General features: G+C 49.5%; 3 protein-coding genes, 1 long non-coding RNA gene and 6 other non-coding genes across 10 annotated transcripts; 3 read left to right on the top strand and 7 right to left on the bottom strand.

Moving 5' to 3' along the window:
* Positions 1 to 36,036: 36,036 nt before the first annotated feature.
* Positions 36,037 to 39,435, bottom strand: LOC122365419. The gene is made up of 4 exons (XM_043336634.1): positions 39,379 to 39,435; positions 38,983 to 39,186; positions 37,686 to 38,529; positions 36,037 to 36,188 (listed from the first exon to the last, which is right to left on the bottom strand). Exons 1-4 carry the CDS (start codon positions 39,433 to 39,435, stop codon positions 36,037 to 36,039), a joined length of 1,257 nt encoding a protein of 418 aa, XP_043192569.1.
* A 5,144-nt stretch (positions 39,436 to 44,579) lies between these two features.
* On the top strand, positions 44,580 to 44,792 carry LOC122365431. Its single transcript, XR_006253741.1, has one exon. It is a non-coding gene; the product is annotated as a small nucleolar RNA U3 (small nucleolar RNA).
* A 1,945-nt stretch (positions 44,793 to 46,737) lies between these two features.
* Positions 46,738 to 46,950, bottom strand: LOC122365428. Its single transcript, XR_006253738.1, has one exon. It is a non-coding gene; the product is annotated as a small nucleolar RNA U3 (small nucleolar RNA).
* Positions 46,951 to 48,595: 1,645 nt separating this feature from the next.
* On the bottom strand, positions 48,596 to 49,260 carry LOC122365418 (ubiquitin carboxyl-terminal hydrolase 8-like). Its single transcript, XM_043336633.1, has 2 exons — positions 49,053 to 49,260; positions 48,596 to 48,924 (listed from the first exon to the last, which is right to left on the bottom strand). Exons 1-2 carry the CDS (start codon positions 49,258 to 49,260, stop codon positions 48,596 to 48,598), a joined length of 537 nt encoding a protein of 178 aa, XP_043192568.1.
* Positions 49,261 to 51,252: 1,992 nt separating this feature from the next.
* On the bottom strand, positions 51,253 to 55,313 carry LOC122365421. Its single transcript, XR_006253732.1, has 4 exons — positions 55,233 to 55,313; positions 53,638 to 53,924; positions 53,204 to 53,346; positions 51,253 to 51,756 (listed from the first exon to the last, which is right to left on the bottom strand). It is a non-coding gene; the product is annotated as an uncharacterized LOC122365421 (long non-coding RNA).
* Positions 55,314 to 60,739: 5,426 nt separating this feature from the next.
* On the top strand, positions 60,740 to 60,857 carry LOC122365434. The gene has a single exon (XR_006253744.1). It is a non-coding gene; the product is annotated as a U5 spliceosomal RNA (small nuclear RNA).
* Positions 60,858 to 67,472: 6,615 nt separating this feature from the next.
* On the bottom strand, positions 67,473 to 67,639 carry LOC122365435. The gene has a single exon (XR_006253745.1). It is a non-coding gene; the product is annotated as a U1 spliceosomal RNA (small nuclear RNA).
* A 5,317-nt stretch (positions 67,640 to 72,956) lies between these two features.
* Positions 72,957 to 73,074, top strand: LOC122365439. Its single transcript, XR_006253749.1, has one exon. It is a non-coding gene; the product is annotated as a U5 spliceosomal RNA (small nuclear RNA).
* A 1,075-nt stretch (positions 73,075 to 74,149) lies between these two features.
* On the bottom strand, positions 74,150 to 74,316 carry LOC122365424. The gene has a single exon (XR_006253734.1). It is a non-coding gene; the product is annotated as a U1 spliceosomal RNA (small nuclear RNA).
* Positions 74,317 to 89,737: 15,421 nt separating this feature from the next.
* Positions 89,738 to 131,986, bottom strand: LOC122365416 (protein tramtrack, beta isoform-like; the record flags this gene model as incomplete). Its single annotated transcript, XM_043336628.1, has 10 exons — positions 89,738 to 90,649; positions 91,228 to 91,327; positions 91,644 to 91,778; positions 92,158 to 92,211; positions 92,599 to 92,666; positions 94,437 to 94,507; positions 128,256 to 128,303; positions 128,596 to 128,713; positions 129,941 to 130,177; positions 131,801 to 131,986. Coding segments are annotated over 10 exons (1,116 nt in total), but the record flags the coding sequence as incomplete, so codon positions are not given.
* Between the last annotated feature and the right edge of the window lie 1,632 nt (positions 131,987 to 133,618).

Raw genomic sequence — 133,618 nt, 5'->3', positions numbered from 1 at the left:
CGGTAATTTTTGTAGGGTAGCTTCATTCCTTCTACCAAGTATTGGACTATTCCCGATGCATGTGGGTGACCCCTTATGCACGTGCCACGTGCAAAACGAAGAGGTGTCAGTTTTGTAATTGTTGCAATATCTCGGTAACTACTTGGCCGATTGCGCTGAAAGTTGGCATGTAGGTAGGCACCCACTAGGCACTGCATATACATGTGCCAGAGTTGGGGTGCTGCTGCACGTGCGCACGTGCAGGGGTCGTTTCCAGATCTCGGGAACGGCTGGACCGATTGCGCTCAAATTTGGTACACGGTTAGGGACCGGTTAGTGGGGTGCTGTGCACAAGTCAGTTGGGACCCATTTTGCACGTGCGCACGTGCAGGGTGCCGCTTCCAGATCTCGAGAACGGCTGGGCCGATTGTGCCCAAATTTGGCACATCGCTAGAGACCAGTTAGTAGGGTGCCGTGCAAAAGTCAGTTGGAGGTACCCCCTCGCAATTTCGCACGTGCAAGGCCCACCCTCTCGCTCGCTCCGTTAGTCGCCCCATAAGGCGCTATACTGGTTATAATTCGGAAAATTAATTGCATTTAATTTCGTTGTGTTTTGTTATGAAATTGAAAGCTGCCTTCTCGTCAAAGAATTTTTTTTTTTGTCCTCCCGGCAAGCCAAGTGGCTATAGCCGGGGGAGGGGGAAAGTTACTAGCTGGCAATTGGCCAGGTCTTCCGTTTACGTTACGTTAATGCCGGCTATTTAATTCCGGCCCAAGAACTAAGACAAAGGCAAAAGACTACGTTAAAACCGGCTCATGTGGCGTCCGGTGGGTTGCAAAGCAAAGGGAAGGCCGAAAGGTGCCTGATGTCAAAGAATTGAACTAATTGTTGGTAGGGAAGGTGACACGGGACGCTTCAGTGGTCGCTAACTGCTTCTTTCGTATCGCGTTCATATTTCTTCATTCGGTGAGACCAACCAGTCGGCTGATCCATGGGTGGAGCTTTTCCAGGAAAGTTGGTGGGGCAAAAAAAGTCGTCAAAGCCACAATGTCCGATTATGAAGTTGAATAAAATGCCACACTGAATCAAGTCCTATCATTACAGATATAATATTTTGCATTGTACAGACATTCCAAAGCTCTTCAATGGGAAAAAGATTAATTTGCAAAGCAACAAAGTCTTAGAAATCTGCTTAAGTTGGTTGGGCGAAACGCTTAGTAGTGGGGAAAATACCAAGTTGATGGCGCAGCCGCCCCACCAACTGTATAGGAAGCTCCGCCCCTGGGCTGATCACGTGATCTGGACGCCGCGGGCGCGGCCCAGCCGAGAACACGAGAGGTGGGGAGGGGGCGGGGGTGATGTGGAACGGTCGGTCGGCGGGGGGGGGGGAGGAGGAGGGCGGACAGGAGCTCGGAGTGGAAGCAGTTGACAGTGACAATGGGCAGTGACGGCAACTGACAGCCGGACGGCGACAGCCCGTACAGGAACTGGACTTGCACTCATTAACCCTAGATATGACTGTTGAACAGGGATCTCGTCAGACTTCAGCCGGACTCCGAAACCATTTCAAGAACACTTTTCAATCACCTGCTTTCAAAACTGTATTGATCTTTGCAGATTAAGCTTGCAAGTCCGAATCTTAACATCCGTAAATATGTATTAAAACATGCTCGGAACTCGGATGATTGTTAATCCCTGTTACTTCAAAATTTTACGTAAATCCTTCCTCTGATAAAGTTAGCATCCTCATAGGAAACACATCATCCAGACCACCACCTAGCACGTTTTCATCAGCCGTGGAAATCTCGGGAGCTTCCCAGCCCGGGGACATTCCCTTGGCAGCCGTGAGAAGCTCGTAGGCTTCCCAGCCCGGGGGCACCCCCGCGCTCTGCCCGCCGGCGACGCCTCTCGTTCCTGCGTGCTGATTGGTCGGGCGGCCGGCCGTCTCCGAGGGAGGGGGAGGGAAGGGGGGAGGCCGGCGGCCGTCTCATGTGAACGTAGCGGCTCCGGTGGCTCGGTAGTCGGTGCGTCTGCGTTCTCGGTCAGTTGTGTGCTGTGTGTGCGGGGCGAGGGACGTGATCTAGCGGTGGTGTGCTTATTGCGTACTTATCAGCGCAATGATTGTGGCAGCGCTAGTGTTACAATTAATAACGGGTGCTAAAACATGGGAGGCAGTTCAGGTCAAAGCACGATCGAATTGAGAGGGGTGGCGCCGTTTTCTTCTTTGGTGAGTACAGCCACCCACTTTTATACATTTGTTTTTCTGTACGCTTGTCATAAAGCACAACACAGCTTTATACCTTGTCCTTATCAATGCAGCGAGTTGCCGTAGGGTTTTGGTAGGATTACCGCGGAATGCACCCATGCTGGAAATTAAAAATAATTATCGTTACTTTACATTAAATATTTTGGTTGATTGCCAAAACTTAACATGTTTTTGGTTATGGACGGCCACGGCGCCAATGCGGTGGACGCGGTAGGTGGGGGATGGGCAGGCGCGCACACAGGATTTTTGAATGGGGGGGGCACGACCTTCGAACTGGGCCCCCCCCATGCCGAAGGGCCCCCCCCCCCAAAAAAAATACGGCCCACGGGGCTATATTTCGGTTGGTTTGAAGCTTGAGCAATGTTTGTCAATGCATGGTAAAACAATTATTTCGGTACCAGCTTAATTTTCAAAACATATATATTTTTACGCTAGGCTGTTTTTTCTCAAATGCGACTCAGAGCCGGTACATATACCTAATCATCTAATTTATTGCGTAAAACATTTCATTAATAAACATTTTTGCAGGTCCCTCAGAAATCAGCCCCGGGCAGCGACTGACTGCCGGCCGGCCGACCGGCCCCGGGTGGCTAGAAGTAGGGGCCGGTCACTGTTTGGCCCAGATGTGTAGGAGCGGGAGCAGCACTCCTTTTTCACGTATATTCGCATATTTTTTTGGCACATCGACATGAAATGTCATTATATCTGATACGATGCGGGATCACAGACTAGAGATCCAGCTTATAACTTATATTTAATGCTTAACCAATGAATCAAATCAACAGGACTATTGCTATGTACGATGCATGTCGGACACGTACCCAGAATTTCGCCCAAGAGGGGGTCACCTGCTGGTCACCTGACCCCGGGCCCGCGAGTCACCCGGGCGCCCGGGGTCAGCTCAGGCAAGGATGTACCCAGGACCTTTCGATGGGAGGAGGGAGGCACGGTGGGTCCAGTCTCACTGGCAGACGGGTCTCTTTAAAACGGTCTTTGCATGAGAAAATGTGGAAAATTGGCAAGCAAAAGTATCATTTATGCCCGAGGAGTGTGCCTAATGTACACTAATGCCTAATTTAAATGGTATTTTACGAGCGAGCGAAGCGAGCGAGCTCCTCAGAGCCACCGGTGTGTGGCGTGTTCAGAGGTGCCAGTGAAAGGCCGTCAGATGCGCTGATGTTGGGTCCTCACAGGCGCCGTTGCGGGGTCTTAGGGCTTAGAGACACTGGTGGGGCCATCATTGGCATGTGTGTGGCCCTGCAAAATGGCCTGCAAGTGGAAAGTGGCCCGTCATAGGCTGGCAAGGACACTCGGAGGCTGGTAAGAGGCCCTCAGAGTCACTGGTACAGCCCACCGCTAAAGTAATGTAGGGTTTTGCCAATCTCAACGGTTGGCTTTGACTGACGATTGTTTAATGCGGAGTGATTGAAAAGAAGATGTCAATAGCTAAAGTTGCTGAGCAGCAACTTTATCGTCACCCTTTTTATGTATCGTCACCCTTGCAGCACTGCAAGGGTGACGATACCGGATACATATTAGCTACATTCAAAGTTTCATTATAGTCTGGCAAATCGTTCCTAAGCTTCAGAAGCAGAACATACCCATAACTGAAACCCCACATTACTTCTGCTGTGGACTGTACATGGCCCTCAGAGGCGTCGGTGTGGGGACTTTCAGAGCCGCCGATGTAGGCCCTTAACCCGCGCACCGACGGGGGTCTGCGCCAACTTAGTACCGACGGGGGGGGGGGCGGATGACCGCCCCCCCCCCCCTGAGATCTCGAGAACGAAGCAAGATAGCGACAAGCGGTAAACGGCATCGGATACGCACGGACAAGATCTACAATTTTTACTAAGGTCATTTTCAGGTCAGGTCAAAGATGACGTCACAGGGGTCGAAAAAGTCAAAATGGCGGCGCTAGATATGGAGAGGGTTTTTCTCGAATAACTTTCGAAGTAGTCAAGATAGGAACAAACTAAGGGCATCATCGTGATCCTCTCGTCAATCCGAATGATATATATGTTGACCTCGAAAGGTCAAGGTCAAAGGTTGACCTCAGGTCACGTGACCTCGAGGTCATCATGTATATCATTCGATGCGTCTTGACGAGCTGAACACAATGAGACCATCCGCGCGGCTGTATCTTGTTCCTGTAAGGAGTTATTGGCAAAAAACCTTTGGTGACCTTTGATGACGTCACATGACCTTACAGCTGCCCAACAGCAAAACAGACCTCAAGGTAGTGAAGGTTGATCGTATGTGAAGTCATGTATGGTATATGGGGCCATTCCGACCCGTTTTAGTGGTAAAAACAGGGAGTTGATTTTTCCCCCATTGACTTATAATGGGGAGGTCGCGAAATTGACCTGACCTTAGGTCACCGACATCAAAATTCCGAGATATACAAATTGTAGCTACTAATGACCTTATAACATCCTGCGACTTTCAAAGGCCTCCGACATCTACTGTAGCTCTGGCACGGTGACAAAGTTGCAAAAAAGTGACTTGAGGTTGGGTCATTCAAAGTGACCTGGTGACCTGACCTTAAAAGTTAGGAGGTTCAAACTTGCACACCATGTGTAAAATTGATGAGGGAATAGTCATACGAAATTTCGCGGCGCTACGCGCCGCGGTTTTCCCGCTATCCGCGAAAAACCTCAGGGGGGGGGGGGGGGCGGATATCCGCCCCCCCCCGTCGGTGCGCGGGTTAAGATGCGCTGGTGGGGGTCCCTTGGAGGTGGGGCGAGGGGCCTCGCAGTTGCCGTTGTGGGTGCCTTTAGAAACACTGGTGTGGACCGTGTGTCTATCACAGACGGATGTGGAGCCATAGCAGCCAATCCCTCGTTGGCCGTTACTACTTAGGGCCCTGAGCGGCCGGCGAGGTCTCTCAGAAACCGGCATTGGGCCTTTATGAAGAAAATTGTGGCTACATAGGAGCCAATAACGCCCCCCCCCCCACAAGCCCTGTGGTGTCCTTCCGAGTTGAAGTGCGGCCAGCGCGAACCCTCTGCTACCAACTGGCGCCGCAGGGCCCCTCGGTTTCGAAGGAACCCTAAACCCGAGAACGGGCACGTACCCCCTCGCTCCCTTGCTATGTCACTGAATCCAAGTGATGGGACCCTTTAGGTAATCAGGGGCGTTTCAGATGACCAGGGGTTTTCAATTGATCAGGGACCCACCAGGTAACCATGGGCCCCTCTGGTAACCAGGCGCCCCTTAAGTTGCATATGGCACGTTGGGCGGACCCCTTCGATTTCGCTCAAAATCACAGGAATGATGCTCCTTGACCTCCTGAACACGAAAACAGTGCTACTTTTGACCGACATCAAAGACTTTTCCAGATATACGCATGCGTGCACATTCAAATTGCATATGTTGCATATGGCACGTTGGGCGGACCCCTTCGATTTCGTTCAAAATCACAGGAATGATGCTCCTTGACCTCCTGAACACGAAAATAGTGCTCCTTTTGACCGACATCAAAGACTTTTCCAGATATACGCATGCGTGCACATTCAAATTGCATATGTTGCATATGGCACGTTGGGCGGACCCCTTCGATTTCGTTCAAAATCACAGGAATGATGCTCCTTGACCTCCTGAACACGAAAATAGTGCTCCTTTTGACCGACATCAAAGACTTTTCCAGATATACGCATGCGTGCACATTCAAATTGCATATGTTGCATATGGCACGTTGGGCGGACCCCTTCGATTTCGCTCAAAATCACAGGAATGATGCTCCTTGACCTCCTGAACACGAAAACAGTGCTACTTTTGACCGACATCAAAGACTTTTCCAGATATACGCATGCGTGCACATTCAAATTGCATATGTTGCATATGGCACGTTGGGCGGACCCCTTCGATTTCGCTCAAAATCACAGGAATGATGCTCCTTGACCTCCTGAACACGAAAACAGTGCTACTTTTGACCGACATCAAAGACTTTTCCAGATATACGCATCCGTGCACATTCAAATTGCATATGTTGCATATGGCACGTTGGGCGGACCCCTTCGATTTCGTTCAAAATCACAGGAATGATGCTCCTTGACCTCCTGAACACGAAAATAGTGCTCCTTTTGACCGACATCAAAGACTTTTCCAGATATACACATGCGTGCACATTCAAATTGCATATGTTGCATATGGCACGTTGGGCGGACCCCTTCGATTTCGCTCAAAATCACAGGAATGATGCTCCTTGACCTCCTGAACACGAAAATAGTGCTCCTTTTGACCGACATCAAAGACTTTTCCAGATATACGCATCCGTGCACATTCAAATTGCATATGTTGCATATGGCACGTTGGGCGGACCCCTTCGATTTCGTTCAAAATCACAGGAATGATGCTCCTTAACCTCCTGAACACGAAAACAGTGCTACTTTTGACCGACATCAAAGACTTTTCCAGATATACGCATGCGTGCACATTCAAATTGCATATGTTCTCCTTGACCTCCTGAACACGAAAACAGTGCTACTTTTGACCGACATCAAAGACTTTTCCAGATATACGCATGCGTGCACATTCAAATTGCATATGTTGCATATGGCACGTTGGGCGGACCCCTTCGATTTCGTTCAAAATCACAGGAATGATGCTCCTTGACCTCCTGAACACGAAAACAGTGCTACTTTTGACCGACATCAAAGACTTTTCCAGATATACGCATGCGTGCTCATTCAAATTGCATATGTTGCATATGGCACGTTGGGCGGACCCCTTCGATTTCGTTCAAAATCACAGAAATGATACTCCTTGACCTCCTGAACACGAAAATAGTGCTCCTTTTGACCGACATCAAAGACTTTTCCAGATATACGCATGCGTGCACATTCAAATTGCATATGTTGCATATGGCACGTTGGGCGGACCCCTTCGATTTCGCTCAAAATCACAGGAATGATGCTCCTTGACCTCTTGAACACGAAAATAGTGCTCCTTTTGACCGACATCAAAGACTTTTCCAGATATACGCATCCGTGCACATTCAAATTGCATATGTTGCATATGGCACATTGGGCGGACCCCTTCGATTTCGTTCAAAATCACAGGAATGATGCTCCTTGACCTCCTGAACACGAAAGTAGTGCTCCTTTTGACCGACATCAAAGACTTTTCCAGATATACGCATGCGTGCACATTCAAATTGCATATGTTGCATATGGCACGTTGGGCGGACCCCTTCGATTTCGCTCAAAATCACAGGAATGATGCTCCTTGACCTCCTGAACACGAAAACAGTGCTTTTTTTGACCGACATCAAAGATTTTTCCAGATATACGCATCCGTGCACATTCAAATTGCATATGTTGCATATGGCACGTTAGGCGGACCCCTTCGATTTCGTTCAAAATCACAGGAATGATGCTCCTTGACCTCCTGAACACGAAAATAGTGCTCCTTTTGACCGACATCAAAGACTTTTCCAGATATACGCATGCATGCACATTCAAATTGCATATGTTGCATATGGCACGTTGGGCTGACCCCTTCGATTTCGCTCAAAATCACAGGAATGATGCTCCTTGACCTCCTGAACACGACAATAGTGCTCCTTTTGACCGACATCAAAGACTTTTCCAGATATACGCATGCGTGCACATAGTCGTTTTGAGTCTAGAAGCTTCTGGTGGGCAGTTCTAGAAGCTCGACGAAAATGCGGTTCTAACATGTTGTAGCCACATTAATTTTGCATCGACTGACACTAGAAACTTGAAGATCAATTCAGTCGTTTTGAGTCTAGAAGCTTCTAAAGAGGGCAATGTTTGGCTATGCACCCCGTAAGTGGTCTTTAGGCATACGAGTCAATGCAGAGGTCAACTTAACGGTCTCTCCTGCCTAAACTAAGAAAGATACAGAAAATCCGGTTACCACCATTCGATAGTCCTTGAATGTATCTATAACACATAGGAAATTCAAGGTCTTGACGTTTTTGGTCTGGCCGCCAGATGACACCAAAATTGACATATATTTGCGCCACCTGGTGGGCAGTTGTAGAAGCTCGACGAAAATGCAGTTCTAGTATGTTGTAGCCACATCCATTCTGCATCGACTGACACTAGAAACTTGAAGATCGGTGTAGTCGTATTGAATGTAGAAGCTTCTAAAGAGACCTATGTTTGTCTATGCACCCCTTAAGTGGTCTTTAGGCATGCGAGTCAAGTCAGAGGTCAACTTACCGGTCTCTCCTGCCTAAACTAAGAAAGATACAGAAATCCGATTACCGCCATTCGATAGTCCTTGAATGTATCTATAACATATAGGAAATTCAAGGTCTTGACGTTTTTGGTCTGGCCGCCAGATTGCGCCAAATTTGACATATATTTGCGCCACCTGATGGGCAGTTGTAGAAATTCGACGAAAATGCGGTTCTAACATGCTGTAGCCACATCAATTCTGCATCGAATGACACTAGAAACTTGAAGATCAATTCAGTCGTTTTGAGTCTAGAAGCTTCTAAAGAGGCCAATGTTTGGCTATACACCCCGTAAGTGGTCTTTAGGCATACGAGTCAATGCAGAGGTCAACTTAACGGTCTCTCCTGCCTAAATTAAGAAAGATACAGAAACCCGGTTACCACCATTCGATAGTCCTTGAATGTATCTACAACACATAGGAAATTCAAGGTCTTGACGTTTTTGGTCTGGCCGCCGGATGACACCAAAATTGACATATATTTGCGCCACCTGGTGGGCAGTTGTAGAAGCTCGACGAAAATGCGGTTCTAACATGTTGTAGCCACGTCAATTCTGCATCGACTGACACTAGAAACTTGAAGATCGGTGTAGTCGTATTGAATGTAGAAGCTTCTAAAGAGACCTATGTTTGTCTTTGCACCCCTTAAAGGAAATAGTTCACTTTCCTGAAATTAGTATTTTGCTATGGATTTATGTTTTTTTATGCTCAAAATGATCAGAAAATAAAACAAAACGTTTTTGTAAAAAGGATTATTTTCTATATTTTAGTTTAAGAAGAACTATATTCTATATAAAATAATGTTTGACGCGGAAGCTTATTACGCGTTGACCAATCATATTGCGTAGGACAAACCCATCGGCTGTAAGCAGCATTCTGATTGGCTGACGATGACGTGACTGCATTCCTCAGCAAGGCACGCATTCCTCTGCAAGGCACTCTTTTCGGAACGAAAAATGGAATATCTTCGTCTAGGGTGATCGTTGGGCCGTAAAAGCTTCTGATTTGTGCTAGTCTCAGCGCAAGCAACAAAACTGCTATTCCAGTTCCAAACCCCATGTTAAAAGTGAACTATTTCCTTTAAGTGGTTTTAGGCATGCGAGTCAATTCAGAGGTCAACTTAACGGTCTCTGCTGCCTAAACTAAGAAAGATACAGAAATGCGGTTACCACCATTCGATAGTCCTTGAATGTATCTATAACATATAGGAAATTCAAGGTCTTGACGTTTTTGGTCTGGCCGCCGGATGACACCAAAATTGACATATATTTGCGCCACCTGGTGGGCAGTTGTAGAAGCTCGACGAAAATGCGGTTCTAACATGTTGTAGCCACGTCAATTCTGCATCGACTGACACTAGAAACTTGAAGATCGGTGTAGTCGTATTGAATGTAGAATCTTCTAAAAAGACCTATGTTTGTCTATGCACCCCTTAAGTGGTCTTTAGGCATGCGAGTCAATTCAGAGGTCAACTTAACGGTCTCTGCTGCCTAAACTAAGAAAGATACAGAAATCCGGTTACCACCATTCGATAGTCCTTGAATGTATCTATAACATATAGGAAATTCAAGGTCTTGACGTTTTTGGTCTGGCCGCAAGATGGCGCCAAATTTGACATATATTTGCGCCACCTGGTGGGCAGTTGTAGAAGTTCGACGAAAATGCGGTTCTAACATGTTGTAGCCAGGTCCATTCTGCATCGACTGACACTAGAAACTTGAAGATCAATTCAGTTGTTTTGAGTCTTGAAGCTTCTAAAGAGACCAATGTTTGGCTATACACCCCGTAAGTGGTCTTTAGGCATACGAGTCAATGCAGAGGTCAACTTAACGGTATCTCCTGCCTAAACTAAGAAAGATACAGAAACCCGGTTACCAGCAGTCGATAGTCCTTGAATGTATCTACAACACATAGGAAATTCAAGGTCTTCACGTTTTTGGTCTGGCCGCCAGATGGCGCCAAATTTGACATATATTTGCGCCACCTGCTGGGCAGTTTTAGAAGGTCAACGATAATGCGGTTCTTACATGTTGTAGCCACATCAATTCTGCATCGACTGACACTAGAAACTTGAAGATCGGTTCAGTCGTTTTGAGTCTAAAAGCTTCTTAAGAGACCAATGTTTGTCTATACACCCCTTTAGTGGTCTTTAGGCATACGAGTCAATACAGAGGTCAACTTAACGGTCTCTCCTGCCTAAACTAAGAAAGATACAGAAACCCTGTTACCGCCATTCGATAGTCCTTGAATGTATCTACAACTTAGAGGAAATTCAAGGTCTTGACGTTTTTAGTCTGGCCGCCAGATGGCACCAAGCTTGACATATATTTGCGCCACCTGGTGGGCAGTTCTAGAAGCTTGACGAAAATGAGGTTCTAACATGTTGTAGCCACGTCAATTCTGCATCGACTGACACAAGAAACTTGAAGATCAATTCAGTCGTTTTGAGTCTAGAAGCTTCTAAAGAAGCCCATGTTTGGCTATACACCCCGTAAGTGGTCTTAAGGCATACGAGTCAATGCAGAGGTCAACTTAACGGTCTCTCCTGCCTAAACTAAGAAAGATACAGAAGTCTGGTTACCACCATTCGATAGTCCTTGAATGTATCTACAACACATAGGAAATTCAAGGTCTTGACCTTTTTGGTCTGGCCGCCAGATGACGCCAAATTTGACTTATATTTGCGCCACCTGCTGGGCAGTTTTAGAAGGTCAACGAAAATGCGGTTCTAATATGTTGTAGCCACTTCCATTTTGCATCGACTGACACTAGAAACTTGAAGATCGGTTCAGTCGTTTTGAGTCTAGAAGCTTCTTAAGAGACCAATGTTTGTCTATACACCCCTTTAGTGGTCTTTAGGCATACGAGTCAATACAGAGGTCAACTTAACGGTCTCTCCTGCCTAAACTAAGAAAGATACAGAAACCCTGTTACTGCCATTCGATAGTCCTTGAATGTATCTACAACTTAGAGGAAATTCAAGGTCTTGACGTTTTTGGTCTGGCCGCCAGATGGCACCAAGCTTGACATATATTTGCGCCACCTGGTGGGCAGTTCTAGAAGCTTGACGAAAATGCGGTTCTAACATGTTGTAGCCACGTCAATTCTGCATCGACTGACACTAGAAACTTGAAGATCAGTTCAGTCGTTTTGAGTCTAAAAGCTTCTAAAGAGGCCAATGTTTGGCTATACACCCCGTAAGTGGTCTTTAGGCATACGAGTCAATGCAGAGGTCAACTTAACGGTCTCTCCTGCCTAAACTAAGAAAGATACAGAAACTCGGTTACCACCATTCGATAGTCCTTGAATGTATCTACAACACATAGGAAATTCAAGGTCTTGACGTTTTTGGTCTGCCCGCCAGATGACGCCAAAGTTGACATATATTTGCGCCACCTGGTGGGCAGTTGTAGAAGTTCGACGAAAATGCGGTTCTAACATGTTGTAGCCACATCAATTCTGCATCGACTGACACTAGAAACTTGAAGATCAGTTCAGTTGTTTTGAGTCTAGAAGCTTCTTAAGAGACCAATGTTTGTCTATACACCCCTTTAGTGGTCTTTAGGCATACGAGTCAATACAGAGGTCAACTTAACGGTCTCTCCTGCCTAAACTAAGAAAGATACAGAAACCCTGTTACCGCCATTCGATAGTCCTTGAATGTATCTACAACTTAGAGGAAATTCAAGGTCTTGACGTTTTTGGTCTGGCCGCCAGATGGCACCAAGCTTGACATATATTTGCGCCACCTGGTGGGCAGTTCTAGAAGCTCGACGAAAATGCAGTTCTAACATGTTGTAGCCACGTCAATTCTGCATCGACTGACACTAGAAACTTGAAGATCGGTGTAGTCGTATTGAATGTAGAAGCTTCTAAAGAGACCTATGTTTGTCTATGCACCCCTTAACCCGCGAGTTGCTGGGGGGGGGCGTTAAACGCCCCCACTTTTTTCGCCGGGGCATAGCATAAAAACGGCGCGCCGCAGGCGCGCCAAATTTTGGGTACCTGTAGGGAATTGATTGAAGTTTATTGTGACAAAGTTTCAAAAAAATCGGTCGGAAAATTTTTGAGATATCGAGGTTTTAGTGACGTCATGATTTCTGAGTTTTCGACCAAAAAGGGCATATGTTAAAAAAATCATATAAAATCACAGAATAGACATACAGACATGCCGTAAACGCCATTAGACTGCCAATACCATGATTAATCAAATGGCTATCTTCGATTATTGATTATCGTTCCGCATTTTCCAAAATCTTGAACTGAATCTTGGCAATTTTTCGTGACTTCTTCACGACCATGATACATGAATTTCTTAAATTGAACTTTTTGAGTCAAACACGTACACATATGATAAAATGAATGTCACCATCGTATTCTACGCCTCAAATTACCTATAAAACATGTGTCACAGGCTGCGAATATCAGTTTTGATTTTCGGGGATATGTGCCTACCCGGTTGACCTGACCTTGACCCTGACCTTTGCTTGACTGACCCCTATATGGAGCTGACACTCTTGTAGGCCTTATAAGATGGATTTTGCACCGTTTTGACAGAGTTTATGGCGAGAGGCGCCCATCGCGAAGTCCTGAAGTTCATGCTACTGAAAGCCCGATTTCAGGTGTTTGACCTGACCTCGACCCGACCTGTGACCTCAAAATTCAACTTTAAAGTATTCATCTGAAGCGTCTCGTCGCGCTCTTTCGTTTGCCGCCTCGTGCGTTTCGCTGCGCCTATTGGTTCTCGAGTTATCGGCTGGGGGCGTTTAACGCCCCCCCCCCCCCAGCAAACGGTGGGTGGCGAAATACCCCAGCAACTGCCGGGTTAAGTGGTCTTTAGGCATGCGAGTCAATTCAGAGGTCAACTTAACGGTCTCTCCTGCCTAAACTAAGAAAGATACAGAAATCCGGTTACCACCATTCGATAGTCCTTGAATGTATCTATAACATATAGGAAATTCAAGGTCTTGACGTTTTTGACGTTACCAAGCGAATAACAAAGCTAAGGTCTCCAACGATTCCCCGATTCACGGACTACATTCGCCAAGGTTCGTGACCTACAAGGTCATGACCTTCCAGGTCAATATCAAGGTCAAACGACGGGAACCGCTCTGCACGCCGAAGTTAGCGACCGATTTCCAAAGTTAAGGTGTCAAACGATTCCCCGATTCACGGACTACATTCACCGAGGTTTATGACCCTCAAAGTCATGACTTTCCAGGTCAGCACCAAGGTCAAATCACAGAAAGCGCCCTACACGCCAAACTTAACGACCGATTACCAAAGTTAAGGTCTCAAACGGTCTCAAACGATTCCCCGATTCACGGACTACCTCCACCGAGGTTCATGACCTCCAAGGTCATGACCTTCCAGGTCAACATCAAGGTCAAACGACGGAAACCGCTCTGCACGACAAAATTAGCGACCGATTACTAAAGTTAAGGTCTCAAACGATTCCACAGTTCACGAACTACCTTCTCCAACGTTCATGACCTCAAAGGTCATGACCTTCCAGGTCAACACCAAGGTAAAATGACAAAAAGCGCCCTACACGCCAAAGTTACCGGCCGATTACCAAAGTTAAGGTCTCAAACGAATCCCCGATTCACAGAATACCTTCACCAAGATTCGTGACCTCCAGAGTCATGACCTTCCAGGTCAACATCAGGCCAAACGACGGAAAACGCTCTGCAAGCCAAAGGTAGCGAACGATTCCCAAAGGTAAGGTCTCCTGACTAGTCTCGTATGCCTAAAGACCACTTAAGGGGTGCATAGCCAAACATTGGTCTCTTTAGAAGCTTCTAGACTCAAAACGACTGAACCGATCTTCAAGTTTCTAGTGTCAGTCGATGCAGAATTGATGTGGCTACAAACATGTTAGATCCGCATTTTCGTCGAGCTTCTACAACTGCCCCCCAGTAGGCGCAAATATATGTCATTTTTGGCGCCATCTGGTGGCCAGACCAAAAACGTCAAGACCTTGAATTTCCTATGTATTGTAAATACGTTCAAGGACTATCGAATGGTGGTAACCGAGTTTCTGTATCTTTCTTAGTTTAAGCAGGAGAGACCGTTAAGTTGACCTCTGCATTAACTCGTATGCCTAAAGACCACTTACGGGGTGTATAGCCAAACATTGGTCTCTTTAGAAGCTTCTAGACTCAAAACGACTGAATTGATCTTCAAGTTTCTAGTGTCAGTCGATGCAGAATTGACGTGGCTACAACATGTTAGAACTGCATTTTCGTCGAACTTCTACAACTGCCCACCAGGTGGCGCAAATATATGTCAAATTTAGCGCCATCTGGCGGCCAGACCAATAACGTCAAGACCTTGAATTTCATATATGTTATAGATACATTCAAGGAATATCGAATGGTAGTAACCGGATTTCTGTATCTTTCTTCGTTTAGGCAGGAAAGACCGTTAAGTTGACCTCTGAATTGACTCGCATGCCTAAAGACCACTTAAGGGGTGCATAGACAAACATAGGTCTCTTTAGAAGTTTCTACATTCATTACGACTACACCGAGCTTCAAGTTTCTAGTGTCAGTCGACGCAGAATGGATGTGGCTACAAAATATTAGAACCGCATTTTCGTCAAACTTCTACAACTGCCCACCAGGTGGCGCAAATATCTGTCAATTTTGGCGTTATCTGGCGGCCAGACCAAAAACGTCAAGACCTTGAATTTCCTATGTGTTGTAGATACATTCAAGGACTATCGAATGGTGGTAACCGGGTTTCTGTATCTTTCTTAGTTTAGGCAGGAGAGACCGTTAAGTTGACCTCTGCATTGACTCGTATGCCTAATGACCACTTACGGGGTGTATAGCCAAACATTGGCCTCTTTAGAAGCTTCTAGACTGAAAACGACTGAATTGATCTTCAAGTTTCTAGTGTCAGTCGATGCAGAATTGACGTGGCTACAACATGTTAGAACAGCATTTTCGTCAAGCTTCTAGAACTGCCCACCAGGTGGCGCAAATATATGTCAAGCTTGGTGCCATCTGGCGGCCAGACCAAAAACGTCAAGACCTTGAATTTCCTCTAACTTGTAGATACATTCAAGGACTATCGAATGGCGGTAACAGGATTTCTGTATCTTTCTTAGTTTAGGCAGGAGAGACCGTTAAGTTGACCTCTGTATTAACTCGTATGCCTAAAGACCACTAAAGGGGTGTATAGACAAACATTGGTCTCTTAAGAAGCTTCTAGACTCAAAACGACTGAACCGATCTTCAAGTTTCTAGTGTCAGTCGATGCAGAATTGATGTGGCTACAACATGTTAGAACCGCATTTTCGTCGAACTTCTACAACTGCCCACCAGATGGCGCAAAACTATGTCAACTTTGGCTGAACAAACATAGGCCTCTTTAGAAGCTTCTACATTCAATACTACACCGATCTTCAAGTTTCTAGTGTCAGTCGATGCAGAATGGACGTGGCTACAACATAGAACCGCATTTTCGTCGAGCTTCTACAACTGCCCACCAGGTGGCGCAAATATATCACAACTTTGGCGTCATCTGGCGGCCAGACCAAAAAGGTCAAGACCTTGAATTTCTTATGTGTTGTAGATACATTCAAGGACTATCGAATGGTGGTAACCAGGTTTCTGTATCTTTCTTAGTTTAGGCAGGAGAGACCGTTAAGTTGACCTCTGCATTGACTCGTATGCCTAAAGACCACTTACGGGGTGTATAGCCAAACATTGGCCTCTTTAGAAGCTCCTAGACTCAAAACGACTGAATTGATCTTCAAGTTTCTAGTGTCAGTCGATGCAGAATTGACGTGGCTACAACATGTTAGAACCGCATTTTCGTCGAGCTTCTAGAACTGCCCACCAGGTGACGCAAATATATGTCAAGCTTGGTGCCATCTGGCGGCCAGACTAAAAACGTCAAGACCTTGAATTTCCTCTAAGTTGTAGATACATTCAAGGACTATCGAATGGCGGTAACAGGGTTTCTGTATCTTTCTTAGTTTAGGCAGGTGAGACCGTTAAGTTGACCTCTGTATTGACTCGTATGCCTAAAGACCACTAAAGGGGTGTATAGACAAACATTGGTCTCTTAAGAAGCTTCTAGACTCAAAACGACTGAACCGATCTTCAAGTTTCTAGTGTCAGTCGATGCAGAATTGATGTGGCTACAACATGTAAGAACTGCATTATCGTCGACCTACAACTGCCCAGCAGGTGGCGCAAATATATGTCAAATTTGGCGCCACCTGGCGGCCAGACCAAAAACGTCAAGACCTTGAATTTCCTATGTGTTGTAGATACATTCAAGGACTATCGAATGCTGGTAACCGGGTTTCTGTATCTTTCTTAGTTTAGGCAGGAGAGACCGTTAAGTTGACCTCTGCATTGACTCGTATGCCTAAAGACCACTTACGGGGTGTATAGCCAAACATTGGCCTCTTTAGAAGCTTCTAGACTCAAAACGACTGAAATGATCTTCAACTTTCTAGTGTCATTCGATGCAGAATTGATGTGGCTACAACATGTTAGAACCGCATTTTCGTCGAACTTCTACAACTGCCCACCAGGTGGCGCAAATATATGTCAAATTTGGCGCCATCTGGCGGCCAGACCAAAAACGTCAAGACTTTGAATTTCCTATGTGTTGTAGATACATTCAAGGACTATCGAATGGTGGTAACCGGATTTTCTGTATCTTTCTTAGTTTAGGCAGGAGAGACCGTTAAGTTGACCTCTGCATTGACTCGTATGCCTAAAGACCACTTACGGGGTGTATAGCCAAACATTGCCCTCTTTAGAAGCTTCTAGACTCAAAACGACTGAATTGATCTTCAAGTTTCTAGTGTCAGTCGATGCAAAATTGACGTGGCTACAACATGTCAGAACCGCATTTTCGTCGAGCTTCTAGAACTGCCCACCAGAAGCTTCTAGACTCAAAACGACTATGTGCACGCATGCGTATATCTGGAAAAGTCTTTGATGTCGGTCAAAAGTAGCACTGTTTTCGTGTTCAGGAGGTCAAGGAGCATCATTCCTGTGATTTTGAACGAAATCGAAGGGGTCCGCCCAACGTGCCATATGCAACATATGCAATTTGAATGTGCACGCATGCGTATATCTGGAAAAGTCTTTGATGTCGGTCAAAAGGAGCACTACTTTCGTGTTCAGGAGGTCAAGGAGCATCATTCCTGTGATTTTGAACGAAATCGAAGGGGTCCGCCCAACGTGCCATATGCAACATATGCAATTTGAATGTGCACGCATGCGTATATCTGGAAAATTCTTTGATGTCGGTCAAAAGTAGCACTGTTTTCGTGTTCAGGAGGTTAAGGAGCATCATTCCTGTGATTTTGAACGAAATCGAAGGGGTCCGCCCAACGTGCCATATGCAACATATGCAATTTGAATGTGCACGGATGCGTATATCTGGAAAAGTCTTTGATGTCGGTCAAAAGGAGCACTATTTTCGTGTTCAGGAGGTCAAGGAGCATCATTCCTGTGATTTTGAACGAAATCGAAGGGGTCCGCCCAACGTGCCATATGCAACATATGCAATTTGAATGTGCACGCATGCGTATATCTGGAAAAGTCTTTGATGTCGGTCAAAAGTAGCACTGTTTTCGTGTTCAGGAGGTCAAGGAGCATCATTCCTGTGATTTTGAGCGAAATCGAAGGGGTCCGCCCAACGTGCCATATGCAACATATGCAATTTGAATGTGCACGGATGCGTATATCTGGAAAAGTCTTTGATGTCGGTCAAAAGTAGCACTGTTTTCGTGTTCAGGAGGTCAAGGAGCATCATTCCTGTGATTTTAAACGAAATCGAAGGGGTCCGCCCAACGTGCCATATGCAACATATGCAATTTGAATGTGCACGCATGCGTATATCTGGAAAAGTCTTTGATGTCGGTCAAAAGTAGCACTGTTTTCGTGTTCAGGAGGTTAAGGAGCATCATTCCTGTGATTTTGAACGAAATCGAAGGGGTCCGCCCAACGTGCCATATGCAACATATGCAATTTGAATGTGCACGCATGCGTATATCTGGAAAAGTCTTTGATGTCGGTTAAAAGTAGCACTGTTTTCGTGTTCAGGAGGTTAAGGAGCATCATTCCTGTGATTTTGAACGAAATCGAAGGGGTCCGCCCAACGTGCCATATGCAACATATGCAATTTGAATGTGCACGCATGCGTATATCTGGAAAAGTCTTTGATGTCGGTCAAAAGTAGCACTGTTTTCGTGTTCAGGAGGTCAAGGAGCATCATTCCTGTGATTTTGAACGAAATCGAAGGGGTCCGCCCAACGTGCCATTTGCAACATATGCAATTTGAATGTGCACGGATGCGTATATCTGGAAAAGTCTTTGATGTCGGTCAAAAGGAGCACTATTTTCGTGTTCAGGAGGTCAAGGAGCATCATTCCTGTGATTTTGAACGAAATCGAAGGGGTCCGCCCAACGTGCCATATGCAACATATGCAATTTGAATGTGCACGCATGCGTATATCTGGAAAAGTCTTTGATGTCGGTCAAAAGTAGCACTATTTTCGTGTTCAGGAGGTCAAGGAGCATCATTCCTGTGATTTTGAACGAAATCGAAGGGGTCCGCCCAACGTGCCATATGCAACATATGCAATTTGAATGTGCACGCATGCGTATATCTGGAAAAGTCTTTGATGTCGGTCAAAAGGAGCACTATTTTCGTGTTCAGGAGGTCAAGGAGCATCATTCCTGTGATTTTAAACGAAATCGAAGGGGTCCGCCCAACGTGCCATATGCAACATATGCAATTTGAATGTGCACGGATGCGTATATCTGGAAAAGTCTTTGATGTCGGTCAAAAGTAGCACTGTTTTCGTGTTCAGGAGGTTAAGGAGCATCATTCCTGTGATTTTGAACGAAATCGAAGGGGTCCGCCCAACGTGCCATTTGTAACATATGCAATTTGAATGTGCACGGATGCGTATATCTGGAAAAGTCTTTGATGTCGGTCAAAAGGAGCGCTATTTTCGTGTTCAGGAGGTCAAGGAGCATCATTCCTGTGATTTTGAACGAAATCGAAGGGGTCCGCCCAACGTGCCATATGCAACATATGCAATTTGAATGTGCACGCATGCGTATATCTGGAAAAGTCTTTGATGACGGTCAAAAGTAGCACTGTTTTCGTGTTCAGGAGGTCAAGGAGCATCATTCCTGTGATTTTGAACGAAATCGAAGGGGTCCGCCCAACGTGCCATATGCAACATATGCAATTTGAATGTGCACGCATGCGTATATCTGGAAAAGTCTTTGATGTCGGTCAAAAGGAGCACTATTTTCGTGTTCAGGAGGTCAAGGAGCATCATTCCTGTGATTTTAAACGAAATCGAAGGGGTCCACCCAACGTGCCATATGCAACATATGCAATTTGAATGTGCACGGATGCGTATATCTGGAAAAGTCTTTGATGTCGGTCAAAAGTAGCACTGTTTTCGTGTTCAGGAGGTCAAGGAGCATCATTCCTGTGATTTTGAACGAAATCGAAGGGGTCCGCCCAACGTGCCATTTGCAACATATGCAATTTGAATGTGCACGGATGCGTATATCTGGAAAAGTCTTTGATGTCGGTCAAAAGGAGCACTATTTTCGTGTTCAGGAGGTCAAGGAGCATCATTCCTGTGATTTTGAACGAAATCGAAGGGGTCCGCCCAACGTGCCATATGCAACATATGCAATTTGAATGTGCACGCATGCGTATATCTGGAAAAGTCTTTGATGTCGGTCAAAAGTAGCACTATTTTCGTGTTCAGGAGGTCAAGGAGCATCATTCCTGTGATTTTGAACGAAATCGAAGGGGTCCGCCCAACGTGCCATATGCAACATATGCAATTTGAATGTGCACGCATGCGTATATCTGGAAAAGTCTTTGATGTCGGTCAAAAGGAGCACTATTTTCGTGTTCAGGAGGTCAAGGAGCATCATTCCTGTGATTTTAAACGAAATCGAAGGGGTCCGCCCAACGTGCCATATGCAACATATGCAATTTGAATGTGCACGGATGCGTATATCTGGAAAAGTCTTTGATGTCGGTCAAAAGTAGCACTGTTTTCGTGTTCAGGAGGTTAAGGAGCATCATTCCTGTGATTTTGAACGAAATCGAAGGGGTCCGCCCAACGTGCCATTTGTAACATATGCAATTTGAATGTGCACGGATGCGTATATCTGGAAAAGTCTTTGATGTCGGTCAAAAGGAGCGCTATTTTCGTGTTCAGGAGGTCAAGAAGCATCATTCCTGTGATTTTGAACGAAATCGAAGGGGTCCGCCCAACGTGCCATATGCAACATATGCAATTTGAATGTGCACGCATGCGTATATCTGGAAAAGTCTTTGATGACGGTCAAAAGTAGCACTGTTTTCGTGTTCAGGAGGTCAAGGAGCATCATTCCTGTGATTTTGAACGAAATCGAAGGGGTCCGCCCAACGTGCCATATGCAACATATGCAATTTGAATGTGCACGCATGCGTATATCTGGAAAAGTCTTTGATGTCGGTCAAAAGGAGCACTATTTTCGTGTTCAGGAGGTCAAGGAGCATCATTCCTGTGATTTTAAACGAAATCGAAGGGGTCCACCCAACGTGCCATATGCAACATATGCAATTTGAATGTGCACGGATGCGTATATCTGGAAAAGTCTTTGATGTCGGTCAAAAGTAGCACTGTTTTCGTGTTCAGGAGGTCAAGGAGAATCATTCCTGTGATTTTGAACGAAATCGAAGGGGTCCGCCCAACGTGCCATATGCAACATATGCAATTTGAATGTGCACGCATGCGTATATCTGGAAAAGTCTTTGATGTCGGTCAAAAGGAGCACTACTTTCGTGTTCAGGAGGTCAAGGAGCATCATTTCTGTGATTTTGAACGAAATCGAAGGGGTCCGCCCAACGTGCCATATGCAACATATGCAATTTGAATGTGCACGCATGCGTATATCTGGAAAAGTCTTTGATGTCGGTCAAAAGTAGCACTGTTTTCGTGTTCAGGAGGTTAAGGAGCATCATTCCTGTGATTTTGAACGAAATCGAAGGGGTCCGCCCAACGTGCCATATGCAACATATGCAATTTGAATGTGCACGGATGCGTATATCTGGAAAAGTCTTTGATGTCGGTCAAAAGGAGCACTATTTTCGTGTTCAGGAGGTCAAGGAGCATCATTCCTGTGATTTTGAGCGAAATCGAAGGGGTCCGCCCAACGTGCCATATGCAACATATGCAATTTGAATGTGCACGCATGTGTATATCTGGAAAAGTCTTTGATGTCGGTCAAAAGGAGCACTATTTTCGTGTTCAGGAGGTCAAGGAGCATCATTCCTGTGATTTTGAACGAAATCGAAGGGGTCCGCCCAACGTGCCATATGCAACATATGCAATTTGAATGTGCACGCATGCGTATATCTGGAAAAGTCTTTGATGTCGGTCAAAAGTAGCACTGTTTTCGTGTTCAGGAGGTCAAGGAGCATCATTCCTGTGATTTTGAGCGAAATCGAAGGGGTCCGCCCAACGTGCCATATGCAACATATGCAATTTGAATGTGCACGCATGCGTATATCTGGAAAAGTATTTGATGTCGGTCAAAAGGAGCACTATTTTCGTGTTCAGGAGGTCAAGGAGCATCATTCCTGTGACTTTGAACGAAATCGAAGGGGTCCGCCCAACGTGCCATATGCAACATATGCAATTTGAATGTGCACGCATGCGTATATCTGGAAAAGTCTTTGATGTCGGTCAAAAGGAGCACTATTTTCGTGTTCAGGAGGTCAAGGAGCATCATTCCTGTGACTTTGAACGAAATCGGAGGGGTCCGGCAAGTTCACTTTAGGACGGGAAATCTGAATATCAGTTGTATTTGCCTCTTGGCTTTGCTCAATAGGTTTATCGACTGTTTTTCGCCCTTTGGTCTAACAATGCCTCTGGTGCTTAAGTATATTGTTATTGCAGTATGTATAGCTAATGTCCTTCATAAATACGAAGCTGTCACGTGTAAAACGACTCCAAAAAGTGAGAAAAATTGCATGACCTTGAACGACCTTGAACTTTAGAGACTTCTCCTGAGAAAACTATGCGACCGCGTTTGATGCAAATTAGTTTTTTGGTAAGAACTACTGAGTCTTAATCATTTCTGAAATTTTCTTGAAATTTGATGAGGTCCGATTTTTCCGGGAAGTTTACTAACCAGAATATTCTACTAGTAAAACAAACGTGAATAACTTGGAAAATACTTAATGTCGGTAAATAAAAAGATGATTTTTGCACTTAGGAGCTCATGGTCTATCTGCTGTGCAATTTTCAGCCAAATCGAAGGGGTCCGCGAATGTGCACGCGAATCTGAATGTGAATATGATGCAACTATATGCACGTGGCACCGTGAGCATTTTCAACGGGAAAACAGCGCCAACTGATTATGTGTTTGCTGCTTTTGAACTGCGTCATCTACGGGTACACCTTGTTTTTCTTACTGTACGGAGTAAGTCGTGGCTATTAAATTATATTTTTGGGAAATGGAGTTAGAAGTGTTGGATTTCTTGAGTTGTTTATTTAAATTGACATATAGATAATTTTCTTTTTACTTCACCACATTTACAATTTTTATTATCTACATTCTAAAAGAATAAAAATAATAAAAATAATTCTAAATCAGACTTTGGGGATGCCTTGGTTCACTTTTTCCATGTTTAGTCGTGGCTAGTAAATAATACCTACTATCATCACATGCCACAAGAATGGATCCGAATGCTTGAACTACTATTGAGATTATGTAACAGATAATTACTTTCATAATTAGAAGAGTCGATATTGTAATCCTTTATTTATTTTGATGTGCATTCACAAATGGAAAGCCAGAGTTTGGGTAAGCACCGGTCACGAAGAACATCTACAATACTGAATATAGCCCGAAGATATTGCTACGCCATGACTCCAAATGGTTTGATTTTTGGGAAGGTTTCGATTTTAGAATATATGACGAAAAGGAAACTGTTGCGATTCCGACGGTGAAGCGCCGCGTACCCGAACTCCATTTGTGAACTCGTGTATACTCCATTGAAACCAGTGGCGAAACATTAACATTTTCCGACCGGGAAATCAGAAATGTTTCAGAAATCGTCCTCACAATAACCAAACTAGGATCAGTCAGCCAATGATTGAAGGTAGCGAGCGCAACCCACGCCTCCGTTTAATACTCATTCGAGCAAACCATGTCTCTTCACACTGCATTTATTATACGCAGGTAGTGTGACAGAGTTTCACAAGTAGAAATAAATCGATATGGATCATCGGTCGTTTATTGAACGTCAAAAAACCCCGTTCGGATCACTAAGGCCACCCAGGAGAGAGTTCACTGACCCTCACACAACTCATGAACAAATACAGGACACAATAAAATTACGAGTACAACTCATACATATCCTTACACACAATTCAGTCAACAACATAATTGTACCTGACGCATCGAATGATTGTTGGCACAAGTAAAAATAACACGGAACAAATAGTGCATGGACGCGTTTCGATTATTAAATCTTCATCAGCATGACATAATCACAGAGAAAACAAGATATAGCACACAAACATTCAATACTGGCGGAAATTATAGCATTATGTAAAAACAAAGACAATCGGAAGGCGACAGAGGCGGCATTTATAGCAATGAACGAAACGATTAATATTAGGGTGGGTTCGATGAAATGGGCAAAACCAGCGGCGATGTATAGTTTAAAGAAGACGCGTCATTAGTTTGTATAAGTACCTACATGATCGCTCTGCATAAATTTGTTGTTATCCATGTGTCATATGTATGTCAGTGATCTATTTTGCTATCATTTTTCGTGGATATTCTCCTACAGGTGGATTAGTAGTGAATATATGTCATATGCATGAATTTTTAAAATCAAGACTATTGCACTGTGACGAGCTCGAATGTTTGTGTGCTATATCTTGTTTTCTCTGTGATTATGTCATGCTGATGAAGATTTAATAATCGAAACGCGTCCATGCACTATTTGTTCCGTGTTTTTCTACTTGTCTCTATCAATATACAAGTAAAAATGTTGCTCCTAGCGCAGATCTCGTAAATATTATTTAAGCCCGATACGTCCTACGCTATCCAGCAACAGAAACCACTCCCATTTAAGAGTAACCCTGTGGCCTGTTGCTGTAGCAGCGGGAGCATGACGCGACCCCGGTCACCAACGGCAGCCCTCCGTCTAGGAGACAATGAGGACTCAAGGATTGCCAGTAGTCGGCAATGAGGCAGTCCATACATGCTCCATCGAGGAGCGCGGCACGTCGAGTAATCAGCATTTAGGGGCAGACATCGCGCCAGGCACGGGTGCTGAGCCAGTATCGCAGACGTATGTACCGTTACCAGTTTCTTGAGCGATCAGTCAGCTCGGAGAGGGAGTGGGCGGACGAGGTCCTGGTCACGGAGCACGGACGGCGCGCGGCGGCATTTAGCAGACCTCGCCAATCTGAATATTAGTCGGGCTACGACTGGACCACAGCCCGGTCCACCACTGCCAGGACCGCCGCGCGGAGTGGGCATTTTACGATCAGCCAGCACGCCGCCGCACGGGACCACGCGGCGGCTGTGACCTTCAGTGTTGTTGTTGTTGCTTCCCTCCAGCCGCTACCGCGGCGTAATGGTACAGCTCTCGAGGTTTCTCACGGCGGTCGTCAGGACCGCCACCTCTTCGTCCTCACGGCTCACGGACCGCCTCCGGGCTCGGGAAGACGGTGCCGAATCGACGGAAACTCCGTCCCATGAGGGCCGGGCACCGAAAGAAAAGGTGATGGGGGGAGGGGGGTGTCGATGTCGGAGCACTGGCGGCGTTCGTCAGTAGGGTTCTGCTCTATACAGTGAAGATACTGGCGGAAGCCCAACCACTGGCCCGTACGAAGCCGGTAGAGATCGGCAGCCGATGCTCGGTACTCCGCAACCGCTAGCGGCGGCAGACAGCCAGCCCCCCCCCCCCCATCAGAAACCGGCACCAATTGTCCAGCCAGGCGGCGGTGGCACAGTGGCGGGCCAATCTGATGGCCGCGCGGTGGGCAGTGCCATCATCCCCCGGGACTGTCGCCTGGGGGAGCGGGGCCACCTCCGTGCTCGAGGCTCGCGCTCGAGGCTCGCGCTCGAGGCTCCTTAGCGGCCTGGTCGGCGCGCTTGTTACCATCTATGCCGGAATGGGACGGCACCAATTGCAGGTGGAAGTGGCGGAACAGGACTGCCAGCCCCGTCCACACGGCGGCGCCCATCGAGGTTTTCTGTGTGGCTGGGCCCTCCCTCAGTGTCGCCAGCGCCGCCTGGGAGCCTGTGCAAAAGACGACCGGGGCGCTCAGGTGCCACAGGTGGTCGCGCTGATGGCTGAGCGGAGCGCAACCATCTCCGCGCTCTAGCTGGTGCAGAGCTGGCCAAGGCCCCGGCCCCTACGTTGCGGACTCCTGCGTCAGCCGAACCGTCCGTCCATACCCAGGTGGCTTGGGAGAAAGAGCGCCTCGGACGTACTCGATGGCGACCGCCCGCAGGTGGTGCTGACTGATCATGCAGATTGTAGGCCTCACGAGTGGCCAGTAGGTCTCCTCGGCTGCGCAGTACATGACGTATCCTCCTTCGGATGCGGCCGGCGCGGAGCCCTCGGTGGTGGATCAGCAGGTAGAGCATTACTTGCACGGCTTGATCAGAGTCGCTCGAGCGGTCGCTGACGCGCCAGCACTCGTCACCAGTGGCGGGGCCGGCTGGCAGGGGCCAGGGCTGTCTTTCATCAGCCGAAGGCCCCTTCCATCGCCAGAAGCTGAAGATGGCTACTGGCCCAGACCGCCAGCATCGTGGATCCGTGCTGTTTGATAAGCTCATTTCTCTAATCTGAAAACAAACAAACAAAAGTGGTTTCAAAAGGTATGCACACTGAATGTCAATTGCCATTGGACCTTGTCATGACTAAAAATACAAGCTGCATTTAATCCACACAGAACAAAAAAGTTAACATTGGGCTTATTAAGAATAATGGGGCATCATACAATGTATATTGTATACATTCAGTATTATTTGCAATCATAAAGAATTAACACATGCTCACAGCAACCCAACACTACTGGCCGCCCAAGTAGGTACTCCAGCCTCAAATCATTGTTGATTGACTCAATCATATCCAGGAAAGTCAACCATTTTTTATATTTTCAACTGCATGAACATTTTATGTTAACTGATTGCACAACTGACTCACATTTGATGTTTTAAAGCAGTTCATATTTACTGAGATGACAATGAGCTATGTAAACATGTGCTTCTAAATCAAAATGATAACAATGCAAAGCACAACCAAAAGTTTGTAAATATTTAGTGGCTGCTTCCTTTTGTACCACCAGAAGGCTGACCTCAGTGACATTCATGGGTTTGAAGAAAGAGTGAAAACCTTTGCTTATTAATAATCTTACCCATTGATTACTGGCCAGAATTGTAGGCCTGTTGTTTTTCTGAGTGATATATTTTCAAAATAACCCTGGTTTCTTCATAAATGATAGGAGATTGTCCTGCAAACATGAGAATGCATGTCAACAATGACTACAGCAAAGATGCATTTTCAGTATGAGTGTCTACATAGAATGTCTACAAAAGAATGGCCATTACAGAGAGGTTGCCTGAGCCATATGAAGCCAAATATGAGCCCTCATATGAGGGCGCATATTTGGATATTACAACACAAGCTGAAGCACTTCTAAAAAATAATATCATTTCTAATTCTTGTAGCTGGTAAAATGTAGGACATTGTAGGCTATTATTTGCTTTGTGGTATTTGTCAAGATGAGGTCTTCAATCCTAACTACAATTGTGACACTGTTGATATGAATATGCAACAACAGAAATTTTAGGTTTTAGGTTAGTTTAGGTTGTATATTTGTAGGTTTTAGGTTGGTAGGTTTGTAGGTTGTAGGCTGTAGGTTGTAGGTTGGTAGGTTGTAGGTAAGGTTAGGTCAGGTTTGATTGTTTTTTCTTTTATTAGCGAGACACGTATCATTTTTGGATTCAGGATGTCAAATAATGTAAGAATATGAAAAAATTATCCTTGAAATCTTCTTAGGACTTTATCTTTACATTTACCTTCTTTGTTTGTATTGTTCTTTTTTGGTAGGTAATACAGTGATGCTTGTTTTGATTGCAAAATATGTTCTGACGGCACCTCTGCCGAGCGCCCTACATAAACTGTAAACACAGGACATCATACATGAATGAAATACTAATAAATGTTTGCACATGACCACGGCATTATCATCAAATAGTAAAGGTCAACTATGTGTCATTTCTCACACCATTTCACCTGCATTGCAAGCCTTTCAATTTGCATGGTAGAATTACCATGAAATGCTTTTATGAACCCCTCTGTATTGCAAACCAAAAGTAAATAAACACCAATCTTCCATGACTCAGAATAATATTTAAAAAAATGGTAACTTTTCTCACCTTAACTTTTGATTTATTAAGGGTCCAGTAAGAAATAGGTACATTGAAACAAACCCATTATACTTCAAAAAGCTCCAAGACCCACTGCTGCTACACAGACAATAGCCGCGTTTACATAGAGATCGTTGCAAGCTTCATCCATGATGTTGCAAAAGATGCCGCTGGTACCTACTGAACAATTTACAGAATGATCCCCTCTAAATATGCAAGGATCACTGCATGGAACTTATCACAAAATAAATAAGCTAGAGCCTAGTCAAAAATGCGATGTAACAACCAGGCATACCTATTATTATTTCACGCCACAGCAACCACCATTGCCACAACCAATGAAACAAAACATTTCAAATTTTAATTTATATCAATACATACCTACTAGATGGCATGTTTTGCGCTATAACTGTGCTTTTTGATAGATGCGTTTGAGGGGGCATTAGTTTGGGTGTGGGAACTTGTGATTTTTATTTGTCTTATTTTGTCGGAGCTGGATATTTGTTTAAACGGCATGGTATGCTGGTGCTGGTTGCGGGTTGTTAGAGCCTTTCTCATGGTTTGCCTTTATCGAACTCAAACCCACCCTACCCTACCCTAACCTACCCATACCCTACCTTACTTATAACCTACACATAGTTACCCTTCTCATACCCGATTAAAGTAATGTACCAAATTTGAGCGCAATCGGCCCAGCCGTTCTTGAGATATAAAAGCGGCGCGCTGCACGTGCGCACGCGCTAACTGTGACTCCAGATGACTTGTGCCAGCCACCTTTCTAAATTGTCCCCCAACAGTGTACAAAATTTGAGCGAAATCGGCCCAGCCGTTCTTGAGATGTATAAGTGGACCCCTCACGCGCGCACGTGCAATCAACCCACCCTACCTGTCACACATGACCATGCATCGCCAGGTGAGTGCCCCCTCCATCCACAGTCCAAGTTTCAGCTCAATCGGCCCAGTACCAGCTGAGTTGTTCCTAGTACAATAATGTGCTGTTTACTGGTAGGCGCTTATTTTCAGTGTTTGGAATTCCCCTTTGCGGGCGGTGCATTGCAGCCCATGCTTTGATAGCTAATGTCAAAGTTGTATGACCTGCCGGCCATAAGCATCGATCGGATTTTGTCGAAAAATACCTGTAACGTTAACAAAACACGGTCGTATGTTTGAGTCGTTTTCACAAAAGTTTATTGACTTTTCGGTAATATTTTGGGTGGATATTGGTCAGAAAAGAATGCTCTTTCCGAATATGTAGGTTTCAAAGCCATTGATCAGCGTTTTCAATACGTTTTGATGTTGTAAAGGACAACGCACTCCGCGCGAATCAAATTTTCAAATTAATTTTTCATTATTAAGGAAATGGTACGGATCATCAGTTTTTGTTTGCTATTCTCTGATTACACATACATTTGTCTGCAAAATGGTACCACACCGATTTCATTCCGTCAAACCGTTTTCCAGCGGCATCCATTTTCCCGTCACAATGCACGAAATCGGTCATTTTTTTCACAACCGGGGGTGCTGTCTTGCACGTGGCGCGTGCTATGCTATGAAACCATATCAGTACGCTAGGCCCATCTCTCCTCTATCCAGTGGTGAAAACCGCTTCTCGCTGCGCCCACCCGTTGCCGACTTATATAGCCGGGAAGCAGGTGCCACAGGCCGGTTTTCGCCCGATCGTCGAATTGACCGTTTCCCGTGTTAACCCTATGGCGCACGCGAGCGCGTGCTGACGGCGCACCCCTGGTCCAATCCGTCCCAAATTTTAATACAGAGGTCGCCTCAACCCACAGATTCGACATGCCAAATTTCACGCCGATACGCGGCGCCTTTCAGGCGCAATAAGACACATAAGGCATGACAGTCGTACAGACATGCTATAATTCATAATATAGACTAGATGGCATGTTTTGCGCTATAACTGTGCTTTTTGATAGATGCGTTTGAGGGGGCATTAGTTTGGGTGTGGGAACTTGTGATTTTTATTTGTCTTATTTTGTCGGAGCTGGATATTTGTTTAAACGGCATGGTATGCTGGTGCTGGTTGCGGGTTGTTAGAGCCTTTCTCATGGTTTGCCTTTATCGAACTCAAACCCACCCTACCCTACCCTAACCTACCCATACCCTACCTTACTTATAACCTACACATAGTTACCCTTCTCATACCCGATTAAAGTAATGTACCAAATTTGAGCGCAATCGGCCCAGCCGTTCTTGAGATATAAAAGCGGCGCGCTGCACGTGCGCACGCGCTAACTGTGACTCCCAGATGACTTGTGCCAGCCACCTTTCTAAATTGTCCCCCAACAGTGTACAAAATTTGAGCGAAATCGGCCCAGCCGTTCTTGAGATGTATAAGTGGACCCCTCACGCGCGCACGTGCAATCAACCCACCCTACCTGTCACACATGACCATGCATCGCCAGGTGAGTGCCCCCTCCATCCACAGTCCAAGTTTCAGCTCAATCGGCCCAGTACCAGCTGAGTTGTTCCTAGTACAATAATGTGCTGTTTACTGGTAGGCGCTTATTTTCAGTGTTTGGAATTCCCCTTTGCGGGCGGTGCATTGCAGCCCATGCTTTGATAGCTAATGTCAAAGTTGTATGACCTGCCGGCCATAAGCATCGATCGGATTTTGTCGAAAAATACCTGTAACGTTAACAAAACACGGTCGTATGTTTGAGTCGTTTTCACAAAAGTTTATTGACTTTTCGGTAATATTTTGGGTGGATATTGGTCAGAAAAGAATGCTCTTTCCGAATATGTAGGTTTCAAAGCCATTGATCAGCGTTTTCAATACGTTTTGATGTTGTAAAGGACAACGCACTCCGCGCGAATCAAATTTTCAAATTAATTTTTCATTATTAAGGAAATGGTACGGATCATCAGTTTTTGTTTGCTATTCTCTGATTACACATACATTTGTCTGCAAAATGGTACCACACCGATTTCATTCCGTCAAACCGTTTTCCAGCGGCATCCATTTTCCCGTCACAATGCACGAAATCGGTCATTTTTTCACAACCGGGGGTGCTGTCTTGCACGTGGCGCGTGCTATGCTATGAAACCATATCAGTACGCTAGGCCCATCTCTCCTCTATCCAGTGGTGACAACCGCTTCTCGCTGCGCCCACCCGTTGCCGACTTATATAGCCGGGAAGCAGGTGCCACAGGCCGGTTTTCGCCCGATCGTCGAATTGACCGTTTCCCGTGTTAACCCTATGGCGCACGCGAGCGCGTGCTGACGGCGCACCCCTGGTCCAATCCGTCCCAAATTTTAATACAGAGGTCGCCTCAACCCACAGATTCGACATGCCAAATTTCACGCCGATACGCGGCGCCTTTCAGGCGCAATAAGACACATAAGGCATGACAGTCGTACAGACATGTTATAATTCATAATATAGACTAGATGGCATGTTTTGCGCTATAACTGTGCTTTTTGATAGATGCGTTTGAGGGGGCATTAGTTTGGGTGTGGGAACTTGTGATTTTTATTTGTCTTATTTTGTCGGAGCTGGATATTTGTTTAAACGGCATGGTATGCTGGTGCTGGTTGCGGGTTGTTAGAGCCTTTCTCATGGTTTGCCTTTATCGAACTCAAACCCACCCTACCCTACCCTAACCTACCCATACCCTACCTTACTTATAACCTACACATAGTTACCCTTCTCATACCCGATTAAAGTAATGTACCAAATTTGAGCGCAATCGGCCCAGCCGTTCTTGAGATATAAAAGCGGCCCGCTGCACGTGCGCACGCGCTAACTGAGACTCCAGATGACTTGTGCCAGCCACCCTTCTAAATTGTTCCTAACGGTGTACAAAATTTGAGCGAAATCGGCCCAGCCGTTCTTGAGATGTATAGGTGGACCCCTCACGTGCGCACGTGCAATCGATTCACCCTACCTGTCACACATGACCATGCATCGCCAGATTAGTGCCCCCTCCACCCACAGTCCAAGTTTCAGCGCAATCGGCCCAGTAGTAGCTGAGTTATTCCTAGTACAAAAATGTGCTGTTTACTGGTGAGCGCTTATTTTCAGTGTTTGGAATTCCCCTTTGCGGGCGGTGCATTGCAGCCCATGCTTTGATAGCTATTGCCAAAAGTTGAATGACTTGCCGGCCATAAGCCATCGATCGGATTTTATCGAAAAATACCTGTAACGTTAACAAAACACGGTCGTATGTTTGAGTCATTTTCACAAAAGTTTATTGACTTTTCGATAATATTTTGGGTGGATATTGGTCAGAAAAGAATGCTCTTTCCGAATATGTAGGTTTCATAGCGATTGGTCAGCGTTTTCAATACGTTTTGATGTTGTAAAGGACATCGCGCTCCGCGCGAATCAAATTTTCAAACTAATTTTATATTATTAAGGAAATGGTACGTATCATCAGCTTTTGTTTGCTATTCTCTGATTACACATACATTTGTCTGCAAAATGGTACAACACCGATTTCATTCCGTCAAACCGTTTTCCAGCGGCATCGATTTTCCCGTCACAATGCACGAAATCGGTCATTTTTTCGCAACTGGGGGTGCTGTCTTGCACGTGGCGCAAGCTATGCTATGAAACCATATCGATACGCTAGTTCCATCTCTCCTCTATCCAGTGGTGACAACCCCGTGTCGCTGCGACTCTCCGTTGCCGACTTATACAGCCGGGAAGTGGGCGCCGCAGGCCGGTTTTCGCCCGATCTTCGATTTGACCGTTTCCTGTGTTAACCCTATGGCGCACGCGAGCGCGTGCTGACGGCGCACCCCTGGGCCAATCCGTCCCAAATTTTAATACAGAGGTGACATCAACCCACCGATTCGGCATGCCAAATTTCACGTCGCTACGCGGCGCCTTTCAGGCGCAATAAGACACATAAGGCATGACACACGTACAGACATCTTATAAATCATAATATAGACTAGATGGCATGTTTTGCGCTATAACTGTGCTTTTTGATAGATGCGTTTGAGGGGGCATTAGTTTGGGTGTGGGAACTTGTGATTTTTATTTGTCTTATTTTGTCGGAGCTGGATATTTGTTTAAACGGCATGGTATGCTGGTGCTGGTTGCGGGTTGTTAGAGCCTTTCTCATGGTTTGCCTTTATCGAACTCAAACCCACCCTACCCTACCCTAACCTACCCATACCCTACCTTACTTATAACCTACACATAGTTACCCTTCTCATACCCGATTAAAGTAATGTACCAAATTTGAGCGCAATCGGCCCAGCCGTTCTTGAGATATAAAAGCGGCCCGCTGCACGTGCGCACGCGCTAACTGAGACTCCAGATGACTTGTGCCAGCCACCCTTCTAAATTGTTCCTAACGGTGTACAAAATTTGAGCGAAATCGGCCCAGCCGTTCTTGAGATGTATAGGTGGACCCCTCACGTGCGCACGTGCAATCGATTCACCCTACCTGTCACACATGACCATGCATCGCCAGATGAGTGCCCCCTCCACCCACAGTCCAAGTTTCAGCGCAATCGGCCCAGTAGTAGCTGAGTTATTCCTAGTACAAAAATGTGCTGTTTACTGGTGAGCGCTTATTTTCAGTGTTTGGAATTCCCCTTTGCGGGCGGTGCATTGCAGCCCATGCTTTGATAGCTATTGCCAAAAGTTGAATGACTTGCCGGCCATAAGCCATCGATCGGATTTTATCGAAAAATACCTGTAACGTTAACAAAACACGGTCGTATGTTTGAGTCATTTTCACAAAAGTTTATTGACTTTTCGATAATATTTTGGGTGGATATTGGTCAGAAAAGAATGCTCTTTCCGAATATGTAGGTTTCATAGCGATTGGTCAGCGTTTTCAATACGTTTTGATGTTGTAAAGGACATCGCGCTCCGCGCGAATCAAATTTTCAAACTAATTTTATATTATTAAGGAAATGGTACGTATCATCAGCTTTTGTTTGCTATTCTCTGATTACACATACATTTGTCTGCAAAATGGTACAACACCGATTTCATTCCGTCAAACCGTTTTCCAGCGGCATCGATTTTCCCGTCACAATGCACGAAATCGGTCATTTTTTCGCAACTGGGGGTGCTGTCTTGCACGTGGCGCAAGCTATGCTATGAAACCATATCGATACGCTAGTTCCATCTCTCCTCTATCCAGTGGTGACAACCCCGTGTCGCTGCGACTCTCCGTTGCCGACTTATACAGCCGGGAAGTGGGCGCCGCAGGCCGGTTTTCGCCCGATCTTCGATTTGACCGTTTCCTGTGTTAACCCTATGGCGCACGCGAGCGCGTGCTGACGGCGCACCCCTGGGCCAATCCGTCCCAAATTTTAATACAGAGGTGACATCAACCCACCGATTCGGCATGCCAAATTTCACGTCGCTACGCGGCGCCTTTCAGGCGCAATAAGACACATAAGGCATGACACACGTACAGACATCTTATAAATCATAATATAGATCTGATTTCAAACACGAAATTCAACTTCTGTCTCACCTGATGAGTTAATTTAATTATAATTGTTCGCTTCGTGATCTCCCACCCCCCATTTTTCATGTTTTGGCGGTGCGGCGGAAATGACGCACAGGAGACACACGAGACACAGCTCCAAAACAACAGAAGCATGCTTTCCCTACGGCCGACGAAATTCTATAATATTTTATTTCCAATTTGTGATCCCTTAACATCTAAACTTTGGTAAAACGTCCATGCCGTTAAATTTTTTTTAGTTTGCTATTTAGATTCAGCTGAGAAAATATCAAACGGAACCCCATGGTTCCGAAACTGGGCGAATTCATTAGTATTTATCATTTTTTTCATCTTAAAATTTTTGTAAAAAAGGGTCCGTTATAGCCGTTAACATCTAACTGAGTGATTACTGACCATATAGCTGGAATAAATAATAACTGAGGATTTTGTGGAAGTAAAAAAACCATCGGAGCAAGACCTCCTTAGCGAAGAAAATAGATGAAATACTGGAAAATAGGAGTTGATGGCTGAGGATGCCCCAGGGTTTTCCGCATTTTAATTAACTTTCACATCTTATTTGGGGGGATTGTTGTACCTTATTGAATTCTCTGAGCGATTTTGAATTTACCAGTGTCCTAATATCATCAATCCAATCTTTGGATTTCACGAAATCGACGCTGGCAAAAAGGGTTTTTGAGTGCCTGATTTTAATTACTTTTCTGCGTAAGTAAAATTTAGATGGGTATGAGATAAATTATTCACCAATGAAATCAAACGTTGCGGTTTTTTTGCCAGTTTGGGTGAATTCTGTAGTGTAGTTATCGATTTTGAAAATGTAAATGCTGCTAATGGAATGCCAGGAATGTGAACCCATAGGGTCCATGTTGAAGGAAATTCTCGGCGTTACCTAGTATTTTTATCTACCGTGGCCGGGGCGGAGCGACGGTGGTCCCGGCGGACGTGGGGCTTGAGGCCCTCTGAGGACAATGTGGGCCCTCTGAGGCCGGTGTGGGCCCTAGCTGTGGCCAGCGTGGAGCCCTCCGAGGCCAGCAGCATTGGGCCCTCCGGTGCCAGGCCAGCGTTGGGCACTTTGAGGTCAGCGTGGGGCCCTCTGTCCCTTGACGTCTGAGGCTGGTGCTGGACCACCTGAAGCCAGCGCGGGACCTTCTGAGACTGGCGTCGAGCTATCAGAAGCCACCTGGAGGGCCTCGACAGTCAGACTTCAGCCATTATGCATGTTAGAGTCCTCTTATGCCGGAGTGTGCCCTTCCCTTAGAGGCCGGTATGGACCCTCAGCTGGGTGTGGGCTAGCTAGCTATGGGCTGGTTTAGGGTCCTCACGAGCCCACGTTCAGCCCTCAAGTGTCTGCATAGTGCGTTGGCTATCAAAGATCCGCAGGGGCCCGCATCCCGCTGGGGTTCCTGGCTTTTCAGCTCCACGCCATGCTCGGGGCTGCTTGAACATCTCATTCAAGCTTGGCTCCTGGGTCAAGTAGCGACATACGGTAGGCGGCATTCTGAAGCCAACGTCGAAAATCACGAAGAAATTACTTCAGTCATGTTTCAGAATTCAGGTCAATTGAAGGTTGAACTCTTTGCACGAGGAGCTGATCGACGCATCCCGAAAACAAATGCTCAGAGGGCAGGGTAATGACGGTGTCCCAGACTCCCGTGCCATCAAGCTCCTCCAGGACGACTCCCAGAGCCGCAACACCAGTCTCCGATCTCGAACCTGTTCGGGGGCCAGTACAAGTCCACGCTGCGCTGCGTCAGCGGCGGGAACCAGTCGGCGAAGTTCGAGGCATTTTCACACCTCTCCGTGCCGATGCCTGCCAGGGCCAGTCAGTGCTCGCTCCACGAGTGCATCCAGCTTTTTGTGGAGGGCGACACAATCAGCGGCTGGACTTGCCCGGGGTGTCAAAGCAGTGACGGGGCCACCAAGCTGCTTGACATCTGGCGTCTTCCACCAGTTCTGATCATCCACATACAGCGCTTCTTCAGCGACGACAGCGCGTGGAAGAAGAATCAGTCCAGTGTCCTGTGTCCGCTAAAAACCTGGACATGTCACCGCACTTGGCTACCAAGGATGCGCACCAACAGCACCACAGGTATCAACTGTACGGTGTGGTGAACCATTTTGGTTCCATGGACAGTGGCCACTACACAGCCTTCTGCCACGCACCCACCACGGACAGATGGCACAAGTACGACGACCATCAGGTGCACGAACTGAGCGGGGGGAGCGTGCGAAGCTCGGCAGGATACTTGTTGTAGAAAACCGAGCCACCTCTCACACGCTGTATTCCTTACGTCATCGTGTCGCGGCGCCAACTGCCGCCGCGCGCCCGAGCCCGGCCGGCGCGGCGGTCCACAGTGCACACACAGCTGTGCGCCATAAAACTAGCGCCGCAGGCGCAGGAAATGCGGCCCGCCGGTCCCACGGCCTCGGCGCGCCCACACAAACACGGTCATAAGCACACACGCACAATACACACACAAGGCACGCTACGTTCTACTAATTCATAACACAATTCTATTACACTCCCCCCTGATTTATAAATCACCATACTGCGTCAGTGTAGCGGGACGCCGCTCCCGCGTGCTCCTGCGAGCAGCTGCCGACTCCTCGCCATCGTGCGAGGCCCCCTCCGACTCGCCTCGAGCCGCAGCGTCGGGAGTGACACGCTGCTCATAAAAGATAATTGGGGCGCCCTCGTCGTCACTCTCATTGATCGGCGGACTCCTGACCTCGGCCGGCTGTGGGAGAACGGCCAGCCTCAGGTCCCGCACATGGCGCGGCACTCCATCCGCCTCAACACACTGTTCAGACACAATACGGCTCACCGTCCCAAGTGAACTGGCCACGTCACAGCGGCGGCTCGGGTCCCTGACCCAAACCTTGTCCCCGACCGTAAAGCGGCTGATATCGGCATCAGCTGGCGTGTCTACATCTGGGACTTTCACTCGGTAATTAAACAGCGTTTCCATGGGGCTGGAGCTCTGATCCTCCGCGCGTGGCATCACGTTATAGCGATACACCGCCTCCACCACTGAACACTTCTTTCTGGCCGCTAACGTTTTGATGGAGCGGTGGTTGCGCTCCGAGATGCCGTTACCGGACGGGACATGAGCTGCTCGGTATCGAACGGAGACTCCCCACCGACTGACGAACTCATTGAACACGGCACTTCGAAACGATGGATAGTTATCCGTCAGCAGCTCAGTGGGAGCGCCTCGCTCCAGGAAGATAGACTCGAGCTGCGCGATGACACTCTCAGCGTCCTGTCGCTTTAGGCGCCTCCAGATCGCGTAGCGAGACGGCCCACAATCCACTAGGGTCAGGTAGAGTTGATTGTCGGCGTGGCAGACGTCCATGCTCACTCTTTCCCAGCACTCGTTCACCCCTAGCGTGCCGCGCACCCAGCGCTGCGGCGCAGGGTCGACCGATTGGCACGCCTGACACTGGCGGATCACGGCACGCACCTGAGCTCTGGTGACGTCAGAGCTCTGCCTCCTGCATAGTCTCAGGGTTCGTGTGATGCCAGGATGGCCGCTGGTGTGGTGAATCCGTGCGATGTCGGGCTCTGTGACGACGGCACCGCACACCATCGACGCGCCCTGCGGGGTCAGCCACTTTTTTGGCACTCTCGTGAGCGCGTCGGCCCGGTTCTCAGCCGATGGGACGAATTTCACGCAGAGTTGCATGGCATATTCTTCACCCAGCTTCTTCACTGTCTCAAGACGTCTCCGAATTAGCATCTCGCTCGCTGCCTTGGTTTTTACACGGGCTCTGCCAGACAGGACGTCGGACAGCCAGTGATAGACGGTTCGCGAGTCGGTCATGATCGTCACATTCTTCAAATTCCAGGACAGTGCCAGATTGAGCCCTCGAATCACAGCATCTAGCTCTGCGAGATTGATGTGGGTGTCCGAGCTCTTCCGCAGCCAGCAGGCGTCTTCAACGACGCAGTCGTTGATCTCCAGCACGGCCCCGATGGCGAGGGAGCTGGCATCGACCCACACCACACCTCCGCCGTCTCCAGAGACATCCCACCGGCCCCGCGCGGGGTCAGATGTGTTCACACGCTCCACCATCTCAATGACCATTGCACAGAGCTCCGGGTCAGTGACCTCGTCATCCCATCCACTGGACACAGCGGTGACACGCCTCTTCAGATATGACGCGGCCACGCGGAGCCAGCCGGCCACAGGAACAAGACTGGTGAGTCGTCCGCACAGAGAGAAGACTGCCCGTCTCGTCAGTTTAGGGGGCGGGCTGATGTCGGTTCTGTCACGCCTCCAGAACAGCCCGTCTCGCTCCCCCCAGACCCTTAGGCCAAGCACACGGGCACCATCGATCACACTTTCTGGCGCTTTGCAGTCCAAGCCATGGTTCTCGAGATGGGCCTTCACTTCAGCTGCGGTGGCGACCTCCTCATTCACAAATATGTCATCGACGTAGGAGGATGTCGCGCTGTCTATTCTCTGGTCCAGCCCGAGAGCCATGCTGAGCACTTTTTTCATCACCAGCGGCGCACAGCCGATTCCAAACCCTAGTCTCGTCAGACACCACCTTTTGCCCTGAAACACAACAGTCTGGTAGGGCCACAGAGACTCGCTCACATGCACCTGCAGGTAGGCGTCTTTGAGATCCAGAAGCGACACGTTCCGTCCGAACCGGCGCCACTCGCGAATTTTCTCGCTACACACGTCTGCGGCAGCCGTATGCGAGTCCAAATACTCATTCAGCTCTCTGAAGTCCATGACCGGGCGCACTTTGTCTTTGTTCGGCTGAATCACCGCCATCAGCGGTATTGTGCCCTTTGCCTGTCCGTGGACACGCTCGTCATAGGGAACAAGCCATCCGTTTGTCATCCACTTTGTGAGCTGTCGCTCATACTCCTGCCTGGCCTCTGATGGTATTGAGTACTCCTCCGCTTTGTTGAACAACTGTCCTGGCTCATCCCCACACCATTTCAATTGCACAGACCACTTTTTCTGGCTCTCATCGTAGCTCACAATAAAGTCCTTCTCCTCCTCGCGCCATATACCCGCCGCCGCCTCCGGCGCCGCCATTGCCCGCGTCTCGGTCACTGTCAGGGCCCCAATTGCCGCTGACCCAGATTCCGCCGCCTCGGTGGGTGCAGTCGACTCGGCCAGTGCCGCCGTCTCAGCTGCCACGGGCGCCGCCTCAGGCACCCGTCTCTCAGCCACCGCCGCCGTCCCAGCTGCCGCCGGCGCCGTATCGGGCGCCCGTCTCTCGGCCACCGCCGCCGTCCCTGCTGCCGCCGCGCCGGCGCCATCTCGGGCGCCCGTCTCTCGGCCACCGCCGCCGCCCCTGCTGCCGCCGGCGCCGTCTCGGGCACCCGTCTCTCGGCCACCGCCGCCACCCCGGTCGTTTCAGCTCCGAACCTCACATGGTTCTCCGCACTCACCGTCACGCCACCCAGTGCACTCACGCCGTTCATCCCCAGGATAAACTCAAAGCCCAGCGGCTTCCGTGACACCACAAGCACGCGCACTGATACCGATTCGCCAGATTGCGATCGCACCTCCACGACACCCGTTCCCTCGCACCAGTATCGGTCACCGCTCACCGTCATCACGCTCACTGCGTCTCGATTCCAATTTCGACACACCGACACGTGCGCTACACACAAGCTGCATCCTGTGTCCAGCAGGGCGTCACAGGTGGCGCCGTCCACCGATACTCGCACAACGGGCAGCGCCCCGCTCACTGGAGACCGGGAGAGGAGGCTGGCGCCGAGCCCTCCTCTCCGCCGTCGTTTTCCGGACAGGACGAGGCGATATGACCGGGCCGGTTGCAGCGGAAGCAGCGCACACTGCGCCGACCGCCGCGGGCCCCGCCGCGCTCCCGCTGACCGCGAGCAGCGAGACAATCCCGCGACAGGTGGTTGGGCTGTCCGCATGAGTGACAGGTCACGCGGGGTGGCGCCGCCGACGTCCGCGCTGCTGCTCCCGTCGCTCCTGCCATGGCAGTCTCTTCTTCATCGGCGAGCACAGCTCGGGCCCGGCTGATTAGCTCGCTCAGCGTCATGCTTTCGACGCGGCTTCCTGCACGAAGCACACGGCGGGTGGTCTCCGGCAGTTTTGCCACGAACGCGCAGGCTAGGCCGCCGTCTGACATACCGCCAAACAGGCCGGACAGGCGACGCAGCTCTGCAACGAAGACATCCACCGGCTCACCTCGACGGAGCTTCATCTTCTCAAACCGGTCATAGGCGTCAAACTTATCCTCTGCGAAAGCCGAAATCAGGCCATTTTTGATGGTCTCGTAGCCAGCCTTGTCCTGCTCGTCCAGCTGCTGATAGACAGCGAACGCCCCGCCAGTTAGGCGGAGGGGAACGACGACGTGCAGCGCGTCGATGCCACGTAGACGGCACACCAGCTCCACCTTCTCCAGCCACTCTGTGACAGGCTGAGTCGCTCCGTCGAACTCAGGTATGAGTCGGAGATCGGCTGCAGCGTCTGCCGTACTCGCCGGCTTCACTCCACTCTCAGGCGCACTTTTCTCGTCCTTCATGGCTCTTACTCTCTGTCTCTCACACAAAGCCGAAATAGCTTGTAGAAAACCGAGCCACCTCTCACACGCTGTATTCCTTACGTCATCGTGTCGCGGCGCCAACTGCCGCCGCGCGCCCGAGCCCGGCCGGCGCGGCGGTCCACAGTGCACACACAGCTGTGCGCCATAAAACTAGCGCCGCAGGCGCAGGAAATGCGGCCCGCCGGTCCCACGGCCTCGGCGCGCCCACACAAACACGGTCATAAGCACACACGCACAATACACACACAAGGCACGCTACGTTCTACTAATTCATAACACAATTCTATTACACTTGTTTTACTCGGCCATCTACCAGCGGCTATAGGCTCTGCCACTTCCGCCCGTAACCGAGCGAACGTTTAGTTCGTCCTCCATTCTTGAGGGCACTGTGAGTTTGTAACGTGACTGCAATGACTGTGTTACGAAAATATATTTATCAGCATGAAGCTGAAAAAATGAAAGTTCATGTCACCAGAGCCCATGAAAAGTTAACTTTCGTCTATTTCGACCCTCCCCCTCCCCACCATGGCGAAGTTTGCCCTCGAGGATCTCAGGGCGAATATAGGACCCACGGGGGCCACGTGGGCCTCCGAAGCCTGCGTCATGTCTGGGGTCTTCAGAGGTCAACGACATGGAGCTCTTACGGGAATGGCGCGAAAACAGCGTGGATCCTCAGTGACCAGCATGGCTCCTACCGGTCTGTCAGGAGCCAGTAGAGGTCATCAGAAGTAGTTTCGACAATTACTTTTGATGGAGACACGCTAGAGTGATAGAAGATCCTGAATGCATTCAGCTCAACAATACTCCTCGACTTTTGTGTACTCCATACAAGAATGAGCGCCCACTGTTTGTACTAAGTAACTAAGTCCTCGACTTTTGGGCAGCATGACCTCTTTCTGGCAGAGCATGAGCTTGACCTAAGGTCACATTATTGACCATTCAGCGTGTCTCGGCAAGAGAAACATAATGATAGTAAAAACAAAAACTTCCGAAGGCATCACTGACGGAGGAGCGGGAGCAGGCGTGTTAATCGAGAGGCCGGACGGCGAGGTGACGGAGCTCCGCATCGCCGCCGGCCGCCTCTGCTCCAGTTACAGAGCGGAGATGATCGCGCTCCAAGCAGCTGCCGACTACCCAACAGACGACCCCGCACACGAGGAGGACCCCATCATCTTCTGCGCCGACTCCATGGCGGCACTCGCGCGCCTCCGTGAGGGACCGGTGGCGCATTCGCCTTCGACGTGCATCAGAGCCGTGCCGGTCACGTGGGCAGAGGCCGTCAACTATCCGCACCGGGTGCCAGGACAAGATGTGTACGGCAGCGTGTGCAGGCCTCTGCCGAGAGGAGCCGGTGTCGCCAAAGGCTCCTGTTTGCGACTTCCGGTCCCATGTTTGTGTCATACGTCTGATCCAGCCCCGACTCTGAACCTCGTGGATCGTGTCCGCCCGCGACGGCGGCTGGCCGACAACTGGCGTCCGCAGCCGACCGGCACACAGTTATCGGGGTTACATGAGCACAGTAAATACGTATTTAGCCGCTAATTCGAATTAGGAACGCATCACCGACTCATGTAGCCACCTGCTAGTACGCATCGGCGATCCGATCCGCGGTTACATGAGCAAAGCAATTAGCAAATACGTATCACGATCGGATTCACCGCTAATGCGAATCAGGAACGTACTACCGACTCATGTATCCACCTGCTAATACGAATCGGCGGTCCGAACAAAATCCGCTGAGAAACAGGCTTAGGAGCGAATAGGGCCAAGATACGTATTACAGGAACTATTACTTCCCAAAAAGAAGCCTTAAAATGAAAAATACAAGGTATTTTGACATTTGTTGCTTTTGAAATCAAAAGTTAAAAAATATTTAGGTATTTTGTCAAGTTTTCAAAATAAATGCGGCCCTGGTGGCGCAGTTGGTAAGGCGTCAGCCCGCGGTGCGGGAGGTTCCGGGTTCGATCCCCGGTGCCGCCCGTTCCGCGGGCGTCGTCCCCAGCTGTGTCACCAGGAGTGGGGTGGGCTCCCACATTAGCCGTAGCCCAGGGGGGAGGGGTACCTTCCTGTAAATGGGCATATCGGCCCGTTGGAAGGCTGACGAATAAAAAAAAAATATGATGAAAACAAAAAAAGAAAATACCTAAGAACTTTCAGTGGAAACATTTTTCTGACAGCACTACAGACGAATCGAGAGAGGCAAGTGAGCAATAAGTCAAAACAATACAACTTTATTTTCAACTTTTTTCTCTAGTTAACTTAGAATGTTATGAGCAGATGAAATGCAAAAAAGACATGAACATATTAAATTATCAATTCAGTCACCTCTATTGCTACGGAAATGCGCCACATTTGTATGCTATTCCGTTTGTAATGCGCATCGGGCCGAGAGCCAATCTAGATCCGTTTGACGTCACTAAAACGAATTTGATCATGTAGTCGGTGCCGTGAATAAGTTCTAGGGGAGCTGATGCGAATTAGCGTAGTACGTATTTGGAACGGATCGCTCATGTAGCCGAGGTGCACGACTCGGACCGGAACTGGACGTATTTCACAAGAACTATTCTTTGCTGAATGGAAGCGTCAAAATGCAAAATAATAAGCATTTTTTATTGAATGCTTTGTAGAAAATAGCAAAAAAAAAATTGTTGATATTTTGGTTTAGTCTTTGAAGGTGAATTTGGTTAATAGCAAAAATAAAATGAATGAAATATTTTGATGGATAAATTTATTCTGACCACCCTGCTGTCGCTGCATGGCTAATCAGTGCTCAGTGATTTAAAACACGAAAACTTTGTTTTCAATTTTTGATTTCATGTTTACTTTTAATGTTTTTGAGCATATCAAATGATGTTATATCGTTCAATAATTAAAATTTAGTTCGGTCGTCCCGGTAAATGCCGCAACTGCGCCATGACTGTACGCTAATCCTACTCCGTTTGTGATGCGAATTATCGGCCGTCGAGGAGTCAGCCCGGGTGAGCCAAACAAGATCCGTTTGACGTAGATAAAACGAATTAGTCTCATGTAACCGGTGCCGTAGATACGTTTCTGGGGAGCTGATGCGCATTAGCGTAGTCTAGTGCGTATTTGGAACGGATCGCTCATGTAACCCCGGTAAGTGAGCGGGCCACGCGCCACCAGCGGAACAGCGCGGATCGGTGGCGCAGTGGCGGCGCCAGGCACACGGAACAACGGGGCAGCGCCTCCAGCCGATCCATCGGGAAACAGTGATACTTGGGAGCATTTTTGCTCAATGTGCCGTTCAAAGTTGTTTAATTTTTAAAGTCAGCAAGCAATCAACATGATCAGTTAAACGCCGTCGATAGGGAGGACCTATAAAGCGATAGCTATGCCAGGTCTACTCCTCTATCAAGTAGCCGTCACTAGAAACTGTAGCTGCGATAGTGACAACAGGTGTCGCTTATTCAGCAGCACAAAATGTGATCAGGTTTTTTATGGATGAACGCTTTAAAAATAAGTTTTCATTGTCGCAGGTAGCACAATGGTGAGAGTCAATACAAAGCATAATTGAAAACAGGTCTAAACAGCAAATGTATTTTCAGAATCACATGTTATGTGCGATGAAAACTCGTAACTGACAACACAGTCCACTCAAAACATGCATATAGCTGCAAAAATCAGCGGCGAAACCAAGACCTTACTTCTACAGGATCATTTCTACAGGTCTTATCGCGATCATTCACTCGAATTTTCGCGTGTCTCAAACCACGATGAGGAGTTGGGGTGAACTCTCTTGAGCGGGAAGCGGATCATAAGTTGCCCTATTGGACGACTTTTGATCATTGAAGACCGCTCCGTCGCTTGCCTTGGTAAGTGGCGGGGGAGAGTTCACGTTCTGAGTGGTTTGACTTATAATTATTTGAATGATGCGAGGATGAAAGCCCTGAACTTACGTATTCACGATGTACGCTTTTAGATTGGGTAGATGACAAAAGAGGAAATATATTTAAGCCATCTGAACATTTGACCATTGACCCGAACCTAAGTGTCTTTCGATGAATACCTTCGATATTTTGTGGCAGACTGGCGGCCTTATGTCGGGAAAACCAAGTTTGAGTTGTTCTGGCCTGCCGGCAGATTCAGGTCAGGACGCTTTGGAACTTGATTGATGCTTCTCGTGAAATTAAGCAACGTTTTCTGAGCTCATTGGTATCTTGCCGTCTCGCTACCTCATTTTTTCTTTCTCCAGGAAGACGCCAGAAGGATACTGAGTGAGCGCGCAGAGACAAGACTCAGCTGCTCCCGAGTCCCGAGCGACACATTGAGGAGCAGAGGTCCGCCGGAAACATGCACCATGGCCCCAGCGCGGATCCCGATAGGCCGCGGAGCGGCGCTGGCACCTGGGACTCGACTGGCGCAGACCAGAGCAGCGACTCCGGGCGCCGCGGCCGCACCCGCCGCCCGGCCGGTCGGCGGCCGACTGCCGTGCCTCTGCCACGGGACGCGCCGCCGCGTCCCTGTGGGCAGGGGCGACGCCAGGCACGGCGCCGGAGGAGCCGCTAGCACCGGCCGAGCATCCGATACCGTGGAACCGTACGGCTTATGATTTACTAGCAAGGCCGTCTGCCAACGCTGAGCATCTTTCCACACATTCAGATACGTCGAACAGGGACACTGGTTCCTTTTGATGCTGAAGAATGGTTGCGGGAAACAAAGAAAGCTCTGGATCCAACGCCACCCTTCCAACCGCCGAAATTTCGCTGGCAAAACCATCTCTTCCAGGGAAATTTCGGCTTATGTCATCTGCCAGTAGTGTTTAGATTGTTAGTTTTAGCCGTTGAGTGGTCATTTCGGCAACATGAATTTTAAGCAATAAAACTAATATGTTCCGTCACTTTTCCATCACACCAACCTCTTTAGGACAGCATGGTTTCAATAACTATCACCTCATCGTGACAAAAACTGGCAAAATCATTTCTGAATGTCAGCATCAGCATTTTGCGCCATCTTCCATCAGTCGGCCGCCGACCGGCCGGGCGGCGGGTGCGGCGCCCGGAGTCGCTGCTCCGGTCTGCGCCAGTCGAGTCTCAGGTGCCAGCAGCGCCGCTCCGCCGCCTATCGGGATCTGCGCTGGGGCCATGGCCGTGCGTGGAGACGGGGTTTCAGGTGCCCGTGGGCGGGGGCAGCCCCGTCACTCCGGTCCGGAGAAGGAGCCGTTTTCGGTAGCTGTTGTTATAGTTTCCGGCGGACCTCTGCTCCTCAGTGTGTCCCTGTTTGGTCACCTGATGGCTGGACAGCGGTGTTCCGGGCTCGGCTTCGGGTGGTGCCGCGCACAGTCGCCCAGACACGGTGACTGGTGACGTGGTGACTAGGAACAGCCGAGTCGCGTCCCTGTACGATCACTCAGTATGTGACCCGGGAGCAGCCGAGTCACTCTGCTTCCACTTAGCATGACTCGGGAGCAGCTGAGTCGCGTCTCTGCACGCTCACTCAGTATCCTTCCGGCGTCTTCCTGAAAGAAAGAAAAATGAGGTAGCGAGACGGCAAGACACCAATGAGAGTCAGAAAACGTTGCTTGATTTCACGATAAGCATCAATCAAGTTCCAAAGCGTCCTGACCTGAATCTGCCGGCAGGCCAGGAACAACTCAAAATTGGGTTTTCCGACATAAGGCGCTAGTCTACCACAAAATGTCGAAGGAATTTATCGAAAGACACATTCGGTTCGGGTTAAATGTTCAGATAGTTTATCGTATTTCCAATTCAAGATCACCTCCCGACATGGAATGTAACAAGTCTAGGTACGCAAACTTTCCACGATCCCGCATCATTCAAATGATATTGAGTCAAACCACTCAGAACGTGAACTCTCCCCCGTCACTTACCAAGGCAAATGACGGAACGGTCTTCAATGATCAACAGTCACCCAAAAGGGCATCTTATGATCCGCTTCCCGCTCAAGAGAGTTCACCACAACTCCTCATCGTGGTTTGAGACACGCGAAAATTCGAGTGAATGATCGCGATAAGACCTATAGAAATGATCCTGTAGAAGTAAGGTCTTGGTTTGGCCGCGGATTTTTGCACCTATATGCATGCTTTGAGTGGACTGTGCTGTCAGTTACGACTTTTCGTCGCACATAACATGTGATTCTGAAAATATATTGGCTGTTTAGACCTGTTTTCAACTATAATTTGTATTGACTCTCACCATTGTGCTACTTGCGACCATGAAAAGTTATTTTTTAAAAGCGTTCATCCATAAAAACCTGATCACATTTTGCCCTGTTGAATAAGCGCCACCTGTTATCACTATGGCAGCTACAGTTTCTAGTGACGGCTACTTGGTAGAGGAGTAGACCTGGCACAGCTATCGCTTTATAGGTCCTCCCTATCGACGGCGTTTAACTAATCATGTTGATTGTTTGCTCATTTTGAAAATTAAACAAACATTGAACGGCACACTGAGCAAAACTGCTCCCAAGTATCACTGTTTCCCGATGGATCGGCTGGAGGCGCTGCCCCGTTGTTCCGTGCGCCTGGCGCCGCCACTGCGCCACCGATCCGCGCTGTTCCGCTGGTGGCGCGTGGCCCGCTCGCTGTGTGCCGGTCGGCGGCGGACGCCAGTTGTCGGCCAGCCGCCGTCGCGGGCGGACACGATCCACGAGGTTCAGAGTCAGGGCTGGACCAGACGTATGACACACACATGGGACCGGAAGCCGCAAACAGCAGCCTTTGGCGAGACCGGCTCCTCTCGGCAGAGGCCTGCACACGCTGCCGTACACATGTTGTCCTGGCACCCGGTGCGGATAGTTGACGGCCTCTGCCCACGTGACCGGCACGGCTCTGATGCACGTCGACGGCGAATGCGCCACCGGTCCCTCACGGAGGCGCGCGAGTGCCGCCATGGAGTCGGCGCAGAAGATGATCGGGTCCTCCCCGTGTGCGGGGTCGTCTGTTGGGTAGTCGGTAGCTGCTTGGAGCGCGATCATCTCCGCTCTGTAACTGGAGCAGGGGCGGCCGGCGGCGACGACGAGCTCCGTCACCTCGCCGTCCGGCCTCTCGATTAACACGCCTGCTCCCGCTCCTCCGTCAGTGATGCCTTCGGAAGTTTTTGTTTTTACTATCATTATGTTTCTCTTGCCGAGACACGCTGAATGGTCAATAATGTGACCTTAGGACAAGCTCATGCTCTGCCAGAAAGAGGTCATGCTGCCCAAAAGTCGAGGAGTATTGTTGAGCTGAATGCATTCAGGATCTTCTATCACTCTAGCGTGTCTCCATCAAAAGTAATTGTCGAAACTACTTCTGATGACCTCTACTGGCTCCTGACAGACCGGTAGGAGCCATGCTGGTCACTGAGGATCCACGCTGTTTTCGCGCCATTCCCGTAAGAGCTCCATGTCGTTGACCTCTGAAGACCCCAGACATGACGCAGGCTTCGGAGGCCCACGTCGCCCCCGTGGGTCCTATATCCGCCCTGAGATCCTCGAGGGCAAACTCCGCCATGGTGGGGAGGGGGAGGGTCGAAATAGACGAAAGTTAACTTTTCATGGGCTCTGGTGACATGACCTTTCATTTTTCAGCTTCATGCTGATAAATATATTTTCGTAACACAATCATCGCAGTCACGTTACAAACTCACAGTGCCCTCAAGAATGGAGGACGAACTAAACGTTCGGTTGGTTACGGGCGGGAAGTGGCAGAGCCTACAGCCGCTGGTAGATGGCCGAGTAAAACAGCAAGTATCCGGCCGAGCTTCGCACGCTCCCCCCGCTCAGTTCGTGCACCTGATGGTCGTCGTACTTGTGCCACCTGTCCGTGTTGGGTGCGCGGCAGAAGGCTGTGTAGTGGCCACTGTCCATGGAACCGAAATGGTTCACCACACCGTACAGGTGATACCTGTGGTGCTGTTGGTGCGCATCCTTGGTAGCCAAGTGCGGTGACATGTCCAGGTTTTTTAGCGGAAACAGGACACTGGACTGATTCTTCTTCCACGCGCCGTCGTTGAAGAAGCGCTGTATGTGGATGATCAGTACTGGTGGAAGACGTCAGATGTCAAGCCGCTTGGTGGCCCCGTCACTGCTTTGACCTCCGGGCAAGTCCAGCCGCTGATTGTGCCGCCCTCCACAAAAAGCTGGATGCACTCGTGGAGCGAGCACTGACTGGCTCTGGCAGGCATCGGCACGGAGAGGTGTGAAAATGCCTCGAACTTCGCCGACTGGTTCCCGCCGCTGACGCAGCGCAGCGTGGACTTGTACTGGCCCCCGAACAGGTTCGAGATCGGAGACTGGCTGCTGCTCTGGGAGTCGTCCTGGAGGAGCTTGATGGCACGGGAGTCTGGGACACCGTCATTACCCTGCCCTCTGAGCATTTGTTTTCGGGATGCGTCGATCAGCTCCTCGTGCAAAGAGTTCAACTTTCAATTGAGTTCAAAGAGTTCAACTTTCAATTGACCTGAATTCTGAAACATGACTGAAGTAATTTCTTCGTGATTTTCGACGTTGGCTTCAGAATGCCGCCTACCGTATGTCGCTACGTGACCCAGGAGCCAAGCTTGAATGAGGTTTTCAAGCAGCCCGAGCATTGCGTGGAGCTGGAAAGCCAGGAACCCCAGCAGAATGCGGGCCTACGGATCTTTGATGGCCAACGCACTATGCAGACTCTTGAGGGCTTTAGGTGGGCTCGTGAGGACCCTAAACCGGCCCATTGCTAGCTAGCCCGCACCCAGCTGAGGGTCCATACCGGCCTCTAAGGGAAGGGCACACTGCGACATAAGAGGACTCTAACATGCATAATGGCTGAAGTCTGGCTGTCGAGGCCCTCGAGGTGGCTTCTGATAGCTCGACGCCAGTCTCAGAAGGTCCAGCGCTGGCTTCAGATGGTCCAGCACCAGCCTCAGACATCAAGGGACAGAGGGCCCCACGCGGACCTCAAAGTGCCCAACGCTGGCCTGGCACCAGAAGGTCCAATGCTGTTGGCCTCAGAGGGCTCCACGCTGGCCACAGCTAGGGCCCACACCGGCCTCAGAGGGCCCACATTGTCCTCAGAGGGCCTCAAGCCCCACGTCCGCCGGGACCACCGACGCTCCGCCCCGGCGGTCCCGGCGGCGGCCGGCCCAGGGAGACACCGGTTGGTCACGTGACTCGGAAACAAAAATCAGCTGATAGAGTGGCGGAATCGCCGTAATCGAACACGAATAATTCCGGACGATAGAGCGGCAGTATAGGAGTTTTCTTCACAACAGGCAAACATTGCAATGTTTTATCATTCTATGATCAAGAAACGTTCATAAATCATATATTTCTTCGATAATTACTGCCGCAACCGACGCGCACATATCGTAGCCAGCGTAGTCACATAGCGTAGCCAGCGCATAAAGCTGTGCTTTGCGATATTATATGTAAAGAAACGGCCAATGCTTAGTATGTGTAACAAAGCTCGAAGAAGATAGAATTATATCCTGCTTCAACCTTCTACTTACGCTTTTATAATTACGATAGCGACACCATACGGCCTATCGACGCTATGCAACTCTATGGAGTGTCCGGCCGCACTCTGCCGAGTGTGCCGAGATCAGAGGCGGACCATCCGCGGCACGTCCAGCTGCACTGCCCGGTCGCTGGGAGGGCGACACCTAGCGCCGCTCTGGCCGCTCGCTTCCGCGCACAACTAAGCTACCTGGCTACGCCTGTGGGAGGGGAGGGAGAAAACCAATAACAGTCTGATGAGCCAATGGAGTCTGTGAGCCACGCCAATCAGCGCCCTTCCGCGCGCAGACGAGAGCTAGAGCTATTCATCTTCTTTCCTGTTTTCACTGGTCCGCCAGTCACCAGCAACGTCCGTGCAGTCGATCGTAGCCATTTCGCGCCAGTCGGCCGCCAGGATATCTACAATATCTATTCTTGTATAGCATTGCAAGCATTTTAGTATTTGTAGCCGGGTGTTATCAGTAGTTGACGCATTTCTGTGTTTTGTGTAACACAATTGGAAAATACAGCGAAATACATACTTAAATTCACATAGTTTTTTATTCTTGGCACGGATTGCTTACCCTTGCTTCAGCAAACATCCATGATCCAATCTCCATATTTCTGTTCCGAAGCTGCAGTGGACACCAAAAATACATTACGTTATGATAACATAATCCAAAGATACACAGATTTCACGCTGAACTGCTAGGTTCCAGAGAAGGCATTTTCTCGCTCACGGATGCTCAGCAAAAACGCGCGATTGATTGCAGCTAGCGCCCTCACGATACAAATATCACGCTCGCTTAAACCTGCCGGTTACAGCCACTCACACCTTACTTCCAACCTCTGTTACATTTATTATTTATCAGCATATCGAGACAGAATGTGACCACGGCATGATCGTCAAATTACATAACAGAAATTGCAGGACATTGGCGAGTCCGTAAAAATACCCCAATCTCAGCCAACACCGTTGAGACGGAGGGGGAGGGGGGTCGAATCCGGGACACGTATCGGCGTATCCTTCACAGATCCAGGTGTCTCACGCTCATGGACGCTCAATCAACCCTGGCACACCATCCACCGATCACGTCGGCTCTCACTATCTTAATTTCGTACTGAGATCTTATGACGGGCCTGCCATTTGATCCTATCCGACAGTGCAGTGCACTACACCCGAACACAGCCTTAAGTGCACTATGCGGCCTTCTTCGGATGACGCCTCAGAACAGGGCACTCGGAGCAGGTGTTGCACCCAAATGCCTGTAGCCTCTTGTTCGTGCCCGGCAATCAGCTTTTCGGAGTCGGATGGTCTCAGGCGGTGGCAGCACTTGTCGCCGTGAAGCATTCGTTCAGGCGACACCGTCAGCTCGAGCGCCGGCAAGTCACGGAGTGACCTGTAGGGTGAAGTCGTATAAGAGTACGCACTTAGTGGATTTCTTGCTCTCATTTGTTTAATATTTGAAGGAAAGAAATCGCAAATAGGGAATATTAAAGTTCATTGAATTAGCCATCAACCCATGGGGCAACGATCCTTCAGCGTAAATGGAAGTGGTCTAAAACTGACATTTTCTGAACCGTTGCACTTGCGCACTCTTACCATATGGGGTGTGTAAGAGTACGCACGCCAGGCGGGTGGAGTACGCAAGCATATGAACACACACCTATGCAGCTTGCACTGTCCAAATGCTTAACTTCAAACTCAGAAGGCATTTAAGTTAATTCTAGTATCCCAAAAGAAAAATATAAAATAAATCTTTCAAGTCTATAAATCAGGAAATAATCATGTCGTGTGTTTCTGTAAAAAAAAAAAAATGCACAATCAAAAAGGAGAATAACTCGTATTTGGAAGAATTTCGGGTACGCATCTGCATCACAGTGCTCCATTGATGATATACCTACAAAACAAACGTCATTGAGCGATAGATTAATAATTATATATTTCTGCATATTCGATTTAATGTATAATTCTGCGTACTCTTACCCTCCTGAACAGTGCGTCCTCTTACCGTACATGCAATTCGCGCACAAAACAACCCCGAAACGTTGTGCAAAACTTCGCAAACAGAATATTGCACTGTACAGTATTTCCCCAGATAACCTCACAAGTTTCCCACAACAATCACGGAAATGTACCTCATCTCAACTGCCAAGTATCAAAACTATTGTACCATATCATAATAATATCATAACGCTCGAAAATAATATTCATCGCCTTAAACTCAACAGCGTCGCCGCTCAACGCCCACGTTCCGTTGGTGACATGCACGCACTGGCGGCTTCATGTCACTTCATGAACTCGACAAACCCGCGTTGCTAAGCAACCGAAACAGCTGATGCGTACTCTTATCGCCCGCGTACTCTTACCCGCCCTTACCCTAACACAGCGAGTCGCAGCACGTCACGTCTCACGACGACCGTCACGTTTCAGCCCCGACGGCCGTTATGTAACAGTCACGGCAGCCGTCACAAAACCAGCCACGGCGACCGTCACATTGTTCACCACGGTCGTAAAATACTAGCCACGGCGACCACGACTCATGGCTCATAACGTTTCCTGTCGCACACTTAGCTATAATAACAGTACATTAGCCTGTAAATACATTTCTCACTCAAGAAAATGACGCCCGAGCGAGTCCGAGATCCACCAAACGTCACGACACTGGCAACGGCACCCGCATTAGCCGGCATCCCGTCCCGGTAACATACCTACAAAGTTCCCTCAAGCCGCTCACCTACGGACGCGGCGACGTGTCACAAAATTGTAAGCACGTCACTGACCTGGTGACGTGGCGGGACACAGCTGACTGAGCAGTGGAGACGTTGCTTCACACAGTTACTGACCTGGAGATAATGTGATCGTTTCTGGACAACGTGACTGGATACGCGCGCCGCGTGGATGACCATCACACTCCACAACTTCTTGCCGAGTGACGTCCTACAGATGGATCGAACCGTTGTCTCCAGAACCACCGCCAGCAACGAGCCTGGTGGAGGATAATGTGTTCAGAACTCAGAAACCACAAAGCATAGTTACCTGCAATACAAACGACAAAGCCGGCCACAGGCACACAATGGCGAACTTTTGTGCTAAGACTTGGTTTCATCGGTACACACAAGATTGCAAACGTCCATGATGAAACTCAAATCACATATCTAGCAAGCAAATAAATACCTGAGAAAGCAGTGCACAGAACTTGTTTAATTATCTAGGTCCTAGGAGCTTATATCTCTGTATTGCACACACGGTGAGCAGACAAGCCTCTGCCAAGCCATACCTTCTTTGGCCCATATCAGTGAGCAGCTGATGTAGTCTGCCTGATTTTCGACATGTGTGAGGCTGGCGATGATTGCGTCTGCAGCGTCCCACGCGTAAGCCAAGCTGCCGAGAGCCATGCCAGCTAGTTGGAAGAGCTTCAGTTCAGCTAGCAAGTGCAGGTAGTAGCCATCCAGCAAGTCTGGCAGGAGGCACTTTCACCAACTTCTCAGGCGTTGACGAGATGGAGTGCCTGGGGTGTGTGCGCACCAAAAAGCAGCAACTGTATGCGCAGAACATTGGCGTAACCTGGATGAATGAAAGACAGAGGGAGTCAGGAGTACAGGGGTAGACAACTGATATAGACGAGGGGAGCACTGGAGACAACTCTACAACTCTAAGACAACTCTAAGACTCTCTACGACACAGACAACTCTACGACAACTCTAAGAAAGAACGAAGCTAAGCCTAAGGTGCCTCAAAGCACTTAACACATGCATTGAACATTGGATAGCCTACCTGTGCTTAAATTTGACTGAAATTATCTCAGGCGTATTGGAAGTGTATTTAGGGCCTTGTTGGAAGTTATCTTCAGAGACATGTGCATCAATAACTATTGCACTTCAAAGCTGTTCTTTTTTAGCACCTAGCTTTGTCAGACTAGGACCATATGAAAGCCATCTGCAGCACAAATGGATGGAACAATAGCCTGAGGAGGTAGTGGTATAAGTCACATTTATGAGGATCCATATTGAAGAAATTGTGATAAATGGCTCCCTTTCCCTCCTCATTGGAAGGAAGATGATGGTGACCCTGCCACTTTTTTCTACTAAGGAAAATAATCATACAAAATGAATAAAACTTACCTATCACTAATGGATTTACAAACTGTCACCTAAGTTAAAACATGCTGTCTACAACACAACAGCTTGAAAGCAAGTTTACCCAACCCACAAACAACCAACATTGCAGTTTCTGCGGGCGCCTGCGGCCTGCGGGTACCTAGCGCCTATCCTTTGTTGCAAAAACAAAATACGTGCATATGCCCACTCATGCGACATCTGCCTTACTAATATGACAATGGCCTGGGCTGGCGCCCTGGTGGGTTGTTAAAGCTGGACCCATCCAGTGGACAGGCCACTCATCCCCCTGACACTCGCTGCAACCGGCTACGGGAGTGCTGTAGTCCTATACGGGAGCTCAGCTAACCACATGAGATAAAGTTGTTCGTCCAGCCCAGAACAAGATGTTGTGGCATGGAAAAGGATTTGACTAGCCCAAGGCTATATAAACCGACTAGCCCAAGGATGAAATTGACGGAACAGGGGGGGGGGGAGGAGCGTCACAAAATGACTAGGCCCTGGGCAGGGGCCAAGGGATTTATACAGCTTTGGGGTAGAATACCTCCATACATTGAAGTCTAATTGTTACAAGACAATTGACAAACAAATCATAACAACATCAACTACATACCTTTGCCCCGGTTTTCTGAATCTCAATTAAACCATTTAAACCAAGGAAAAGAAGATAAAGTACAAAATCAGCCAGCCTAGCACTAATAAGTGATAACCTCTCAAGATAAAATATAGGTTTTAAAAGTAGGTACCTACTACCTACCTTTCATTATCAGTCCCGTCAACCTATCTACAGCATTTTTGTCAAAATGAAATCTAAAATCAGAAAAATCTTGTCCACAAAATACGTGCAAAATACACAACGGCATACACGGCATTATTTACAAGTTAAACAAGTGTTCTCTGTTAGCAAATAAAACGCCGTTCGACCAATCCATTGCCAACGCTTGCGTCTGCTAGCGACAAATATCTCGTTAGCAGCATTTACTGCGCGCAACTGCGGGTGTGTAATCATGATCGGCAGTTTTCAATACCAAATTTCGTAAAGTTGCAACGTTTATTTTGTTTCACAACTGATACCAATAGATTGAAAATTTAATCTAATTTAGTATACTATTCAAAATAGACCCCAACTCAGTCTCGTTTCTGAGTATTTTGCCATTAATTGTCACAGTGTGACCTTTAGCAGCAAGAAACCTAGTACATTCTAGACAAAAAAAATATACAATACAACACCACAACTGCAATAAAACATGCATATTTGGAAAGAAAACGAAATTTTCATTTTGTTGAAGTCATTTTGCAAGCTCACTCTTGGCATATTTACCAAATATCAATGTTTTTGTTCAGAACTGTTCAGTACCATAAATTCTAAGTTTTAGATTCGGAAGCAGATTGGCTAAAGTTCCAACGTTTGTTTCGTTTCAGTATTTTGATATGTTATAGTGTATGCAATTTCGTATGTGTTGGTGTTTTTTTTAGACCCCAACTCGACTTCGTTTTTTAGAAATATTATATTTAGTGGAGCATTGTGACCATGGACAACAATGGTGGCTATGTAATCAACGTCAACTAAATGCAGTTTGCAACATTAAAAAGGCAACGAGACACCAAAAATCTGAAAGATAATTTAATTTTGATATTTATCGACCATAATTTAAGCCCCAAGTCACTGAAATTACTCGACCATTGATGGTAGAGCATTGGCAGGTCGGGTAGGCTGAACTGCTCAGAACCATGGTAATTTCGAAATTCAACAAAAGTGAGTTGGCCTTTGATATTACCTTTTGTCCTTTAATTTTAAATTTTGATTGTGAAAAATCAATCTTGTCTATGAACAATCCTTGCAACTTTAGATAGTTAATTTTTGAAATGGCGGAGATAGCCAACAATTTATTTTCGTTAATGCTTCGCAGATTCATACATGGCGTGCTCTCTGATCATAAATCAAAAATATATATACAAATAATAAAACTCATTGGAATTTGTTGCTTATTTCTCTTTTTTAGACTTAAAGGGTCAGCTGAAAATAGTGGTCAAAATACCTTAGTGTTGTAATTTCGAACCGGTTTTACCTAGTTCTCTACATACCGTGGGCCGGCCGACTGCCGCTCCCTTCATAGGCATCACCGCCGGGAGCGTCCGGCAGGGGCGACGCCAGGAGCGGTTCAGGGGAGGTCGTTATGGTTGAACGGTGAAATAGGGAGTGGTTTAACAAGTACTTAACGCGACGTTCTTGCAGTGTTGTAGCATGTTCCACAGCATGCTGAAAAGACAGGACGCGAAAGTTTCTAGAACCAGCGTTGTGGCCAAACGAGCCTGAGTGGGCTGGGCCCGTATTCACGTCGACATCTTACGATCAGTTTTCATCGTACGATCGATTTGGTATTCATGTTGACCATCTTAACTTTTTATCGTACGATCAGTCTGGATGTTTAGGATACTTCTAATTCACGTTGACAATCTTAAGATAATTCGGTATTCATGTCAAAAGTCCTAGGATTCATCCTACGATCCAACTTAAGATGTCGTAGCAGTTCCGAAGATTTGATTTTAGCAGCATATTCCGGGACGACATAGAAAATGGATCCTCCGTCAAATGATACAGCAAACGAAATATATTCAAACATTTATTAGTGAGCTATTCTTAACATTATAAAAGTACCACAGATTTAGTATGCTTTAAAGTTAATATGGAAATTATTTTACCATTAGGTATTATGGAAACTATATTATTATATTACAAATGATCATATGAAGAATAAATCGATAAAACATGCATTTTAACCCTCGCCGACACAGGGTTGATGCAACCCCCATAAGGTTTATCGGGAATAACTCGCGTAAAAAGCGGCCGATCGCGACGAAACTTTCAGTGCCCTCGCATTGATCAATTTTACACCTACCGTGAAAATTTCATGACCCTGACCCAAATGACCTTTGACCTGTGACTTTTTTTCCGAGACCATGTTTGGCCGGAATCGCGATTCGGCGTATGTCGGCTCGCATTAGCCGCGCGTTTGCAATCTTTTCGTGGTTTCAAACGTTCAAACATGTGATTTGATGTTGCTCCCATGCATTAGGGTGGGTGTCAAGATCACCTGAAGGTCAGGTCATTGACCGTTGGTGACCTCGGTTCACTTGTTCGAGTTTTACATGTTCCTAGGCTAGTTTTTGGAGCTGAATTCGAATTTAGCAACCATCTGAACATTAACGAAGTAGTTTTGGTGCCTTCGTAATATGTTACGAAGCTGTCAGAGGCGGATGACAGGTACTACTAATACCCGTCACGACCCCTACCGGTTGACCTGACCTGACCTGACCCGACCTGGTCTAAATGCTTAACCCGCGCATGACTGGGGGGGGGGGGGGCTCTACAGAGCCCCCCTCCCGTTTTTCAGCAATATTTTCTAAACCGTTTGACGGATCAACACGAAACTTGCGGTACCTTCAGAGGCATCAATTTGACACCTTGTGGTAAAATTTCAACTTTCTAGCTACTACAGTTTGGCCGGAAATGACGTCAGAGTGACGTCATGTCGGCCGATTTTCATGCAAAATACTGAATTACGGCAAACGCTCTCAAGAGCTCAGTTTTAGAGCTAGATCCATTTTCTTTGCATGAGTGAACTACAAATACACGTAGCTATCGAACTGCTATCTCGAATTTTCGAAATTTTGAAAATTTTGAAAAATATGTATTTACAATTACAGATTTTTCAAAAAGTTTTTGACTTTTCGCAAAAACCGGAATATATGTGGTAGAACACACACTGATGAACTACATTTGCAAGTTTTAGCCCAATGTCTTCAAAAATAGCCAAATTATTCGCATTATTGTCAAAATTTTACAATGTTATGTTTTTTTTCAAATCCATTTTTCAGTACGTTTTTGACGTCTTACAGCAATATAAATGGCACCATCGTGTTCTTGAGCTCAAACTGCATCTGATAGGCACCTTTTTGTTGAAAAATTTCATTCTTAAAAATTTGACCTTTTCTGACCTGAAAGTGACCTGACCTCCGGTAAATTCAGCTGCCAATGACCTCAAATGACACAGACGACACTATTTTCGAAATCTACGAGTAAAATGGACCATAAAACATGCGTCACGTGACCGATACATGATATACAATTTTCGTGACCTAGGATGACCTGGCCTTGACCTTAAAAATTCGAAGTAAAAGTTCGGTACCCTCAGGGTATCTAAGGCATCCGTCAAGGAGTGCGTAAACCAAAAATGAGCCTGATCGGACTGGCGGTCCGGCGGTCAGAGCCTAACTTGTGAACTAGCAAAAATGTCGATAATTTTTACTTTGACCTGATATTCGAAACTGCTATTCCAGTTCAAAACCCCATGTTAAAAGTGAGCTATTTCCTTTAATATTGTTCAATGAAATGTGGTAGATATTCATTTTTGCTCAATCTCCAGGTACCATGCAACACTACTTCTATGCCAGTTCATTAACTTTTTTGAAGGTGGGAGGGTCCTTTCAAGCACGAACCATCCTACTAGTCGGTCCCTAATGGTGCACCAAATTTGAGCGCATGTGCAATTTTGCGCGTGCGCACGTGCCAATTGCGTCACAATTGACTTTTGCTCGGCACCCTCCTAAGCGATTCCTAAAGGTGTACCAAATTTAAGCGCAATCGGCCCAGCCGTTCTCGAGATCCGGAAGCGGCCTCTTGCGCGTGCGCAAGTGCGAAGTGCGAACAGGGTCACAATTGACTTTTGCTCGACAACCTCCTGAGCGATTCCTAAAGGCGTACCAACTTTAAGCGCAATCGGCCTAGCCGTCCTCGAGACCCGGAAGCGGCCTGCTGCACGCGCGCACGTGCAACCGGAGTCACAAATGACATTTGCTCGGCACCCTCTTAAGCGGTTCCTAAAGGTGTACCAAATTTGGGCGCAATCGGCCTCGCCGTTTTCTATATATGGAAGCGGCCTCCTGCACGTGCGCACGTGCAAACGGGGTCCCAAACGACTTTTGCCCGGCACGCTACTAAGCGGTCCCTACCGGTGTGCCAATTTTGAGCGCAATTGGTCCAGCCGTTCCCGAGATCTAGGAGCGACCAGTGACCACTGCACGTGCGCACGTGCAGTAGTACCCCTAACGTGACACATGAAAATGCATTGCCCGATGAGTGCCTACCCACATGCCAAGTTTCAGCGCTATGAGCACGATAATTGCATAGTTATTGTAATTGACACAAACATGACATCTCTTTATTATGCACGTGGCACGTGCAGCCATGGTTGGTCACCCACATGCATCGAGAAAAGTCGTGTCCTCGGCAAAATGGATGAAAATACCCTACAAACATATTTCCTAGTAAATCGATCCTGTGCTTACACAGACATAATCCTCTCAAAAACGTACATTCAGCAGAACGACTTTGGGTTCTGAGTTGACACCCTTGGCTTCGCAAGAGCCACATGACACGGCGATCACCCAGGTGCATCAAGAGTAGTCAATTACGAGGTAGGAGGGATGGGGCTACCAAACAAAAAAGACCGCGGTTCAATCGGCCCAGCGGTGGCCGAGATAAAAGCTTCTCAAAAGCGTTATAGGGCGGGCCGGTCCGAGCTGTACCGCTCATACTGATATTTTCCCGTTACATTGAAAACTCTTTTCCGCGCTCGCTCGCAAGAAAAAAAATCATAAACAGCAATTTCAATACCTAAATATACAATTCATAAGCATAGGTGACGTCTTACGACAGCTCAGTGAGTAGTCGTATCTTCACAATACCTTCATCATTAAGGTCTTACGATCATCTTAAGATTCGACTTAAGATGTCCCGACGTGAATCGCACTTACGATCGATCGTACGACAAATGTCTACGACCAAAATTTTGATCGTAAGATAAATCTTAACTGTTTGCGATGCCAACGTGAATACCAAATCATCGTACGACAAAGAGCGATCGTAAGATAAATCTTACGAAAAATTCCGACGTGAATACGGGCCCAGGTTCGTGTGAGTGAGCGGCAGGTATGGTAAGCTGCAGTGAAGTCTACACCCGTTAGATGGGGTAAAATGAGGGGCTCAAATTTCGGGAGAAATATGGTGCTTTGTTGACAGGGGAATGTAAGAATTTCTAAGTGAATAAATCTACTGAAGGGTTTGGGTCCCAGTTGATAATATTACAATGCACTTTTTGCTAGAGACAATCGAAATTCAGCTGTACTAGCCACTATCGACCTGAAACTAACGATGGAAACTTCACTAGTACATGATATATTCTGAAAATTCGCCGGCTAAACCATCTCTGGTTTCCCTTCATAACGTACAAATCTTTCGCCTTTTACTAAAGATTTCCGTGGAGGGGAACACTCAAATGAGTTTTCGCCGAATTTCTTACGGCCACCACAATGGTGGCCTACTAATACAACATCAGATGGGTACGAATGGTCAATGAGCGATTCTACACCTTTTGTCAGTTTATTTCGGGGCGTAATCGTCCATTTTAGAACTAACGATATGTGTGTAGACATACTGCAATATTATGTACAAGAATCACATAATATGCACAGTGGCGCAGCCAGGATTTCGTTTCGGGGGGGTCATCGCCTCCAAAGCGGGCCCCCTAGTGTACGGGCCCCCCACCCATTTTTCAGAATCTCTCCATATTTCATACGCATTCTGCTGAGCGGGCCCCCTTTACCTGCACGATAACCCTGAGCGAGTTTGAATCAGAAAATTTGGATAGAACAATAGCTCGGTAGTTAATCACCCGGTGTTCAATTTTTACGCAAATTGACCACCACAGAAATATGTTACTATGACGTATGTATTCGTATCTTCCGAGGCCGAAATGTGCCCTTTCCGCAATATGCATAGCATATAATGCAATCAGAACTGTTGCCTGCTTCTGTCGGACAAGATTTAAGTAGTCCCATGTGCCTGTCCTAAGCCATATATTGGCTGCTGTAGTAGATTGTGCCTTTATTCTTCTTTATTACGTGAATTCGCTCACAAGAAGTTTTAACGGAGTTCTATAGCCTTGGTTTTAACCCTCGCATGGGGAGGGGTTGATGCACCCCCCCCCCTAATTTTTTTTCGCTAATAACTCGCGTAAAAAGCGGCTGATCGCGACGTAACTTTCAGTACCCTCGCGTTCATCAATTTTACACCTACCCTAGAAATCTCATGACCCTTACCCAAATGACCTTTGAGCTGTGACCTACTTTCCGAGACCATGTTTGGCCAGAATCGCGGTTCGGCATATGCCGGCTCGCATTAGCCGCGCGTTTGCAGTCCTTTCGTGGATTCCAGCGTTCAAACATGTGATTTGATGATGCTCCCATGCATAAGGGTGGATGTCAACGTCACCTGAAGGTCAGGTCAGGTCACTGACCTATGATGACTTCGGTACACTTTTTTCAAGTTAGGTATGCATGTTTCTAGGCTAGCTTTTTTGGAGCTGAATTCCAATTTAACAACCATTTGAACATTTAAGAAGTAGTTCTGGTGCCCTCGTAACATGTTACAAAGCTGTCAGAGGCGGTTGACACGTAGGTACTACGAATACCCGGCGGGACCACTACTGGTTGACCTGACATGACCTGACCCGACCTGGCCTATCTGCATAAAGACATCATCTGTGATCAAAACTGACATAATATTCGTGATCAGCACCCCGACAAAAAACCTATATCAGCCACATTTTACGACGTTCTAACAGGTCTTGATTTTCCCGACATTTGGGTCATTGACCTGACCTGGAAGGTCAACCAATGACCTAGGACCTTGGAATTGGGTATTATCGGCTTCCTCTCGTCACGGGCAACACGCTCGTTTTTTTTTCCGCGAAGCTCTAGCTCGATCATGGGCCAAACGCGAGGAAGGGGGTCGTACCCTCCCTCCCTTGTGCCGTCGAAGGACGCAAAATGGCCTGAGCCGGCGAGGGTTAACGTGCTCACATGGGTCATGTATTGCCTTGGGCCAGGTTTGAATTGTGGTGTGGTGATGTGGTGACTGGTGACGTAGATTCTGTCTGTCACCGTGGTCCCGGCATGGTGTTACTTATCCCGGGGTACCCCGGGTACAATTACCCTAGGTACAGGCCAGACCTTTGCACCTACGTTAGTGCGCTGAACTTTGCGCAACTTATAGAACAAGGATGGGGAACGTGCCTGTGAGGGGTCTCAGCTCGATCGGGCCGGTGGTGAGCACATGGCACGTGCTCAATAAGTGCAAATTCGCGTCATAGACTTTACAGGCTTGCAAAATTGGGCGAAAATGGCTAAATTTGACCGACACGGGTCCGGTCCCCGTGCAGTATCTCGGTAACCGTGGGTCCGATCGGCATGGGGAACAATGAGGATCGAACGGGCTATCGAATAGTGAGCGGTGCAGGGATGGCACGCGCCACGTGCACCCGTGAGGGCACTTATGCTTGAAAAATTGACGTTTCGGACGGATTTTGGACTTAATGCTATTTTCGGGTGACTGTCAGACGGAGCGGGTTCAAACAACGCCTGTTGGCAAGAAAAATGTACCGCCTCTCAAGGAAAATTTGTGAAAAGATAATTGATTAAAAACAATGTGGAACAAATCGCTGGAGAAAATGATATTTGTTCATGACTTACTTAATTACACGGCTTTTGCTGCATAACCTGATACGTTTGACAATTAAAAATGGCAACGTTGGAAAGAGCTTCAATTTTGTCCAAGATCCAATCATCGCTTTTGCGAGACGAGCAACAGTATTCTAAAAATATAAATTTTTCAAACCTCTACATGGCAATTCATCTATGGCTCTCATTTTTCAATGACCTACGTCAACCTATGCTATAAAATACACTTGACAAGTTCTATAGTAGACGTATGGTTATCAGACACGAGCACCTCGATGCGATGGATGTTTTTTTTCCAAACCAAAATGCTTAGCCGTCAAAAGACAACCGACCGAAATGTATACATGACCCACGGACACAAGACCAACCAAACGCCCACCGATCGAAAATATCCCTTATTCGCGTTGCGGAGCAAGCGGGTCACCCTAGCGGGCCCCATCCACCCGGAGGGCCCGGGCCCCATCCACAGGGGGCTGGTCCCCGTCCACACGAGGGCCCGGGCTCCGTCCACCCGGGGCTCCGGGCCCCGTCCACCCGGGGCTCCGGGGCCCGTCCATCAGAGGGCCCGGGCCCCGTCCACCCGAGGGCCCGGGCCCGGTCCACCCGAGGGCCCGGGCCCCGTCCACCCGAGGGCCCGGGCCCGGTCCACCCGAGGGCCCGGGCCCCGTCCTCCCGAGGACCCGGGCTCCGTGGCCCGTCCACCAGGGGCCCGGGTCCCGTTCTCCCAGGGACCCGGGCCCCGTTCTCCCGGGGGTCCGGGCCCCGACCCCATCCACCTGGGGCCCGGGCCCCGTCCACCCGAGGGTCCGGGCCCCGTTCTCCCGGGGGCCCGGGCTCCGTCCACCCGGGGCTCCGGGGCCCGTCCACCAGGGGCCCGGGCCCCGTTCTCCCGGGGCCCGGGTCCAATCCACCCGGGGCCCGGGCCCCGTCCACCCAGGGCCGGACCCCATCCACCCGGGGCCCGGGCCCCGTTCTCCCGGGGACCCGGCCCCATCCACCCGGGGGCCCGGGCCCCATTCACCCGAGGGCCCGGGCCCTATCCCCACGGGGGCCCGGGCCACGTCCACCTGGGCTCCGAGTCCGGGCCCCGTTCTCCCGGGGGTCCGGGCCCCGTCCACCCGGGGCCCGTACTCCCGGGGCCCGAACCCATCCACCGGGGGGCCCGGGCCCCGTCCACCCGGGGGTCCGGGCCCCATCCACCCGCAGTCTGGGCCCCGTCCACCCGGGGCCCGGGCCCGTTCTCCCGAGGGCCTGGGCCGCATCCACCGGGGGTCCGGGCCCCGTCCACCCGGGGCTCGGGGCCCGTTCTCCCGGGGGCCCGGGCTCCGTCCACCCGGGGCTCCGGGGCCCGTTCTCCCGGGGGCCCGGACCCATCCACCGGGGGCCTCAGGCCTACCCCTCACCCGTGGTGTCCCAGTGGGCACTTTTCGAAGCGGACCCGTCCGATTATGTAGATTAGGATCTCTCTCTCTCTCTCTCTCTCTCTCTCTCTCTCTCTCTCTCTCTCTCTCTCTCTCTCTCTCTCTCTCTCTCTCTCTCTCTATCTCTCTCTCTCTCTCTCTCTCTCTCTCTCTCTCTCTCTCTCTCTCTCTCTCTCTCTCTCTCTCTCTCTCTCTCTCTCTCTCTCTCTCTCCCTCTCTTTCTCGAGCGGGCCCCTGACAGAAATTTCGGGGGGGTCAGCTGACCCTCTGACCCCCCCCCTGGCTGCGCCACTGCTCGGCGCAGGTCAGGCAGTCGGCGATAAAGCATTCAATTTCGGCACAGCGGCAAAACGCTCCATTTTCAGCGATAGCGCAAGTAGAATCGGCTGCGCCAGCACAGGTTTAGAGGTAGCGCACGCTATTTAGCAACAGTAACAACCAAATTCGGCACTGTTCATTCAATTTCGGCGGGTAAACGGAAGCACCCAGGTGATTCATATTTTCAGGAACGCTTCTTGAGCATCAAATGAATCCTCACACAGCTTTGTGGCTTTGAGATATTCTCAGGGGGCGAAAAGCAGGCCATTGTTTGTTTAGCGTCACAGTACCTACCTAAGATCGTTTCGCTGTTTCCCGTTTCGAATTCTGATGTGAAAATTGATAAACTTTACTGAATTAGTACTATTTATCCTAAAAAGATAACATCTGTGGGCTGGTTTCTTTTTTATATTACAGTACCCGCTCCTGTCCGCACATGGCGGACGACGATCGACAAGGCAAACGCCAATCGTTGTTGGACTCGATGCAAGCCCCGATTCTCTTTCATTGAAGCACGTCTGTGCTGTTGTCACTGTGTGCCAAGTTTTTGCCCAAAACATGAACCCGTTTTATCAAAATCCCAGTTATTTTACTTCACTTTGAAAGCAACCCGTCACCTCGTCAATCAAACATAACACAATTAGCTCAGCCATACCAGAATAAGTCCTACCAATCGGTTATCGTTGCACTTCCAGTTCCTGTTATCATCTCCTATTAATCAACTGCCAACGTGAAATATCAAACATCTCTTACCTACTGCGTGCAGAAGGACACGAAAATAAATTAATCATTCCGTATCGTATCATCACGCCTCCCCTCACCCCAACCCACCCCCACGAACACCACCCTGCTGACCCAGAGGCTTAGCGCCAACATTCTAACCCGTCCCATGGACAAGACTCGTAGTTGCGGCAGGTGTATTTTTCTCCCCCCCCCCTCCCTGAGCATCTGACTGTCCATCCGGCACTCGGCGCATCCTTTCAGCAACCGCGCGACGACACCGGGCGACGGGCGTCTCTGGCGCATGGGCGGGGTCAAAGCTCAGTAGTCGCGTACCCTGTCGGCCTGGTTTTGTTCTCCGCCAGCTTCGTTTTAAGCAGGTGCCTATGCACTTATGTTATTTGTACTTCCTTGATAGAAATTAATAGGAACATTGTAATGTTTTGTTTAACCCACAGAAAGCACGAACATGAAATCATGCTCATCGCTGGCGATGGCGAAAGGAATATTCGGCCATAAACGGAGAGGGTGGAGGGCCGGAGGCATGCACTCAAGTCCAGGCAATGAGACAGTGGCAACAGTAAACACCTTGAAAAATGTTTGACTTAATAACAATGCTCCAACAAGCTAATTTTGTAAGCAAGAAGTCTCTGCTTGCTTCCAAATAGCCACCGAAATTAAATGAATATCGCCGAATTTGGTTGCTGCTGTTCTAAATATCGTGCGGCCGTCTCCAATCTCCAGCAGCATCGCCGAAATACAATGCGGACACGCCGAAACCGGGCGTCTTTTGCTGCTGCGCCGAAATTAAATGCTCTAATGCCGATCACCGCTATAAACGGCCGACATGCAATGCTATACTGATACATAGCTTTGCGGTATGTCTACAAAGAATCCGCTAGGTCTAAAATGGACGCGCACGTACCGAAATAAACTGACAAAAGGTGTAGTTGCTTGTATATTTCCAAAATATCTTGCGTCGTGAGTTTAACGTTGGCAGGATTAAGATGTTACGCGTTTTTCCAAACCCCACATCTGTTCTCCTGCGAATGTCCGATAAGCTGGATAGAAACTTTCAAAAACGGTAGGTAGACACTCGGTTTTTCTGAAGGCAGGTCAGGCAATGCCAGAAGAAGCTTACGGACACACATTTGATCAGGATCGGATGATTGCACGCTTTTTAAAATGGATCTTTCGTGCTTACCGGAAATTACTGAAGAACTAATGTGGGGTTTGGAAAAAACGCGTCGATATGCCAAAGGTTTTTGTTGTTACAGATACCTACATACAAACACACATGCTGGGCGGGCTTGCCCCAGCGGGGCACTCCCGTGACCCGTCCCACCCAAGATTCCTTTACTACCCGTCGCACCGGGACAATGGCACTGCGGCGCACAGTGGTCGGTAGTCCGCACAGGTAGTGTCCAAACTATCACAACTTTTAGGGCAAATTTGATGATCGTGATTATACTAAAACAATGTCTATTAACATATAGATACCCTGTGGGTTAGTAGCAACGATAAATGAAAACACAGGTTGTGTCTAAAGCGGCACTGCGTGTATATAGGCTGCTAGATCAGATGTATATATAGTTCATCTTGTGATCACCAGTTTCCACTGCACGTCTATGTAGACCTGAAGATCTTAGAAACCAACGAGAAAAAGACGATTCGCTCTAGTCCGCCTGCCTTCGGAATGCATGAAGCTCACAGATTATGAACTACTCCGGAAATAGAAAAACGAGAATCGCCTACGTAACAGCACATCCATAGGTCCCCGGACCGCATCGGATCTCCATCGGAATACATAAATACCTACATGAATCACGAACCCATCTGAATATGCCGATGTCTCTGACCTGTCCCTAAGCTTCGTGAACGAACGATTCCCTCTTCAAGTAACCGCTTGTCCACTTAATTCTCAACCCACTTTCGCACCTCACTTTTGAATGCTTAAAAAGGGTTGGAGCGCGAACGCAACCTACCCCGCTAACAAAAATTGTACTCCCGAGTTATCCACATTTGGGATAATCGCAGGGGTCAACCCAACCGAAGTGCAATGGAAGGGCCTCGCCCTGGGGGAACCGCCTTCATGATCACGGTATCCCCTGAGCCAGGTAAGTATGAGTTTCGCCGCCGAGTTTTCCGTATATATACCATTGTCACTGATGAGTACCTTTTTCCAAGTACACAAACATTGGGTAGCCTGAAGCTCATACAGGATACTATCAACGCAAGCTGCATTGGTATATTTTTCAAATATCCTGCCTTCTAATGGCCATGTGCATTATAGATTTGTCATAAGTCACTTAGCAAATTTCCGTAGAATAAGAGAGCATAGAATTTGGTACCCTACAACACGCCCTCTATGAGGCGTAACGGAAGCTAAGCTTCAGTGTAAGTCCTAGCCCAACAGCCTGAGAAATCCAGGATCCAAGATCATACGTCATAACACCACATGTAGGTCAAGTTAGCTCTCTAACTTTACCTTAATTATTGCAATTATCGACTTATTTGAAGCTACTTAAGTCAACAATAAGCACAAGCATGACTCCTTCAGATAGTATATCTACTAACAGCGAGCTCTAGCGGGCTACACCACCGCCATCTATAGGACGTTGGTGGGATATCGATTATGAGCAGCGACAGCGGATTAGCGAGCAACACCACTGCCACCTATCGGTGGTTTGTGAAACTCGCGACCTATCCAGAGAATCATATTGCACGGGTTTGTTTTGTTTGTTTTGTTGGGCTTGGGTTAGGCCTTGCCTTTTCGGTCGATTAAAACCATTGCAGAGCCGGGAGAATAATGGGAATTAGGGGGAGACATTGGTCTGGGCAAGCACCCTAGAATGGGAGCCGCCCGCATGCAATAAAGTTGCATATCCAGCCGGTACAGGGGTTGAGGCATGGAGTAGAAGGATTTGAATGTCCTGAGGATGGAAACGACGGAACGGTGGCATTTCATGAGTGTTTAGACTTCCCAGTTCCCTTTCGAAGTTTGGTCATCCGTTCCGTCGTTTCCAGAGGTGAAAAACCCTGCTACTCGCCTGCGTGCGTAGGCGACAGCCATAGGAATAAAAACAGACAGATGCGAGCATCTCAGTTGATGCATTTAAAGTAGAGTAACTAGGCCGTTTCCGCTACAATCAGAGCTGTCTTCCCATAGAAGACCACTATGGACCACGGCACAAAAATTTAACAGCGTCATCTCTTTGTAGACAGCTGGGGCTGAAAAATCCCGCCGGTGCGACAGCCGGTGCGTTGTGAAGCGCCATAGACAACGCAGGAAAAACGGCGACAGCGCGACAGCTCGTCCCCGCTCGTCGCCGGTTGAGCGGTGGCGGGGACCGGCGCGGCCTTGGCCGCCGACGGAGTAGGGAGGGACCGGGCGACTGGGACGGGGGACGTCACATCTGAGCCACAACTGGGGCGAGGTCCATGACCATCGGTCCTAGAAACTTGGTGGGAGCGTTGATAATTGGTCTTGACTATCTTGACTATATCTGTAAGAATCTTGGTCTTGACTACTGAAGCAAAGACAAGTGAATCAGTGACAACTGACTATCCTTTCGTGAGTTCTGATTGAACTGGATCAGGAAGCCAGGACGAGCTAGGAAGTCAATCAGACCTATAGGTAAGTTTAATGATAGTGATTTTTTTTTGTGTGTGTGTGTAACTATTGAAATATGGTGATGCGTTGTAATGCCCAGAGGCTGAAATTTGAAAGATCAGTTTATTTCTAACATTCTAGCCTCATATTCAAATTTACTTTTTAGGCCTCAAAGGTGATGAGAAAACGGCAAAAATGGTACCTACTGTTTCAAGATGACTTGTGAAAAATTGGCGACAGCTAGACATCGCGTAGGTGACACCTTTTGAGTTTTATTCACCTCTGGTCGTTTCCATTCAAATACATCACCTCCACGCCTCAATCTCTTGTTCCGGGATGGACGGGCATTTTTTCCCATGCGGAATTCGTGAAGCTCCCCTTGGATATCACGCCCGTAGCCGGGTGCGGTGTTAAGGGGCTGGGTGGCCGCCCAGACCAGTGCTCCTATTATCCCCACAAAAGACCCTAATTCCTATTATCCTCCCGGCTCCGCAATGGTCTCATAAGACCAAAAGAGCCTGAACTAACAAAACAAACAAACAAACGAGGTTTAGCAAGTAGCAACGTAAAATCGTTGATCTCAGCTTTCCTCTTCACCATGCAGTGTGGCTGCATTTCGAAATTGGGTAGGTACTTGCGTTGCACATTCTTTGCTTGGCTATTCTCAATCTTGGCCCTGGAGACCTGGAATATTCTGCGATCAAAAGCCCACTATTAGATCATATAAGCCAAAATTTAACTGGCTAAACATCTGTTGTTTCACTTAAACCAAAGATTTTCAAGGAGGGAAACGCTCAAATGAGACAGCACTGAGTACCTACACGTTTCAGTGCTTCAAACACCGTCAAAGTCAGTGTGTCAACTTTCAAAGAAACTAGATGGCCATGACTGCGCGATAACTGTACGTTTCGATAGATATTGTTGATGAGGGCTTATATATAAGTAGGGGTGAATTCGGCTATTACTTCATTAAACTGTATGGTACGCAATACGCATGTACGGCTTTTCGAGGAGCGCTGTAGAGTGTAGATCCGAATGTTGGGAATTTGAATTATTATTTATTTATGAAAAACGGCCGCCCGCCGACAAACGCAAACACCGCAAAAAAACGCGCAAAATGGACGCCCGAAACACCAAGGCAAACATCGCAAAAAAAAACTCAAGCGCACGACCGCCGCAAACCGCAAACAACACCGCAAATGCCGCAAAAAAATGAAAACTGCCCGCATCGCACGCACGACCGCCGCCAACCGCAAACGCCTCTAAAAATCGTGGTGAGATTAGGTAGTAGGTACGGTTAGTTTGTTTTAGGTGGAAATTTTAACTGCATGACACAGTATTGTTACTAAACGCGAGTTTCTCTATAGAATGATGTCTATATTATAGGAATTAACTAATGTCTGAACCGGGACAGATGAAAAATGTGACTGGGGGTGCACCCTCCCCCATCCCCAAGGGCGCACACAAGGGGGGGGGGCACACGGGCCCGTGCCCCCCCCCCCCCCATTCGAGTTGGGGGGCCCAACTCGAAGGAAGGGGCCCATTTGAGGCGGCCGAAGGCCGCCTCAAATGGGCCTCTAACTAATCCTTAGACCACCGAAGACCGTGTACAACGGGCCCTCAAATGGCCTTAAATGGCCCTCAGATGGTCTCAAAAGGCCCTCAGATGGCCTCGAAGCCCTCAGTTAGCGTCATAGGGCCCTCATCTGGTGTCAAAGGGCCCTTAGATGGTGTCAAAGGGCCCTCAGATGGCCTTAAGGAACCCTCAGATGACCTCAAAGGACTCTCAGATGGCCTTAAAGGGCCCTCAGATAGCCTCAAAGGGCCCTCAGCTAACGTCAAACGGACGTCAGAAGGCCTTAAAGGGTGTCAAAGGTCCCTGAGCTGGCGTCAGAGGGCCATGCCCTTGCGTCAAATGGCTCTCCGAAGGCTCTAAAGGGTCCTTAGCTGGTGACAGAGGGCCCCCAGCTGGTGCCAGATGGCCCCCAGCTGGCGCCAAATGGCCATCAGAAGGCCTCAAACGGTCCTCAGTTGGCGTCAAGCGACCCTCAAAAAGCCTCAAGGGGCCCTTAGAAGACCTCAAGGGGCCCTCAGAAGGCCTTAAAGAGCGTCAAAGGACCTTGAGCTAGCGTCAGAGGGCCCCCCAGCTAATGTCAGAGGGCCCTGAGCTAGCGTCAAACTTAAAGTGCCCTTAGCTGGTGTCAGAGGGCCCCAGTTGGTATCAGAGGGTCATCCATTGGCGTCTAATGGCCATCAGAAGGCCCAAAAAACGATCCACAGCTGGCGTCCAACGGTCCTCAGCTGACGTCAAGAGACCCTCAAAAGGCCTCAAAGGCCCCTCGACTGCTCAAAGGGCCCTTAGAAGGCCTCAATGGGAACTCAAGAGACGTTAAACGGCCCTCAAAAGGCTTGAAAGGGCCCTCTGCTGATGGCAAAGGGCTCGCACCTGAGTCAATAAGAGCCTTGTCAAAAAACGGACCTGAGAAACCTTGCCGGCCCTGGTTATCTGCGGGACTCCTACACTTACCTGAGTGGCCCCCGTTTACTGAGGGGCCCTGGTTATTGATGGGGTCCCTGGTTACTTAAGCAATTTGAATGTGCACGCATGCGTATATCTGGAAAAGTCTTTGATGTCGGTCAAAAGGAGCACTATTTTCGTGTTCAGGAGGTCAAGGAGCATCATTCCTGTGACTTTGAACGAAATCGGAGGGGTCCGGCAAGTTCACTTTAGGACGGGAAATCTGAATATCAGTTGTATTTGCCTCTTGGCTTTGCTTAATAGGTTTATCGACTGTTTTTCGCCCTTTGGTCTAACAATGCCTCTGGTGCTTAAGTATATTGTTATTGCAGTATGTATAGCTAATGTCCTTCATAAATACGAAGCTGTCACGTGTAAAACGACTCCAAAAAGTGAGAAAAATTGCATGACCTTGAACGACCTTGAACTTTAGAGACTTCTCCTGAGAAAACTATGCGACCGCGTTTGATGCAAATTAGTTTTTTGGTAAGAACTACTGAGTCTTAATCATTTCTGAAATTTTCTTGAAATTTGATGAGGTCCGATTTTTCCGGGAAGTTTACTAACCAGAATATTCTACTAGTAAAACAAACGTGAATAACTTGGAAAATACTTAATGTCGGTAAATAAAAAGATGATTTTTGCACTTAGGAGCTCATTGTCTATCTGCTGTGCAATTTTCAGCCAAATCGAAGGGGTCCGCGAATGTGCACGCGAATCTGAATGTGAATATGATGCAACTATATGCACGTCACGGTGCCCACCTGGCCCAGGCGGTCCCGGCGGCGGCCGGCCGACTGCCGCTCCCTTCATAGGCGTCACCGCCGGGAGCGTCCGGCAGGGGCGACGCCAGGAGCGGTTCAGGGGAGGTCGTTATGGTTGAACGGTGAAATAGGGAGTGGTTAACAAATACTTAACGCGACGTTCTTGCAGTGTTGTAGCATGTTCCAGAGCATGCTGAAAAGACAGGACGCGAAAGTTCCTAGAACCAGCGTTTTGGCCATACGAGCCTGAGTGGGCAGGTTCGCGCGAGCGGCAGGTATGGTAAGCTGTAGTGAAGCCTACACTCGGTAGATGGGGTAAAATGAGGGGCTCAAATTTCGGGAGAAATATGGTGCTTTGTTGACAGGGGAATGTAAGAATTTCTAAGTGAATAGATCTACTGAAGGGTTTGGGTCCCATTTGATAATATTACAATGTACTTTTTGCTACAGACAATAGAAATTCAGCTGTACTAGCCACTATCGACCTGAAACTAACGATGGAAACATCACTAGTACATGATATATTCTGAAAATTCGCCGGCTGAACCATCTCTGGGTTCCCTTCAAAACGTACAAATCTTTCGCCTTTTACTAAAGATTTCCGTGGAGGGGAACACTCAAATGAGTTTTCGCCGAATTTCTTACGGCCACCGCAATGGTGGCCTACTAATACAATTTCAGATGGGTACGAATGGTCAGTGAGTGATTGTAGTTACTTCAAAATATCTTGCGTCGTGAGTTTAACGTTGCCAGGATTAAGGTGTTACGCGTTTTTCCAAACCCCACATCTGTTCTCCTGCGAGTGTCCGATAAGCTGGATAGAAACTTTCAAAAACGGTAGGTTGTAGACACTCCGTTTTTCTGAAGGCAGGCCAGGTCAATCAGTGTCTTGGCAGGTTAGGCAATGCCAGAAAAAGCTTACGGACACACATTTGATCAGGATCGGATGATTGCACGCTTTTTAAAATGGATCTTTCGTGCTTCCCGGAAATTACTGAAGAACTGATGTGGGGTTTGGAAAAAACGCGTCGATATGCCAAAGGTTTTTGTTGTTACAGATACCTACATACAAACACACATGTTGGGCGGGCTTGCCCCAGCGGGGCACTCCCGTGACCCGTCCCACCCAAGATTCCTTTACTACCCGTCACACCGGAACAATGGAACTGCGGCGCAAAGTGGTCGGTAGTCCGCACAGGTAGTGTCCAAACTATCACAACTTTTAGGGCAAATTTGATGATCGTGATTATACTAAAACAATGTCTATTAACATATAGATACCCTGTGGGTTAGTAGCAACGATAAATGAAAACACACTAACACAGGTTGTGTCTAAAGCGGCACTGCGTGTATATAGGCCGCTAGATAAGATGTATAGTTCATCTCGTGATCATCAGTTTCCACTGTCTATATAGACCTGAAGATCTTAGAAACCAACGAGAAAAAGAAGACGATTCGCTCTAGTCCGCCTGCCTTCGGAATGCAGAAAGTTCACATCGATTATGAACTACTCCGGAAATAGAAAAACGAGAATCGCCTACGGAACAGCACATCCATAGGTCCCCGGACTGCATCGGATCTCCATCGGAATACATAAATACCTACATGAATCACGAACCCATCTGAATATGCCGATGTCTCTGACCTGTCACCTTCGTGAACGAACGATTCCCTCATCAAGCAACCGATTGTCAACTCAATTCTTAACCCACTTTCTCACCTCACTTTTAAATGCTTAAAAAGGGTTGGAGCGCGAACGCAACCTACCCCGCTAACAAAAATTGTACTCCCGAGTTATCCACATTTGGGATAATCGCAGGGGTCAACCCAACCGAAGTGCAATGGAAGGGCCTCGCCCTGGGGGAACCGCCTTCATGATCACGGTATCCCCTGAGCCAGGTAAGTATGAGTTTCGCCGCCGAGTTTTCCGTATATATCCCATTGTCACTGATGAGTAGCTTTTTCCAAGTAGACAAGCATTGGGTAGCCTGAAGCTCATACAGGATACTATCAGCGCAAGCTGCATTGGTATATTTTTCAAATATCTTGCCTTCTAATGGCCTTTTGCATTATAAATTTGTGATAAGTCACTAAGCAAATTTTCGTAGAAGAGAGTAGAGAATTTGGTACTCTACACCACGCCCTCTATGAGGCGTAACGGAAGCTAAGCTTCTGTGTAAGTCCGAGGCCAACAACCTGAGAAATCCAGGATCCAAGATCATAAGTTCTAACACCACATATAGGTCCAGTTAGCTCTCTAACTTTACCTTAATTATTGCAATTATCGACTTATTTAAAGCTACAAAAGTCAACAATCCTCACAAGCATGACTCCTTCAGATAGTATATCTACTAGCAGCGAGCTCTAGCGGGCTACACCACCGCCATCTATAGGCCGCTGGTGGGGTATCGATTGGCAGCGGATTAGCGAGCAACACCACTGCCACCTAGTGCTGGTTTGCGAAACTCGCCACCTATCCAGAGAATCATATTGCACGAGTTTGTTTTGTTTGTTTTGTTGGGCTTGGGAGTTGGGTTAGGCCTTTTCGGTCCATTAAGACCATTGCAGAGCCGGGAGGATAATGGGAATTAGGGGGAGACATTGGTCTGGGCAAGCACCCTAGTGAGTCACCGGGGCTGAGGCCTGAGCCCATCAAATTAGACAGGCCGACCAGCCCCTGCCCCCAATGTATGTTTTCATTGCACCCGGCCACGGCTGTGCTCCCTTAGAGCTGCCTGCTGCGGTGCGCTCCAATGGGAGCCACCCGCAATCCGCATGCAATAAAGTTGCATACCCAGCCCGGTACAGGGGTTGAGGCGTGGAGAAAGGATCTGAATGTCCTGAGGATGGAAACGACGAAACAGGTGGTATTACATGAGTGTTTAGACTTCCCTTTCGAAGTTTGGTCATCCGTTCCGTCGTTTCTATCCTCAGGATAGTCAAATCCATCGCCTCCACGCCTCAATCTCTTGCTCCAGGATGGACGGGCATTTTTCCCATGCGGAATTCGGGAAGCTCCCCTTGGATGTCACGCCCGTAGCCGGGTGCGGTGTTAAGGGGCTGGGTGGCCGCCCAGACCAGTGCTCCTATTATCCCCACAAAAGACCCTAATTCCTATTATCCTCCCGGCTCCGCAATGGTCTCATAAGACCAAAAGAGCCTAAACTAACAAAACAAACAAACAAACGAGGTTTAGCAAGTAGCAACGTAAAATCGTTGATCTCAGCTTTCCTCTTCACCATGCAGTGTGGCTGTATTTCGAAGTTGGGTACTCACGTTGCACATTCTTTGCTTGGCTATTCTTAATCTTGGCCTTGGAGACCTGTAAGATTCTGACAATCAAAAGCCCACTATTAGATCACATAAGCCAAAATTTAACTGGCTAAACATCTGTTGTTTTACTTAAACCAAAGATTTTCTAGGAGTGAAACGCTCAAATGAGACAGCAATGAGTACACGTTTCAGTGCTTCAAGCACCGTTAAAGTCAATGTGTCAAATTTCATAAGAAACTAGATGGCCATGATTGTTCGATAACTGTACCTACCAGGGGCGTCGCCACGGAATTTTGAGTGGGGGGGGGGGGCGGGTTTCTAGTCTTCACCCGATGGGTAGGGGTGTTTTTTTTTTGCCACACTTCCCAGTTCCCAGTTTTGTGCGTGCGTGTGCGTGCGTATGTGTGTGTGTACGTGTGTAACAAATCGGCGCGCAGCGCCGCCAAATTTGGTATAACCTATTAGGTAGGTATGCCTACCTACATCACTTGCGTAAAAATTATCACTGGTCACTTAAGGTCAGGTCGCCATGTCAAGTTCAGTTATACGGTATACCTCTATAAAAACTTTCCCCTCTCGCCATTCTTGTAGCTTTTCTCCCATAACTTCGAAATTTGGTACACTGTATAGGTACCTAATGTATGGGGTTATACGTGTCAGCAATTCATGATTCTAACTGAGGATTTACATCTATGATCTGAAGACAGGTCAAATACGTGACCTCATCATTAGAAAATAATGAGAAATTAGAAAAAGCACGGATGCCTCCTGCTTTGAAAAAGTTCGTCAGAAACGCAAAATATCTTTGGAGCCATGACAAATCAGCTTATCATTGCCAGGGACAGGGTGCAACTTATGGCGAGTGATGACTCGAATGGTCATTAGTGGAAATGTCCATCGATGGCCACCAGCATTTTTTTTCTACAACTTTTGACGAAGACGCGGTAGAGCGATGACAGCACCTGGAAGGTGTTCACTGTTCAGCTCAACAACACGGATCCATTCATATGCAGCAGGAGGTCCTTTTTCGATCAGGACATAACGTTGACCTGAGGTCGTTTTAACGTTAATTCTGAATGGTCAAATTTTAACTCATGTGACGCGTCTCAAAGAGATCAAGACGGTGGTGACAAGACAACATATGTACATACCATACAAATTCACGGAATCGAAAGTTATTGCAAAGCAGATGTTGCGGCAGAATCTGTCCAGTTAGCTGTTTGCCTTCTTATGGGCCAAACATAGACCTGAGATGAAATCTAACGCGAAGCTAGCGAAAGAGCGTTAAAAGAGCTATCGAATAGTTTTCTGCTTCACTGTAGCCCTTCTATTGGTGGTTTCCCAGTCGCTAACGTATAACGTATACTAAACTAACGCTGAGGCATGCTTTCGACCCCTGATCGATCTACAGGTTTGCGGAAAAAAGAGCATGCTGCCCGTGACGAAAGAAAGCCGATGATACCCATTTACAAGTTTTCGGGTCATCTCAGGACTCAGGTCATCGCCAATAAGTAGAGAAACTCGGGACCTGCTAGAAGTTAACGAATGTAAGTTGTGATGGTTTTTCGAGGTTCTGATTACGAATGTTATCTTAGTTTTGAACGAAGATGATGACTCCATGCATTTGGGGTAGATCAGGTCAGGTCAGATCGACCAGTACCTAATAGTGGATGACCACCACCGATTGCTTCCTAGCATGTTATATGAATAAGCAACACAACTACTTCTTAAATGTTCAGATGGGCGCTAAGTTCAAAATCAGCTCCAAAAACTACCCTATCAATTAAAAGCATGTTATGAAAAAGTGAACTAAGGTCATCTTTATTTGAATCAGTGATATCGATTTATTTTAAGTAGGTGATTAACTCGAGCGCACCGGAAATTTTGTTGCAATCGGCTCCTTTTTGCGCGACTTCTTTGCGAAAGCCCGAGACGGTTCCATCTGACTCCCTTTCCCCTACATGTGCACTGTACAGCTAGTTGTGACGGTAGCCATGGGGCTGAGGCTAGTTTGTAGTTTTGTAGTTAGGTACTGATCCGACGAATCGACTGCGACCATTTTTTTAAAACGATCAGACGAACGCTCGGGGCAGTTTTGGCGCGTCCAATCCTTTGAGGGATAAAAAGGTACTAGGATGGGGCTACTTAAAAACATTGTTGTGCTGGTGTTCCCCGCCCGCAGCTAATTGACCTTTAGGTAATTGGCTAATTGGCTTTAGGGAGCTCTTGAAACGATTTTGAATCTGATGTATTTGTTGGTGTTGCTGACGCCTGCTTCACTGACATAAAAGCTAAAAAAGCATACTCAGCATCGCAAAAAGTGGGGGGGGGGGGTCGACACCCCCAGTTTTCAAGAGTGGGGGGGTCACGACCCCCCCGACCCCCCCGTCGGCGACGCCCCTGGTACCTACGTTTCGATAGATATTGTTGATGAGGCCATTAGTTTGGTTATCAAAACTTGAATGCTTATATAAGTAGGGTTGAATTGGGTTGTTACTTCATTAAACTGTATATGGTACGCATGTACGGCTTTTCGAGGAGCGCTGTAGATCCGAAGGTTGGGACTTTGAATTATTTAAGAAAAACGGCCGCCCGCCGACAAACGCAAACACCGCAAAAAAAACGCGCAAAATGGACGCCCGAAACACCAACGCAAACATCGCAAAAATAAAAAAACAACTCAAACGCACGACCGCCGCAAACCGCAAACACCGCAAACGCCGCAAGAAAAAAGAAAACTGCCCGCATCGCACGCACGACCGCCGCCAACCACAAACGCCTCCAAAAATCGTGGTGAGATTACGGTTAGTTAGTTTTAGGTGGAAATTGTTGGTCAGGTTAACTGGATGACACAGTATTGTTACTAAACGCGAGTTTCTCTATAGTCAATGATGTCTATATAATAGGCATTAACTAATGTCTGAACCGGGACAGATGAAAAATGTGACCGGGGGTGCACCCTCCCCCATCCCCCACCTACCCCGTCCACCGCATTGGCGCCGTGGCCGTCCATAACCAAAAAATGTTAAGTTTTGGGCTTTGGCAATAACCAAAATATTTAATGTAAAGTAACGATAATTATTTTTAATTTCCAGCATAGGTGCATTCCGCGGTAATCCTACCAAAACCATAGGCGGCGGAACGGGGAGGGCACCGGGGCACCGTGCCCCCCTTTGATTTTGGCATTTTAACATTAGCCCTATGGGCGTTGCATGGAAAGAATGGGACCAAAAGTCGGCAGTGCCCCCCCCCCCCCTTAATTGAAGGTGTTCCGCCACTACTGACCAAAACCCTACGGCAACTCGCCGCATTGATAAGGACAAGGTAATGCTGTGCTTTATGACAATCGTACAGAAAAACAAATGTAAAAAAGTAGATGGCTGTACTCACCAAAGAAGAAAACGGCGCTGACCCTCTCAAATCGATCGTGCTTTGACCTGAAATGCCTCCCATGTTTTAGCACCCGTTATTAATTGTAACACTAGCGCTGCCAACAATGCTAGGCAGCAGCCTGCCACAATCATTGCGCTGATTAGTACGCAATAAGCACACCACCGCTAGATCATGTCCCTCTCCCCGCACACACAGAACACAACTGACCGAGAACGCAGACGCACCGACTACCGAGCCACCGGAGCCGCTACGTTCACATGAGACGGCCGCCGGCCTCCCCCCTTCCCTCCCCCTCCCTCGGAGACGGCCGGCCGCCCGACCAATCAGCACGCAGGAACGAGAGGCGTCGCCGGCGGGCAGAGCGCGGGGGTGCCCCCGGGCTGGGAAGCCTACGAGACTCCCACGGCTGCCAAGGGATGTCTTTGGGCTGGGAAGCTCCCGAGATTTCCACGGCTGATGAAAACGTTGTGTGGATGTTTGGTGTTTTCGTTTGACTTGTAACCTGGGCCTCGTTAGTCGTTTCATAAAAGGAATAACTTACGGCGTTCCGTCAATTATGCCAGTTTCGGCGTATTTGATGCCAATTCGGTTTCATAAAGCCGGAGACCGGAGTAAGTCACGCCATCGAAATTACGGAACATCATTTAGGTACGGCAAATGCTCGATTCCGTACCAATTGATGCCATTTGGGTTTCATAAAACGACGTAATTAACGCCAAATATTTTATCAAGCTCTTGATATCAGTGGTGTAGGTATACTACGCACAAATTTGTTGCGTGAATTTGAATAAATGTTAATATTCGAAGCTAAAGTTGTGGATATTTTTGATTTTTTTTTACAATGTTGAGCCCGGTGACGAAGAAAGAACAGCCGAAAGAAGAAAAAGAAACTGGAAATCTTCCGTATCACTCCGTACCATTCCGTGATTTGTGGCCACCATCGGAAATTTGTTTATTCGCCGCACCGCACCACTTTTGTAGCTAGGCACTTCTGCAATTAGCGCAATTAGCTGCAATTAGCTGGCTTTCTGCTGTTTTCAATAAGTTGTTACGGAGCGAGCGAAGCGAGCGGAGTCTTACGTAGAATAACGGAAATTTCTGAGTATGAGCGGCCGGCCGGCCGTGGTCACGATTCTGCGACGCTTATATCTCAGCAACCACTTGACCGATTTACATGCGGTAATTTTTGTAGGGTAGCTTCATACCTTCTATCAAGTATTGGACTATTCCCGATGCATGTGGGTGACCCCTTATGCGCGTGCCACGTGCAAAACGAAGAGGTGTCACTTTTGTAATTGTTGCAATATCTCGGTAACTACCGGGCCGATTGCGCTGAAAGTTGGCATGTAGGTAGGCACCCACTAGGCAATGCATATCCATGTGCCAGAGTTGGGGTGCTGCTGCACGTGCGCACGTGCAGGGGTCGATTCCAGATCTCGAGAACGGCTGGACCGATTGCGCTCAAATTTGGTACACGGTTACGGAGCAGTTAGTAGGGTGCCGTGCACAAGTCAGTTGGGACCAAGGCCGTATAAGAGGTTGGGACCCATTTTGCACGTGCGCACGTGCAGGGTGCCGCTTCCAGATCTCGAGAACGGCTGAGCCGATTGTGCTCAAATTTGGCACATCGCTAGAGACCGGTTAGTAGGGTGCCGTGCGTAAGTCAGTTGGAGGTACCCCCTCGCAATTTCGCACGTGCAAGGCCCACCCTCTCGCTCGCTCCGTTAATCGCCCCATAAGGCGTTATACTGGTTTTAATAAAGGATGATCAGCAAAATCATATTTGTTTTTTCAAAAATATTTTCTAAGATTTAAAATCAAAATAATTGTTCTATAATTTCTGGTAAAAAAGTGTTGACATGAAATTGCAATTTGTAGGACGCTTGATAAATCATGGCACCTACGCAAATATGCCAATTTACGGAGGTGTAAACAATTCCAGTTGTAGCTTTATGAAACGGCTTCGTTTGCGCTCCGCAGTCTGAAAGGGTGTGAATTACGGAAAGATGTAAGTTACGGCAGAGCTTTATGAAACAAGGCCTGGGCCCAGCCCCAATCTAACCAATGTCGTAATTAGGATTTGGCAGCACCGGCCGTAGTTAACGGCATTGATATAAAAAATATCCTTTTTATTTACATCCAGTTAATCTTGTCCAATGATTTTGATAGCGTGACTGATTATGAATGTTGCCCGCACGAATGAATAAATGAATGGTAAATAGTTTTGAATGTTACCGAATGCCGTGAATGCGCATTCACGGCATTTGGTAACATTCAGAACCAGGGCTGCGGAGTCGATGGATTTTCGGCGACTCCGACTCCGACTCCGACTCCGGCTTTCAAAAACCAGCTCCGACTCCGACTCCGACTCTGGGCAGAATTGTCGACTCCGACCGACTCCAACTCCCGACTCCGACTCCGCAGACTTAGCAGGGCTGCGGAGTCGACAGATTTTCGGTGACTCCGACTCCGACTCCGACTCCGGTTACAACTGTCGACTCCGACCGACTCCGACTCCGACTCCGACTCCGACTCCGCAGCCCTGTAATCAGAACTATTCCACATTCACTTTTTCATTCGTTCAGGCAACATTCATATTTCATAATCATTCACGCTATCAAAATCATTATGTAGACAAGATTAGCGGGATGTAAATAAAAAGGATATCTTTGATATCAGTGCCGTAAACTCCGCCCAGTGCTGCCAAATCCTATTCACGGCATTGGTAAATGGTAAGATTGGGCCCTGGTGTCTTGAGTGATGAGTGTGTGGCGTTAAGCCGATGATTTTATTCACAGTTTACAAACATAGAAAGATATCTTATTTACCAATACCTTGCGCTTATCAACCGAAATTGACAGGAATTTGAATAATGCACCCTGTTCTTAGCCACTTGCACCCCGTGATCGATATAGTGTCTGTTACATTGTGCTGGTTCCAGAATACTGATGCAGGTCGGCATAGGCGGCGGAACGGGGAGACACCGGGGCACCGTCCCCCCTTTGATTTTGGCATTTTAACATTAGCCCTATGGGCTTTGCATGGAAAGAATGGGACCATAAGTCGGCAGTGCCCCCCCCCCCTTAATTGAAGGGGTTGCGCCGCTACTACAGGTCGGGCAAAGTCGCAGGTCATTACTTAATTTAGCCAAGTTGCGCTAATACAACCTTTATGTATGCTTATCATTAGAATCAGCAGAGCCTGACCATTACAACAATAGCCAAAACAAGACGATTCCTGTCAATTTTCAAAATCCTGATAAAGCCTTTAATTTCAATTACCAACAACCAGCAAGTCAACCACCCCCGGCCGCAGTCCGACCCACCAGCCCGTCCCGTGTCTGTCACTCCCACCAACCCGTCTCCCCGGCTTTTGCTCCGGTAGCTGCGGGACTGACCTGTCCCACCAAACTGTCCCCGACCGCTGCGCTGTCCCACCAACCTGTCCTCGGCCGCTGCACTGTCCCACCAACCTGTCCTCGGCCGCTGCACTGTCCCACCAAACTGTCCCCGGCCGCTGCACTGTCCCACCAAACTGTCCCCGGCCGCTGCGCTGTCCCACCAACCTGTCCCCGGCCGCTGCGCTGTCCCACCAAACTGTCCTCGGCCGCTGCGCTGTCCCACCAAACTGTCCCCGGCCGCTGCGCTGTCCCACCAGACCGTTCCGGCCGCTGCACTGTCCCACCAGACCGTTCCGCCCGCTGCGCTGTCCCACCAACCTGTCCCCGGCCGCTGCGCTGTCCCACCAGACCGTTCCGGCCGCTGCACTGTCCCACCAGACCGTTCCGCCCGCTGCGCTGTCCCACCAACCTGTCCATGGCCGCTGCGCTGTCCCACCAGACCGTTCCGGCCGCTGCGCTGTCCCACCAAACTGTCCCCGGCCGCTGCGCTGTCCCGCCAGACCGTTCCGGTCGCTGCACTGTCCCACCAAACTGTCCTCGGCCGCTGCGCTGTCCCACCAAACTGTCCCCGGCCGCTGCGCTGTCCCACCAACCTGTCCTCGGCCGCTGCGCTGTCCCACCAAACTGTCCCCGGCCGCTGCGCTGTCCCACCAACCTGTCACCGGCCGCTGCACTGTCCCACCGAACTGTCCCCGGCCGCTGCGCTGTCCCACCAAACTGTCCTCGGCCGCTGCGCTGTCCCACCAAACTGTCCTCGGCCGCTGCGCTGTCCCACCAACCTGTCCCCGGCCGCTGCACTGTCCCACCGAACTGTCCCCGGCCGCTGCGCTGTCCCACCAAACTGTCCTCGGCCGCTGCGCCGTCCCACCAAACTGTCCCCGGCCGCTGCGCTGTCCCACCAGACCGTCGACCGGCGGGCCGCCGCTCCAGCCACCACCAGCCGCAGCGGAGGCCAACAGCCACGCCAGGCCGAGCTCAACTTGTGAACAACGTGTATTGAAAGGTTCAATCTCCGAGACAAAGTAACTAGTACCTACCCACCACAGAACAGAAGGAAACGTCGAAACGACCGGCATCTCTGCATCCGCCCCTGGCAGAATCGGTATTTATCATCTTCAATTACGTACACCGCTTCAGTCAACGAAACAAGTCCGATCTAGAACGGCTTAACTGCTCACTAATCTACTGCCGTCTCCAGCCTTTTTCGGTTCATTTCCCAGCAGCTCGCTCCTACTAGCTGACCTGTACGTTCAAAGGTCGGCTCACCGACTCCCACCCACGGGCCCGTCAGTCCTTGAAGCCTCTGAACTGCAGGCCAGTAACCCGTCCAGTCGCTGCGCCTGCGTCTGCTAGTCCCCGGACCTTTGGGCGGAACATGCACACTCGTCCAGTCGCCGGGGGGCGTGTGGACCACCGACGCCCACAGGTGGGGGTGGGGCTCTGGGCGCCCCCGCGCCCCGACTACGGGCCGGGGTGGGACTCGGGCGCCGGGTACCCGGCTCCGGGCGGCGTGGGGAAGGTCTCGTGAGACCGCAGGTGCGCCCGCAGGTTGCTGCGGTTGCTGTAGATCCGTCCGCAGACGTGGCACTTGGTCTCGCCGCGGTGCTTGGCCTTGTGCTGCGAGTAGCTGGACGAGCTGCGGAACCGGATGCCGCAGTCGGGACACACGATGACGGGGGCGTTGGTGGACGGCTGCGCGGTGCGTCCAACGGCCGCTGCTCCCGGCGGGACGGCGGCGAGCGGCCACTGCCGCGGCGGCCAGCCTGAAATCGGCGGACAGAACAGTTAGAACCAGCGGACACCAGGCAGAGACACTCTGAGACCGGCGGACAGCACAGTCAGAGACACAGAGACCGGCGGAGAGGACCGTCAGAGACACCCGGCGGACAGGACCGTCAGAGACACACACCCGGCGGACAGGACCGTCAGAGACACTCACCCGGCGGACAGGACCGTTAGAGACGCACAGAGACCGGAGGACAGGACCGTCAGAGACACTCTGAGACCGGCGGACAGGACCGTCAGAGACACTCTGAGACCGGCGGAGGACCGTCAGAGATAGAGACCGGCGGACAGGACCGTCAGAGACACTCTGAGACCGGCGGACAGGACCGTCAGAGACACATGGAGACCGGCGGACAGAACCGTCAGAGACACAGAGACCGGCGGACAGGACCGTCAGAGACAATGTCAAAGCCGGGAAAATTCGACGGGAATGTACCTACTCTTTGATGACTGAAAGTGACCCCAGCGTTGACCTGACCAAAAATTATCACTATAGCTACTTTAGAAAGTACCTACTAGTGGATACCTATCGATTGTTTTTTTTTTCTCGTCTATCCTTTTTTTTAGATAAACGGGAGTGGCCACAGGGGCGAAACTCATCGCCTCCAGGCGGGTGTGGCCAAGATAAAATGGTTACCATAGCGAGGTTCACAGGAGACCCACACCTGGAATGAAAACTGAAACGGAAACGCCGTGGAATAGAAATGGCAGCACTGGCTGAAGTTCAGCTGCAGAAAACTGCCATCAGATGCAAAATGGTTTTCACGCATTTCATTCCATCGTATGTTGACGGCCTAAAGAATCATTTCGTTGACTCGGATAACCGTTTGTGAGCACTGGTATCATTGTAAATGTTACCAAATGCCGTGAATAGAATAGTACGGCATTTTATAATATTGGGCCCTGAGAGTGGTATATTAATTATATGAATAAATGTATTGAATAAGATAAGCATATAAATGTCATAAGCTGTGATATACACCTACGTAGGTATTGTGCAATGTAGGTACATTAATAAACTAGTCCCTATACGTGTGGCGACCTCCACTGACGTCCAACTGGCGTCTAACTGAGCAAACGTCCAAGTTGGCGTCCAACTTGACGTCTAACTGTTGAACGGAGACTTACAAGCTAGACGCGTCTAATTTAGCCGCGCCAGATAGACGCAGCGGCCGTCGAGACTCGAGCTAGACGCGTCTAAGACTTGACGCGTCTAGCTAGACGCGAAATGGAAGTATCCATCCATTATGTCACCAAGGCTACATGGCGAATGGCGATGTATGCGGTGAATACACTGCTACGCAATACGCAAACCGTTTTTACCGGATCGTTTGTTGAACGTCGCGGCCCGCCCAGCCAATAGCAGTTGCACAGCGCGGACGGCCGTCTGAGAGGGTATATTGTGTACCGACCGAAGCCGTACTGACGGCGGGTGATCGGTCACACACGGTGGGAACGTGTCAGGCCCGGAGTGTGTCCTCGCACAGACCCAGTGGCCCCCTGTGGGAACAGACGTGAGACGGACCCCCCCCACACACACACACAGGCGGCCCCCCCCGTGGAGACAGCCGGACCTCCTCCCTCCCCCACCACACACACACACAGACCCAGTGACCCCCTGTGGGGACAGCCGCACACCCTGACCCACCCACTCAACGGCCGAAGCTCGGGCCGCTCCAAAAGACAGCGCCTCGACCGCGCCTCGCTCAATCGTAGCGGACACAACCAGTGTTTGTAATAAGAGTATCACAGGTGACAGCACATGATACATGAGTTAGGTTCGCCGGTATGTTCGCCGCATTCGCAAGGTACGGCGCACCGCAGGAATGAAGGATCTGTAGGAACTGTCGAGGCTTTGACAAACCCTGGTCACGCGTGACGTCATCAGTCATTCCACGGTCGGTGACAGCAAATGAATGTGTTACTTGACAAATCGGTGCAGTCAGGAGCAAAAAAAACAAAACAAAACAGAACAGCCACTTGAAGAGACCACTCCTCAATCGTGTCCACTGGACAACTGGGCATTGAGGGCACTCAGGCACTGTAATACACTGAAAACCACCGTATGTGGAGCTCCTATTGAACGTCAGAAACCCCTGCCACCACCAAGTCTGACAGCCCATAGAATGCCCAAAGCCCATTGAGGTGGTTGCTGCGGCTGGTCGTGTTTGTCTTCCCCGCACTGGCTCAGAGGGGTTGCTGGGGGCGAGCTCCTATAAAGTCCACACGCAGCACACATGCAGCCACTCCGCTGTGCGCAATTACGCCAGCAGAAGCACTCTATCCGGCACCGTTCGGGCAGAGTTTCCCACCAAAGCCCTGCTGCGGACGGACGCCGGACAGTGCGGCGTACCTCGGCCGAGCCTGAGTGAGGCTGCTGCTGGATTTTAAACACCAGACGGGAGCGCGGCAGGCACGACGGAGCGGCGACCCACTGCAGGTCCCAGTGCAGGTAACCGCCGGCTGCAGGGCACTGGCCGCTGAGGTTGGAGGAGGTCCGCGGACACCCAGCCCGATGTCTGCCGTCGGCGCCCGCCGCCCGCGGCTCTGTCTGCTGACCCCCGGCCCGATGTCTGCCGTCGGCGCCCGCCGCCCGCGGCTCTGTCTGCTGACCGTGCTGGTGGCGCTGCCAGGGCTCCCTGTCGACGCGCGTCTGGCCGGCGGTGGTGCCGCGCGCGCCGCCCTCGGCTCAGGCGCCGGCGCCGTCGCTGCTGAGCTGCGCGCTGCGCTGTCTGCGCGCCCCCGCCGCCGGCTGCGCGGCCGTCCACCACGGCGGGGGCTGGTGCCGTCTGTACGCGCGCGCCGCCTGCGACGGTGACGGCGGCGGGCTCGAGTACCAGCAGTCGCCGACAGACGGCAGGTACGTGGCGGTGAGCCTGCCGGCGCCGCGGCCCGTCGGCGACCGGTGTCCGGGCCCGCGGGACGGCTCGGACGCCTGTGAGCGGGTCTGCACGCCGGCCGCCGGAGGGGACGACTCGTGGACGCTGCTGGGCCACCGGCTGCCGGCCAGTGTGGACGTGTGGACGTGTCGCGGCACTTTCGGCGCCGTCTGGAAACAGATCACCGAGCAGCAGTGTCAGCTCACCATCGGCGCCACCGGCCAGTCGCTGCTGGCGCTCGGCTTCGGACCGGCCGCCGACGTCAGCTTCCTGTTCGTCGTCTTCGTGTTCAACGACATGGTGGCCATCTCAGAGACGGTCTCGGCGTCCGGCGCCAGCGCCTCCGAGCTGGTGGACCCGCAGTGGCCGCTGCTGCGCCCTCCGGAACTGACCTCGCTCTGGGTCAGCTGGTGTGACGGCGTGCTGCAGGTGAACGTGACGCGGCCCGAGGGCGGCGACCCGGTCACCACCAGTCTGCCGATCGGCAGCCCGCACGCGGCCGTCGAATTCGTCAACCTTCAGGGCTACACTAACGTCTGGCGGCTGGGCCGACCGCTGGCCGACCCCTGGACCGCCACCGAGGCCGGCTGGACGGCCCAGCGCGTCTACACGGTGCCGGCCAAGAGCGCGCTGTGGCGGCGCGTGGCGGCCGCGCCGGTGCCCTCCTGGAGCGTTGAGTTCCTGTGTGCGGGCGCCGCCGGCTGCCACGTGCTGTTCAAGGAGACGGCCCTGACGTCGGCGCTGGTGCACGTCGTGCTGGACGGGAACGGGACGCAGGTGCGGCTGAGCGCCGATGGCCAGGCGGTGCTGCCCTACCCGCTGCGCGCCGCCGCCGCCGTCGACCCGCTGCACTTCCGCTGGTTCCGCGTCACCTTCGACGACGGTCGCGTCCTGGCGTTCGACGACGGCGGCGACGCCACCGGCCCGCGCGCCGTCATGAACGAGAGTCTGACCGAGCTGTGGGCGGCGGTGGCGGCCGACCCGGCGGCGGACAGCCCGCCGCCGCCGCCCGCCCAGGTCAGCTGCCTGGGGCTGGCCAGCGAGCAGCAGCCCGCCAGCTACCGCGTCTTCGAGTACGACCCGCAGTGGGGCCAGGAGAGCGGCTACGCGGCCGGCGCCGGCCTGCTGACCGCCGAGGAGGGCGGCGCGCTGCTGACTCCGACCACCGCCACCAGCACCACAACCCTGCCGTCCCCCTGACCGGGGACTAGAGGGGTGCGCGGAAATCACAGCACCACAACCCTGCCGTCCCTTCGCCGGGGGGTAGTGGAGGCACATGGAAACTGGCAATCGCCAGCAGCAGCACCGTCGTACCCTTGGCGGGAGAGGGATGTAAGTGGGGGTACGCGGTGCTCACTTTTCAGACTGGTTGGAGGCGGCGTGAGCCATCCATTAATTACGGAGCGAGCGAAGCGAGCGTAGTCTTTCCTTAGATTAACGGAAATTTCTGAGTATGAGCGGCCGGCCGGCCGGCCGGCCGTGGTCACGCTTTTGCGAGGCTTATATCTCAGCAACCACTTGACCGATTTACATGCGGTAATTTTTGTAGGGTAGCTTCATTCCTGCTACCAAGTATTGGACTATTCCCGATGCATGTGGGTGACCCCTTATGCACGTGCCACGTGCAAAACGAAGAGGTGTCACTTTTGCAATTGTTGCAATATCTCGGTAACTACTTGGCCGATTGCGCTGAAAGTTGGCATGTAGGTAGGCACCCACTATGCAATGCATATCCATGTGCCAGAGTTGAGGTGCTGCTGCACGTGCGCACGTGCAGGGGTCGATTCCAGATCTCGAGAACGGCTGGACCGATGGCGCTCAAATTTGGTACATGGTTAGGGACCGGTTAGTAGGGTGCCGTGCACAAGTCAGTTGAGGCCCATTTTGCACGTGCGCACGTGCAGGGTGCCGCTTCCAGATCTCGAGAACGGCTGGGCCGATTGTGCTCAAATTTGGCACATCGCTAGAGACCGGTTAGTAGGGTGCCGTGCACAAGTCAGCTGGAGGTACCCCGTCGAAATTTCGCACGTGCAAGGCTCACCCTCTCGCTCGCTCCGTTAGTCGCCCCAAAAGGCGTTATACTGGTTACTATATGTAACGTGACTCAATATTATGCAACCCACGGGTTCCGATTTAAGTCCGACCTTAGCTAGTACGCCTTCTCTATGTAGAAAGTGAAATAAGCATTTGATCGTTGTGCAACTTATCTCTCACCGGATTACTTTTTCAGAAAACACAAGTTTTACTGGTGTGCTGCAAATAAAGCTAGCATAGCAAAATACCACTATTAAATGAGCACTGAGCACTGAGTGAGCAGGGCCTATTTCGATTTCTATTTTCGTCTATTTCTTACACTTCGTTCCCCATCCAGCCCATAGAGTGAGTGACTAACCCAGTGGAAGCTCTCGCCAAGGTCCGCTTGTCGATAGATCTTATCGACTGCGCGACCGTCATCGCCGATATTCACGCTATCCGCTTCATAGTGCGTTCATACAGAGCACCCCTGCTATGTGTTACAGACAGTGGGTGGGCTTGTCGTTTTTTGCCAATACTCCGAAGAAGCGTTGAATCCATTCCAAAATATCAAACGCTCAAATATGAAGCTGTCTAATCTCTATGTATTTCACAACCTCCACATAGTTCCGGCAGCGATTGGCAATGAACACTAAGGTCCGACTCACACCCACTAGGGTCTGGCTCACAACTCACAAGGTCCGACTCAGACCCACTAAAGGTCCGGCTCACAAGGTCCGACTCAGACTCGCTGAGGTCCGACTCAGACCCATCGCGCTCCGACTCAATCAACACGGTCCGACTCAATCTACACGGTGCGACTCACACCCACTGTACGGCCCGGCTCACACCTACTAAATGTAGTACCTAGTTACTAGTTAATACGGCAGCGCTGCCGCAACACTCGGCTCTCTAAGCAGACGTCCTTAGGTCAACAAAAATGCAAAAAATCAAGCTATTATTCAACATTTTCTGATACCCTAGTGACAAAACCAACCAAAAGCGAAACAAAACAGGAAGAGAACTCGAATCAAACAGCTAGAAGTGACTCGAATAAAAAGCGACAAGCCCGGAAGGCGAAGCAACATCGCAAAATCACTGCTACAATTAATAGTTTGTAATTATTGTATGTAATTATTATGATCATGGTAAAATCACACCGCGTTAAAAAAGCTGAGCTTCAAAACAATGACTTAACATTGAGCAACACAACCAAGGCCCAGCAATAATAAAGACGGCGGCCGCTTGCTGTGGCCGGCCAGTCGCAGAGCCGTCCACTCGGGGCAGCGCGGCCCCCGCTCCACCGGCGACCCTGTGCCCTCAGTCCGTGGTCACTGATCAGGGCAGCGCGGCCCCTGCTGCACCGCCGACTCCGTGCCCTCAGTCCGTGATCACTGATCAGGGCAGCGGCGCGGCCGGCGGCTTGGGCCGCATGCTCGTCTGCACCTTGAAACGGCCGTTCTTGAATTTGTGGATCAACTTGTTCCGCATGAACGCCTGCAAAAGGAGGGCTTAACAGTGAATGTGGCCTGGTCAGCATTAATCAGATCACATTGATTTAAGTCTTCGAGCAGTATCTTCAAATGGATTATCTCTTCAGTTCAGTTTATTTTAATCATGCGGCAGAAGTTCTCTATGTATATTTATTCAAAAAGCCATTAAAAACGTCCATAAATGAGTGACGTCGATTTAAAAAAGACCTGCATGAAATACGCACGACGCCCTAGACCAGTGGCGTAACACGTGAGACATCTTACTTTGCAAGGTAATGTACCCCGACACCCCACCCATGGTGCGCCTCTCAGTCTCGACACTGCTGAGGCGGTACCCTTACAGAGCACCCCGGAGTAGTGGGCTCACTGCTGAGGCGGTACCCTGACATAGCACCCCTGACGCGACTTCCACCAGTGAGCTCCCTGCTGAGGCGGTACCCTTACAGAGCATCCTGGAGTAGTGAGCTCCCTGCTGAGGCGGTACCCCGACAGAACACCCCTGACAGAGCACCCCGGAGTAGTGAGCTCACTGCCGAGGCGGTACGCCTTACAGAGCACCCCTGACAGAGCAGCCCGGCTCACCAGTCTCTGCGGCAGCGTCATGGCGCCGAACAGGTGCGGGTACTTTTCCACAATGAGCGCCGTCATGTTGGTGTACCACTGGCGCGGGTTGCGCGGCTGGCTGCGGAGGCAGGGGAAGGCCAGCCAGTCATATACCGAGCCGCCCCCGACGGCAGCCGTCTCGGTAAACCACGCCGAACGGGATACGACGCTAAAAGCGCGGACTTTGTCGATAGTTATAATACGATGTAGAAACAGAACGATACAGACAAGCAACAACATTATCAGAACTTCAAAATAGGGCTAACAGTATCGCGCACTGAATGAGGGTAGACTAGTTCATTTTAGACCCATTGATCAGCCATTTTCGGTGAAGCGTGAAGCTGAACCCCTTCCAACTCCCTCGGAGTGTTTTAGGCGGGGGACTCTGTACGTACGGACACTCGAGCGAGAAGAAGCGCTCGAAGATGACGGTCATGAAGCTGGACCAGTCGTGCTGGACGAACGGCTGCTGCTCCAGCAGCTTCTGCTGTATGAGCAGCGGGAACCAGTCCAGCTCCAGACGCGCCTGCCTGAAAACCAACGGTCCGCGCCGGGCTTCAGCCGAGGCTGGAACTCGAGTAAAGCAGGCAACACAAAGGAGGAGTGTAGGCTGGGGCGTGAAATAAGGGAACGAGAACCCGCATAACGTCGAATAAAGAGGCGGGAAACAATCAAAAGAGCAAAACAACAAAATCAATACAAAAGGGAACGCCATTTGCTTACTTGTCTTCAGTTACTTATTTAAAATGTATTTTCTTTTTTAATCAAACCAGACTTTACCATGAATAAAGAACGACAAACCACTGAAAAGACTGCAAACACACTGGTTTGTGCTTAAAACGTCAGAAGGGCCCCATCGGTGGCCTGTTTACGCGGCGGCTGGCGCTCTCTGTCGTTAGTCGAACGTACCAGTCAGGGTGCTCGGAGAACTCATCGCCACCGCCGCCGAGGGCCAGTGAGCCGCTGCAACGGTCACACAACGGTCACAGGAGAGGTCAAACAGCGTGCTGACCGCCGCTGAAAACCGCAGTGGATAACTGCAGCAGGTAGAGCGGCAGTGGCGCCGCTCGAACCTCCGGTCATTGGTGGTGGTCCGTAGAATATACAACGGTAATGTGCAACAAACCTTTGCCTGTTTCTAAACAGCACATCCAGACTACATAAACAGCGAATCAATTTGTCATTGATTTACTGATAAACCGAACCAATCGAATCAAGCTGTGTCTTGACCGCGTGCATTTCTTTTAACTTTAAACAACTAGCAAAGGTAAATTAGAAACATTTATAAGTTACGGAACTTTTTAACTCACATGGTAACACAATACCATGAACAATGGAGTGGCACCTTACCTGCCGTGAGTCTGATCGGCCATGAAGCTCTGCTCAGCAGCGGACATCATACTGTCACCGCCAAACGTCTGCCGCGGAGAGAGAGAGAGAGAGAGAGAGAGAGAGAGAGAGAGAGAGAGAGAGAGAGAGAGAGAGAGAGAGAGAGAGAGAGAGAGAGAGAGAGAGAGAGAGAGAGAGAGAGAGAGAGAGAGAGAGAGAGAGAGAGAGAGAGAGAGAGAGAGAGAGAGAGAGAGAGAGAGAATGAGAGAGAGAGAGCAAGATAATTGAAGGTCAAGTTGAGGTAAAGAAGCATTAATTTTTATCATAACCTTCCTTTCCTTAAAAAATGCATTGGGATACCTACCATGCAAAAATTACAATAAGTTGAAGATTTTTTAACTAATTTAGCGGCCACACACCTTTTAGTAATGCATTAGGAAGAAAAATAAAAGAGGTAGACAAACAAAAATGTTATTTGTCTTGGAAATATAAATATTTACTCTTACCTATATTTTTTTTAAAGAAAAAAGGAAAGAACACGACAACAAATCATGCCCTTCCAGCACGGACTCCAAGAAAGTCAACGTCAGGTGGATTGATTTAGTTGTAGGTAGGTAGGCAAGCAATGACATTTTAAAACATTATTGTAAGCATAATGATAGGTATGTAACAGCAACCTTCTGTTAATTCTTTGAATACTTACTTTGGTTGGGATGGGATGGTTAAAAACAAAATTAAGTGATGCCGGACAATTAATACTAAGAATAAAAATAACGGGAGCTAAAATACAGCGAGAGTTTGGAGCGCAGCAGCCGGCAGCTTTGCGCCGGGTGTAAGCACGACATTGCCAACATACCTCCGCGCTCCACTGTCACCAGGAAAACGAAACACCCCGTGCAACGGTCAAACACCTTATAAAAATTGATAACACCTTTTAAGCTACACATATTGTCAGCCAGGAAGAAAAATAATTATTTTACACAACAAAACTAAAAATAAAGTGATATCCACCATGTATGTATGTTGATAGCTGAATGCTGAATCGCCTGACTGAAAACTATTTCAAGGAATTGAGCGAAAAACATTATCAATCACGATGTCAAATTTTGATCCAACAATGTTCCATCGATGACTTGCGATAGCATGCCTTTTTAAACGATCTTATAACACATTTTTGTAAACGGTAAAAAATGCGACCTTTGACATGACCTGTTACATCATCGTTTGGTCCTAGTTCAATGAAATTGGGTCCCAGGGTAGTTCCCCGGTGAAGCTAATCTAACGCCGTTTGAAGTTTGAAAATCAATAGGTAACTTTCCGAGATTCTAGAGGGGCCGAGACGCCCCTCCCCCCACGGGTGGTAGGGTCCGGCAATAACGCTACGGGGCACGGGTAAGGGAAAATCAGTTTGATTAAATTGCAGCAATTCACGGGTTCTGGCGGTTATGGTTTCCAGACACTATTCCAGTCCATGATTGCGCCTGTAAATGGGTGTCATACCTGTTTGCGTGTTTCATAAATCCATGCTTACATACATACATATGTACAGGTCTCGCGGGTTTTAGGTAGGTTTTGCACCTAGAGAATTTAGTGTACTTCAGGCTATATCTTCGTCGTCTAAATCTTTTAGGTAAGTGTTGAAGATGCGATCGACTTGTTGGGTAACAAGCCGGCCATGATCGTGTAAAATGGCTTCATCGTAGATCGATTAGTTTCTGAGACATAACCGGAAATGCAGAAGTGCAAAACCTACTGCTTAATCTCGCGAGACCTGTACATACATACCTACATATCAAATCTTTGGCCCCCTTTGCCTGTTTATTTATACGCTATCACAGACCGCTGAGGGCCGGACTCACCATGTAGGGTTCGATGGCAGAGGCGGCGCCGGCCAGGGTAGACGTCGTCCAGGGGGACAGTGAGGGGTCGCCTGGGGGAGAAGGGCGTTTGTCGGAACAGGTGCCACAACACGGCCCTCGTTCAGGGGTAGGGGGTCACCTGGGCCCTCGTCCAGGGGTAGAGGGCAGCGGGAGGTCACCTGGGCCCTCGTCCAGGGTTAGAGGGCAGCGGGGGATCACCTGGGCCCTCGTCGGAACAACTGCCGCTGACACGGACACAGCTGGGCCGGCAGTGTGTCGGCAGTTGGGGCCACTGCGCGTCCCGGCACGGGGATGGCGGCTGGCCACCGGTGGACGGAGGAATACCAACTAAGGCCTGGAGCGGGAAGGGCTGCTGGCGATCGGTGAACACCACACGAGGCCTGGAACGGGAAGGGCTGCTGGCGATCGGTGTAACACCACCTGAGGCCTGGAACGGGAAGGGCTGCTGGCCATCGGTGTAACACCACCTGAGGCCTGGAACGGGAAGGGCTGCTGGCGATCGGTGTAACACCACCTGAGGCCTGGAACGGGAAGGGCTGCTGGCGATCGGTGTAACACCACCTGAGGCCTGGAAGGGGAAGGGCTGCTGGCGATCTGTGAACACCACCTGAGGCCTGGAACGGGAAGGGCTGCTGGCGATCTGTGAACACCACCTGAGGCCTGGAACGGGAAGGGCTGCTGGCGATCGGTGTACACCACCTGAGGCCTGGAAGGGGAAGGGCTGCTGGCGATCGGTGTACACCACCTGAGGCCTGGAGCGGGAAGGGCTGCTGGCGATCGGTGGATGGACGGCGAGTGGAACTTTTTGAAGCCAGCATTGCTGGTAGGTATAATGACATTATAATCCAGATAATTGAATTCCAATCATCATCATCATCATCATCATCAATTGTATTACGTCTAGAGACAAGACAAGCATGGGCATAACAAACATACACAATGCACACAAGACATACGCCAGAAAACATGCACAATCATACCTACACCAAAACATAGGCATACCAAAAACAAATATAACAAAAAAAAAAACAATAATATGCCGTATTGACAAGTTTAGTGGTTCCAATCGACTAATTAAGTAAATTAAATAGGAATGACCAAGAACGCTGTCAGCAGGACTAGCATTAGGCGATAGGAGTGGGCCTCAAAGGGAGACAGATGATAGTCAATCGACAAAGTTGTGTTCCGTCTACTGCTTTAAACCAGCTTCCGAGCACACTGAGTGTACACCTACCTCTCCATTAGCTGGTGGTTGTGGGTTAGCATGGAATTTGCTCGTTTTCTGATAGCAAAAACAGATTGAGACAGGATATGTCATATGACTATTTGCCTACTATTTCTCTGTCTGGATTCATATGAAGTCAACAAGATGCACGAACATCACCAGCGCTTTTCGTGTTTGGAATGGTTTCAGTATGTTTTGGTTTTCAGAAAAATAATGAAGGTACGTAAGAAACGACTACGAATGCATAGAGATAGGTATCGTGTAACAAAAAGAAACAAGAAAACGCTTTGCAAGGCAGCAACCTACTTTTTTTACAAAAAAAAAAATCACGTGTGAGAGATCACGGCGTAACAGTGCTTTGTAATGCCAACTATTTCAAACAGTATCCTTTTTCCACTTCAATGGACAGTTCAAAAGATGATTTTTACTAGGCATCCGCAGTAATCTACACCCTCCTACCTCAGCATCGAGGTGTAAAATATCACACAAGTAGTGAGAAGCGCCGGTCCTTATTCGCGCCCGGCACACGGAACTGGACCACAAAGCACATCACTCTCCACGCCTAATAAACAAAACCAAGTGGCTTTCAAAGATAGGTACTTTATTAGTAACGTAGAGTAAAGCCTAGAGGATAAAAAACGTGAGCTTTCTACTGGTCTGTACTAGTGCAAAACATTACGTAGTTGGGCTTGATGCACATTTAAAATTATTTGCAAGTATCTTTACCCTCGCCCGTATTGGCCTTTTAACAGCGTCAAACTATGGGGGGGGGGGGGGGTCCAACGGCCCCCTCCCCCCAGCCGTTTGGCCCCTGGTCAAGCGAAAAAAGCGAGCGTGCTGCCCTTGACGAGAGGAAGTCAAGGACACCCAATTTTAGGGTCCTAGGCCATTGGTTGACCTTCCAGGGTAGGTCAATGATCCAAAGGTCGAGAAAATCGGGCCCTATTTGAACTTCGTACAGTAAGGTTGTTTTCTCCGGGCCCAGATTACTAATTCGATGTCAGTTCTCATCAAAGATGATATATTCATACATTTGGGGTGGCTTGGGTCAGATCAGATCAGGTCAATCAGTAGGCGTCCTACCTGCTACCCATAGTAGGTGTCAGCCATCACTGGCAGCTTCGTAACATGCTACATAGGCACCAAAACCACTTCTCAAAGGTTCAAATGAAAGCTGAATTCCAAATTAGCTGCAAAAACTACCATAGAAACATGTACAAACTCGAAAGTGGAGCGAGGTCACTTAAGGTCAAAGACTTTGACCTGATCTTAACGTAACCTTGAAATCCTTCATAATGCATGGGACAAGCATGATTTCTCATGCTTGGAACGTTTAAAAGGACACAAGGCTAAACGCACGGATAATGTGCGCTGACATGGCCAAATCGCTATTCCGGCCCGACACGGTCTCGAGAAACAGGTCACAGGTCTACGGTCATTTGAGTCAAGGTCATGAAATTTGTAGGGTAGGTGATTGAATCAAATTGATTGGATCAAAGCTACTGACAATTTCGTTGGGACCGCTTTTTGCGCGAGTTATTCGCGAAAAACCGAGGGGTACGAACCCCATAAGTGCAAGGGAGTTCGTAAACCTGAATCCGTACCTGAAGATGATCGTAGCTTTGGGTAAACTCCACCTCAGTTTCGATAAATTTACACCCATCTTTATTAACGCTTGAACACAAACACTTTTGAACCAGAGACACAAAGCAAACGGACCTAGAAAATGGCGGGTAACATGACCGAATACTGTCGGTAACACTGAATGACCAACAATTATCGTCATCACCAGGGCGACTCTATCGCCTGTCCATGGAACCGATTTATAACTACGAAGCTAAAGTCTAAGCAACTGTTTAGTAAACAGTGAACTACGACTCCGTGCTTTAGGACACCAACCGAAGGGCACGGACATCGATAGCTACCCAATAGCGCCACTAGTGTGCGGGCCATTACGGCTGCAGCGTTTGTTGCAGCACATATAGCGCATAAGGCCACGCAACAGCCTTCACTGCCCACTTCCGAGGACACACTTTAACACACATATACACAGATCACGTACTGACGTGTACGCAGCTCACGTACCGACGTATACAGAACTCACGTACTTACTGCAAATACCGTACCGGTTCCCACGCAACTAACGTACTGACGTGCACTCATACTGAACTTGACTGCCTGCTTCAGTTCGACTCCCTACCACGCGGTGCCCATAGTGGACAGTTGACCTGGAGGTCCAGGTCCACTGTACGGCCGAATTCGACTATAATGCAGCTGTGTACGCGGTTGTTCCGCCATTCGGTTACTGAGGCACCGACCGACGACGATGCAGTTGAACAAAGCGGTGTCGCGTGTTCTTGGCTTTCGTTCGCAGCTTGGTCCTCATGAAAGTCTGCAAACAAGTCCCGGTTAGAAGTCGGTAGTTTTGTCGCTGACGCAAACTTAATGAACAGGGCAGTACCGTAACTACACCATATGATGTAGGCCAAAGTGATTCTACTCCATGCATACACAGTACACATTGCTATTCTGGATCATCTCGCAATTCACACACATTGTCATCTAATCTAATCCCAAAGGCGCAAAACATTAACACTAACACAGCCCAACCCCAAAGACAGAGCTCGTCGCCCAGCCCGTCGTAAAGCCACCGGCTCACCATGGCCTCCCTGGTAGACATTCCCGCAAACAGGTGGGGGAATCTGTCCAGCAGGTCGCACGTGACATCCGTGTACCAGCTTCGGTTACACGTTCTGAAAGCAAAGACTCCAATCACCACCTACAGCACACATGTCGCAACAGCATAAATCACTAAAGTGGAGACCAGCAATTGGACGAGATAGTGCTTTGTCTGGGATGTACCTACTAGCCATGAATGTGAAAATTCGTATTGTTACTCAGCTGAATACATGCATGAAATAGCGAAAGGAAGCTGTGAAAACAAGCGAGCTGTCCTACGAATGACAAAAAAGACACTCCCCAGTCGTGTTCTCCATCTCACTCAAGCCCTACCAAAGGTCAACCTTTGTCTCAGTCGCCCCACTCCACCGGAGCTCTGTCTCAGTCGTCCCATTCCACCCGAGCTCTGTCCCAGTCGTCCCACTCGGGACTCCCGGACTCCGAGCTCTGCCCCAGTCGTCCCACTCCGGACTCCCGGACTCCGAGCTTTGTCCCAGTCGTCCCACTCGGGACTGCCAGCCGAGCTCTGCCCCATTGGTCCCCGTCCCAGTGGCGGCCGGACCTGTCGAAGGTGGACGAGATGCTGTCGAAGATGGCCCCCACCAGCCGGCACCAGTCGTTCCTTTGGAACGGCAGCCCGCGCAGCAGCCGGTCCCGGGTGGAGGCGTCCAGCCAGGCCAGGTCGAACGGGGTGTAACTGACGGCGGCACAGCACGCACAGAGTCAGACACACGGCGGCACAGCGCACACACAGTCAGACACACGGCGGCACAGCGCACACACAGTCAGACACACGGCGGCACAGCGCACACAGTCAGACACACGGCGGCACAGCGCACACACAGTCAGACACACGGCGGCACAGCGCACAGAGTCAGACACACGGCGGCACAGCGCACACACAGAGTCAGACACACGGCGGCACAGCGCACACAGAGTCAGACACACGCCGCACATGGCAGCCAGCTACACGAGCATATCTGTACACACCTTGTGTGCATACATTTAAACCGGTAAGGTCGTCAAGCACACCAGTCACACGTCGCCAACTGCACTGGCAACATGCATACTCGTAGCTGAAGTCCACCCTGAGACATAGTGGATAAGGCGTCCGCCTCCTAATTCAGTGGCTGCGAGTTCGCGACCGGGAAGCTCCGCGTCGTTTGACCCGCGTTCTTATTTTCAGCCAGCTGGCAACTGGCGAGAGAGGGCCACGCCAGACCCGGGAGGGCCGTGGGCACTCGGGCCCACAGCCACCCATTCAATCATTCGGACAAAATGTCTTAAAAAAGTCGCCGGATACCGATCTCCCAGGCGTGTTGTCGGAGGGTGACGTGTTCCCTGTTACCTGGTATTTGTGCCGGCACTAGCAGCGGGAGCCGGCAGCGGAACGTGCGCCCGGACTTGGGCCGACACCATCGCGTCCGGAGTGTAATACTGGACCGCTGAAACAGAAACACTCGCTCAGCTCCAGTCCGGCACGGATGGCACAGAGACGATTCGATGTCAGAGCACAGCGTATATCAGACAGCTACCAGGACAACGGGAAAGGGGAAATATATGGAGATCAACTACCGAGAAATGGGACAAAGGGGGATGCCTGGCGGACGGAGTTTCACAGCGCAGTGCCGCTGATCAGAAGGAAGTGTCAAGATCGCTTGATATAACCGCATCTCAAGAACTACTAAAACATTTGTAGTTAGATTGTAACTTGTAAGCCATTGCTATGCGCGTTTTCTAAATGTTCAAGTGTGGCCTCACTCCACACTTATTATTCTTAGAAATGTTCACGAGCTCGAGTGCCATGCGTGTTAACTAAGACGTCAATAGCTGCGGGGAACCTACGTGGCACGAAACGTAGGCAGTGCGAAAGAAACATACCCTAGCTGAGATGTCTATGGTTGACATGGGAAACGCCTACAATTCGGACATTGTCTGATATTTGCTGGTTAGCGCAGTCAGCATTATCAGGCACAACACTTTGCATACGAAATGTGTATCATTCAGGTCTGTGATTGTATTGCAGCTCGTGAAAAACTGCGGATGACAGGGAGCCTCAATCTATATGTCAATAAGAGATCTTGTTAGAATGGTTTACAGTAGGGGAGAGTGGGGTAAGATGCCCAGGGTGGGAAAGACGCCCCACCCCCTCTAGCGGCGAAACAAAGAATTGAACCCGGGAATTAATGTTCTTAGCGTAAAGCGGAAGCCTGCCTTGTTAACTGCACAAAAATTTGCGAAGCTCAGTTGGGCAACGGCTGGCTGGTGAATGCATGTTTTTTATTTGCTGCTTTCGAAAAATATTTTGGTGTCAAAACATTGTAAATATCAAAGAAGGTAGATAATTTTTGCGTCCCTTGCTATAGTCGTGATACATTAACATGCGTGTACTGTGTCCCAAACAGTTTGTTTCAGGGTGTAGTTTTATGGCTAACAAATTGTACTGATTTAATGTTACTTCGGTACCTTGGGGTAAGATGCCCCCTGTCCTGATGGGGAAAGACGCCCCCCCCCCTAAATCCGTAGGCTGTCCTTCAAGCAGCCCGTCAAATCATTTATTACATGCTTGTGATGAGAGACAAAAGCCGGTCTGGGACTATTGAGAGTCCAGTACGGTCGGGTGCTCCCCATGCCGGTCTCTCGGCCCACACAGCGACTTTTTGGGCGGCATCTGACTCTGAGAGCCCTCATGACGGCCTCGGTGGGCCCCATTATTGGCTCCATGGCCCCTCACGACATCCTTTGAGGGCTCCCACGTTGGCTCCACGGGCCGCGCTGGCATATGAGGTCCCCACGATGGGCTCGAGGGCCCTCAAGCATCATGAAGACCTATAAGGGCCCACAGTGGTCTCCGAACGCCACCAAGGAAGCTTGTTTGGCCGCGCTGGACTATGATGATCCTAACGATGACCTCTGAAGCCCCTTACGACCACTTTTGAGGGCCCTTACGATGACGTTTGGTGTCTACTGCAGGCTCGAAGGGACTACTGATTCGTTCAGGCGATTCACGTGCCCATTTATGTCACTTATAGTGCAGGGGGCATCTTCCCCAACGCCAGGGGGCGTCTTTCCCACCCTGTGGGGTAAGATGCCCCCTTTGACTTCTTCAGGAAAATGGTTAACAGCAAAAAATGTTATCATATTTCAGGCACGGAAGTGTGATATTTTTGGAGAAAAATGATGTCGGCTTCCGTTGAAACTCCAAGTTTTTACTTTCCGATCGTCATTTTCGAATAATATATGACATACCCTGGGCATCTTTCCCCACTCTCCCCTAATGAGATTACCGTGTGTGCACACTTGCAACTAACAAACATTTACACTTGTTGCAATGTATTCACTGATCACACAACTGAGCAGCGACCCCAGATTCACTAAAACTGCATGGAAACACGGTACGCAGAAAATGCAAAGAGTGTACACAGATCCAAGGGACGACGATTCGACTACTCCGGAGCAATGCTCAACTTTGGCAACATGGCAACTGAGAGCTCCCCGTGAAACACTTGGGGCGACAGTCATAGAATTCAAACGATACACGATAAGCATGAGACATAACACTTTTCACGGTATCATCACGGTAGCATCAATGGGAGCCAAAGCAAATCGTCTAGTGAATTAGCAGACATGATGGTATATATTCGAGCGAATGACATCAAGCATCTATCACATGCGCATTCCATCTGCCCAGCTACTTCAGGTTCGTGAGAGGGAGCACATATCATGATACAGCCATTTCCGCACTTTAGAACAGGTTTCGTCTGGATTAGTTGTGGAAATTCGACCTTTGTTGGAGCTGATTTAAACCTAAACAAATGAGACATCACCAGTTGACGAAAAAAAGAACTATTGACTCATATTGTCTGAGCGTAGACATAACACAATAATATTTGTATGTTGGTGACCTTAACCCTCGCCCGCACATGGGGGGGGGGGGGTGGTTGCCACCCCCCCCAGGCAGTCTTTCTGCTCTGCACTCAACATTTTTAGAGCTAGAAGGCTGATTTTTCGTATAGCTGCTTGTCTATCCTTTCTTGATGTCCACTGAAAATTTCAAGTTTCTGTGATTTTTGGTTTCGGAGATATGACCTTGTTTTTCAGGTCATGTCATGACCCAAATGGCCAATTCTCAACATCTTGCGTTTGCCATGGGCCTTGTGAGCTTTTGACACCCTGATTTCGGCCTTTTTTGCCAGTCTTACCTCCCACCTATCATGGAACATGTTGTTCGACGATGTACAGGGGTCAAGGTCAGGGTCAAGGTCAACCTAGGTCATCTAAGATAATTGCGTTTTAGGCAAGCTGAATTTACTTTTTGTGAAGTTTTTTGACTGCATTTTTGGTAAAAGCTTCTCAGATCATGATTTGATGTGATATGGACCCAAAAACAATCGGTGCACACATCAGTATACACACAGACACACACAGACATACAAACACATATAATTGACCTTGACCTAACTTGACCTGAAATGACCTCAGCAGCAAAATTCTGGTCGGATAGTGTGACAAAGAGGTTCTAGCTGGCTTGGCACCAGAAAACAGCATCGTCATCGGTATTTGCTAAGCAGCGCACTTGATATCCAACGGTGACCCAAAACAGCAACATTTTTTAGTTTGACCTGACCTGGAAGGTCAATGACTGACCTGAGAAGGTAAAACTGGGTATCATTGGATTCGTCTCTTCCCAAAGAATCTTTTTGGTCTTTACTGCTAAGCTCTATCTCCAACAGGAACGAAATGGCGCGGGGGGGGTGGCAACCACCCCCCCATGTGCGTTCTAGGATGGGAAAATGGCATGTGCGGGCGAGGGTTAAGCCCTAGTGTAAAGACAAAGAAACCAGACTGACCTCCAGATGATGTTGAAGACGATGCTGAAGTCGACGATGATGAGGAGAAGACGACGAAGATTGGTTTCTTTTGATTTTACACTATGGTTTCTTTGTCTTTACACTAGGGCTTAAGGTCACCAACATACAAATATTCAAGTAGAAACAATGCCCTACATCCAAGAGGCGTTCCGACAATTAAACAATAACGCAATAATGTCAAACAAGCTACACATTTCAAGCATACTCATCTAGGCACGAAAGACTGTCCAAGAACACTTCACCACACCGTCCTCACAGTACCGCTCCGTGCACAACTGTCGGCTCTCGCTGTACGCCCGGTCTCTCAGAGCTGGTTCATGAGCCGCTCCAGGGCACTGTCCGGGTCGGTGGCCTGCCCAGCGGTCAGCCGGCCCGCTCCCGGCGCCGCCGCCCGCTGTCGCAGCAGCTCCGCAGCGTCGCCGCTCTCCATCCGGTGCCGGTTAACCAGGTGTCTCTTCAGGTTGCCCATTTTGCCGAGGAAGCGGCCGCAGATGTGGCACGACGTGGTGCCAGAGTGGACGCGCTCGTGGGCGCTGCGGCTGCTGGAGCTGCGGTACACGCGGCCGCACAACCGGCACGGGAACGCGTCACCTGCCGGTACAGGGAACTCGTGTCACCTGCCGGTACAGGGAACTCGTGTCACCTGCCGGTACAGGGAACTCGCGTCACCTGCCGGTACAGATAGACGTCACCTGCCGGTGCAGGGAACTCGTGTCACCTTCCGGTACAGGGAACTAGTCACCTGCCGGTACAGGGAACTTGTGTCACCTGCCGGTACAGGGAACTCGCGTCACCTGCCGGTACAGATAGACGTCACCTGCCGGTACAGGGAACTCGTGTCACCTGCCGGTACAGAGAAAACGTGTCACCTGCCGGTACAGAGAACTCGTCACCTGCCGATACAGGGAACGCGTCACCTGACGGTAGAGGGAACTCGTGTCACCTGCCGGTACAGGGAACTCGTGTCACCTGCCGGTACAGGGAACTCGTGTCACCTGCCGGTACAGGGAACTAGTCACCTGCCGGTACAGGGAACTCGTGTCACCTGCCGGTATAGGGAACTCGCGTCACCTGCCGGTACAGGGAACTCGTCACCTGCCGGTACGGGGAACTGGTAACCTGCCCGTACAGGGAACTCGTGTCACCTGCCGGTACTGGGAACTCGTCGCCTGCAGGTACAGGGAACGCGTCACCTTCCGGTATAGGGAACTCGGCGTCACCTGCCGGTACAGGGAACTCGTGTCACCTGCCGGTACAGGGACCTAGTAACCTGCCCGTACAGGGAACTCGTGTCACCTGCCGGCACGGACAAACGTCATCTGTCATAGACCGCACAGGACAGCATCACCAATGACCCGTATCAGATCCAACGGGAGACAAGCGACGGCAGATCAGGACGGCAAGAAGTGGGATTTTTTTCCGGCGTATTCTTCGGAACAAGGTCAAGCGATTAAAGGAACTCAAGGTGAAAGTGGATACTGCTTGAGGGTTCGGCTGCTCTTGTGTCTAGTTCAAGCCCCTGTAACATTGACAAAGGTGTTCAACTCCTTTCATGTTCCGTCTCTTGAAGCTCAATGCGCGGAATTGGACTTGCTCTTTAAAAGTTTTTTTTTTAAGAAGTTTCATTTTGTTGTTGTTTCTTGATAAGACCAGGCCATTAAGCTAGAAACGTCAGCCTGTTTCATACTCCGATTGTACGTGCATTCACGATAATGATAAATCCGGGAACGTTCGCCAGTCATGCGACAGTCGTTACCGATTTTACGTAAACGACAGAATGCCAGTGGAGCTTCAAAAAGTTTTGAACTTCTAACAATTCATTTGTTTTGGCTAACACTTTCAGCATGTAGTAGGGATTTACCGCGCGTCTCTTTGCTTCAGTGAATGGACGATTACTCCTAATAACGTATGAGTGTGGTGTTTTTCATGTTGTGTGCATGGGTGTGTGCGGGCCTGCGAAACAGTTCCCATTTGCATCAGAATGCTTCACCTGTAAGCCGGTGCCCTTTTTTAGATTTACATGAGAAGATAGAAAGGTATACCTAATACCTATTTCTGTTATGGCTCTCGGTTAGCTTGACTGTGACAAAAACTACGCATGATAAAAATAGGAGTGGTTTAAAAAAAACTTACCCGAATAAAAACCCGACTTGCTTTGTTGCTCTGCGGGAGACAATTGTTAAAAAGGAAGGTAGAACTTGTTCTGCAGCGTTGTTACATAACTCAAAAATATGATACCTATAAGATAAACAATGATGACCGTAGATCATTGGTCTATGTAGAGCCAAACTACGAATGCGGCAAATACATTCTGGAATCTGGTATACCTAATTGGTATACCTAACTGGTGGAGGCGAGAGTTCAGCACGCCACAAAAGCATCGATCTACGTATACACAATAAACAGACAACTTTGCAAAGCAAAATATATTTTTGTTCATCGAATGGCGTTCCACATTAACGAAAACATCCGAACATTTCCAGAGCCGCTCTACATACCTAACACACTATATACCTATCTATGCACAATGCACATACAGGCGCCATTCTAAAACTGGAAAGGTTGTAACCGGAACTAATGATGAAGATAGTGGGATAACAGTGTTTGTAATATGTGTATAAAGCTGTGTGTTTGTGTGTAGTGTGTACTGTGTACCAAAGTCCTAAGTTTCACAATTTATCATGGCAGTTTTCCACGCAGTATCATAATCAAAAGGACGTTGCGCATCATTGTCAGCGATGCCAAATTTCCCGACCATTTAACGCAGGTGAATAACACGACACGGTAGTTTGAGAAATACAGAGACACAATGTAGGCCCTAAGGAAGAGCTAACAAAGCGTACCAGGGGGTGCTCTAGGCAAATTCACGTTAGGTAGACAGGCCAAAGATGAATGGACCATGAATGGCCGGCGCGGCCATTCAGCACTTGTAATGCAGCGAGCGACAGAACCACACAACAGCCACACCTTTGACCAAACTACAAAGTGCAGGCCATTTAGTGAAATAAGAACTAAATATCAAACGCAATATCATGTTCAATAACCATACAGTAGATCGGTAGTGGGTAGGTACTAATAAACCTGCATTTCCACTTGAAGTTGGTTAGGTCCAACTTCAACTACAAATAAACTTCTATCAAACGAGCAATTCTTGAACGTTGGTGTATGCCACAAACGTTCCTGTCCGCATTCACGATCGATGGCACTACGAACAATTCACAACCATAAGTCGGAAAACAGAATCTAAACACATGCTTGACGCCTCACAGATGGTAGATGGATGGACAGTGCGGGCATGCTTGGTTTGCGGATCTCTACGTAAGAGTTAGTCGGCAGTATGCGTATTGTGTATTAAGCACATCTACTATGCCACTTACACTACCGTTTCTCTGAACAGGCAATGGCATGTGTTCACGAGGACAAGTCAAACCCAATCCCATCCCCTGCACGATTACCCCCCATGTAGTTGACAGCGCCGGCACTGGGACATCTACCTACTCGAATTCGTCTGACCGCGCCTGGGTCCCCTCGGCCTGCTGCGCGGCCGGTGCCGGCGGAGGGGGCGGCGGCAGGGGATGCGGGGGAGGCGGCAGCCGCACCAGGGACGTGGTCCGCGGCAGCTGCGGGAAAAGAGCCGGCGACGTCTGCCGAGCGGCCATCGGCTGCAGCGCCATCCCGGCCACCGAGACCATGGTCGGGAGCGCCGTCCCGGGCAGCGGCGCCGGCGGGGGCTGCTCGCCGCCGGCCGGCTCCGCCTCCTGGTGGTGTTTGTTGATGTGCCGGTTGCGGCTGCTGACCGTGCTGAACACCTTGCCGCACGCCTCGCAGACAGTGCGCCCGCTGTGGATGGACATGTGGTTGACCAGCGAGCCGCGGTTCGAGTAGGCGGCCGGGCAGTGCGGGCAGCCGAACGGCGTGTCCACGCCGTGAGGGCGCCGCCTCAGGCCCTGACCCGTCCCCGGGAGCAGCACGTCCGAGCCGAACGGAGACCGGTCTGCAACAGAGGCTCCGTCAGACGAGGACTGACAGCGGCTGGACGGCGGAGGTACTGAACACAGACTGGTCAGGATCGCAGGCGCTGTCAGACGACGACTGACAGTAGCTGGACGGCGGAGATACTAAACATAGGGCGCCGTCAGACGGGCACTGCCAGCGGCTGGACGGCGAGGGCGCAGTACACAGACTGGTCAGGATCGGAGGGGCCGACGGAAGGGGATTGCCTGCGGCACAGACTGGTCAGGATCGGAGGGGCCGACGGAAAGGGATTGCCTGCGGCACAGACTGGTGAGGATCGGAGGGGCCGACGGTCGAAGGAGTGCCGCAGCTGTCCAGGGGTCAGAACGGGGGACCAATACAACGTTGCAATTCAAAGAACAGGAAATGAGCTGGAAATGCGGAAATGCGCCAGTACAGTAGGTCTATTAAAAAAGTCCCCAGCACCAGTGGGCGCTGCCTTCGCTGAGCCGAACCCCCGTCTGCCTGTCCCATATCGCGCCGCGCTCAGGTCAGATAGGGTCAGCGGGACCGCTCGGTCCGGCCCGCGGGCGGTGGACGGGCGGCCGGCAACGCTTTCCGCCAGCCAGCTGTAGAGTCCAACAAACGGGACGGCCACCGCTCAGCGCAGCGAAACCGGTGTTAAAGAATGGCAGTAGATGTTCATGGCCACATGGATTATGAGATAGTCATTTACCGGGGTTACATGAGCAAGTAAATGCGTATCAGGAACGGATTTTCCTATTCGCTCACCATTGTAGTCCGTTTGTAATGCGTATTAACTCTGCTCATGTAACCCCGAGCATTGTTAGCCCGTGCCCCACAGGAATGCCTAGACTCCCACGCCATGTTGGAGGGGAAATGGTGATTGAGCATCATTCTTATAACTCAGCTTTGGGCATTTAATTGGTATTCGAAGTAGCGTCAAAAGCAGCAAAAAGAAGAAAAAAATATTTCAGCCAATTTTCGATCGGGTCATAGCCAGAGGTCATGTCACTAGAGGTCATCGATGATAAAATTTTGCTTGGACAGGGTGCGTTGCGGGCACCGGTGCATTAGGTTTCCAATTTCCATGGGAACATCAACAGACTCGGAAGCTCGCAACGCTAGCGTGGAGCCGAATTCATATCAACCGCCGCAACAATGCAGCAGCGCAGCGCAGCGTGCTGCAGCGCGGGGCCGTGAAACACCGCCCAGGGCTATCCATGTGTCAGGACAATCCAACCCACGTGATGAGCTCGGCCCCAGCGGAGCATGAGGTCCAGGACTCCCGCCCAGGCCCCCTGTCTCCCCTAATTCCTGTCATCCTTCCCACTCTGAAATTGACCGAAAGAGCCTAACCTAACACAACAATCAGCTCGTTTACCGCTATGTCTGAATAATATTGCCAGATTTAATTAAGGTCAACGGCTTAGCATGTAAATAACAACAACTGCCACCATCGGTATTATGAGAAAACCAATTGCTTTTCCACAAACACTTCAAAGTTTTTAGCTTACAACTTGCATGAAATTAATTTTACCACCCTCGTGTTCCTCTTCAAAACGCTTCGAATGAATCAAAAGTTGATCTTTAAAGGTCATTTGAAAAAAAAAAAATTTGGCCTATGTTCAAAGACATGACCTGACCAGAAATGGTCATAATGCATAGCAGGATATTAGATCCGTATCGTGGAACTTTACAAACACTTCAGATGATTTCATAACTTAAAGGGACCCTCCCACCTTAACATTAGTTTTGAGTTGAGATAGCCAAATTGGTGGCCATGGCCTGAAAATACCGGTTTGGGCATTCACAACATCGAAAAATGCTTTAATTCGGAGATATGGAATTTCAAACTTGCAGTTTTCGGATTCTAAGGGGCTAATGCATTGGGTATGCCCCCTTAGAATTTGTGACGTCAGCGGAGATCTAACGATTTTTAAATCTTTTACTAAAACGTTTGGCAGCACGCGGTGGTATATGCTGCTTTGCGCGCAACAAATGCCGCACTTTCAAATAAAGTCGCTAGGAACAGCGGAGATCCCAAAAAGTAAACAAAAGTAAAAGTCTAAATATCTTGAAAACCGGTGAATATTTTTCGATGAAATTTGGTAGATATTCATTTTTGCTCTTTCTGAACCGAGCGACATCACCTTCATGCCAATTCATTAACTTTTTTGAAGGTGGGAGGGTCCCTTTAACCCGCGCCCCGTTGGGCTCTGCCGAGCAACGCGCCCTGTTGGGGGGGGGGGCAATTTGGCCCCCCCCCTAAGATCTCGAGAACCACGCAACCTAGCGACAAGCGGCAAACGGTGTTGGATAGCCCTATCAGGGAACTACCTTGTGACCTAATTTTATTGACCTAGGTCAAACCGATGACGTCACAGGTCAGGTCAAAAGTCGAATTTTCACAGTTTACAGGAAAATGCGTTGTAAAATCGAGTAAAATGCATTTCATTGAAAATCATCGATGGGGAAATGTTCTTCAAACACATATGTTGCTATTTAAGGTCACTGATACCAGGTCAGGTCACAGAGGTCAGGTCACTGGGGGGGTCACAATATGAAAGTGTCGTGTAATACATGTTTTATGGTCCATTTTACATGACAAATGCGATTATGTGGGTCAGACAGTCTTTGGGGCCAGCTTAGGTCACGTTTTGGTCAAGGTCAGGTCAAGGTCGGGTCAAGGTCAGGTCAAATTAGGTCAAATTTCAAAGTTGATATTTTTGCATAAAATGGGTATCGATTCGATGCAGCTCGTCACGGGGAGTTCAATGGTGGTCTTTGTTTTGCCCTACTCGGTGAAAGTTCTGAAGCGATCGGTTAGTCGGTGTATTTAGATATGATGAGCACAGGAACTTTCCTTGAGGTAAGGTCACTTGACGTGACCTGGTGTTATGACCCTGAATTGAAAGACTTGGGCGGGAAAAATGGGTCATTTGAAATCTTAAAATGCTAGATTTTAACAATAATTGCAAACACTATTCCCGGCCAAATAGTGAGTGAGAAGGGAGTGATTCCCCGACCCCATGTTTAGCTCCTATAATTGAGCTAGCTGCTAGAGCCTCGCGGAAAAAAAAACGAGCGCTTGCGTCGTTACGTGACGCAGCGACTAGTACCCCATTTTAAAATATCAGTGACCTCTTAGGGCAGGTCAAGGGCCCCAAGGCATTTGATCGGTTTTTGGTAAATAACTAAACGCATTATCGTCATTTCGATACAATCGTGTTTTCTGTTCTCGGAGGCGTCGATTTATATGCTTTTTTGTTTAGGTGAAGCAATTTAGGATGTTTACCTCAGGTCAATGTCATGTTAGGGCAACGCAGGTCACGAAGCTGTTGAAAGGAGGACATGTTGCATAACATTTGATTCGGCAAGTCTTGCAAAGTTCATTGATGGCTGTCCCGACTGGCTAGCTCATTTTGATCGGGAGTTATTGGACGAAGCACTCCTATGACCCTAGTTCACGCAAGGTGAACAATGCAAAAGTGAAGCATAAGACCTTGCCAGGAATGTATGAAGTCACGATTTCATGTGCTTGAGGTATAGTTTCAGATCATTTCCGACGCCAAATTAACAGTTTCCACAATTCCCCATTTTTCTTATATGACACTAAGTGCATTGCGGATTGCATCATTTTATAACCAACAACCGTGCAGAGGTTTACTTAAGACGTCATAATTAACCCTCGCCCGTAAACGGTGTTTTGCCACCTTCGCCCATGCAGGGGGGGGGGGGTTGGTGCGACCCCCCTGGCGTTTGAAAACGGAGCGTCGTAGAGCTTAGCGGAAAGACCAACGGATTGCTCTCAACGAGATCCCGCGATTGGTGGTATATTTTTTGGTCCTAGGTCAACATTTGACCTACTTATGACCGGTCAAAGGTCAAATTTTCGGAAAAATCTAATTTTTTCAGATTTCCGCGCCGATTGCGGCGAAACGGTAAGAGATATCGACTTGAAACCTACACTATCGTGACCCTTGATCAATTCTCTATCGTTTGGTGTGTATTTCGATGTCATAACACTAAAAATGATGCGTTGGGAGCATCGGAAGTCTGCAAGGTCATTTGTGCATTGGGTCACGTCAGGCGTGTGACGTCACTGACCTGACCCTGACCCAAAATGAACTACAAGAAACAACCGACGATGCCTGAAATGGATAGCAAATTCGAATTCAGAGCATCAAAATACCCCGAAAAGGCATACAAGTGCAAAAAGTCATTACAGGTCAACCGAGGTCACTGACCTTACCTTGACCTTTAGTAACCTTCAAAATGTCAACAGACATTGTGCCAATGTCAAATCAGCTAGTTGTGATTATAAAACAATCCATCAGTGTGTCAGGTCAGTCGGCATTTATACCAATGTGAAGCAATCTACAATTTAGCGTAAATCTGGCCGGAGGTTGTTCCCTTTATGACGTCATAACTCCGTGACCTGACATGACCTTGACAAAAAAATACAAAAAGCTGCGCAAAGGATGCCCCAGAGGGTACTGAAAATTTGAGCAGGCTATCTGAAACGGTTCGGCGTGTAGCTGAGAAAAACCTCAGGGGGGGGGGGGTTGCACCAACTAACTCCCCCTACATGGGCAAGGGTTAAGTGACCTGACCTGAAAACGTGGTTGATGTCAAGTGATCCGGCTTGAATCAAATGTAAGGCATGTGAAATGTCAGCCTTCTATCATCAGTGTGCTTTGAGCTACCGCAAAAAATACATTAACATGGCCGCAGGCCGCCACTTCTTCTCGGCCGGCGAGGGTGGCTTCAAATTATTGCAGATGATTATGCGACCGAAAACAAATCATTTATCTGTGTCTAGAACGGCCGCTGACTTATTGGACAAGATCCCCAATCTTAATTCGCTAGATGGGAATAAAATAATCGGTATGTGATACATATAGTTATACCCCTCGATTTGCCCTCGCGCTAAGTCTATTATACTCGTAATCATCACTGTCGCTTTTTTATCCGAGATGACGTCGCCGCTAAACGGGTTGTTTTGTTTGCTTGCTTGCGTTGAATGGCCATTACGGATTATTGAAGGATTATGATAAAATAGGAATGGGGCCTAGGGAGGATATGCACTGCATGAGGTGTTTAATTTATATCACAAAGGCATCATTTCCGGCATCGTGCAGTCATCATCTTCCCCTCCTCTGCGCTGCGGCATCTCTGCGCCCCACTCACGGCGTCCTCACTCCACAGCCGGCCGCCGCCAACTGACCCACTCGCCGGGCGCCGCGACCTGACCCGTGTCGCTGCCGCGGCCTGCGCAATAAAGTCGGGGCTGGAATCCGGGGGTTCGGCCGGCCGGCCGCCTCTGGAGCGGGGGACTTTTTTAGTAGACCTACTGTACATCGCGGAAAGGACATGATAAGGTCAGAAGGCCGAACGTTAAATTTCCAACATGGATGTAGCGCTTGCCAAGATCTTATGCTGTCAACAGCACTACTGAAAGAGAATGGCTTCCATAGTGTGTCTACACTAACCTAACGTCTGTTGTGATTTGAAGGCGAATCGACTCAAAATGCGTCATAAATTATCAAGTCTGACGTGCCCCCATCGCTGCGTGATGACGAATTTCACCTGCTCGCATCAGCAACCAGAGCGGTTGCACCAATTCAGTCAGCAGACTACAGTAATCAGTTTAAACGCTGCGACAAAAGACTTACTTACAGACCCTGATGTGTACCAACAGCACCATGTTGGTCTTTGAAACCAGGCGTCGACACGCGCTGGTTTCAAAGCTACCTGGCTGATCATTACCAGCGCGTGCAGGTGCAGTCAACAGGGACATCTATTGACCGCACGCTCTCCAGTCCTCTCATGAACCCGACTGGCACCTATCAAGGATCCGCCCTCGGGCCATTGCTCTACAACATCTACTCCAACGATCTGCCACTGCACGTGGACGGCGGCCCAACGGAGATGATCGCCTACGCCGACGACGTCCAGCTGTTTGTCACGGGACAGCCGAGTGAGCTGGCCCAGCTTGTCGGGTCGCTCGAAGAGGCCCTGTCTGTAGCACACAACTGGTACAGCAAAAATGGTCTAAAAATCAACGCAGCGAAGAACCAGTTCATCGTGCTCGGCTCACGAGAAATGACCCGTCGCATTCCATCAGTCAGCATCGAATTCGCCGGCTCAACCATCACCTGCTCAGACGCCGTCAAAAACCTCGGTGTGTGGTTTGAAAGGGACATGACATTTGTCACACACACAAACGACGTCATACGGCGGTGTACCGGCACTTTGTGTGGACTGAGCCACAGCAGACACAGGCTGCCACAGTCGGTGAAGGCCACCATGGTACAAGGCCTGGTGTTCTCCGTCATCCGGTACTGCCTATCTGTTTATGGGGCAAGCAATGCGACTCAACGCGGTCGACTTCAGAAGGTGATTCGGTTCGCCGCGCGTGTCGTCTCTGGACGAAAAAATTCGATCGCGTGAGTGACGTCATCAATGAACGTGGCTGGCTTCATGCTGATAGCATGTACATGTATCACCGACTTGTGTCGATTCACAAAATGTTAGCCACGTCTGAGCCTACGGCGCTGTCGGCTAACCTGTCCAATAGACGGAGTGTACACGGGAGAGACACCCGTAGCAGTGACATGCTGGTGACTCCCACGATCAGGTCGGAGTTCGGGAGGCGCCGCTTTCTCTACTCGGCGGTATCTGACTATAACGATCTGCCCCAGACATTGCGAGAGTCAACTCCGGCTGTCTTTAAGCCCACGCTCAGGAAGTTTTTGTTAGAACACCAGCGTGAGCCCCAGCATGTCAACCATGGAATGTGATGCTACATTCTGCGATGATATAGTGTTGTTCCTGTTAGCATGTGTCAAGTATGTGCGTTATGTAGTCTCGTTTCCCCAGTCCATTGCTACATGACACGAGCATGTAATAGCCTCTTGTTTTGACGGAATTGCTCACGATGTAAAATAAATGTCGCCCCAGTAACAAATTTATACCCATACCTTCTTCATGTGCATTGTTGTAACAGACAACAGAAAACAAGAGGCATTCTACCCGCGCAAATACTCGCGAGGTGAAATGTTTCACCGTAAGTATCCAGACCGATCTCCTTTGTGGCCTAATCTCGTTGTCTTCACATTATCAGCCGATGTCTATAGTAAAGACAATCCATAAGCAAACAGCGTGTATTGTACATGGAAAGAACTTGTGTGCTTAGTAAAAATTTCTCCGATATCTTAGCACAATATGAGAAGCATGGTAACCAGCGACGACCGATCATACAAGATGGTGACAAACAGCGCGTTTTACTGATGGCATCGTCACATCATAGCGGCACTTCATATCAACGCATGTGCAAGAAGTCTAAAAACCGCAGGTTTCAATGGTATGATCTGTCAATGATCATGGCAAATGACCCACGCGTTTAAGCGAGAAGTTCATATGGCATTGCCTTTGGTAATTCCACACTAGTCGCTTACTATGCTGACAGTTACATACCACTAACACGCATACCTATAAGCTAAAGTGAGATTTAGGCATAACAGAATAGCGTCTAAATTGAATTGGATAAAAAGATCCAGCATGATCAGTAGCCTACCTGGGTTTGACACGCAGTCGGAAGCGTATCATGACCGTCTCGGCGTCTTGTACAAATCAGGCGCCGCCGCAATCCCCACCAATCCTTTCACAACGCTCTGAGAAAATGATCCGCCTTCACCGCGACAAAACAGTATCCAACTACCTATGAACACCAGTCACCATTCTCATGTGCCTGCGCCCAGTAAGCTGCCAAAAGCTGTTGTCCCCCACCACCAACGTTCACCGTACACCAGTCCAGGAGGCCAACTTTAATGTCTAGCGCCGCGCACACACCGATGACAGCGATGGTGGCTCATTCCGAGGGCGCCCGGACAGCGTCGATTGTCGGCGGCCACGCGCCACTTTGGGTGTCACTGTGCTGCCCGTCTCAGTGTCTGGTGTCGTGCACGCTCGGCGGCGCCTCGGCGTGCACACTGCGCACGTGATGGTTGCGACTGCTGATGGTGGCGAACCGTTTGCCGCAGAACGAGCAGAGCGTCTTGCCCTCGTGCGTTTCCAGGTGGTGTCGCAGGGAGTCGCGGCTGGCGTAGGTGCGGCCGCACCGGTCGCAGGCCAGGCTGGCGGTGGTGGTTGGCGGCGGCCAGAGCGGCAGCGGCAGCGGCAGGCCGCCCACTCCCAGACGCTGCGGCCGCCAGTGACCTGCGGACACGGACGGGCAGACGTCACAGCGACTGCACCCTCCTCAGCGGGCTATCGGCGGCCAGGGACCCGCCGGACCACGGGCGGTGAGACGGTGACCTGCCACACCCCACACGGACTCTTCACCGAGGCAGTGGTGAGGGAAGCTGGTCTGAAGGTCGAATAACTGGTGATGTTAGGGATCATTTCATAAGGGAAAAGGAAAATGAGTTACAGTGATGCAGCGGCTCAGGGACAAAGAAAAAAAAAACGTTTAAAACTGGTAGGCTCAGACTGTCACAACCTCTCCCTCAAATAGGAGCTGAACCAGAGAGCTACTTCCGTCAGGTTTCACAACTTTATTCCCCCATGAAAACTTACTCATCGATAAGACACAGAACGTGGAGTAACGCACATGTAATGCATTGATTGGGCGACAGCGATCGTATCTCTGCCCCTCCAGATACCTCAAGGATTAGTTACAAGTTGTGTACATAATGACCGTGCTGTCAGAGCGCCCCTTGGTCCGAACAAGGAATAAAAAATTACTATAAACCACACGCCGTTGTTTTAGAATGACAATAACCGCCCGAGATCGAATCACATCTAACCACTCGCTAAACCGTTGTGAATCTCGGCACACTACCTTACAAACTCACCTTTCGAAAATCTATCACACCGCGGCTGGTCAGATCAATTAAAAAGAAGTGTAAAATACGAAATGATGTATATTTAACACCTGAAGACAACGCACTGAACATTAAAACAGAAAAGTTGAACAACGAATAAGGTTTTTGAAGTCCGTCTAGGTGCTAGATCAATGGAATCGAATACTCTGGCGACGTTTAATGAATACCGCAACACAATCAATTCTTGAACGAAATACAATATCCAGAGTGAAAACAAAGAAGAGCTGTGGCAGATCCAAACTAACCCATTGCTTAGAGTAGCACACATTGTACTTCAGTTCTCAATGATCAGAGAGTGTCTCCTTTGTCCGCCCAAATTAGCTAGGTATTCCGGTAGCCATAGGGGTACTGATTTGCACTCATTTGAGGAGTCCCGCCTCTGATGGCGCCCGCGGTCCCTGGTGCGGCTCCCTGCCAGGACACGCCGTCCCTATCAGGGAGATACAGCACCTCCTCTCTGAGCGCGGCGCCCGTCCATGCGGGCGGCACCGGGCCGGCGCCCTGCCCGCCGCCACCGGCCGGAGCTGGCCCCGCCGGCCGGCAGGGGCACGTCTGGGCGTGCCGGCTGCGGTTGCTGGCCGTGGCGAACGTCTGCTGGCAGTGCGGACAGGTAGTCTTCCCGGCGTGCGTCTCCACGTGGTGGCGGAACGAGTCGCGGCTCCGGTAGCTGCGGCCGCACAGCGTGCACACCAGGCGTCCGTGGGCGTCCAGCGCGCTCAGCTGCGGCAGCTCGGCCGCTGCGCGACAGACGACACCGTCAGCGGGTCAGCCGACAGCCCGGCCGGCGCGGCCAGCTCGGAGAGCAGTCTGAGGCCGCGGCCACGGCTCGCCGGGAACCCGAGTAGAATCGGACATGCTGGGCGATGCATAGGTATGGTAGGATATATCTATACTATGTTGCTTTAGGATCATGATCTTTAGACTGATAAAGGCAAAGGAATGTGGTCGGGCTCCTGGCAGGAATGCCGCTTGCCGTGCATGGAAGCGCCATGAGCTTTTATGGCATTTGAATAATTTGAAGGTAGTGCTCGTTATGATTAAACCGTCAGTTGTGCTAGTGATGAGGCTGTCGTGCAGAGAAGATAGTGACGGAGATACCTACATGTGAGGGCCTTTGTGGCGAACAAGATTTCGAAGTGCTGTCTATGTTCAGAAGTCAGATTTGATGACACATGCGAATACCAGAACCACAAACAAATTTATTCTAGAAATACACAGACATCCCGCCACATAGCAAATTACCATTCCATTACATCACAGCATCCCACTCCCTGTCGACTCAGCTTGGGCCGGGCCCCAAAGAATGATGGTTTACAACCGCTCGTCCACAAGCTAGCCGCGATTCACAAAGTCACCTGTACATTCACGCCTTTCCCGATGGCTTGACCTAATGTCACAGCCATGCACCATTTCCCGGACACGTTCCTGAAAACAGTTCCAAGACAAATGAAACATTTCCATGGCGTTTATGAACGAAGCGCCCCCCCCCCGCCGCCGCAAACATTCAGGGATGCATCACACTCTTTCCAGAACGCAGAATTGATACAACTCAAATGCATTAATGCTCACAGGTGCCTTCACATAGTCACCTTCCACACATCAAGCTCAGGTACAGCACCGAAGAATACAAAAACGTCCTTGAGAACAACCAGACCCCCACACCGCCGTCCACCACCATCTTTCACCAGACCACTGTGACCAAACAGAGTATCCCCGCGGCACTCCGCTCCATCACAGTCCGCCGCTCACGAGTGTCCCGGCCGCGCCGCGGCACTCCGCTCCACCAGAGTCCGTCGCTCACGAGTGTCGCCACAGCGGGGAGGAGCCGGGCCAGCCGGGACCGGCCGCACGCGGCGCCGGCCGCGGCCGGCTGTGACACGAGGCGGCGTGCCGGTTCCGGCTGCTGGCCGTGGCGAACGTCTGCTGGCAGTGCGGACAGGTGGTCTTCCCGGCGTGCGTCTCCACGTGGTGGCGGAACGAGTCGCGGCTTCGGTAGCTGCGGCCGCACAGCGTGCACACGAACAGGCCCGCGTGCATTATGGCAGAGCGCGGGGTGGGCGGTAGCGCCGCCGACTGCGACGTGCCCACGCCTGCAACAGACACGACAGCGTCACGGAGGTGACTCAACAGACACAGCAGCACCGGCAGCTGCGGCGTACCGACGCCTGCAACAGACACGACAGCGTCACGGAGGGGTCGACAGTGCTAGCAGCGCACAACCATAGGTGTAATAAACCTATGGACCGAAGATGTTAGGGTAAGAAACATTGGGCAGGGAGAAACAGGATGTGATGCAGATCAGTGTTCGTGAGGCTAGATAAGATTCAGTGCTTATATCGATTATCATAGCCGAAAGTTGTATGAAGTGGAACGGACAGGCTGTCCCCACGCATCCCAAACAACTCGCAACGGCCATCGACTCCCTCCCCTCCGTGACAATGATTCGATGATACCTAGGTGTACCAGTTTCTTCCTTCCTTCGCTTGAGAAAATCGGGAGTGAAACAGTGAGACTAGGCTAGTCTTCATTCCTTTTAGCACGGCACATGTACCGATAAGTCAAGGCCACCGAGGCGAGTATCAGGACCGTTCGTATCCAACCCGGCGTCCATCAAACCTCCACATGTGGAATGTGGAAATGACTGGAGGGAGGGTGCGAGAGGAAAGCGTAGCGCAAGAAGACAAAACAAAAAGCTGAGACTTGCCAACTGCCAACAAGTTCTGGTGGTGTGCTGAGGCTCAGTCATTATGTTCGACGGAGGAACAGGTGTTATGAGAATACCTTTATGCCCGAGCACTTACTAAAGTCCTATAATTTCCGAGCAATCATTCCGTTACTTACCAAGACTCAGCACTCCACACTGTGGATGCTCTGAACTCCGCCATACTGCGCAATTGTAGGTAAAGAAGCCCGCATTGAATTGCTGCCTTTATGTTACTCACGTGAACAATTCACTTTATCTCGTGACATCGATGTGATTCTGAATAGTGAGTGGCCAAAAGACTATTGGAAGTAAAATACCTAGTTTATCATCTACAGAAAATCTGCACGTAGTGATGAGAGACGGCATGTATTCGCATCTCCTCATACTATGTAATACTAGTGTACAACAAAAATCACAAATAACATCTATAACAAAAAAAAAAAAAAATACGAAAACGTATACACTCGCATCGATAAGCATAAAACATTCGCCGCTATTTGGACTGATATGAGCTCAAATCCTACCATGAGGTGTGAGGACGGATGTTAACATGCCACATTTATTTACAAAACATTCCTAGGGAACCTAGGAGACACAAAACAAACTGTCCGGGAGAACGAAACGAAAATAATTACACAGCTCGTACAGCAGCAAGTATTCATCAGGACCCTAAATTATCCTTCTAATAATAACGCTGGCGGTGACATGAATAACACAATGGACGACAGCAAAACGCACTCGGCCACGTCACCGCAGGCCATACAAGAGATGTTTACACTAATAACATAAGACTAGGAATGGCTATCACACCACAATGTACACATTGGCATAAATGCTCTCCGGGAACATCTATCATCAAGTGAGATACCAGTACATTTTAAACAGTGGAGCTACGCATTCCAGTGCTTCGGAGCATTACAGAATATTCCAGAGCATTCTCTATGCAATGCATGTTACATTTTAGGCCCAACTTACCAAGAAGCATACATACATCGCACTATCAAGCCAGCACTGCAGATATCAACAGGCAGCAAGCATCGCCAATCTCTGCCAGGAGCCCATAGTTACTCAGATCGGGGACCGGGACGCGGCGGTAGCTCTCGTTTTTCATGAACACCAAACGTGTCTGCCTCTACCTGATCCCGGTCCCGAGAGAACCTACCACACACCGCGCGCTCACCATGTCCTCGAATCACCAGGCAGTGGAGGGCGGTCCCCCGGGATGGTCCGGCGCCAGTCTCGGGGTATCACCCATCCCCGTATCACCAGTTGGCCGCGCCGGGTCCCTCGGGGTGCGCCGGCGCCGGCCCGGGCGCGCCGTGGTGCTGTCGCATGTGCCGGTTGCGGCTGCTGGTGGTGCCGAACACCCGGTCGCAGACGGGACAGCGCGTGTTGCCCCGGTGAATCTGCAGGTGGTGCAGCAGCGAGTCGCGGCGCGGGTAGCTGAGCCGACAGACGGGGCACGGCCACCGGGCCGGCGGCGCGCCGAGCGAGGGCGGCTCCGAGCCAGCGGCCGAGAGGTCTGTCGAGACAACGGTTAGAGTAGAAGCCAGGGACAGTGGGAGCCAGACGAAGGGCAGTATGAAAAATGGAAAGGGCTGCATAGTACAGAGGTGAAGGAAGGACAGGAGGGTTTGATGAACATAATGTGAAAAGGCAAACCAAAGGCAAGAAGGTATAACCTAAAACATCTAAATCCAAGGTAAACTAAGACTGAAAGTAAATGGCTTCAAAAGATATGATGTTGAAGGCTCATACTTATCCACAAACATGAAACAATGACGGTACAATGATCTAGTCATGGTAAGCAATAAACGCACTATCAACTGTAGAGGAAAGAAACGTCAAAAATCCCTGCGCTCGCGTTGCTTTCGCAAAGGACCACCTTAAGATATGCTATCAGATAAAACGATGTGTATTTATTCACTTTGTGAGCACGTCTATTCCTTAACAAACAATACTAAAGAAAATCGTACGTCGGTGACCAAGGAACCAGACTCTGCACATTCTTCGAGTATCATCTTTTTTCAGCACGCGAAGCGAATGCAGTCCACGATGTGAATTGTGAAAAGAAGCAAACGATTATGAGTTCTAGGAAAAACTATCGGACAGAAAAACGGCATTCGATATGATTTATTATATAAGTAACTAGGCCTTTAGAATACACAAAAGATAATTATTGCTACTTGCAAGGTGCAGTGTACACTGTACAGTGTACAGTAAGCAAAACCAACGTTTAATTGCAATGCTACCTTGCTCAGATTAATTGTGCCATTTTGTGAATATGCAATCACTCATCTCTGTAGGTAATCATGTATCTGAGGAATGACTATGTAATTATTTCGTCAAATATTGACCGAGTCATGATAGCCACAAGCCACAATGAATGACAAAGGGAACGTTTGGCGTTTGCTACACAACACATTCACTTTGATTTGCGATTGCTTGTCAACGTTTTCAGCCTCTGTCACACAAACCAAGAGTCTGCCCTTTCCAGAGCTCTCACCTTCCTTGTGCTTACCACCTACCGCGGCTTTGTATTCTAGCTCCATCCTTAGGTTTTTAAAAAGTCATTAAATCCTTAAAACTGCCCAACTATTACAGCTGCCTGCTGCCATCGTCTTCCCATCTTTTCCACCAACTCCTCATCTTTGATTACCGTCTCGAAGTTTCCTGCAATCATCATCACCCCAAGAGGAGCCATTTCAGCACGCTCACAACTGCCCAAAGTTTGTCCACGCCTCGGAACTGGGCGGCGCCCGTGCGTCAGCCCTCTCCATGAGTTCCGGCGGCGGCGCGGCCACGGACGCCGCCCCCGGCGCCGCCACCTCCGGGTGGTTCATGCGCATGTGCCGGTTTCGGGAGCTGGTGGTGGCGAACTGTTTGGCGCACACGGTGCAGCTGGTGTTGCCCCGGTGGCTCTGCAGGTGGTGACTAAGCGTGTCCCGCCGCGAGTACGACTGGCCGCAGATCCAGCATCGGTACGCCAGACGCGCCCGGGAAAAGCTGCCTGCGGGACAGAGAGTGAGCCGCGGACCGGGGTGAGAGGCGGGGACCGACCGGGCGCGGCAGAACAGCACACGTGAAGGGCGACACACAGACCAACAGGCGTGGACTGGGCGGACGCCAGGGGAACACACTTGGGGGCAGAGCTGGCGGTGACGGCGACCGAGGCAAGGACTAAGGGAGGGACGGTCATTGGAAGTAGAAGCAGAGAGGCCAGGGCTTCATAGAGAAGCTTGGGGTTGACTCTAATGCTGAGCATCATCGCATCAAATACGAGGGCGACGGCGAAATCAATCAATCTTAGCTTCAAACTGGATGGATCTAAGCCGAAAAGTTAACATACTGAACAATAATAAAATACCTACCGAAAAATAAAAAAGAACAAGCAATGGTAGATTATTATGCCTATAAATGCATATTATGATGGCGACCATTTCCGTACCTTAAACTATTCAACAAGGATAGCTGAACAATTGTATTACCTGGACAAATAAAACACCAAAAACCCATTGTAAGCACCAAAACACGCAACTAAAATCTTTCACTAAAAATAAATACTTACCAAGACAAACACTTTGCGTTCTCGACGGCCACAACTCGAGGGACTGCAACATTTGACACAACCGAAAGCTCACACGACGATAACTGTCACCATATCTTCAGATTTCTTGGGTCACCTTCGAATAAAATCGTACTTCAATGCGTTGTATGGGCAGAAGACGCAAAGATGGCGTGTGATTTATATTAACCACTGGCTGGTCGTCATACCACACATCTTATAAAGACACAATATTACGTCACTCCAGCGTACTCGTATCTTTCATACATACTTGAGGCTAGGATGTGGTACAGGTGACGTCGGTAAGCCGCGCGGCACTCCATCCTGCGAGATACATCTGAACATTCGGTGCACAATGCGGGCGCTGGAGGCCAAAGGCAGCCATCTTCGCTGAAATCGATGAAAGCTCGTTTAGCCAGACATGTGTAGATTGCATTTGCAAAAAAAAAAAAACTGAAAAAGATCTGCAAAAAAGGAACGATGTCAATGCAAGCGAGCGAAAAAAGAAATTACATACATGGGCGACGATCCATAGGTAGGAAAAGTGAAGCTCTCTTACATTTATATTCTTGCATTATACCTTAAATTATACATAACTTTAACTACAATACATTATGCACACCTCACTCTCACATTATAAAAATCCTACTTCCCATATATTCCTACTGCCTCTCTTACATTTCCACCCTGTTAACCGAGCTTGTTAATAAAAAGGAGATATTCCCATTTCCATTACATTCCTACTTTCTACTTGACCTGCTTACCAGACAAATGTGGTCAAAACGTCACCCTTGTTCAAGGCTTTCATTTTCATTAGTTTTTACTAATTACTTCTAGTACAATCATACAATGCGTTGGTGTTGCAACTGAGCGACAACCAGCGACAGTCAACGATTAGCAGTATTTTCTTTGACTCAAAGCATGCATGGCACTCAAAATGATCTTAGCTATGATCAGTTGCTACGGATCCAAGTTCTACGAATACTATTTGTAAATTATCAAGTCCTACGCACCACCACATGAAACATACCATCCTACAAGTATAATCGACTCACCACCGGTGTCGCCTGGTTTTCACAGTCACACGGACACTGCGGAGATCAGTCACACGGACACTGCGGAGATGAGCGGAGATCTCCGCCCGGAACACCGCGGACCGGGCGGCGGCCGGGGTGCAGCTCACGCAAAAACATCGCAAAAGACTCATCAACCACACGATAGGAATTGAAAACGAACTTAGAAAGTGAAATGAATTCTGTATCGTCTAAATTATCAATCTGTTTTGGCAACAGCTAACCGATATCCTGTTCTTTCGCCTTACGAATGTCAGGCAAAGAAAGCTATGACAAACTGAAGATCTATCGCAAGCGAAAGAATCTGACTTTGAAATGAAATCCCGGCGAGCACCAAACCAAACGCTGCGCTCGCGCCAACCGTATAGTCCGCGCGCGCCACAGCCCGTGGACGGCACAGGCGCGGCTGTGTGGACCGGGCGGGGACGGCCGGCGGCGCCGCCGCAGAGGGCAGAAACGCGACTCAGCAGCCAAACAGGCAGATTATTGCATTATCATCGAACACATGCTAATTAAAGATCAAAGCAATTCGATCGAACACATCAAACTAATTAAAAAAGGCCATTCTGTGAAATATATGCGTTTTATGAGGCAAACTATATTTAGGTGTGTACTGAATAATCTTAAAATACCACTTTGTAGTAGCATGAATTGCCCAAAACAAACACTGGTATGATTCGTTTCCATCTTTTGTTCAGCTGTGAAAAGTTCTAAAGAAGTAAGACACACATGAAATTTCGCCTTTTTCCTATCAACTTCCTTCAAAACATGATAATATCAAGATCCCTCATTTCTACATAAAAAGAAATATCGACTTACTGCCATGTCAACGCAACACGGCATGCTAAAAATAACAAACTCATCATTTGATGTTCAAAAACCGCAAAACATCAAAGCTTTCACGCCCTTCGCTAATAATTCAATCTCTCGACATTTCTGGGACACCAGTCGCGTTTCTGCCCTCCGCCGGCGGCTCCGCACCCACGTACACAGACGAGGCGAGCACACGATATGTTGGTATTCTCGGACCGCTCCGGGCCTCACGAGCCGACACTGCCCGCGCGCAGTCAGCGGCACCGCTGACTTGTGTCAAATTCACTCCCGCGTGAAACTACGTCTGCTTTTTACTTGTCATAGTGATGTGATGTGTGTAAACGAGTATGAACCTTGAAAAAATTGGGCTGTGTTGAACGCAGCATGAACATGATAAAAATTGATCATCCTTTTTTAGTGTTTTAGCCACCCACGAAATGCTGATGTTACTAAGTTTGTATTTCCTATTTTATACATTAATCGCGTTTAAACCTAGTCTTCACGGCCTACGTTACTTAGCATCTTTGAAGTCGCAGGAATAAGAGCAGGACGGAGAGAGAAGGACGAGACATGATTACGGCCAGGAGTGAGGGAGGAAGCAAACAATGACAAACATCCACACAACACCAGACTAGCATTTCGACCACAATCCCACCACACGCCATTAGAGGTGTTTGGAAGACTAGCAAGATGCAACGCGTGCAAAACAAAAACTTCCCTTGATGGGTCTCCTGAAACCCTTTGACCTATCCGAGCATGCTCCAGGGTCTCAATGTGGCTGCGGCGGGCGCTGATATCGAACTCTACATGGAATGAGAACGAGAGATGGGCGCTGGTGACTACGGCGCCCCATCCTAGGACTTCCACGCCTCCGCAATGAAGAGCACTCCGGAACTTCACGTCGTGGAGAAGCGACGCTGACCATATCGTTGTGAAACAGAACAGGCCCACTCCTAGTAAATCAAGTGCGTCATAAGTGAAAAGGAACGGCGAAACCATTTGGCAAGTTCCCTATTATAAGTGTGATCTAATATCTGTAGTTAGACCAGCTTAACATGTTCCTAAGACGCCTTCATGTTCCTGGACGTTTGAAATGAATGAATAATCCGAGACCTTTCCAACCTTTGAGCTCCACTGCCGCCTCATCAGAGTTGGACCAAATCCACCAGAAAATCCTTGTTGCCGCATCCAAGCAACCGACTAACACATTCATGTGCTGCGCCTAGGTGTGATGCCAAAGGTCTTTCAATAATTATCGTCCGTGTTTAATGTGAAGAGGAAGAAACTCTAGCGCTTCTGCGTGCCAGAGTCGCCAAGCCCCACAATATTGACAAAATCGGCAGCCAAGAAATCGCAGCGGCGACAAGACAGCCAGAAACTATTTACAACCCTCTTGGAGCACGGAGACTACAACGGATGAAAGCAGCCAAGAAGGATCGAAAAAAGTCACGGTGCACGACAGAAGCGTCTTCCGAAATGGTGCTCAAACAGAGCTGGAAGACACAGAGCCCAATGAACCAGAGCGCTGCTATTGCAGCTTCAGAGACTTCAGCAGAACGTGACAAACCGGGAAGTGCCGTAGCACCTCCCACCTCGGAAGGGTGCCACCCAACAGATAACCAATAGCCATATATACCAGACGAGAAATGACCGGTGCAGGATGACCTCCAATCGAATCCACTGCGAGGCGCACAGCCAGGTTTGAAGGCACGGCTTTATACGTCAGTTTATATTACCAGAAGTTCCGAGATTGGCTTCCGGTTCTCCTGGCACTTCCAGCGCAAGAGCAGAAGCCGGCTGAAAGCTCCTGGCGGGTTGGGATATGTAAGAAGAAGACGAAGAAGCCTCCCGCACGAGGGGCTAAGTAGACCCAACTATGTCAACAACCGAATGTTCTCAAAGAGTTAAAAAAAGATAGGAATAATGCCGGGTCAGGCATTGACTCGTAAAACAGAAAAGTGTTCGAGCAGGGCAGAGCACTGCACGGCATTGCAGCACAGTTCGGCTTCAGACGTCAGTAAGTGTCAGTGGACGGCCGCAGGGAGAGACAATGTACCTCAGGGGCCTGCAGGCGTAGGAGGGACTCCGTCCATCCGAGTCCCCGACGGGATCAAATCCTCAAGGAAGCACAACCATTCACGGAAGAGGCCGGCAAATCAGCTACAGAATGCCCGAGAGACGAATCGTTTCGTCGCCGTCAGCAGTGCCAGCAGGAGACCGGAGAAGACTGGTCCACCCGCACGCAGCGTGGGAAACGGACGGAGATCGGCTGCGTTTAACATGTCCAATATCTGTCTCCATAAGGCTAGAAGGGGCTCGTGCGCCTCAAGTAATTAATTGCGTTTGCATCATATTGCCTCGTCCCCAAACACCTCTAAACAATAACGAATAGCAAATATAAATTCATGCATACGGAACAAAAGGTAGCGGGTTTCACCGTCTCTGCTGCCTTGTTTGAAATGACGACTTTCCAAGAGACTCTCTCCATTTCATCATCCAATCCACTTTTTTCACTAGCATGATGCAACTCGCTACCGTTTGCTCTGAATGTCAATATTGAGTGTAAGATTTTAAGAAAGCTGAGAGCTTTATAGACATATACTGCCGGAGCCTGGTTCGAGAATACCAACACTGACGAGAACACACACGGCGAAACATCGCGCCGCCATCCGGGGGCCCGCGGGGCGAGGAGACCGCGAGGTGGCGGTCAGTGGCAGGGCCGTGTGTAACTGTGTGCAGGGGATGGCGCTGCTTCGGTCTTAGGGGCGCCTGGACTGTCATGATCATCGACAATATAGATATATCTCAAGAGCAATGCAAATGGTTCAAAGTGCTAAAAAGGGTGCAAACGGAGCAATGCAATGTGTGAGGGTTCATGACCTGGGGAGTGTGTTGAGTTTGAGTACTCGTATGCACTGTTCAACAGCCAGTCGCAAGAGATACGCTCCGAGACTTTTGCACTGTGATGCGTGCGGATCAGTAATACATATTTACTTTCGATGGATGCCATACATTTAATGGGATAATTTGAATATCGACAATTGGACAGCTTGAGCTAAGAACGCTGTCAGAGGACATCGCGCTGCCCGACAGGAGGCGGTGTGTAGCGACTTGTGGTGATCGGCGACAGTTTGCTTTAGCTCGGTGTGCCGACGCGGTAATTAGACACGCCGCTGTGCGGTCTGTGACAGCAGAGACCGCCCGGGGCCCCCGGATGGCACGGGTACAGTGACAAACCGCCCAGAGGCCACCAGAGGTCACAGTGCGGCCCTCCGCGGCGGCACGGGGCCACCAGGGGGACGGCACGGGGCCACCAGGGGACGGCACGGGGCCACCAGGGGACGGCACGGCAGGCGTCCGGCACATCGGGAAATATTACAACGATTAGTTTATAGAAAATATTGATTTTAAACTCAGTGATAGCCTTGCGCTTGACACAAGACAAATTTAATTTACCTTAAGTATTTACCTTAAGTAAAGGTCATTAGGTACCCTTTCGAGTAATCAGACCCTTAATAATAAGGACACTTCCTTCTCAATAAATTGAAACAAACCGATATGCAAGACGATGTAGTTAAACGTTAATCAAAATGCAAAGAAATGCAAATATACAAAAAGGATGCACCAACAATACTGGCCATGTTAGAAGTTAAACAGCATTCGCTTTTCACAAAATAAGCACAAAAAAAGATTATTGATTGTTTACTTATCAACAAAAAATAATGCATTTAACCACACTGAGCATTTCACATAATACCGTTTATTTATTTATTTATTTATTCAAATAAATCGCCAACAGGCTCATGGCCCATTAACAGATAACCGTTGCTCTATCACTGCTTTGTGGTTGGTTCCAAGAGAAGCTCGGAATTTATATAAGGTGACATTTTCTACCGTCTCCATCCGGTGCCGCTGGCGCTGTGTCTCGGCCCCTGTGACCCCTGGACTGCCTGTGACCTCTGGGTGACCTCTGAGCGCCCTCTGAGCTCTGCGGGTACTCACCCTGCATGCTGCGCTCGGCCGACAGTCCGCCCGACGGACCCGCCTCGCCTGTAGGGATGGGAAACCGGTCAGAAATGGTGACACTAACACTACACAGTGCAGACAGAGAGAGGTCGGACAGACCCGCCTCGCCTGTAGGAGGACAGAGGCCTGTTACACGGGGCGACACTGACACTACACAATACAGACAGGGAGCCGTCGGTTGGGGATATTGACGATCCTGCTCTCCCCAGCTCCCAGTGACTGAGCACGCTGTTTTACTCGCTCCCACAGAGCCCCACTGGTGTTGATAGCCCTAACTGTCCCCGCGGTCCGACCCAGTCCGCCGTCTATAACTGACCGAGCGAGTCGTCGGCGGTGAGGGAGGCCAGCTCGGCGTCCGAACCGTCGTACACCACCCGGCCCAGCGCCGCCTCCAGGCTGGGGTCATCCTCCGTCTTGGCCAGGTCGGCCTCCACCTGTCAGAGGGGACAGGGACAGTCAGTGACACAGACTGGGGTCAGTACGGACACAGACTGGGGTCGTCCTCCGTCTTGGCCAGGTCGGCCTCCACCTGTCAGAGGGGGCAGGGACAGTCAGTGACACAGACTGGGGTCAGTGCGGACACAGAGCGGTCAGCACAGACACAGGGCGGTCAGCACAGACACAGGGCGGTCAGCACAGACACAGGGCGGTCAGCACAGACACAGGGCGGTCAGCACAGACACAGGGCAGTCAGGGACGCAGAACGGTAAGTAGATACAGGGCGTCCCCTCCACCTGGCGGTACGGGGATACAGCAGTCAGCAGAAGGCACACACGGACGCAGCGATAGAGCCGGGACAGGGCGGACTGACTGGGCGCCCGGACTACAGTGGTCATCGGGCGACCGCGGCCACTGAACTTGACTGAAGGACGATGGACAGCGCAGGGGGCACTCGGGACGCAGGGCGACGGTGATGGCGAGGAGGGACGGAGCGACTGGTCACTTGAGTCAGCTCCTACTGGAGGCTGATGAGGCTGAGTTGTCTGCCATCAAAACGCAACGAGAACTAGCAATTGAGCTGTTCACGAGGAGGAGATAAAAGCCGCAGATGCAAACATTCCTAGCCTACAGCAACATAAAACTCGACGAAACATTACGGGATAAGAACAAAGTTTAAGTCCAGCAAACACCACTGCATACGATCTGTTCAATAACCCAGAACCCACACTGTCAAGCTTGACTTTGTGCTGGGCAATGCTGTAAAATCGTAACTCGATAACACAGATATCTAGAAATGGCGCACCTAGGTAGAAACCGCCTACTTAACAAACACCCCACAGTGATAACCGTGCTTTGGCGCCGATCCTCACAGATCTGATAGAGCAGCCGGGACCACACTACCGACTACACTAGTCCGTGGAGACCTCTGCGTACCATCGGAGCTCCCACCAGCACCACTGCAGCTAGGAGAGGTCCGCCACACCATCTGTAGAATATCAGCCTACCTTCACATTGAAGGGCGAGGTCCGTCAGTAGAGCGCCGGCCTACCTTCACATTGACAGGCGAGTGGTCCGTCAGTAGAGCGCCGGCCTACCTTCACATTGACGGGCGAGTGGTCCGTCAGTAGAGCGCCGGCCTACCTTCACATTGACGGGCGAGTGGTCCGTCAGTAGAGCGCCGGCCTACCTTCACATTGACGGGCGAGTGTCCGCCGGCCTACCTTCACATTGACGGGCGAGTGATCCGACACGGTGATCTCGTCCGGCTGGCTCGGAGGCGGCGGCGGCGGCGGCTGGGACCGCGGCACCGGCGGCGGACCGACCGGGGCGGGAGCAGCAGACTCGGGCGGTGAGCCCGAGCGGCGGCGGCGTTTGGCCGGCGGCGAGCGGGGCCGCTCGGGCGGCGCGGCCGGCGGCGGCCGCCGGTCCGCTGCGGGCGCTCCGCCCGACACAGGGCCCTGCGCAGAGGGCAGACAGGCAGAGGTCAGAACTGGCCGGCTCGCACAGGCTGCAGAATAGGATAGTCTGTGGTTCAGTGGAAAGAAAGGGGTGATGCCTGTACTGCTGTTGCAATTATAGAGAGAGAGAGAGAGAGAGAGAGAGCGAGAGAGAGAGAGAGAGAGAGAGAGAGAGAGAGAGAGAGAGAGAGAGAGAGAGAGAGAGAGAGAGAGAGAGAGAGAGAGAGAGAGAGAGAGAGAGAGAGAGAGAGAGAGAGAGAGAGAGAGAGAGAGAGAGAGAGAGAGAGAGAGAGAGAGAGAGAGAGAGAGAGAGAGAGAGAGAGAGAGAGAGAGAGAGAGAGAGAGAGAGAGAGAGAGAGAGAGAGAGAGAGAGAGAGAGAGAGAGAGAGAGAGAGAGAGAGAGAGAGAGAGAGAGAGAGAGAGAGAGAGAGAGAGAGAGAGAGAGAGAGAGAGAGAGAGAGAGAGAGAGAGAGAGAGAGAGAGAGAGAGAGAGAGAGAGAGAGAGAGAGAGAGAGAGAGAGAGAGAGAGAGAGAGAGAGAGAGAGAGAGAGAGAGAGAGAGAGAGAGAGAGAGAGAGAGAGAGAGAGAGAGAGAGAGAGAGAGAGAGAGAGAGAGAGAGAGAGAGAGAGAGAGAGAGAGAGAGAGAGAGAGAGAGAGAGAGAGAGAGAGAGAGAGAACTTTGTATTTACAGACACTTAGTCCAATGCTACATAACATGAAGATTCATGGCACTCCCAGAGGATCATTCCATGCCGCTCTTAGCGGTGATCGCCGGCGTATGTCACTGTCAACCAGGACATTGATGATCGCGTTGGTGGATGCATCTAAACGCTGCATGAAACCCCATGCTGCTTTTCGGTACATCACGTCAAAATTATCTAATCCTTCACACACATGCATAGACGAAGCGCTACAGAACCTGGAGTAGCCAAATAATATTCTGACAGCATTGTTAAGACACACTTTGAATTTTCTTATAACCGCAGCACTATAAGCACGCCACAAGTGAACACAGTACACAGAAGCACAGTAGGTCGTGAATAAATACTTTTTCACAGCATACGTACACATGCCAAATTTGCGAATGAGCGAATTGGTTCTACAGCACAGCATACGATATTGCTGCTGAATCTCAAGATCATCACGCACATTGTCAGTCATGAAGTAACCAAGATATTTGTACTCACTTACAACTCTTAATATTGTGCCACAAAGAGACAGCTCAGGAGTTTTAAGATTTTTCAAAGCCTTTGGACGCATAATCAAGCATACAGTTTTCTTTGTGTTGTACTTGATATCATACTCCTCTGCAAATCGTTCGCAATAGGAATAGCACAAATTCCATCTCGAGAAGTAAGCATCGTCAACGCTATCTGCATTGCAAATCAAAGCCGTCTATCATGCTTCAAATCATGCCATACTCTTTTTTCCTTGCAATTTCGTTATACCAGACCTTTCAAATTAATAACGCTACATTTGGTTAATTTCTCCTGTATTAGAGTCCCACCCCAAGCCACCATCCCTCTCACGACCGATGGCCGTTCCTCCCCCGTCCCTACCCGGACCGTCACCGTCCCCGGGGCCGGGTGTCAGTCTCGTCCCCGGGACGGGTGTCCGTCTCACCGCGGCGCCGTCCTCGTCCTCGCCGCTGAGCCCCCGGATCTGCAGCATCTCAGCCGTCTTGATGAAGCTGGCCAGCTGGCCCTGTGCCACGTTCACCTCCCCGTTGTACACAAACTCGATCACGGCGCGCAGGTCCTCTGCGGAGGTGTCCTTCAGGAAAAACACCGGGTGCTGGCACGGGTTCTCCTGTAGATGGGGAGGTATGGGGGATCAGAGGACCGCACCGGGTGCTGACACGGGTTCTCCTGCAGAGTGGGAGGTACAGATGGTCAGGGGACCGCTACCTACCAACATTAGGTGCTGGTACAGGCTCTCCTGCAAAGGAAATATGGATGGTCACTGGTCAGGGGACAGCTATCAACCAGCACAGGGTGTTGGCACAGGTTCTCCTGAGAGAGAAATGAGGCGTGACATCAGAGTGGAATGAGACAGCTAGGGTGCTGACTGCTGTATAAGTCTGTACTGGATATAATGGATTTGGACACTTGCATCTTGTGAGCATTGCAATCTGCAAGCATCCATGCTTAGGTACCTTAACCCTCGCATGTGTAGGGGGGGGGGGGGGTCGGATGGACCCCCCCCCATGGTTTTTCGCGAATAACTCGCGTAAAAAGCGGCCGATCGCGACGAAACTTTCAGTACCCTCGCATTGATCAATTTGACATCTACCCTGAAAATCTCATGACCCTGACCCAAATGACCTTTGACCTGTGACCTCTTTTCCGAGACCATGTTTGGCCGGAATCGCGATTTCGCGTATGTCGGCTCGCACTAGCCGCGTGTTTGCAAGCTTTTCGTGGTTTCAAACGTTCAAACATGTGATTTGATGTTACTCCCGTGTGTGTCAAGGTCACCTGAAGGTCAGGTCATTGACCTTTGGTGACCTCGGGTGACCTCGGGTCACTTTTTCGAGTTTTACATGTTTCTAGGCTAGTTTTTGGAGCTGAATTTGAATTTAGCAACCATTTGAACATTTACGAAGTAGTTTTGGTGATTTCGTAACATGTTACGAAGCTGTCAGAGGCGGTTGACACGTACTACGAATACCCGTCACGACGCCTACTGGTTGACCTGACCTGACCTGACTCGACCTGGTCTAAATTCTTCAAGACATCATCTGTGATCAAAACTAACACGATATTCGTGATCAGCACCCCGAAAAACCCCTTAGCAGCCACACTTTACGACTTTCTAACAGGTCCCGATTTTCCCGACTTTGGGTCATTGACCTGACCTGGAAGGTCAACCAATGACCTAGGACATTAAAATTGGGTATCATCGGCTTCCTCTCGTGACGGGCAACACGCTCGTTTTTTCCGCGAAGCTCTAGCTCGATCAGGGGCCAAACGGCAAGGGGGGTCCAACCGACCCCCCCCCCCTACACATTAGAAGCTGGCAAACGCCGCACACATGCGAGGGTTAAGACAAGTATAGCCAGACAGGAAGGATATTGGCAGAACGAGGCTATCTGTGCACCTAAGCAAAGACAAAATATGCATAGAATGACACTCCAAACAAGGTACCTACCTACCTACAGAAACACATACCTACATCTTAAATGCCACCATTGCCTCTGCATTTTGCAACAAGACACTTGACAGACATCGGCTGGAGAAACTTGCCAAAGATCTCCAAAACAATTTGCATTGTCATTTACAACATTCTGAAGAATCCCACTCAGGGGTGAAGATCTGTCAAAATGTCAGGGGTCCAGGCCGGGCAGATTGAGGCGGGCTGGATGCAGTACCATTGACTTACATAGCAGTAATTCATTTTCAGGGGGGTCCTGACCCCCCGACCCCTCCCCCCGAGATCTCC

Source organism: Amphibalanus amphitrite, unplaced genomic scaffold (genome assembly GCF_019059575.1).
Source record: "Amphibalanus amphitrite isolate SeventyFive unplaced genomic scaffold, NRLGWU_Aamphi_draft 000739F_arrow, whole genome shotgun sequence".
In the NCBI taxonomy this organism is placed as follows: domain Eukaryota; kingdom Metazoa; phylum Arthropoda; class Thecostraca; order Balanomorpha; family Balanidae; genus Amphibalanus; species Amphibalanus amphitrite.
This window is presented reverse-complemented; position numbering and strand designations above follow the sequence as displayed.

Coding starts and splice junctions, on each gene's coding strand:
- LOC122365419 (XM_043336634.1), bottom strand. CDS start 39,435: ATGGCGGCGCCGGAGGCGGCGGCGGGTATATGGCGCGAGGAGGAGAAG. Junction 39,187..39,378: donor AGGAGGAGAAGGACTTTATT/GTGAGCTACGAT, acceptor GTCCACGGACAG/GCAAAGGGCACAATACCGCT. Junction 36,189..37,685: donor CTACCTGACCCTAGTGGATT/GTGGGCCGTCTC, acceptor TGGCCCTGGCAG/GCATCGGCACGGAGAGGTGT.
- LOC122365418 (XM_043336633.1), bottom strand. CDS start 49,260: ATGCTCAGAGGGCAGGGTAATGACGGTGTCCCAGACTCCCGTGCCATC. Junction 48,925..49,052: donor GCCGATGCCTGCCAGAGCCA/GTCAGTGCTCGC, acceptor GTCTTCCACCAG/TACTGATCATCCACATACAG.